Below are 144,179 nucleotides of genomic sequence, written 5' to 3' on the forward strand. Positions count from 1 at the left end.
GTCAAAGGAAGTGAAAAGGTAAGATGTAAGCCTATTAGATAAGAAAAAAATAATCAAAACAATAAACAAGAAAGTGAGCACACATAGGATTTTTAACGTGGAAAACTTATAAAAACTTAATGGAAAAAAACGCAGGACACTAGTCTCTAGAAAACTTACACTCTCTTTAAAACGGGGGATTACAATCTTTCTGGATTCTACCAAAGGATAATAATGACAAGAAGATGAGCTCTGCATCTATTTTACAGAGGATGACCTTGTTGTTCACACATCACACTAATTACTATGGCTAATACAAGAAGGTGTAATCTACGACACGGAGAGGCTTTTTCAATTCTCAGGCGTTGGGGATCATTGCTCCGATCGACCAACATCAGCGGTAAACAGTGGTGCCTGAAGACCTTCACCTATTTTAATGGAAAACAGAGGTCCTAAACGACGTCGTAGAAGGCATCGCAAAAGAAGGAAGAGGATCCTCCAATGTTCCAACCGGCGGATGGGAAGGGGTTGTATCCTCAACCGCTGGTATCCTAGATAGCCCATCACCATCAACCCTCCCAACCGTTCCTCTATATGTCTTCTTCCAGCATAAGTCACCAGTGATGGTGGGCAACTCAAATTTTGAATCGTTGCTTCATCCCAGTGAACAAGCATGCATTGAGAGGTCAAGTGGGCCCATCATCTTATGCCCAAGCCCAGACAGAATCCTATCTTTTAAAGGGCCTCTTAGTTCAGGTTATTCAGATGTGGCCCATAAGAGGCTTAATGGCTTGCACTCGTCATTAGGCCCAAGTCCATGTGTCAGTGATGCAAGGAGGTTGGTTCCACTATGCACCGTGTGGAGCAGATTCAAGCCCATTCTTAGGCCCGCAAAAAGTGAGGCTTTTTCCTGATCTTCCCCTATGTCAAATGAAAGTCCTAAGTGTCAATCACAACTAAATCCTTTGGAGGAAAATCCTACTCTTTCTTTGGATTTGATGGGTGGATCCCCAGCATCCGGGAGAGGCAATAGTCAGGTTGAGAAGTTTATGTGCCTCTGAAATTTGCTTGGGGTGTCATTAGATGAATTGCAAGACGTCCAGGTTCGTGAGTGGTTCAAGGCAAAAGGTTTCAACATGACCGAACTAATTCAACCAATCACAGTAGACAGCTCTGTTGCAGAAGATGAGATTGAATCCTTGAACTATAGCTCGGATTAGTCATCCGATAGTTTGGATTACCTCCCAGGTAGCAGAAAGTCAAGATACTTGGATTTGTTCTATGATGTAAAGGTTACAAATCTATCTAGTGGCTTGAAAGGTAATAGGAGTGTGAGAAGTGTAAGAGGATGAGGTAGAGGAAGATTTGCAGCCTTTTCTTAGATCTGCTGGGGAAGCACGGTTTCCAGCCTTAATCTCAGTCTAGATTTTCTAGGTCGTGTTTCAGTTGGTTAACCGTTGATTTTGGTCAGCAATCTGCTGAATCGGATGGTTAACCGTTTGAATCATTCGAACGGTTTTAATCGTTTCCCAATTTTTAAAATTACTTTTATTTTTTGTCAGAACGGGCCGGCTGTTCTAATCGAATGGTCAGAAAACCATGCTCACCAGTATGAATCTTCTTAAGTTCCCCTTGCTTGACTTCCAAAGCATCACAGATTTATAGATATCTAATATTAATATGCTTGAACCTAGCTAGAATGGAAAATAGAGTTATTACTCAGATGGATGACACTCTAACTGTCTGAGTGAAAAACATATTTTTCTTGCTTTAGTCTAAATTCCTACTGGGATCTCTTTATCCATATGGGTCTTTGCTTGTCTTAGTGATGGCAATGAATCGGTTTCAATGGTGGACAAGGCAATCCACTTTTGAAGCTTTGACTACCACAAGACTGCTTCCACATGAAAAAGTAATAAAATATCTAGATGTGGATTTCCATGAATCCAAATCATATTTGCATTTATGTAGCCATCCAGCAATTACCATTTTTCAATACATAAATAAACTTTGGATATTCCTTAAAGGCATCTGAGTATCAAATTCATAGCTGCCCAATGTTTCTTGCCTAGAATTTATTTGACCAATCACAAATTCTTTATAGCAAAGGGTTTGCTTAATTCCCTTTAGCTTTTCAATCTTCTTAAAATCTTGGCCAATAATCACCATGTCATTGACCTATAGTTAGATAATGGTAAGCTTATATTGGAAAAATCCTTCACAAAAATATAATGGTATTAAGTAGTTTTACTGAAACCATGATCTACTATAAATGGTTCCAAACTTCTTGTACCTACTATCTTGGGGCTTTATTAAGTCCATAAAGATTCTTCTTTTGTCTACATACTAGATTTTCTTTACTCTTGTCTTTGAATTCCTCTGGTTGCTCCATATAAATTTCCTCTTCAAAATCTCCTAGCAGAAAATTTGTTTTCACATCTAACTGTTCAACTTATAATTTCATGCTTACAACCATATAGCAAGAATCACCTAGATTTTCTTTACTCTTGTCTTTGTATCACTTTCTTAGCTTTGACTCTATACATCCACTTATTTTTTAGTGCTTTATTTCCTTTAGGTAGACTTACACGGTTTTAAGTGTTGTTCTCTGATATATTCTAAACGGACTTTGCAGTTTGGTAGATCTTATTAATGGATGTTCAATAGGTGGTTTAGGAGATGCTTGTTCTTCGGCCAATTATCTATCACTTGAGTCCTCTCTAAGTGTAAATTCAGGATCTGTGTGCACATCTTCATACTCGTCATGTAAGACCACAGATGAAGATCTTGGGTCAAGATTTAAGCACAGATCTTAGCTTTTCTACACTCTCATGGTCTTCAATGGTCTAATCATCAAAGAATATTACATCCTTATTTCAGATGATTTTCTTATATACAAGATCTTATATCCTGTAGCCAAATTCTTTATGTCCATATCCCATAAATTGCATTGTTTTCCTTTATTGTCTAGCTTCGATCTTTCGTCCATAGAAATGTAGACCAAAGCCCTATAGCCAAAGATTTGTAGGTGTTCATAGGAAATGTCACTTCCTCTCCAAACTCTATTAACAAAATTTCCTCTTAGTAGAATAGAGGAAGAGAGATTTATTAAGTCTATTATGGTCCTCATGGCTTTTAGCACTTAAGTCCTTTCAACTATGGTGTGTGTCCTCCTTTCTACTACTCTATTTTGGGAATAATCTTTTCCAATCTGATACCATATTCTCTATAATAGTTATCAAATGAGCCTTGGTGCTCACTGGCATTACCAACACACTTCTATTTTTCTACTGATTTATCGTTCAACACTAACGTGAAAGTGTTTAAGTGGTATCAACATTTGATCTTTGGACTTAAGGGCATAAGCCTAGACAGTCCTTCATTAATGAATGTAACAAAGTACAAAGCACCACAAAGAGCTCTAAAACTCATAGAACAAACATCAATATGTACAATGCCAAGAAGGTTGTTATGATGAACTCTTTCGTCGGGGATACCCCCTTTGTATTAGTGTCCTTTGACATTGACAACCTCGAAAGTCCCTTTTTGGCATTTTGGTTGGCCTCTCATGGTTGGAGGCTAAAAATGCACTTGATACAGATGAGCTTGAGTTATATATGGCATTTTTCTTATTTCTGATGACACTTGAAATGGTTTTCTTTGGAGCCATGTCTCCAAACCATTAGCAAAAACAAAATTGATGTGTTGACTTAAGAGATGAAAGGAAAGAGATTTCCCACTGGGCGTGCTACAAATTTGTTGACACAAATTTCGTGTGTAAATTTAGAGCAAAAAAATAAATATGGACAAATTCAAAGGAATTTAATTTTTTTTGCAGAAATTTAAATGGGATACAAACTCTCCTTTTCTTGGCAAACAAAACCCTCTGATTCTCTTGTCTTGGACAAAAGCCAAAGCTGCGAATAGGACTTACAATTATGAGAAGCAATTATGCCCAACCTTGTGTGAACGAAAATCTACGCACGCTCAATTTTCTTGCTTGTAGAATTCATAGAAGCCCTTTAAATCACGGGAATTTCACAGGTTGATGTGTCACAAAGTTGTAGCAATTTTGGTGCTTTGGCAGTTGAAGAGTTGGGGCCTTTCTTCTTTCTCCCTTGATCTTAGTGCAATGTGTTTCCTCTCCTTTTTAAAAAACAACGGAAGCAGTCAGAGACGAATGGAAGCAGTGGTTGAAAGGGGGAGCCGAATGGGAGAAAGACGATCCGTGCTTCCTATTGTTTTCGCCTCTATTTATAGAAGATCCCGAATAGATGATGAGTTGGTTTGAAAGATTTGAATTGATTTGAATGGTTTCAACTCAATTAATCACCATTTAATGTTGATTGAAATGGGGGCACTAAATTGACATATCGGTGATCACTTTGTTGACATAATTAAGGTAATTAGGTCTTTTAATTGAAGTTAATTTCACTCCCTATATGTACTTGGAACCAAGTGCCACTTGGCACATGTTTGGGCTTATACATAAAAGGAAATCCAATTGATTAATTGTAACATTCCTTCTTAACTTGGATTAAATTAGATGCCATTGAGATCCGATAATTCAATTTAAATGCTCTTCTCTATAATAAAATAGCAAATGAATCAATTTCCCTTAATTAAGGGGCCACATTCAACTAATTCGAAAATCATTTGTGAAGAGGCCATTTGTTAGCTAGGTGTAATAACACCTCGTGGGTAATGTGGTTGGTCAAGATTCAACCAGAATATCTTCCCCCCTCTTTTGTTTATTATTTATTTTCTTCAAATATTGTTGGGCTCCAACACCTTGGGCTAATACGATAGAGGGCCCATACATTAGGTCCCACTAAAACCTTCCATCCCATTGAGCCCAACATGAATTCAAGATAATAAATAATAAACAAAAAGAGGGGGGAAGAAATTCTGGTTGGATCTTGACCAACCACATTACCCAAGAGGTGTTATTACACCTAACTGACAAGTGGCCTCTTCACAAATGATTTCCCAATTAGCTAAACATGGCCCCTTAATTAAGGGAGATTGATTCAATTGCCATTTCAATCTAGAGAAGAGCATTTAAATTGAATTATCGGCTCTCAATGGCATCCAATTTATTTTAAGTTAAGAAGGAATGTTACAATTAATCAATTGGATTTCCTTTTATGTATAGGCCCAACCATGTGCCAAGTGGCATTTGGTTCCAAGTACAGTTAGGGATTGAAATTAACTTCAATTAAATGACTTAATTACCTTAATCATGTCAACAAAATGATTACCGATATGTCAATTTAATGCCCCCATTTCAATGAACATTAAATGGTGATGAATTGAATTTAAACCATTCAAATCAATTCAAATATTTCAAACTAGTGTTCTGCGTTTTTTTCCATTTCAATTTAATCCCCCGTTTTAAAGAGAGTGTAAGTTTTCTAGAGACTAGTGTTCTGCATTTTTTTCCATTAAGTTTTTATAAGTTTTCCACGTTAAAAATCCTATGTGTGCTCACTTTCTTGTTTATTGTTTTGATTATTTTTTTCTTATCTAATAACTTAAGCTTTTATGTTGAATGATTATGTAGGAAGGTATCAAGCCTTTTAATAGGCTTACACCTTACCTTTTCACTTCCTTTGACTTTCATTAAAATGAGCATGTTGAATCAACGTAATAATATAGGCAGGATGGAACTCAAATTTATTTTAATAAGACTGAAATCTTGATAAGATCAATTGCCGATTGGAATCAATCCCCGATCAAGTTGCTAGCAATGAGGTAAGGTTTTTAAATCTCATTTCAATCAATTTGCATAAACAAACAAAGTATCCAAATTAAAAAAATATATTAAAACACCCTAACTATTTATCAATTGAAAGAGGATTTATCAAAGGAAGAAATTTATCTATTCTATAAAACTATGATATGGAAAAGATATGATATCTAAAAAGTTTCTGACCACAGCTGGAATCATAAACGTGGTAGCCAATCATCAGGTGTTATTTATCAAAATTTATAGATGGGTTTTGATTAGTCAAAACTCTTCCCATATGATATATTTTCCACATCATAGATTTTCCCTTTTATTAATAATTAATAATGGAGTGCCCGAGTTCCAAGGAGAGGGAAACTTTTTATTTTAGGTATTTAACTTAATATTTTATGATTAATGACGAAACTAGTTGATCAGTAATTACGGATATTGAAACTGGTCGCTAAATAGCAATGTTTTGTGGAGTAATAACGATGATACATTATTCTTGATGTTATTAATGTCTGACAATGACAGTTTTTTTTTCAACAGACGTTAAGTATTGGTCGCTAATGACATAATTTCTTGTAGTGTTCGTTGTTAAACGAGACTAGAATAGGCTTTCTCATCTCCTTACCCAGTGGGGTTTGGTTTCTTCAATTTGACCAGGCAATATGGGGAATGGCCGAGGAATCTTCCCATCGTTGGCTGCAGAACTCTAAAAGCTCTGACTTCGGAATTTGAACCACTCCCCGAAATGTTGTGCGGTTGTGTAGCTTGACAAAGGGCCAAAGTTTCAAACTGAGCTTCCGAGTCCATCCTGTTGGGGCTGAGGAACGACTTTGGTTCCAAGTGGAAGTCAAGCTTTGGTGCTGTGGTGATGCTCGACCATGGTTAATCGAGATTTGGAGTTGGATCCTTATTTTGGAATAGGGGTTTGTGTCATGCTCGGCTTTGATGTGCCATCCTTCCGAAATCGAGGCTTAGCTGGGCCGTATGATGAGGAAAGGCCTTTTGCTGACTTTGGAGGCCGAGCTCTGGAACTGAGGTTGTGATGTTCGGCCACGGGGTGCTGGGCTGTGAAGACGGGTTCTTTCAGGGTTGCCGAGCTGTGAAACTAAAGTTGTCATGATTTGTCCATGCCATGTCAGTCGTTGTCTAGAAGTCTTTCGTTCATTGGCTGCAAAACTAAAATGAGAACCGAAGTTTCGGTTCCCAAACCACTCCCCCAATTCTGCTTTCGAGGAGGGGAGTCCTCAACCAGACTATTGTGTGGCCTTGTAGCCTTAAGCAGCCTATCCGAGGACTTGAGTGGCCTAGTCGAGGGTCTGCTTCGAAGGTTGGACCAGTACTTCAGTCTCCGCATCAAAGATTGGACCAGTAGTGTAGTTGAACCGGTGCAATTAATAGGCATAACTACTGCCTACGGAGGATGCCACATCGGTTTTTGAGGCTTTCCGTCATACGTTATTGGTCGTTTTGATTGGTCTTCTGCGGCATTGTTAGAGGTTCTTCATCTGCACCGTTGATCTTGTCTTGGTCTGTTCCCTTGATGGTTATAAAAGGGAAGACAGTGTATAGCTCGGCAACTAACACAGCAGATAGCTTGGTGGTCGTCGCTCCTCAGCTCTTGTGAATTGCCCGGTATGTCCTTTTCATCTCATCAGTCCTCTTCCTCTTTTGGGTCCTTTAGTAGTTCCGGTTCTAGCTCTTCTCACGGCTCGAACTACGAGCCTGAGCTGAGAGATTTTGTGGCTGCCGAAGTTGAGGAGGCTAAGGCTTGTCCCTCCGAGATGGAAGCAGAGCTTTCTCTATAGTCAAGTCATCGTTTTGGCACCACACCCTGCGTCTTGGTGCCCGGGGATATGGCTCGGTGAACTATGTCTTTATGAGCACAGTTTGGAGGCTTGGCTGAGGATCCCATTGAGCGAGGGGTTCGTCGAGGTGCTAAACTGGTACAGGGTGTTGCTGATGTAGCTGATGCCAAACTCATTTAGGTTCCTTCTTGGACTTATGTCCTACTGTGTTGTCTGTGATGTTGAGCTGACCCTGGTGATGGTGAACTTTACTCTCCAGCTGAAACACCATCAACAGGGGTACTATAACTTCTCCACTCGGTGGAATATTCGGTCGTTAGTCGGGGCCCCTTCCTCAGTGAAAAACTAGTAGGAGTCGCTCTTCTTCATGCACATTCCAAAGGGTCCCCCTTTTCCTACACAGTTGCGTGAGTCGAGGACGACTCTACTACAGTCCCAATGGTCAACACTCACTTAGATCGAAAACAATAAAGGAAAACAATGCATTTTATGGGATATGGACATAAAGAATTTGGCTACAGGATATAAGATCTTGTATATAAGAAAATCATCTGAAATAAGAATGTAATATTCTTTGATGATTAGACCATTGAAGACCTTGAGAGTGTAGAAAAGCTAAGGTCTGTGCTTAAATCTTGACCCAAGATCTTCATCTGTGGTCTTGCATGATGAGTATGAAGATGTACACATAGATCCTGAATTTACACTTAGAGAGGACTCAAGTGATAGATAAGTGGCCGAAGAACAAGCATCTCCTAAACCACCTATTGAACATCCATTAATAAGATCTACCAAACTGCAAGGTCCGTTTAGAATATATCAGAAAACAACACTTACAACCGTGTAAAGCTACCTGAAGGCAATAAAACACTCAAAAATAAGTGGATGTATAGAGTCAAGGCTAAGAAAGTGATACAAAGCCTAAATATAAGGCTTATCTAGTTGTACAAGGATGCAACCAAACAAAAGGGATTGATTTTGAAGAGATTTTCTCACCAATTGTTAATATGTCCTCTATCTAGGTGATTCTTGCTATATGGTTGTAAGCATGAAATTATAAGTTGAACAGTTAGATGTGAAAACAAATTTTCTGCTAGGAGATTTTGAAGAGGAAATTTATATGGAGCAACCAGAGGGGTTCAAAGACAAGAGTAAAGAAAATCTAGTATGTAGACAAAAGAAGAGTCTTTATGGACTTAATAAAGCCCCAAGATAGTAGGTACAAGAAGTTGGAACCATTTATAGTAGATCATGGTTTCAGTAAAACTACTTAATACCATTATATTTTTGTGAAGGATTTTTCCGATATAAGCTTACCATTATCTAACTATAGGTCAATGACATGGTGATTGTTGGCCAAGATGTTAAGAAGATTGAAAAGCTAAAGGGAATTAAGCAAACCCTTTGCTATAAAGAATTTGTGATTGGTCAAATAAATTCTAGGCAAGAAACATTGGGCAGCTATGAATTTGATACTCAGATGCCTTTAAGGAATATCCAAAGTTTATTTATGTATTGAAAAATGGTAATTGCTGGATGGCTACATAAATGCAAATATGATTTGGATTCATGGAAATCCACATCTAGATATTTTATTACTTTTTCATGTGGAAGCAGTCTTGTGGTAGTCAAAGCTTCAAAAGTGGATTGCCTTGTCCACCATTGAAACCGATTCATTGCCATCACTAAGACAAGCAAAGACCGATGTGGATAAAGAGATCCCAATAGGAATTTAGACTAAAGCAAGAAAAATATGTTTTTCACTCAGACAGTTAGAGTGTCATCCATCTGAGTAATAACTCTATTTTCCATTCTAGCTAGGTTCAAGCATATTAATATTAGATATCTATAAATCTGTGATGCTTTGGAAGTCAAGCAAGAGGAACTTAAGAAGATTCATACTGGTGAGCCTGGTTTTCTGACCATTCGATTCGAACAGCCGGCCCGTTCTGACAAAAAATAAAAGAAATTTTAAAAACTGGGAAACGATTAAAACCGTTCGAATGGTTCAAACGGTTAACCATCCGGTTCAGCAGATTCCTGACCAAAATCAACGGTTAACCAACTGAAACACGACCTAGAAAATCTAGACTGAGATTAAGGCTGGAAACCGTGCTTCCCCAGCAGATCTAAGAAAAGGCTGCAAATCTTCCTCTACCTCATCCTCTTACACTTCTCGCACTCCTATTACCTTTCAAGCCACTAGATAGATTTGTAACCTTTACATCATAGAACAAATCCAAGTATCTTGACTTTCTGCTACCTGGGAGGTAATCCAAACTATCGGATGACTAATCCGAGCTATCGTTCAAGGATTCAATCTCATCTTCTGCAACAGAGCTGTCTACTGTGATTGGTTGAATTAGTTCGGTCATGTTGAAACCTTTTGCCTTGAACCACTCACGAACCTGGACGTCTTGCAATTCATCTAATGACACCCCAAGCAAATTTCAGAGGCACATAAACTTCTCAACCTGACTATTGCCTCTCCCGGATGCTGGGGATCCACCCATCAAATCCAATGAAAGAGTAGGATTTTCCTCCAAAGGATTTAGTTGTGATTGACACTTAGGACTTTCATTTGACATAAGGGAAGATCAGGAAAAAGCCTCTCACTTTTTGCGGGCCTAAGAATGGGCTTGAATCTGCTCCACACGGTGCATAGTAGAACCAACCTCCTTGCATCACTGACACATGGACTTGGGCCTAATGACGAGTGCAAGCCATTAAGAGTGTCAATTGCACTGGATTTGGTCCAATGTGAGTCCATTATAAATAAATCAGGTCCAATCCAATCTAATGAATATTTTGGATCATTTTGGACTGGTCCAATTAAAGTCTGGGCCATTTAATAACCTGTTCAAATTTGTTTTAATTATCCAAATTTGCTCAATTTATACTTATATTCTTATCTTTTATCAATGGATCAGATATTGGCTCAATCCAACCCAATCTAATATAAATTCATTATGGATGGACCATGTCCAACCCATTCCAATAAATACTTTGGACCATTAAATCTGGACTGATCTAATTCATATATGTTATTGGTCTGTCCAATCCATCCAAATTGATTTTGGTTTGGATGGGTCGAATCCAAAACTGGTCCATTGACACCCCTAATCATAGGGAATCAGGAGATAGTAGGAAATATGAACTTTGTGATCATAGACTTGCTTTACGAACGAGAGAATATATGTCCAGTGTTTTTGGAATTTGGAAAAGATTATACCAGATTGAAGCATGTGTTATTGGAAAATAAACTATGCACACCATAAAGATCAAACTGAATTTCATTCTTATTCGGATGCATAATTTAAAAAGTCAGAAACAAGTTCGAAGGTAAAAAAGAAAAAAAAAGGAACTAATTATTTGTGGAACTCCATAACCCAAGTATGGTAAGCATTGCAAACAATTTCACAACCAGCAAAGCCCGAGTCTATTGCCAAGGCCTCAAACTCCTTTTGCGTCCTCTCTTTTCCTCCAGGGCAATGAGTTAGCATGACTAAATCATGTGTGAAGGCAATATTAGAGCGGTAACTAGCTTCTGGAGCCATTGGAAGAATTGATTCAACAATGATCGCTTTTCCTGACTTTGGTAGGGCTTTCCAACAGTTTCTCAAAATCTTTAAGCAATCTTCACCATTCCAGTCATGAAGTATCCACTACAAAAATCACAAAAATTAAAATATATATATATATATATATATATATATATATATATATATTTGGAGACATTAAATTACAAAAGAACATATCCAGTCTATGTTTTATCATTTCCTTGATTTAAGGACTAATAGACATTATGACTTTCTTGATTTGTAAACTTTATTTGCTTTAAATGACTTGATACTACAAAGAGATTCATGGTGAATGTAATTCTCTTCTAGATATCGTGGGACATATCCAGTCTACCCCTCTCAAGACCTAAAAGAAGATGTAGCAATGATTAGAACGTGAACAGCTGAAAGCAATGTTCTTGCTTGTAGAATTGACGGAATCCCTTTTGAATCATGGGAATTTCACGGGTTAATGTGGCATGAAGATGTAACAATTTCGATGCTTCAGAAATTCAAGAGTAGGGGTCTTTCTTCTTTCTTTCTTGATCTTAGTGTAGTGCATTTCCTCTCCTTCTTTTTCAAAAACAATGGAAACGATCGAAAACAAACGAAAGCAGTGGTTGAAAGGGGGGAGCCGAATAGGAGCTTCCTCTTGTTTTCTAATTTATTTATAGAGGCTAACCAATAGACAATGAGCTATTTTGAAATATTTGAATTGATTTGAATGGTTTAAATTCAATTCATCACCATTTAATGTTCATTGAAATGGGGGCATTAAATTGACATATCGGTGATCATTTTGTTGACATGATTAAGGTAATTAAGTCATTTAATTGAAGTTAATTTCAATCCCTAACTGTACTTGAAACCAAATGCCACTTGGCACATGGTTGGGCCTATACATAAAAGGAAATCCAATTGATTAATTGTAACATTCCTTCTTAACTTAAAATAAATTGGATGCCATTGAGAGCCGATAATTCAATTTAAATGCTCTTCTCTAGATTGAAATGGCAATTGAATCAATCTCCCTTAATTAAGGGGCCATGTTTAGCTAATTGGGAAATCATTTGTGAAGAGGCCACTTGTCAGTTAGGTGTAATAACACCTCTTGGGTAATGTGGTTGGTCAAGATCCAACCAGAATTTCTTCCCCCCTCTTTTTGTTTATTATTTATTATCTTGAATTCATGTTGGGCTCAATGGGATGGAAGGTTTTAGTGGGACCTAATGTATGGGCCCTCTATCGTATTAGCCCAAGGTGTTGGAGCCCAACATTATTTGAAGAAAATAAATAATAAACAAAAGAGGGGGGAAGATATTCTGGTTGAATCTTGACCAACCACATTACCCACGAGGTGTTATTACACCTAGCTAACAAATGGCCTCTTCACAAATGATTTTCGAATTAGTTGAATGTGGCCCCTTAATTAAGGGAGATTGATTCATTGGCTATTTTATTATAGAGAAGAGCATTTAAATTGAATTATCGGATCTCAATGGAATCTAATTTAATCCAAGTTAAGAAGGAATGTTACAATTAATCAATTGGATTTCCTTTTATGTATAAGCCCAAACATGTGCCAAGTGGCACTTGGTTCCAAGTACATATAGGGAGTGAAATTAACTTCAATTAAAAGACCTAATTACCTTAATTATGTCAACAAAGTGATCACCGATATGTCAATTTAGTGCCCCCATTTCAATCAACATTAAATGGTGATTAATTGAGTTGAAACCATTCAAATCAATTCAAATCTTTCAAACCAACTCATCGTCTATTCGGGATCTTCTATAAATAGAGGCGAAAACAATAGGAAGCACGGATCGTCTTTCTCCCATTCGGCTCCCCCTTTCAACCACTGCTTCCATTCGTCTCTGACTGCTTCCGTTGTTTTTTAAAAAGGAGAGGAAACACATTGCACTAAGATCAAGGGAGAAAGAAGAAAGGCCCCAACTCTTCAACTACCAAAGCACCAAAATTGCTACAACTTTGTGACACATCAACCTGTGAAATTCCCGTGATTTAAAGGGCTTCTATGAATTCTACAAGCAAGAAAATTGAGCGTGCGTAGATTTTCGTTCACACAAGGTTGGGCATAATTGCTTCTCATAATTGTAAGTCCTAGTCGCAGCTTTGGCTTTTGTCCAAGACAAGAGAATCAGAGGGTTTTGTTTGCCAAGAAAAGGAGAGTTTGTATCCCATTTAAATTTCTGCAAAAAAAATTAAATTCCTTTGAATTTGTCCATATTTATTTTTTTGCTCTAAATTTACACACGAAATTTGTGTCAACAAATTTGTAGCACGCCCAGTGGGAAATCTCTTTCCTTTCATCTCTCAAGTCAACACATCAATTTTGTTTTTGCTAATGGTTTGGAGACATGGCTCCAAAGAAAACCATTTCAAGTGTCATCAAAAATAAGAAAAATGCCATATATAACTCAAGCTCATCTGTATCAAGTGCATTTTTAGCCTCCAACCATGAGAGGCCAACCAAAATGCCAAAAAGGGACTTTCGAGGTTGTCAATGTCAAAGGACACTAATACAAAGGGGGTATCCCCGACGAAAGATTTCATCATAACAACCTTCTTGGCATTGTACATATTGATGTTTGTTCTATGAGTTTTAGAGCTCTTTGTGGTGCTTTGTACTTTGTTACATTCATTAATGAAGGACTGTCTAGGCTTATGCCCTTAAGTCCAAAGATCAAATGTTGATACCACTTAAACACTTTCACGTTAGTGTTGAACGATAAATCAGTAGAAAAATAGAAGTGTGTTGGTAATGCCAGTGAGCACCAAGGCTCATTTGATAACTATTATAGAGAATATGGTATCAGATTGGAAAAGATTATTCCCAAAATAGAGTAGTAGAAAGGAGGACACACACCATAGTTGAAAGGACTTAAGTGCTAAAAGCCATGAGGACCATAATAGACTTAATAAATCTCTCTTCCTCTATTCTACTAAGAGGAAATTTTGTTAATAGAGTTTGGAGAGGAAGTGACATTTCCTATGAACACCTACAAATCTTTGGCTATAGGGCTTTGGTCTACATTTCTATGGACGAAAGATCGAAGCTAGACAATAAAGGAAAACAATGCAATTTATGGGATATGGACATAAAGAATTTGGCTACAGGATATAAGATCTTGTATATAAGAAAATCATCTGAAATAAGGATGTAATATTCTTTGATGATTAGACCATTGAAGACCATGAGAGTGTAGAAAAGCTAAGATCTGTGCTTAAATCTTGACCCAAGATCTTCATCTGTGGTCTTACATGACGAGTATGAAGATGTGCACACAGATCCTGAATTTACACTTAGAGAGGACTCAAGTGATAGATAATTGGCCGAAGAACAAGCATCTCCTAAACCACCTATTGAACATCCATTAATAAGATCTACCAAACTGCAAAGTCCGTTTAGAATATATCAGAGAACAACACTTAAAACCGTGTAAATCTACCTAAAGGCAATAAAGCACTAAAAAATAAGTGGATGTATAGAGTCAAGGCTAAGAAAGTGATACAAAGACAAGAGTAAAGAAAATCTAGGTGATTCTTGCTATATGGTTGTAAGCATGAAATTATAAGTTGAACAGTTAGATGTGAAAACAAATTTTCTGCTAGGAGATTTTGAAGAGGAAATTTATATGGAGCAACCAGAGGAGTTCAAAGACAAGAGTAAAGAAAATCTAGTATGTAGACAAAAGAAGAGTCTTTATGGACTTAATAAAGCCCCAAGATAGTAGGTACAAGAAGTTTGGAACCATTTATAGTAGATCATGGTTTCAGTAAAACTACTTAATACCATTATATTTTTGTGAAGGATTTTTCCGATATAAGCTTACCATTATCTAACTATAGGTCAATGACATGGTGATTGTTGGCCAAGATGTTAAGAAGATTGAAAAGCTAAAGGGAATTAAGCAAACCCTTTGCTATAAAGAATTTGTGATTGGTCAAATAAATTCTAGGCAAGAAACATTGGGCAGCTATGAATTTGATACTCAGATGCCTATAAGGAATATCCAAAGTTTATTTATGTATTGAAAAATGGTAATTGCTGGATGGCTACATAAATGCAAATATGATTTGGATTCATGGAAATCCACATCTAGATATTTTATTACTTTTTCATATGGAAGCAGTCTTGTGGTAGTCAAAGCTTCAAAAGTGGATTGCCTTGTCCACCATTGAAACCGATTCATTGCCATCACTAAGACAAGCAAAGACCCATATGGATAAAGAGATCCCAGTAGGAATTTAGACTAAAGCAAGAAAAATATGTTTTTCACTCAGACAGTTAGAGTGTCATCCATCTGAGTAATAACTCTATTTTCCATTCTAGCTAGGTTCAAGCATATTAATATTAGATATCTATAAATCTGTGATGCTTTGGAAGTCAAGCAAGGGGAACTTAAGAAGATTCATACTGGTGAGCATGGTTTTCTGACCATTCGATTCGAACAGCCGGCCCGTTCTGACAAAAAATAAAAGTAATTTTAAAAATTGGGAAACGATTAAAACCGTTCGAATGGTTCAAACGGTTAACCATCCGGTTCAGCAGATTGCTGACCAAAATCAACGGTTAACCAACTGAAACACGACCTAGAAAATCTAGACTGAGATTAAGGCTGGAAACCGTGCTTCCCCAGCAGATCTAAGAAAAGGCTGCAAATCTTCCTCTACCTCATCCTCTTACACTTCTCACACTCCTATTACCTTTCAAGCCACTAGATAGATTTGTAACCTTTACATCATAGAACAAATCCAAGTATCTTGACTTTCTGCTACCTGGGAGGTAATCCAAACTATCGGATGACTAATCCGAGCTATAGTTCAAGGATTCAATCTCATCTTCTGCAACAGAGCTGTCTACTGTGATTGGTTGAATTAGTTCGGTCATGTTGAAACCTTTTGCCTTGAACCACTCACGAACCTGGACGTCTTGCAATTCATCTAATGACACCCCAAGCAAATTTCAGAGGCACATAAACTTCTCAACCTGACTATTGCCTCTCCCGGATGCTGGGGATCCACCCATCAAATCCAAAGAAAGAGTAGGATTTTCCTCCAAAGGATTTAGTTGTGATTGACACTTAGGACTTTCATTTGACATAGGGGAAGATCAGGAAAAAGCCTCACTTTTTGCGGGCCTAAGAATGGGCTTGAATCTGCTCCACACGGTGCATAGTGGAACCAACCTCCTTGCATCACTGACACATGGACTTGGGCCTAATGACGAGTGCAAGCCATTAAGCCTCTTATGGGCCACATCTGAATAACCTGAACTAAGAGGCCCTTTAAAAGATAGGATTCTGTCTGGGCTTGGGCATAAGATGATGGGCCCACTTGACCTCTCAATGCATGCTTGTTCACTGGGATGAAGCAACGATTCAAAATTTGAGTTGCCCACCATCACTGGTGACTTATGCTGGAAGAAGACATATAGAGGAACGGTTGGGAGGGTTGATGGTGATGGGCTATCTAGGATACCAGCGGTTGAGGATACAACCCCTTCCCATCCGCCGGTTGGAACATTGGAGGATCCTCTTCCTTCTTTTGCGATGCCTTCTACGACGTCGTTTAGGACCTCTGTTTTCCATTAAAATAGGTGAAGGTCTTCAGGCACCACTGTTTACCGCTGATGTTGGTCGATCGGAGCAATGATCCCCAACGCCTGAGAATTGAAAAAGCCTCTCCGTGTCGTAGATTACACCTTCTTGTATTAGCCATAGTAATTAGTGTGATGTGTGAACAACAAGGTCATCCTCTGTAAAATAGATGCAGAGCTCATCTTCTTGTCATTATTATCCTTTGGTAGAATCCAGAAAGATTGTAATCCCCCGTTTTAAAGAGAGTGTAAGTTTTCTAGAGACTAGTGTCCTGCGTTTTTTTCCATTAAGTTTTTATAAGTTTTCCACGTTAAAAATCCTATGTGTGCTCACTTTCTTGTTTATTGTTTTGATTATTTTTTTCTTATCTAATAGGCTTACATCTTACCTTTTCACTTCCTTTGACCTTCATTAAAATGAGCATGTTGAATCAACGTAATAATATAGGCAGGATGGAACTCAAAATTACATCTTACCTTTTCACTTCCTTTGACCTTCATTAAAAGGGGATTTATCAAACGAAGAAATTTATCTGTTCTATAAAACTATGATATGGAAAAGATATGATATCTAAAAAGTTTCTGACCACAGCTGGAATCATAAACGTGGTAGCCAATTATCAAAATTCATGGATTGGTTTTGTGATTGTTAAACGAGACTTGAATAGGCTTTCTCATCTCCTTGCCGAGTGGGGTTTGGTCTCTTCAGATGAGTGGTTAGACGCATGCCCTTTGTCCTATTTCATAAATTGTTTTAGTTGATTAATTTTATTTCTGTTGCTAAGGTTGTGTTTGGTTGCAATATAAATTTGTATTGATGCAAAGTTATAGCAGTGCAAATGATTTGGGTGAAAATTTTGATTTATTTTTGTGCCAAATTTTACCTTATTTTCTTTGATTGTAGTTCAAATAAAGTAAAATAAGATGTGAAATAGAATAAAGTAAAGCGCAAAACAAAATTAAATCAAAATATTCATTAATTTTATTTGCACTCCTATGCATTTTTATACTAATGCAAACAATTTTGTGTTCCAACCAAAAGCAGCCTAAGGCTCAGTTTGAAAAGAGTACAAACACAAATATACATGTAGGGTACAAAATCTTCTATTTTGTATGTATTTACACTACACAATTGTATTTGTACTCTTTTCGAACTGAGCCAAAGTAGTTAGTAGTATTGGTAAGTAATTTCTTTTTTAGGGGTTTCTCGTCTTTACTCTGTTGTTTTCTTGCTTGTGGAGTGAAATTTTTTTAACCAAAGAAAAAAAAGAAGATATTTTCATTGGTAACAAAGAAAAAAAGAAACAAAAGTTTAGGTAGAATCCTACCTAATGGCCGGTAGTGGTTGTCATCAAACTACATTTCACATCACGCATTCATATGTCATTAGCATCTTGGACGAGCCTCTATATATTTTATAAATTATGAGATTGTGAGCTGTGAGAGAGAGATTATCTTTATTCTAACTGTGCAGCTTTCTTTCTAGTTCTGGTCCACAGTGAGTATGGCTTTTAAAGTTGCTCAATCCGAAGTGGTGTATGAACTAAGGAGAAGAACCAGGTAGTCCTTGTTGATAGGGTGAGGCCGAGCTACAAAGACAAGGCTACGCTTTAAGACCTGTGATCAAGAAAGAAGTCAGAGGCCCAAGGAATTATCTCCAAGTAAGTAATCTAACGCTCAAGTTAGTAAGATGTGGTAGGTGATCGGGCCGAGCTATGAGGATGTTGGTCCAACCAAAGTAGTAGTGCTGGTCCCAAAAGTAGGATCCCTTACTTCGAGCATGGAGTACTTTTTTATGCCCAAAGATCCGTATCCTGGCTGGAGGTACTCGGGATAGAGTCCCATTCCCTAGTGGAGTCATCTTTCCTTACTCCTCCTTATCCATAATTGTGCTCATCCGCATGACGTGTAGTTGACATGGATGGAAGGATAAAACGGGGGCCACAATAATAGTATAGCTAGGCCAACATGGCCAAGCTAGGATGATGTGGCAGGGCGATAGTTAGGCGGCCACGTGTCTCACAGGACCAGTTCAGCCAGGACCCGAACACCACTCCCCTAGTTTTGAAGTTGAGGAATTAAGTAGTCCAATTCGTTCTTTGACTGAAGAACTTCAAGTTGATGTCTAGATGGGCTTCTGGACCTTTTGGTGTTCTTCGGTGAAGGTCGCTATCTTGAGAACCAGGCAATATAGGGAATGGTCGAGGAATCTTTCCATTGTTGGCTGCATAACTCTAAAAGCTCTGACTTTGGAATCCGAACCATTCCCTAAAATGTTGTACAGTTGTGTAGCTTGGCGGAGGGCCAAAGTGTCAAACTAAGCATCCGAGTTCATCGTATTGGGGCCAAGGAACAACTTTGGTTCCAAATGGAAGTCGAGCTTTGGTGTCGTGGTGATGCTCGGCCAAGGTGCACCAAGATTTGGAGTTGGATCCATATTTCGGAATTGGGGTTTGTGTCATGCTCGGCTTTGACGTGTCGAGCTTCCAAAATTGGGGCTTAGCTCGACCGTATGCTGAGGAAAGGCCTTTTGCTGAAGGTTGGAGTCTGAGCTCTGGAATTGAAGTTGTGATGTTCAGCCACAGGGCACCGAGTTGCGAAGACAGGTTCCTTCGGGTTTGCCGAGCTGTAAAACTAAAGTCATCATGATTCATCCATGCCATGTAAGTCGTTGTCGAGGAGTCTTTCGCTCGTCGACTGCAGAACTTAAATGAGAACCAAAGTTTCGATTCCCAAACCACTACCCCAGTTCTACTGTCGAGGAGGAGAGTCATCGGCCAGACTACGCCATGGCCTTGTAGCCTTAAGCAGCCTATCCGAGGACTTGAGTGGCCAAGCCGAAGGTCTGCGTCAAAGGCTGGACCGGTATTGCGGGTCTCCTTGTCAAAGGTTGGATTGGTATTGTAGTTGAACTGGTGTAATTAATAGGCATAGCTACTGCCTACTTAGGATGCCACATCAGTTTTTGAGGCTTTTCGTCGTACATTATTGGTCCGTCGATTGGTCTTCCAAGGCATTGTTAGAGGTGCTTCATCTGCACCATTGATCTCTTCTCGGTCCATACCCCCGAAGGTTAAAAAAGGAAAGACAACGGATAGCTTGGCAACTAACACGGTAGATAGCTTGGTGGCCTTCACTCCTCCACTCTTTTGAATTGCTCGGTATGTCCTTTTCATCTCATCGGTCCTCTTCCTCTTCTGGGTCCTTCAGTTGTTCCAATTCCAGCTCTTCACATGGTTCGAACTACGAGCCCGAGCTAAGAGATGTTGTGGCTGCCAAAGTTGAGGAGGCTAAGGCTGGTCCCTTCGAGATGGATACAAAGCTTCCTCTATGGGCAGGTCATCGGTTTGGCACCATGCCCTGCATCTTGGCACCAAGGGATATGGCTCGGATCCGAGCTACATATGCTATTCCCATGGAATACCAAATGAGGTGTCCACTTCCCGGGGAGATGGCCATTGATCCTCAACCCAGTGAACTATGCGTTTATGAGCACAGTTTGGAGGTTGGGTTGTGGTTCCTATTGAGCAAAGGGTTCGTCGAGGTGCTAAACTGATACAAGGTGTTGTCAGTGCAGCTGATGCCAAACTCCTTTAGGTTCCTACTCGGACTTATGTCCTACTGTGTTGTCTGTGATGTCGATATGACCTTCGGGATGGTGAACTTTATGCTCCAGCTGAAACACCACCAGCAGGGGTACTATTACTTCTCCACTCGGTGGAACATTTGGTCATTAGTTGGGCCCCTTCCTCCGTGAAGCACTGGAAAGAGTCGTTCTTCTTAGTGTGCATTCCCAAGGGTCCCCCTTTTCCTACCAAGCTGCGGGAGCTGAGGACGACTCTGCTGCAGCCCCAATGGTCAGCACTCACTTGGGAGGAGAGGTTGGCCCTCAACATGATTCAAGAAATTGACGTTATTGCATACACATCCTCGAAGATGTTGATGCTTGTTAGGCTGAGGAGAGGGTGGCTAGTTTGTTTCCTTTACTATTCGTTCATCGAGTTAAATTTATCTTATCTTCCTTTTACTTACATCGGGTATCTTGTGTTGTAGGTACAAGTATGGTTAGCGAGGAATAGATTGTTCACTGAATGAAGGCACTTCAACAAAGACAAGAGCAAGCCGATGTGCAACCAATAGCTTGCCCCAAGATAGGAGAACAGCCACATTCCGTGAATAGGGGGCTCTTCGGCAATAGGGAGTCCAGCAATAGGAGGTTGAGGAGGACAACATTGTCGTGGTTGACCCTATAGGGGTTCGTCGTCCCATAGGCACATCTGTAACTAAGGCAGGCAGTAGCTTGGGTCTACACATGCCGAGGTGGTCGGCTTGTTTGGATGACAATGTGGAGATGCCTGGGGTTCCTGAGTAGTTATTGCGGGGAATCATGATAATGTCAATAGCTTGGGAAACAATCGAGGTCGGCAACGGAGCACTAGAGTGTGCACTACTATGGTCTATGGCCTAGGTCTCCTCTTCTTATTCCTTGTGTTTCATTCTCTTTCATAGTATACTTATCATGTTTGTCTACAAAATGCTTGTTTGGCGATCACGCTAGTTGGTCATCTTAAAGACCTCCAATCATCGTACGAATGGTAACACTCTATGTATCTATGGCAGAAGGCCCAGTTGGCCGAGCTACTAGCTGCTCGGGAGAGATTGGCCACTCTTGAGAGGGAGGTTGCCAAGCTAAAGGTATAGTTGGCCAAGTAGGCCAGCCTCGTCCAGGAGCTGAAGTGAGAGATCGCCAAGCTTAAGGCAGAGAAAGACAGGTTGAGGCAAGAGGCTACTAAGGAGGCAATCAACTAGTACAAGGTGTTAGAGGAGATGCAACTACAGATGGACGAATACACCAAAGCTTCCTTTGCGGCTAGGATCAACCTCTTTTGTCGAATGATCCTTCGCCGCCATCCGGAGTCGGCCGATGAGTCACAGGGCTAGGGTGCTTTCAATCCGGATTATTCGCAAGGATCCACCAAGGGAGCTGATGTTGAGGTCAAAGCCATTAATGGTGTTGCTAACTCTACTGTCGAGGATAGAGCGACTTCCTTCTCTCTCTTTTTTCTATTGTTTTGTTTTTTTGGGGGGCTTGGTATGCCAAGCCTTAAGTGATGTAATGAACAATTTTGAGTTAAATATTTAGTGTTTCTTCTGTCAACCCATATGTTGCTATCCTAATGCCCTTTTCTTTTTCCAGTCGAGGAAAATTTGGCCAGGCTATTATGTGTGTTGGGTTGGGCTATGCCTCGACATCTTATTATACAATATTCTGTTGGCCTTATTGCACCATTTTCTGTTGGCTGGGTAGGTTGTGCCTTGGGTGACCTCTTTGTACTCCTATGATTTTAGTTCGTTGGTTGAGGCATAGCCAACCAAGCAACAACTCAGCATCCCTAGTCTTCTGCCGATCGAGATGTAGTTGTTCAAGGCATAGCTAGATGGGTTATGCCTTGGCATCCCTAGTCTTGTCGTGATCAAGGTGTAGTTGGTCAACGCATAGCCAGCCGAGTTATGCCTCATCATCCCCGCTCTTGTGCCGACCAAGGTGTGGTTACCCGAGATCTTTCATTTTCTGAGTTCTCAACCATGGGACACTCTGTTTCCGATCACATGAGCCTTTGGGGCCCTTCTAGGGCTAGCCATTTCCCAACTAGCTTGGTTATTATGCTGGCAGATGTGCAGAGTTCCTCAACCGCCCTCAGGCGTTGGTGGGCGGGGGCGCTATTCCTCCATGTCTAGGCTTAGTCGTTGTCAGTTGAGTCGGGTAGCTTAGTCAATGATACACTACTGAGCTAGGCGTAATGGGCTCAGCTGTTCGGGGATCGGTGGAGTTAACTCGTTTGGTAGTGCTGCTCAGCTTGTGTATGTACAGTGTGTGTGGTGGGCGTGTGCGCACCTTGGGGTCAGTGGTGGAAATGCCCGACATAGACCCTAGCATTATAGCTCATAAGCTTAATACTAATCCTGTAATTAGGCATGTTAGACAAAAGAAACGCTACTTAGCCCCAGAGTGATGGAGGGCAGTTGACGAGGAGGTCAGGAAGCTCCTTGTAGTCGATTTTATCAAGGAAGTCCATTACCCAAGCTAGGTGGCCAACCCCGTTCTGGTGAAAAAGGCTAACAGTAAATGGCGCATGAGCGTCGACTACATTGACCTGAACCGAGCCTGCCCAAAGGACTGCTTCACACTTCCAAGGATCGACTGTCTGCTACAAGGTCATGCCCTTTGGGCTAAAAAATGACGGGGCAACCTTTCAAAGACTTATAAACAAATTGTTTGAGCCATTGATTGGCCAAAAAGTAGAGTGTTATGTAGACGACATGGTCGTCAAAACCCAGTTTTCATCTGACTTAATACAAAGACTTGCATTTAGTTTTTGAAATTCTGCGTATATTTAATATGAAGTTTAACCTGAAAAAGTGTGTCTTTGGTGTCAACTCGGGTAAATTCCTGGGATACATTGTTAACCAGCGCGGCATTGAAGCCAACCCGGATAAAGTAAAGACCATCTTAGACATGAGACCACCCTGAAAAATGAAGGAGGTTCAGAGGCTGAATGGCCGAATAGCCGCTCTGAGTCGCTTCATGTCCAAGTCAGCAGACCTTGCCTACCTTTCTTTAAGGCAATTAAAAGCAAAGGGTTTGAATGGACCCCAGATTGTTAGCTCGCGTTTGACGAGCTCAAAAAGTACCTCGCTAGCATACCAATCTTAACCCGGCCCGAAGAGGGCGATGTTTTAGAGTTGTACCTCTCGACAAGTGATGAAGAGGTCAGCTCGGTACTAATAAAAGAGGTAGATCGGGTCCAACGACCTATCTACTATGTTAGTAAGGAGTTGTAGGGAGCAAAGACAAGTTATCTAGAGATAGAAAAGATGGCCTACGCACTAGTTATTGCAGCCCGAAAGCTCCGGCCATACTTCCAAGCTCATACTGTTATCGCCCTCACCAACAAACCTCTGAGGCAAGTTCTACTCAAGCCCGAGGTCTTTGGTCGATTGATGAAGTGAGCCATTGAGCTCAGCGAGTACGACCTCCAATACAAGTCATGAACTTCTATTAAGGCCCAAGCCTTAGCGGACTTCATCGTGGAGTGCACTTTCAGCTTCAAAGTCCTTAGGCCGGTTGAGCACGAGGCCCCCAGTTCGGGCGAGCTCAGAGCTCCCAATCTGGTTGAGTCCGAGCACTGTGAGGTAGCAACTAGTGCGGCATCTCTCCTAGTTAGGCCAAGCGCGAACTGGGATGAGGAGCCCTGGATCCTTCACGTAGATGGCTCCTTGAACCAGACTCGAACTCAGTATCTACAGAAGTGGAAGCTCGGTCAGGACGCGATCTCTTCGCCTTACGGTTTTGGTTGCTGGGCTGGAGGCGGCGTGCATCAACACCAGACATGATGGCTGCCAAAAAACCACAAGGTATTAGTCTAGTAAAAAAAAATTACAAGGCACTACGCGACCTAAAAGGCAACCTACCCAGGCTCAGGCCAGCATGTGTGAGCTTTTCTTCGGTCAAGTAGTCCAACCAATGGAAGCCAATTGCTGCCCAGGACTGCAGCATTTTTCTAACTTCGGGGTCCAACTCAACCCCTGAATCCTAGACGGTGGCCCTCCAATGAGTTGGGAAGGGCCACCCTTCGGGGTTATGGACTACGAAATAGTCCTGCTTCTAGGTCGGGATCCTATTCAGCAGCTCGTATAAGAGCTTGAAGTCACGGCGGGGAGAAAAATAGTAGGAACGCCTTTTCTGGAGGCACTTCGGGAGAAGCATTCTTGATGCAGAGGATGGTGGAGAGGATGTCAAGGTTGAGGGGAAGACAGTACTCGTAAAACAGAGAAATAGTCCCAAATACGTATTGGATGGAGTTGGGGTGAAGCTAGTCAATCATGACGTTGAAATGATTCAAAGCCTCTACTATTAGAGGATGCAGAGGAAGACGTAGGCTAGCCACAAACTGTTCTCGAAAAATCACTATCTTGTTGGGACCATGCTCCCAGGGAAAGTTACTAGAAGGGAGACTGTAGATGAGGTTGCGGGAAGGTTAAAATGAAGAACTAAAGACCTAAGTCTCTCCATCGACATGGAGGAGGGACCGATGCGGTCGGGCTCCCTGCCCCTAGAAGTGGAAGTCGTCTCACCGGAGGCCTCCCAAGCCTCCGGGGCCTGCCCCCAAGATCCCCCTGAGCTCGAGGGAGTGTCATCCTGGTTACCGTCTCGGGAATAGATGTGGTACGGATATCCAAACATATTGACAATATGATAAGACTCCCCAGAAAAGAAGAGACGGTGTGAATGAGAGAAGAGCTCGGGTAGCTAGATGGATACGCGACCTCAGAATCCAAAGACGAGGCAAGTTAGCGTAAAAGAAAATGAGGCCTGGGGCCCTCCTATTTATAGCCATTGTGCCCTCAAACCGACAGCTCGGATTGAGACAGATCTGACGATTCATAGTCAAGCTGACCGCACATCCTCTAAAACCGAAATGTGACTAGCTGCACATCTTCCATGATTGAGGTAATGACGGTTGCACGACTTCTGGAGTTAAGAGCCGCTTTGGTGCATTTCTCGTTATTCAAAAGGTCAGAAATCCCTTGACTTCAGCATGCACATTTAATGTGAGTAGTCAATCAAGTTTGAACTTCGATCAAATCCACCCGTCACACTTCATGAACTCCTCACGCTAAGGTAGCACCCTTAGCTCGAGGAGTGGGGTGCAATTGATGGAAGGTGATTTGAGCCGACCCCTTGAGACGATGACACGTAGACACAACTCAGCACGAGTAACAGCTTAGCACCACAGCCTGACTGCGACTAAGTAACGAGCCCGCAGGACAGCTCGCTACATCATAGTTCGCTATAGGAGGAGCTCGCTATAGTAACAACTCATCCGATTGGGTCGTACCCTACAATGGTTACCTGCACAGCCTTGGCAGATAACGACTACAACAGAGGCCTAGTGGCGGTTACGCAGAGTAGTAGCACGACAATGCTGAAGAGGAGATCAAGAATCCCATTGGAATTCGACGCAGAGGTGGCGACTCATCTCTCTGCATCTCTCTGCGATCGTGTCAAATGATAGTACAGCTCACGGCTCTGGCTGCAGAGCGAGATGGTGTACTGGATCTCCGATGCGAATTCGAAGGTCCAAGTATCAGAAGATGTGGTGTCTGATGTGTGAGTGCACCGAGAAGATGTGGTAAAATAGGTATTGTAAAAAGATGATCATCTCTTTTACTTATTCCGTTTTGGTCATTGTGGAATACTAAAAGATGCTAGGTCATGGAGACACCATCATCAAGGCCCAAAGAACACAAGGTCAGGAGGGTGAGGCTGGCTTGCAAGGTTAGAGAGAAAACCACAAGACCAAATACTATGTGAGGCCGAGGTCCAAGGTTTGAGGAGCTACAAGGCAGAGATGTTAGAACCATCATATGAGGAGCCATAGAGGTACCTATTCAAAAAGATTAATGAGATAGTGAGGTTGCAAATCCCATAGGGCTACAAGGTCATAAATCTCACAAGGCTGCATGGCATTCATCCTACAAGGCTTTGAAGTCGTGGATCCTATAGGGTTGAAAATGACAAACTCAACCTCCTTATGAGGGAAAACTCAACAAATAATACTATTGTCAACCCATTTTAGGGTCATTTAGTAAGACACCCCTTATATTTTAACTGATCAAGTCTGATCCAGTCCAATGTGAGTCCATTATAAATAAATCAGGTCCAATCCAATCTAATGAATATTTTGGTCCAATCTGGTCCAGTCCAATGCGAGTCCATTATATATAAATCAGGTCCAATCCAATCTAATGAATATTTTGGATCATTTTGGACTGGTCCAATTAAAGTCTGGGCCATTTAATAACCTGTTCAAATTTGTTTTAATTATCCAAATTTGCTCAATTTACACTTAAATTCTTATCGTTTATCAATGGATCAGATATTGGCTCAATCCAACCCAATCTAATATAAATTCATTATGGATGGACCATGTCCAACCCATTCCAATAAATACTTTGGACCATTAAATCTGGACTGATCTAATTCATATATGTTATAGGTCTATCCAATCCATCCAAATTGATTTTGGTTTGGATGGGTCCAATCCAAAACTGGTCCATTGACGCCCCTAATCATGGGGACTCAGGAGATAGCAGGAAATAGGAACTTTGTGATCATAGACTTGCTTTAGGAACGAGAGAATATATGTCCAGTGTTTTTGGAATTTGGAAAAGATTATACCAGATTGAAGCATGTGTTTTTGGAAAATAAAATATGCACACCATAAAGATCAAACTGCATTTCATTCTTATTCGGATGCATAATTTAAAAAAGTCAGAAACAAGTTCGAAGGTAAAAAAGAAAAAAAAAGGAACTAATTATTTGTGGAACTCCATAACCCAAGTATGGTAAGCATTGCAAACAATTTCACAACCAGCAAAGCCCGAGTCTATTGCCAAGGCCTCAAACTCCTTTTGCGTCCTCTCTTTTCCTCCAGGGCCATGAGTTAGCATGACTAAATCATATGTGAAGGCGATATTAGAGCGGTAACTAGCTTCTGGAGCCATTGGAAGAATTGATTCAACAATGATCACTTTTCCTAACTTTGGTAGGGCTTTCCAACAGTTTCTCAAAATCTTTAAGCAGTCTTCATCATTCCAGTCATGAAGTATCCACTACAAAAATCACAAAAATTAAAAAATATATATATATATATATATATTTGGAGACATTAAATCACAAAAGAACATATCCAGTCTATGTTTTATCACTTCCTTGATTTAAGGACTAATAGACATTATGACTTTCTTGATTTGTAAACTTTATTTGCTTTAAATGACTTGATACTACAAAGAGATTCATGGTGAATGCAATTCTCTTCTAGATATCGTGGGACATATCCATTCTACTCCTTTCAAGAACTAAAAGAACTAACCTTCATAAAAATGGCTTCTCCTTTGGGGACATATTCAAACATATCTCCTCCAACATGTTTCACACCTGCCCCATGGTTACAAATACTTTCTGAGTTTCTGTTAGCTGTTAGAAATTAAAGGAAGTAGAAAAGCTGGGTTTTTTCTACTAATAATTATCAAGCCAAGCCAAATAAAATTCTTACCAGGGTAGGATGGTGCTGCTTCTATCACATGAAGCAAATCAAAATTGATACCTTTGATTTGAGGATACCTAGATGTAATAATTTTTAGTGCGGTTCCATTCCCACCTCCCACGTCAACCACCTCTTTAAGACCTTCAAATCCCTTGTATGTGTCAAGAATCTTCTTCAAGACTATTGTGGTGTGACCTGACATTCCTTTATTAAAGAATTCGTTATACCTAGAATCTTTCTCACAGTACTGAAATAAGGTCATTCCATGTACCTTATGGAAAGGAATTCCACCTTCCAATATAACATCTCTCAGCTGGTACCTGCAAGCAGCGATAAAGTTCAGATAGAATGTAGTGTTTTTTTTTTTTCTCCTGGAAATACAGAATGCATGTCACATAAGGAGTGATGGTGGTGGTGGAATATTTTGTCCAAATCAGAGATCATAGCTCGGCAAGTAAGATCATACCAGCTATCAATGAGCGACTTGTCCTGATGCAGTAGAAGCAGGGGTCGAAGAGACACTCCGTCCTGGCTGTTGGTGAAAAATTTGCAGACATGAGCCAAGCCATAACGCCTTTCCACTTGGTCATTGTCCCGTTTGACGAGAGAGCATTTAAGAACAGAGTAGCTCGTCAGTAGAGACAAGAGACGGTCGAGCATGGATGCTGCATCTGGGTTTTCAGTGTGAAGGTGCAAGGCAATCTCTGAAGCCGAGAGGTACGCATCAGGGCCAGCTCTAGATATGATCTCGAACACATCTAGTTCTGTAGTGACTTTCAAGGCCATAGGAAGCACTGAAGCACTTGCCAATTGCATGGCCGCCAATATACAGTTTTCTTCTTCTTTCTCTTCATTTGGGGTTTCAAAGTGATTACTGAGGATTAAAGCCATACTCACTGTATAGCAGAACTAGAAAGAAAGCTACACAGTTAGAATAAAGATAATCCCTCTCTCACGGCTCACAATCTCACCGTTTATGAAATATATAGAGGCTCGTCCATGATGCTAATGACATGTGATGTGAATTATTGATGTGATTTGTAGTTTGATGGCAACCAGGTATGCTTCTACCTATACTTTTGTTTCTTTTTTTTCTTTCTTAGCAACGAAAATATCTTCTTTTTTTTCTTCTTTGGTTAACAGAATTTCACTACACAAGTAAAAAAACAATAAAGCAAATACAAGAAACACCAAAAAAATGAGTGGTTAGACGCATGCCCTTTGTCCTATTTCATAAATTGTTGATAATTATTTTTTCTGTTCCTAAGGTTGTGTTTGGTTGCAAAATAAATTTGTATTGATGCAAAGTTATAGCAGTGCAAATGATTTGGGTGAAAATTTTGATTTATTTTTGTGCCAAATTTTACCTTATTTTCTTTGATTGTAGTTCAAATAAAGTAAAATAAGATGTGAAACAGAATAAAGTAAAGCGCAAAACAAAATTAAATCAAAATATGCATTAACTTTATGTGCACTCCTATGAATTTTTATACTAATGCAAACAATTTTGTGTTGCAACCAAAAGCAGCCTAAAGCTTTTGGTTTCTCGTCTTTGCTCGGTTGTTTCCTTGCTTGTGGAGTAAAATTTTTTTAACCAAAGAAAAGAAAAGAAGATATTTTCGTTGGTAACAAAGAAAAAAAATAAACAAAAGTTTAGGTAGAAGCCTACCTAATGGTCGGTAGTGGTTGTCATCAAACTACATTTCTCATCACGCATTCATATGTCATTAGCATCATGGACGAGCCTCTATATATTTCAGAAATTATGAGATTGTGAGCCGTGAGAGAGAGATTATCTTTACTCTAACTGTGCAGCTTTCTTTCAAGTTCTGGTCTATAGTGAATATGCGTTTATGAGCACAGTTTGGAGGTTGGGTTGTGGTTCCTATTGAGCAAAGGGTTCGTCGAGGTGCTAAACTGATACAAGGTGTTGTCAGTGCAGCTGATGCTAAACTCTTTCAGATTCCTGCTCGGACTTATGTCCTACTGTGTCGTCTGTGATGCCGATATGACCCTGGGGATGGTGAACTTTATGCTCCAGCTGAAACACCACTAGCAAGGGTACTATTACTTCTCCACTCGGTGGAACATTTGGTCATTAGTTGGGCCCCTTCCTCCATGAAGCACTGGAAAGAGTCGTTCTTCTTCGTGTGCATTCCGAAGTTTCCCCCTTTTCCTACCAAGCTGCGGGAGCTGAGGACAACTCTGCTGTAGCCCCAATGGTCAGCGCTCACTTGGGAGGATAGGTTGGCCCTCAACATGATTCAAGAAATCGACGTTATCGCATACACATCTTCGAAGACGTTGATGCTCATTGGGCTGAGGAGAGGGTGGCTAGTCTGCTTCCTTTACTATTCGTTCATCGAGTTAAATTTATCTTATCTTCCTTTTACTTACATCGGGTATCTTGTGTTGTAGGTACAAGTATGGTAAGCGAGGAATAGATTGTTCACCGAATGAAGGCACTTCGACAAAGACAGGAGCAAGCCAGTGTGAAACCAAAAGCTTGCCCCAAGATAGGAGAATGGCCACATTCCGCGAACAGGGGGCTCTTCGGCAATAGAGAGTCCAGCAATAGGAGGTTGAGGAGGAGAACATTGTCGTGATCAACCCTAAAGGGGTTCGTCGTCCCATAGGCGCATTAGTAACTAAGGCAGGCAGTAGCTCAGGTCTGCACAAGCCGAGGTGGTCGGCTTGTTTAGATGACAATGTGGAGATGCCTGGGGTTCCCGAGCAGTTATTGCGGGGAATCATGACAATGTCAATAGCTTGGGAACCAATCGAGGTCGGAAATGGAGCACTAGAGTGTGCGCTACTATGGTCTATGGCCTAGGTAGGTCTCCTCTTCTTATTCCTTGTGTTTCATTCTCTTTCTTGGTATACTTATCATGTTCATCTACAAAATGCTTGTGCGGCAATCGTGCTAGTTGGTCATCTTAGAGACCTCCAATCAACGTAGGAATGGTAACACTTTGAGTATCTATGGCAGAAGGCCCAGTTGGCCAAGCTATTGACTGCTAGAGAGAGATTGGCCGCTCTTGAGAGGGAGGTTGCCAAGATAAAGGTATAGTTGGCCAAGTAGGCCAGCCTTGTCCAAGAGCTGAGGTGAAAGATCGCCAAGCTTAAGGCAGAGAAAGACAGGTTGAGGCAAGAGGCTACTAAGGAGGCAATCAACCGGTACAAGGTGTTAGAGGAGATGCAACTACAGATGGACGAATACACCAAAGCTTCCTTTGCGACTAGGATCAACCTCTTTTGTCGAATGATCCTTCGCCACCATCCGGAGTTGGCCGATGAGTCACAGGGCTAGGGTGCTTTCAATCCGGATTATTCGCAAGGATCCACCAAGGGAGCTGATGTTGAGGTCAAAGCCATTAATATTGTTGCTAACTCTACTGCCGAGGATTGAGCGACTTCCTTCTCTCTCTTTTTCTATTGTTTTGTTTTTTTTGGGGGGGCTTGGTATGCCAAGCCTTAAGTGATGTAATGAACAATTTTGGGGGGGCTTGCTATGCCTCGGCATCTTATTATACAGTATTCAGTTGGCCTTATTGCACCATTTTCTGTTGGCTGGGTAGGTTGTGCCTTGGGTGACCTCTTCGTACTCCTATGATTTTAGTCGTTGGTTGAGGCATAGCCAACCAGGCAACAACTCAGCATCCCTAGTCTTGTGCCGACCGAGATGTAGTTAGCCAAGGCATAGCTAGATGGGTTATGCCTTGGCATCCCTAGTCTTGTCGTGATCGAGGTGTAGTTGGTCGAGGCATAGCCAGCCGAGTTATGCCTCAGCTTCCCCGCTCTTGTGCTGACCAAGGTGTAGTTACCCGAGATCTTTCATTTTCCGAGCTCTCAACCATGGGACACTTAGTTTCCGATCTCATGAGCCTTTGGGGCCCTTCTAGGGCTAGCCGTTTCCCAACTAGCTTGGTTATTAAGCTGGCGGATGTGCGAGTTCCTCGACCGCCCTCAGGCCTTGGTGGGCGGGGGCGCTATTCCTCCATGTCTAGGCTTAGTCGTTGTCAGCTGAGTCGGGTAGCTTAGTCAATGATACACTACTGAGCTAGGCGTAATGGGCTCAGCTGTTCGGGGATCGGTGGAGTTAACTCGTTCGGTAGTGCTGCTCAGCTTGTGTATGTACAGTGTGTGTGGTGGGCGTGTGCGCACCTTGGGGTCAGAGCTGTAGCTTAAAAGGAAGGAAACTTTTATTACTTGCAAGTTTACTGGTAGTACATCTTGAGATTTCCCGAGTTCCAACTCCTTAATATTAGTCGGCCATCTAGGTCTTCGAGCCTATAGGTGCTTGGGCCCAAGACCTTGGTGACTCTATATGGCCCTTCCCAATTCAGTCTGAGCTTTCCTTCTCTGGCGCGGGTACTATGACTTTGTAGAGGATGAGGTTGCCATCCTCTACTATTGTGCTACTATCTTGACATATGCTCAGACCCGGGCTTCCTCAATCAGGTCTAACTCTGCGAGAAGGCCCTCATCGTTCTGGTCTCCATCGAAGAGCTCTGCCTAGAGGGTTGGAGAACCAATCTCTACGGAAACCATAGCCTCGGGCCCGTAGGTCAGGCTAAAGAGGGTCTCACCGGTGACTGCCCCACGGAGTAGTCATGTATGCCCAAAGTATGCTCGACAGTTCCTTAGCCCACCTCCCCTTGGCCTGGTCTAGCCGAGTCTTCAGGCCGTGCAACAAGGTTTGGTTGGTCAACTCGGTCTACCCTTTGCTCTGGGGTCAGTGTACAGTCGTGGTCTGATGGTCAATCTTTAGGTCGAAGCAGAGGGCTTCAAACTTTCGATTAGTGAACTATGTCCCATTATCTGTGATGAGGATGTGTGGAATACTAAATTAGTAGACAATACTTTTCTAGAAAAGTTTCAGGCATTATGCACAGTAATGCGTGCTAGAGCTTCAACTTCTACTCATTTGGCAAAGTAATCCACCGCCACTAGGAGGAACTTCTTTTGAGCAATCACAATGGGAAAGGAGCCGACGATGTTCATCCCCCATTGCACAAACGGCTATGGGCTAGTGATTCGCTTCAGGGGGACTGCAGGCTTGTGGTGGAGATTGGAGTGTCGCCAGTAACTGTTGCATCTCCAAACCAATTGGGCCACATCCTGTTTCATCGTCGGCCAAAAATAACCTTGCTAGAGTGCCTTGTGTGCTAGCGTGTGTGCACCAAGATGGTCTCCGCAAATTCCTTTATGGATTTCCTTGAGGATGTAGTCTACCTCAGATTGGGAGAGGCATTCCAGGTAGGGGAGAGTATGTGACCGGCGGTAGAGTAGACCCTATATAAGGCAATACCGGGCTGATGTGTGTTGGAGTATCTTTGCTTCTATCCAATCTTCTGGAAGTGTGCCTTTACGAAGGTACTATGTTATAGGGTCCATCCAGGATGGGTCATGCTGTACCGGGAGGACGAGGAGAGTTGTCTACGTGATGCTCGGCTAGGCTAGGGTGTCCAACCATCCTGATTTGCTAAGGTTGGTTCTTAGGGAGCTGGCCAACTTGGATAGTGCATCGGCTCTTATGTTCTCAGGTCGAGGAATCTACTGGATGTTGAAGTGCTCAAGTCGGCGCATGAGCTCCTGCACCTCCTGTAGGTAACTTACCATCGTGGACATTATCATCTCAAATTGTCTATGGATCTGGTTGACTACCAAATGAGAGTCATTGAAGGCTTCTATTCTTTGAGCTCCCAGGTCTAGGTAGAGGCATAGCCCAGTGATCAAAACCTCATACTCAGCCTCATTGTTGGATGCTTTAAGCTCGAATCTGAGGGCACGCTCTAACACTTTGTCATCGGGGCAAAGGAGAATAAGATTGGATCTATTGCCTTGGTGATTGGGTGAGTCGTCCATGTGTAGGGTCCATATAAAGAACGGCGGGGCAGGATACTTGGTGGTGAACATGCATTCGACAATGAAGTTAGGTAGGAACTGAACTTTGATCGCAGGCCAGGGTGCATACTCGATGTCAAACTCACTGAACTCCATGCTCCATAATTAAGCGGCCATATGCTTCTAGTCTTTGGAGGACTTACCTAAGCTGTTGTTGGTGAGCATTCAAATAGTGTGGGCCTAAAAGTATGGTCTGAGCTTTCTGGACGAGGTGACCAAAGCCAAAGCTATTTTCTCCAAGTTAGAGTACCGAGTTTCTGTGCCACCAAGGATTCCATTGGTATAGTAAATCGGCTTCTATACCCGGTCTTCCTCTTTGACTAGTACTAAGCTGACGACCTCATCCCCGGCTGAGAGGTAAAGCAATAGCTCATCCCCTGGGCTCGGCTTGGTGAAGAGAGGCGGTGAACTTAGGTACCACTTTAGTTCTGGAAAGGGTTCACATTCCTTAGTCCATTAGAAGTCCTTCGATCGTTTGAGAGCTTTGGAGAATGGCAGACACCGGTCTACAGATTTGGACATGAACCTGCTAAAGGCGAATATTCTACCTGTGAGCCATTGTACATCTCTGTGGGTTCAAGGGGATTGCATGTTGAGGATGGCCTGTATTTTCTTTGGGTTTGCCTCAATACCCCTTTGTGTCACCCTGAACCCAAGGAATTTACCCGAGCCAACCTTAAAAGCACATTTGGTCAGGTTCAGCTTCATCTTGTATTTCCTGAGGGTATTGAAGACTTCTGTAGGTCAGAAGGTGTTGCTCGACCTTCCTACTCCTTTCTAAATTTAAAATTGGATCTAAGTAAAAATGCATGGATTGACACAGTTTATTTCTAGACACAAGGCTCCAACAAGCTAGGTAACTGGTCTTTAAATTTCCACCCACTAGACAAATGGGCTTCTCTTGTGAATGACTAGTTTGGGCATTTGGTTAGACTATTAGGACCAAGACCCCAATGACCTACCACCTAGGACCCTTCCTAATAGGGCATAGGATGCTAAACCTAATGCAAATGGTGCGTGTAGAGTGTAAGTGAGCAGATAAGCAATAATAGACATAAAGAAGTAAAAAACTATCTAATTATTAGAAAATAAGTAGCTATTACTAAAACAAAAGCAAATAGCACATAACCATGCATATATACAAGAAAAGGCAATCAAGCCAAATAAACCCCATGTGAGCTCCACCCATGGTCCGAGAACTCCCTAGTGGAATCACTAGTCTGTTAATGTCGAGAAAACGACTCACTTGGGCTAGAATTAGAGTTTCCACCCATCAAATTAGGAAATGAAGGTGATGGGACCTCCGAGAATAGTAGCAAAATCATTTTGGTTCATTTGTTTCACTAAAATTAGTGTGATTTAGAAAAAAATCCAAAATCAATAAATAAATAATTATAAATGTGTTTAAATATAAATACACATGGAAACAACTTTATGCAGATTTACATCCAATGTCTTCCCCACAATTCCAAAATGGTCGGCCCTCTTTGTATATCAATTTCAGATATGCTAGCATGTGCAATTTGTAGTATCTATTTAGAGCAACTGCACAACCCATTAATGTGGTCCCTAATTAGATTTTTATTATCTAACACAATCCATCATGTGAAAACTTATTGGGCTTGAAGCATGAAGCATGAACAAGGGCAGTCTTATACCTTATACTGAAATTTAATTATAATGGGATGACAAAGATTGAACATTAGACCACTTACAAATAGGCTTTGATACCTTGGTAGATAACCATTCAACATAAAAGCTTAAGCTATTAGATAAGAGAATAAAAAACAAAAACAAAACAGTAAACAAGAAAATGAGCACACACATAGGAATTTTAAAATGGGGGCATTACAATCACACTAATAAACTATGGCTGATACAATCTTGTTCACACACACCCATATTCTATGTAAATGATATTCATAAATAAATAGAATAGGACAATTATTTAGCTTCCAAAACATCAATCTTTAAAAATACTGTGAGCGTTGGGAAAACGACTACTTGGGCTAGATTTGGGGTCATCATCCATCAAATTAGGAAATGGAGGTGATGAACATCCGGGAATAGTATCAAAATCATTTTAGTTCAATAGTGACTCTAGTAGCTTGAGGCACCAACTAAACCAATCTGGGTCAGACTCAGATGTGAGAGGGAAAGGGTTAGGCACCGCTCTCCTGGGTTCAAAGGTCGGGCCCACATGGTGTCCCAAATAAGCACTATTACAAATATGGAATCAAATAAGCACATGGTTTTAATTCACACGATCCATCTGAGTAGAGAGTGTAACACTAGACCTTGCAGCCAAGGGAGAGGTCATTCCATGTCGAGTAGTGTTTGATCATTATGGACTAAGAGATTAAGTGTAAGAGACTATTAAGGGATGATTACCTAATGGCATTTATTTTACTTAAGTCCATTATCCTTGGGTTCCCATAGGATGGCTAGATTCATGGATCATTTAAGTGTAAATGTTGGGCCCATATTGAGCCCATAGTGATGTGCTTAGGGGTTCACTATGTTTAGTAGTGAATTCGGCCAACCCTTTTTACAGAGGATGAGTTGACCAAATATGGATTTATGTGAAGTCATTATGGGGTCCCACGCCATACAAATCAGACCTAAATTGACCATGCAATACCCTTGGGTCATGAGCCTTATAAATGATGGGCTTAAGGCCCATAATTAATATGATTAATTTAGCTGCCATATGATAGCTTAATTTGTCATGTGACAAGGGGCAAATCTGGGTATGGAGCACCTAATTTTATAAGAAGATAAGGCGTTATCTCTAATTAGAGTCCAGATCTGATTTAAATCTCGATTATCTCCTAATTAAATTAGTAGATAGCTCCTTGAGAGATTATAAAAGATGAGGGATGAACCATTTCAAGACAACTCCACATTTTTGCAATTTCTAGTTCACTTTGCACCCTTTTGTCTCTTAGTTTTTCCTAGTTTGACATCAACTTTTTTAGACTGATTGGGTCATGAGCCTTATAAATGATGGGCTTAAGGCCCATAACTAATATGATTAATTTAGCTGCCATATGATTGCTTAATTTGTCATGTGACAACTGGCAAATCTGGGTATGGAGCACCTAATCTTATAAGAAGATAAGGCGTTATCTCTAATTAGAGTCCAGATCTGATTTAAATCTGGATTATCTCCTAATTAGATTAGTAGATAGCTCCTTAAGAGATTATAAAAGATGAGGGGTGAACCATTTCAAGACAACTCCACATTTTTGCAATTTCTAGTTCACTTTGCACCCTTTTGTCTCTTAGTTTTTCCTAGTTCGACATCAACTTTTTGAGACTGATTTAGATTAGTTCTCCTCCAACTTTCAATAAAAAATCAGGGGATAACAGGCCCATCATCCTCAGTATGGTCCAAGCATTTGGATCTCAGTTTCATAGAAAACTGTGTTGTTGAACTGGCTTTAGGAATAACATTGCACCTTCTTTAGTGGAGCCTGGTTTTAGGACAGATTTAGGCGTGAACCTCAATCATAGGGTTTGCATTTTTAGTATTCGTATCAGATACACATCTCTCTTTGATTAGTTTCAAATCTGGTCTGATTTAGTGTAAGACCGATCCTAAAAAATACAGTTTTTCAAAGCATAGGGATTTTGATTCATAGAAGAATTAGGAAATTTTTGAAATTTCAATCATTCATCAAGCATGGTTCGGCCACTCATATAATGGATTGTAACACTTCCAACATTGTCAACCCATTTTAGGGTTATTGACCCCCCCAATAGTTTAATTGATGTGTTTAGTGAGACCTGCCATTTAGTTTGCCTCTATTACTAAGACATTCATTATAGGTTTAGTTTGTAGTTGTATTAGTTATTAATGATTCTTTTTAGATGAAAGAGTAAAATGACATTTTTGACACCAATGCCCATCAAATTGTGATCAACGCCACACATCTTTTATGATACCAGTTGATTGGACATAAATTTTTCTGATACCATGGTCCAAATGTTTATAAGCAAATTATCAAAACCTGCCAAGCATTAAGGCATGCACTGCACCAAACACATTGCTAACTATATTCATCTAGCTATACAGTTGAAACATCAGTTATATAAAGTATAAGAGATATTCCCAATGTATGACTGGATGAATATGACTAACAAAACAATCATACGTTGTAATCAGCAGATCCAAACTCCTTCCTAAGCTGTATGGAGTCATTCAAGCAAAGATCTGGCCATGGATATTGAATATGGATAGGCCTTAGAGAACAATGTATTCAATAGGCCCATACCATTAACAAATAATCTCAGTGACACATTATAGGTAAATACCATGGTTTTCAAAACTGGACTGGACTGGAAACTCTCTCAGATGGGACCGGTGGGACCTCAAGCAGTGGAGAACCGAAGTCCAGGTCAGCAGACTCGAACTCAGTACCCGCAGAAGTGGAAGATCAGTCAGGATGCAATCTCTTCGCCTTACGGTTCTGGTTGCTGGGCAGGAGGCGGCGTGCATCAACACCAGACATGATGGCTGCCAAAAAACCACAAGGTATTAGTCTAGTAAAAAAAAATTACAAGGCACTATGCGACCTGAAAGGCAACCTACCCAGGCTCAGGCCAGCATGTGTGAGCTTTTCTTCGGTCAAGTAGTCCGACCAATGGAAGCCAACTGCTGCCCAGGACTGCAGCATTTTTTGAACTTCGGGGTCCAACTCAACCCCTGAATCCTAGATGGTGGCCCTCCAGTGAGTTGGGAAGGGCCACCCTTCGGGGTTATGGACTACGAAATAGTCCCGCTTCTAGGTCGGGATCCTGTTCGGCAGCTCGTATAAGAGCTTGAAGCCGCGGCAGGGAGAAAAATAGTAGGAACGCCTTTCTGGAGGCGCTCCGGGAGAAGCATTCTTGATGCAGAGGATGGTGGAGAGGATGTCAAGGTTGAGGAAGACGTAGGCTAGCCACGAACTGTTCCTGAAAAATCACTAGCTTGTTGGGACCATGCTCCCAGGGAAAGTTACCAGAAGGGAGACTGTAGATGAGGTCTCCGGGAAGGTTAAAATGAAGAACTAAAGACCTAAGTCACTCCATCGACATGGAGGAGGAACCAAAGCGGTCGGGCTCCCTGCCCCAAAAAGTGGAAGCCATCTCACCGGAGGCCTCCCAAGCCTCCGGGGCCTACCACCAAGATCCCCTTGAGCTCGAGGGAGCGTCATCTTGGTTACTGTCTCGGGAATAGACATGGTACGGATATCCAAACATATTGACAAGATGATAAGACTCACCAGAAAAGAAGAGACAGTGTGAACGGGAGAAGAGCTCAGGCAGCTAGATGGATACGCGACCTCAGAATCCGAAGACGAGACAAGTTAGCGTAAAAGAAAATGAGGCCTGGGGCCCTCCTATTTATAGCCACTGTGCCCTCAAACCGACGGCTCAGATTGAGACAGATCTGACGATTCACAGTCAAGCTGACCACACATCTTCTGAAACCGAAATGTGACTAGCTACACGCCTCCCATGATTGAGGTAATGACGGCTGCACAACTTCCGAAGTTAAGAGCCGCTTTGGTGCATTTCTCGGCATTCGAAAGGTCAGAAATCCCTTGACTTCTACGTGCACATTTAATGCGTGTAGTCAATCAAGTTTGAACTTCGGTCAAATCCACCCGTCACACTTCATGAACTCCTCACGCTAAGGTAGCACCCTTAGCTCGAGGAGTGGGGGGCAATTGATGGAAGGTGATTTGACCTGACCCTTTGAGACGATGACACGTGGACACAACTCAGCACAAGTAACAGCTCAGCACCACAACCTGACTGCGACTAAGTAACAAGCTCGTAGGACAGCTCGCTACGTCATAGTTCGCTATAGGGGGAGCTCGCTATAACGCGAGCTCAAGGACCCTGATGTACTAAAAGGGAATAATCCAAGACAAGTCTATCCCAGCTCACGAGCTAGGGTAACCAGCTCACTTCAATACTTAGGTAGAAAAACTGCCCCAAAGGCAACCTTAAGAGGAATCACCTCAAAGTACCCCTAGGAGCTCGCTATAAGGTTGCTTGTGACTGAGCGACGCGATGTTTTCAGGAAGCTTCTATCTGAAAAGACCGTACCCATCAGACTATGCCACCTCTCCTGGCTGACGGTGCAGTCCCTGTCAATTCGACAGACTGCACCCACATCTCTCGACAGATGGTGGCATGCCTGTTCTCCCGAACATGTCACTCATCCGATTGGGTAGTACCCTACAAAGGTTACCTGTGCAGCCTTGGAAGATAACGGCTACAACAGAGGCCTAGTGGCAGTTACTCCCGATTTGACAAGAACACCCATTTTTAAGAGCCCCTTAGTCGAAGGGGAGAAGGTATCTTGCACCTTATATCTTGAATCTTATCTTACTTGAATTTTCTCTCGAGCACTCAGTGATCTAACGTGACCTACACTCTTAGCCCTATTTACACTCTTCACTATTTTCTCCAGCATTCTAACTTAAGCATCGGAGTATTCCCACCGGGCAAATCCCTCAGGAATCCTTCACCGTCTTCTTCTCAGGTACCGTCCGTTGCCAGCTAGGAGCCAGTCAGCAACCAGCTAGGAGTGCCCGGATTGCGCAGAATTAGGATGCATTTTTGGGAATGGTATGTTATCATGAGAATAGGTAAATTAATAATTTTCCCTATTTTATTTTGACTAAAAAGAAAGACATATGCGTGAATAGGTGAACATGCCTCGCCCAAAATAGCTATTCAAAGTTACCCCCTTTGAATATGTGGACAGGTCCCATCCACACCCCAATTTTTCATCAACAGCAAAATCTCGTGGTTAGGGACCGTTCACACTTGATTTTTTATCCGCTACTTCACACTTTTCCTGAAAGGCTACCCTATTGTCTATTTCACCTTTTAATATTTTTATCAATAAAATATTAATTACTTTACTTAATTTTATATTTTAATAATTTTAATGTTTTATCAATAAAATTATATTTTAAATATTTAAAATATATTTTAAAATTTTTTAATTATTTTACTATTACTTTTTATAAAAAAAGTTAATATTAATTCATTGATGCATTTTTCAATATATTTATCATATAAAATACAAAAAATTAGATATTTATGATTAACTGTGTAGATCAAGGTTTTCAAACTGCCGTTGACCTGGACGGTCAGACCGTTCAGCCCAAAAACCGTCAAGGCAAGTGATTCTATTTTACCCCAAACCCGATTTTTGGCCAAAAACCGTTGAAAAAGTCAACAACCCATTGACCAGAATGGTCAAACCATCGAGCTACCCTATTGCCCCAAGCACATGGGTGTGTTCCGGCCCAAGCGGTTGCCTCTCAACATTGCACATAGGTGCCCTCATCATCAGTTTACAAGAGACCCCTCGCATCGGCACCCAGTCGCCTCACATCATGGTCGTCCCCCTTTAGCACGTAAGTGGCAGCTCCCATGGACCAGACAGAGCCAACCAAGTGCCCCGGCCATGCAACCTGAGGTCATGATCCAGTGCTACTGACCTTCGTGGAGCCATCTCATCGAGCAACTCCTAGCGTTGCAGCACACAAATGCTTGTCCTGGCCTACCTTGGCTTGAATACCGCACGGGTTTCTTCCACTGTAGAACTACCCCATGACAATAAGTCACATCAAAGCATTCTTATATGGGCATTAATTGACAATTCCTGTTTTGAACTTTGTCCCAAACTTTTATAGAAGAGAGATAGATTGAAGACTGTTTCTGCTCATATGATAAACTGTAAAGCAAAATATTTTGGAACTTGCTCAAATTGGTGGAGGTTCTCCACCAAGCTGGCTGGATTCATTTGTATCTATATACGTAACTTTAAGAAAGATATTTCACATCTAACCTGCCAGTGGAAATCAGATTTAGGTAGATATCAGGAACATGTGTAACATTCTTCAAAATGAATTTGCAACTAGTATTGCATACATACATACATACATACATACATATTTACACATATATATAAATTTTTATTATATGTTTATATATATTTTTATAATAAATATTATAAAATTAAAAAAAAAACTAAAAAACCGACAAACTGAACCGTTGATTAATTAAACTAATCAACCAGTTAATTGGCTGATTTCAATTTGGTTCCAATTACCAATATTCCGAAAACCAATACTACCGGTTCAATTCACAAAAAAATCCCACAGTTCGACAACCCAGACCGTGAACACCCGTAAGTGTGGGACACGTCCAGTGGGGAGCCCATCCGACCTTGTATAAAATGTCTGGATCTGGATTAGCCTCGTGTTCACCCATGTCAACTTTAACCTTAATAGTCAAAACATGGTGGACTGCTCCTTTTCTGTGGGCTGAAATTTGCACCATGAACATATGAATGAATAAAAAATGGATTGTCCTTTTAAATAAAAAACATATTTTCAATGTTATATGTAATGTTTAAATTACATGACGAAAAATTATATATTATTTTAAAAAAACATCATAATACTTTAATATATAATGTTCACTATTAAATTTTTTTTAACGTACAATTAAATTTAAAACATAATAATTTAGAAATATTTATCTTTTCTCAAATTTTCATCTGTTGGTATTTATTTGAACGAGATGAACGGTCAAATTGAACATGGGGACAGATCGACCCATGAGGCCATGACCCATTGACCAAACGTTTATCCCGTTTAAGTGCCACAACATTTTTTGGCCCTTTTGGTCTTATTGGGTCTTTGGGGGAACTGATCAACCCAAGCCCAATCTCCATCATAAAATTCTCTCTCTCTCTCTCTAAAACCATGAAATTATTCCCATATTCATTAGGAAAAGACTTGAAACAAGTTCTGCACAAGGATATAATCCCATCATCCATTGATATTATTATTTTTTTTTTTTGAAGCCACCATTAAAATCATTATTAAGATCAAGCAACCATTAAGCTAAGAACCACAAAGAGTTCCAAAACTAATACATCATTTGTGGAATTCCATGACCCAACTGTGATATGCAGAACAAATAATCTGAACACTGCTAAATCCTGAGCTCATTGCCATGGCCTCGAACTGTTTGACTGTTCTTTCTTTTCCTCCTGGATTTTGTGTTAACATGATCAAATCATGTTCACTGACGATTTTAGTGATGGGATTAGTCGCCTCAAGGGTCTTCGGAAGAATTGTTCCACTACAATCACTTTTCCCGAGTTGGGTAGAGCTTTCCAACAGTTCTTCAGAAGTTTCAAGCAATGCTCGTCATTCCAATCATGAAGTATCCACTGCAAGAAAAAAAATAAAAGAACCATGAAAGACATGTTTAATTGAATTCCTGAAATGAGATATATACAAAAGAAAACTAAGGAACTTGATTCAACTTTTGACATTTATTTAGAATTTGGGTTGGGTTGGGTTGACTTCATGAATAAGAGAAACTAGTCTGCACCCTTTACAGCCCCACAGTGCTAAATTATAAAAAAGAAACTCTTTTTTATAAAAAAAAATCAAATGAATCACCTTCATAAAAATGGCTTCTCCTTTTGGAACACAATCAAACATATCTCCTTCAATATCCTCCACACCTGCTCATAAGCAGTTAAATAGTGTAATTTAGATGAAATAAAGGTTTAATCCCCACAGTGCTTAATAATACTCTTAGATTATAATTTTTCCTTTTATTAAGTTTCAAGAATTGAGTCAGGACATATAAGATAAGGGTATTTACCTTCAAAAGTAGCCAAATGTCATAACGCATAGTATTTAGTGTATTGGGTATAGGGATACGTTTAACCTTAGATGAAAATCAAATCAATTCAAGTAAAAGAAAGTGAAATGCTTTTACCAGGATAAGATGGTGCATCTGCTATGACATGGGGTAAATCAAAATTAATGCCCTTAATTTGAGGATACTTGGATGTGATCATGTTAATTGTTACTCCAATTCCACCTCCCACGTCAACTATCTCTTTGAGGCCCTCAAATCCCTTGTATGTCTCAAGAATTTTCTTCATGGTCATTGTGGTATGATTTGACATTGCTTTATTGAAGACCTTGTTAAATCTAGCATCTACCCCAGGATATTTAAATGCATGCATCCCATGGACCTTGTTGAAAGGAATTCCACCTTCAAGAACCGCATCTTTCAAGCAATGCCTGCAACCAAATTGATGATTAGATTTTGCTTTTGCTTGAGTTTAATGAATTTAGAACTATGGTTGCATTTGGATTAGAGAAAATTTGGAATTGGATGAAGGATTGGATTTGTCAATTCTCTATTTGAATTCCTCCCCAATCCAATTGCAGTCCAAGTAACTACCACAAAAAGGGCAGGGTGGCAATCAAGCCAGAATTGGACTCAAAACATCGGAATCCAATCTGATTATTGAAAACTGAAATCCAAACCCGATTTAAAATACAAGAAGATTCAGGGAGTTCAGGTTGGATTTAAATCCTATCGAATTAGATTTAATTCAAATATACTTTATATTTTAAAGAAGGGAAACTTGCAGTACCCTATACTTTGGGCCTAGTCTCACTTTGGTCCTCAGATTTCAAAATATGCCAATTCAGTACCTAAACTTCCAAAACATGCCAGGTTAGTCTTTACCATTAGCAATCCGTTAGTTATCTCTATCACTTGATGACATGTATGACTTAAAACTTTTAAAGATGTCAAAATTATCCTTAAATACTAATCATCATCTTTTTCCTCAAAAATCAAGATTGAACCAAAGCAATAGATTGGTTTTTGACAAATTTCTTTTCTCTATTGGCTTCTACGAGATTTGGGCATTTGGATGATTGGTAAATAAAATTAGATGACACCCAAAGGGCATTTGCATCCTTTCACATGCTACCTAACAGCAGTTAATGGTTTTGTACTAAATTGACACATTTTGGAAGTTTAGGTACTGGATTGGTACGTTTTGATGTTTGGTGACCAAAATAAGATGACCCAAAATATAGAGTATTAATATACAATTTTCCCTTTAAAGAAGGGTTATTATCTAAAATTTACCCTAACATTTTTGCATCTTTCTTAAACTCACCATGATTTTTCAAAACACCCTTGTCAATGAGTTTTATTGTCCAAAACTCACATTCCACTGAGATTTCCATTAGAACACCATTAGTGGTCATTAATAGAAGTTGTCTACATAAGCATTTAAATATTTTACATGACCAAATTACCCCTGATTGATTAGTTAGCCTTATTTAATATTTTTATAACAAAATTACCCCTGATTGTTGTGGGCCTAGTATGGGCCTGGGTATGGGTCAAAGGTAATTTGGCATAAAAATATTAAATAAGCTTGATTGGCCATTCAAGGGGTTATTTGGTCATATAAACTACTTAAATTCTTATGTAGACAATTTCTATTAATGATCACTAACGGTGATCTAAGAAGGTGAGTTATGGATAATAAAACTCACTTACAAGGCTGTCTGGAGTTTTAAGTCATGGTTAGTTATTGTCCATTCCGATTTAGGCCAATATGAATCAATGATAGGTGGACCAGGTTATATCCAATCCAATAAATATTTTGGACTAGACAGGTCTAGCTCAATGTCTTATAGGACAGTTCAACTTGGTTTTATTTTAGATTGCATCCAATCTAAACATAGTCCATTGACACTTCTACTTTTATCATTTGTCAATGGATTGGATATTAATTTAACCGACTAGGGGTGCAAAAGGATTGGTTCGAATCTGAATCATATCCAATAACTGTAGGCTTGGTCCAATATGATCCGAAGATCCGACAGGATCTTATAAAAATTGATTCAAATTCGAATCTGATAAGAATATCAGATATCCGAATATGATCCAATTCGATTTAATTTAAAAAATAATTTATTAAAAGAAAAATAAAATATGACCATTTAAATAAAAACAAAAGAATGCATTTTTCAACTATTTTCATCAAATATAAACGTTTTTATAAAAATAAATAAATAATATAAAAACTTACAAAAATGAAATTATATATATAATTGGATTTTTAATCAGATCGTATTATTCAATCCAAAAAGCTGAAATGGGATAACCAAATCCCACAAAATAGGATTGTACTTTGGATCATATTGGATCATGATCCGATACATTTGCACCCTTAAAGCCGACCCAATGCAATGTAAATCCATTATGATGGACCAGGTCCAATCCAATTCAATAAGTACTTTGGACAATTAAGTTTGAATTGATCAAATTCAATATTGTCTTATTCGACTCTCCAACTTAAAAATTGGTATTTATTAGGGGTGAGCATTCGGTTTATTCGATTAAAAACTGAACCAAATAAATCAAATTTTAAGAACCAAACTTATAAAATATAAACCGAATTGAAACCGAATTATTAAAAAGCCAAAGAATCTGAAGCTGAATTTTTTGTTCAGTTTTCGGTTATTTCGTTTAAAACCAAATTTTATTAATATTATACTAATACATATTATACAATTGGGCCATTAGCACTTATTGGTATTTGAGAAATAAGCCAGAAATAAGTGCTTATTTTTGAAGCCCAAATTTCTAGCTTTTTTTAAGTGTTTATACAAGCGAGCTAGCACTCCTTGATCCATTGGAAGTCTTTGGCTTTTTTTATTTCTTAAAAAAAGGGTAGGTATTGCCTTGTCAACTTAGACATAAAGTGGTCGAGGGTGGTGACTCAACAAGTGAGATTTTGGACTTCCTTCACCGACCTCAGAGGTTGTATATCCAAGATTGCTTGGATCTTCTCAGGTTCGACTTTAATTCCATGTTGGGTAACCATGCAACCAAGGAACTCACTCAATGTAACGCTGAACACACATTTGTTAAGATTGAGCTTCAGGTCATATTTTCTTAAAACTTTAAATATGTTGGTTAAATCAACGATGTGGGAGTTTAAAAAACTACTTTTTTCTACCATATCAGCAACATAAACTTCAATTTTATTTCCTATTAATTCAGAAAAAAAAATCTTGTCTACAATATGTTGGTAGGTTGCCCCGACATTCTTAATGCTAAAGGGCAAAACCTTGTGACAATATAGACCACTTTCAGTTACAAAAGTAGTCTTCTCTTAGTTGTAACCGGAATAGGCATCCATGAAGCTTAGCATCTTAGACTCCGAGGTGGCGTCTACTAGCTGATCTATTCTAGGGAGGGGGAAGCTATCATTTGGGCTACTCTCTTTAGGTGGGTGTAATCTATACACATATGTCACTTCCTATTTGCCCTTTTAATGAGCACTAGGGGTGGATTCGAGTCTAGCCAAGATGAATAGTACCAGTTTTGAGCTCGGCTTAGCTCAGCTCGGCTCATTTTATATTGTATAAAAATATTTTTTATATATATTATTAATATTTTATAAAAATAAAATTTATATATAAAAAAAAATATTTTATATTTAAAGATTAAGAATTATAATCATTAATAATTATAAGATTTTTATTATATATATATATATATAATTTTATATAATTTTATTATATATATAATATATATTTGAGCCGGCTCGCGAGCCTCACAAGCCAAGCTCTAGTAGGCTCAAGTCTAACTTGTTTATTAATCGAGCCACTGAATTGGGCTTGAGATCGAGCTCGAGCTCGATTGAAATTGAGCCGAGAGCTCGTGAAAAGATTGGCTCGTTGCCACCCCAAATGAGCACCATGTTTGCTATCTAGCTTAGGTATTCTATCTTCTATAATGAATGTGGTACTAAAGAGCTTCCCAACCTCCTCGTCAATGGTCCTTCATTGCTATGGGGTGAAGTTCCATTTCTTTTCTTTTCTAGTGAGTTTGCTTTTTAGAGGCTCTTCGATGTATGATCCAATCTACATTGTCTTCTCAAGCTCAGCCTTTGAGATTGGAACTGAGATAACACTCTCCACAAGGTGTCATCGGTCTTTGTTGGACCCTAGTAGTGGTTTTGAGGTCTAGGTCGACCACCAACAACTACTTTCCTTTTCCTTTCAAGGCCCACATGTAACATTTTTGGGACTCTAGGTGGTCCCCCCGCACTACGACAATTCCTTGCTTGGTTGGGAACTTCATTGTCAAGTGGTATGTTGATACCATAGCTCAAAGGGCATGCAAGATAGGACGACTAAGAATAGTGTTGTAGGGTGATATTATGTCAACAATCAAAAACTTGTTGTTACCAACAGGTTAAACCTCTCAATAGGGCCGATGATGTCCCATTGAAACCAACTACTGGTATGTTGGGAAGGATGAGGTCCTTCCTATCTAGCTTGATTTTGTTGAACGCTTCTACAAACAAACTATTAGTTGAATTACCATTATCAACAAATATACACTTTACCCCGTAATTTGCAATGATCAACTTGATGACTAGGGCATCATCGTGGGGATGGTGGACTCTTCATAGATTGTCCTCATTAAAGTAAATCATCTCCTCGGTCTAGGCCTCTTTGGAGGGTTCTTTTCTTCGCCCTTCAGCTCCTGGATTATCATCCTTCTTGCCAATGAGCTACATCCAGCCAACCATTGTCGACCCACTAGTGTTCATGGAGATTACCCCAAGAAGTGGATCTTTGGGCTACTAGGGCTGGTTCCTCAACAACTCGATAGCTCAATCCTCCTTCATGAACTACTTCAAGTACCCATAGCGGATCAATTCCTCAATCTCGACCTTTAGGATCTTGCAGTTCTCTGTGTCATGCCCCTTAGCCTTGTGGAAGTGGTAGTAGCGGTCCTGGTTCTTGTTTGTTGTTTTTGCTTTAGGAGAGATGGCCACTTCAAGTAGTTAACAGACTTCATCAGCAACAGGATCTCACCCCTCATCGCATTTAGTGGAGTATAATTTTTGTGCTTTATCAGGGGGAGTCCTGGAGCATCGGCCAAGTGACCTAAAACGCATGGATGACATGTTATCATGGCAGCCTCTTTTGTGGCTACCTCACCTTGGTCATCATCCTTGATACAAAAAAAGAAAGAAGATAAATGGAGAAAATAATATTTCTTAATGTTGAATTCAGTAGGTTACAACCTATTTATAATGGAGTTAGGGATACCATCAGGAAACAAGGTCAGCGACCTAAATTAGAATAAAAAAAAGAAAGAAATAAGATATATACAACTAATTAGATTAGAAATATCTCTCCTACAATTATGGAGATAATGATAAAATAATAATTTTGCTTGATTCACTTTGCACATGGATAATTCCTCAACATTCATTTATTTATAAGCTCCGACAAGGAAACCTTTCATGTTATCTAGAGGTTTCTTCGCCAACGAAAACCTCAGGTTAGGGTCTTCGATGCCATGGATTTTTGTAGTCACCTATATAGTCGGGTCAAGGTTCTAGACCTATAGGGACTCCAGATTAAACCTCCACAATTACTCTTGGATGTCCTTGTCAAAAAGCTGGTAAACCGTCATGAGACTTGATGTGGTCTTCGGATGACATCAGCTACTGGAAAAATAATGGATGGCCAGGAGATCCATAAATTGAGCCCGGTGCCAAACCCGAGTACCACACCTGAGTTATTTGATAGAATGTGGTTGGAACATAATGGTTTGGAAGCTCTCCATGTGATCGAGGAGTTAATCCAACCCATCATATGACTCCAGGTTCAGAGCCTTGAAGTCCTAGGGCTGAGGCTCAACACGGATCTCAAGGTGTCAAACCGGCTAGCTTTTTGGTCTTTGGCCGGACTCAGGCCAAGGATGCCTCTTGTACCTACTCCATTGGGATCCTGCTGTAGAAGTTGAGTTGTGAGACTTGACTGAGGTCATAAAGTGTCTCACATGCCAATACACCCGCATTTCATAATTGCTGACGAGGTCATAAAGTGTGAGCTGCATGCCAATACAAGGGGTCCTTGCACAGGGCTAAAACCAAGAATCGTGGCCTTAAATTTATTTGTTGTGGCCCCACCAATATAAACAGACACTTCATCTAATGTGACAGATGTTCTCCCTGTAAATCTTTCTCTTCTCCCACTTTATTATTCAGTTCTCCTCTCTTATCCATGTCACCCAACTAATGTTATTAGCATTTGAACTTTTAATCAGATACTAGCAGCCTATTGTTTGTCATAAAATCAAGCAAATCAGACCATACGTATACGTACACTTCATTAGTATCATGGAGCCTCTATATATTTCATAACCTCTGAGGCTCCCAGCTAAAAGGGAGAAGATAGCTCTCACTTTTAACTATTTCCTGTTCCAATATATAGTGAATATGGCTCTAACCAGTGGCAGTAATCACTTTGAACCCTCAAATGAAGAGAACTGTATGTTGGTGGCCATGCAATTGGCAACTGCTGTAGTGTTTCCTATGGCTCTGAAAGTGGCTACGGAGCTAGACGTGTTTGAGATCATATCTAGAGCTGGCCCTGATGCCCACCTCTCGGCTTCAGAGATCGCCTTTCACCTGCGCACTGAAAACCCAGATGCAGCTACCATGCTCGATCGTGTCTTGTCTCTACTGACGAGCTACTCTGTTCTTAAATGCTCTCCCGTCAAACGGGACAATGACCAAGTTGAAAGGCGTTATGGCTTGGCTCCTCTCTGTAAATTTCTCACTCGCAATCCGAATGGAATTTCTCTTCTACCTCTGCTGCTAATAAATCATGACAAATGCCCTACCAACAACTATATAACAATTAGTTTAGGAGGCATTTTAGGTAAAGTTATAAATAACTTTACAATGACCAAAATATCCATCCCAACAACTAAAAAACAGCTAGTTTTAGAGTATTTTGGGCAATTAAATTATTTTTAATTCTTATAAATAACCCTATCCTCCACCATTCTCATCGATCACACTAATTCAACAATTCTCTTACAGGGTGTTTGGTTCCGTTTACATTTATTGAATAAACATTTTATACTTGTGTGACTACAAAACCGGGAAAAGCAATTAATGAGGGTGTTTATGACACATAAGCGCCATTAGGCACTACATCAACAAAATGCCAATAAACGCCTATCTGTTTCAAGAAACTCTAAAATGAAACTTCCTGAAATAGGAGAAGCGCATAGAAACCAAAGTTTGCTTTTGCAAACTTCAATACACACAAATGCAATTAATGAGGCATTTGCTAACGAGGCACCTATGTAGTTCCGTCCATAAACGTAAATGAAACCAAACATATACTTAGGGAGTGTTCTGTAACGTAAATGAGAAATTGGGTGGTGTGTTAGCATCCACACCACAGGACCACACCACACCCCAATAGGATAGTTGTTCTGCACCATGGACAAAAATGTGTGCATTGATCCATACCACAGCTTAATGGGCGTTCTGCAAGGTGTGGCACATTTTTGTCCACATCTTGTGTTTGATTCCATGCATCTCAACTACAACATGTGAGATTATCTATGCCATTAATCATTAAAATACAATATTTATTTTTTTAGTAATATATATAATAGAAAAACATTAACAAATTACAAAAAATTAATAATTAATAAAAATATTAATAATATTTAATAACAAATAATGATATTAATATTAACTAAAATTAGTAATAATAATTAAAAAATAATTGTTAATATTAATAATTAATAATTAATAAAATAATGTTAATAATAATTAACAATATTAATAATAATATTTATAATATTTGATAACAATTAATAATATTGTTACTAATTACTAATAATTAACAATGATTAATAATATTAATAAAAATAATATTTAAAACTTATTAATTAATAAAAATATTATTAATATGTCTAATATGGTTTTATGAAGTTATTGACAATCTGACATCACTACTATTTATTTATGTTAAATAACATGGTTTTTAAAATTGGACTAAACCGGACGGTCGGACTAGAAAAACCGGGAACCGGTCAGGTGACCGGTTCTGTTTTTCACCAAAACTAGATTTTGGCCAAAAAATGTTGATCATTTTTTATTTTTTTATTTTTTCTACCAAAATTGGTTGACCTTTTGACTCGGTAACCGGACCCATGGCTGGTTCATTCTCCAGGTTAGTTTTAAAAACCTTGTAAAATAATAAATAATAAAATATACATATATCCAATTAAATGTTATTACTTTTTCCATGGCTTTCAAAACCGAATTGGACGGTCGAATCGAAAAAACCAGGAACCGATCATTCGCCAAAACCGATTTTGGACAAAAAATGTTGATTTGGTCAGCAAACCATTGACCCGAGCGTTTGCACCGTTTGAATCGTTCAAACCGTTCAATGGTTTTAATCGTTTTTATTTTTTTACTTTTTCGTTAGAGCAGGCCGACTGTTCGACCCGGGAACCGGATCCCTAACCGATTCGTTCTCTAAGTTGGTTTTAGAAACCTTGTAAAATAATAAATAATAAAATATACATTTATCCAATTAAATTGGATCGGATCGAACAATTTTATTTTTTTAAAATTATTGTAAATTTTGTTTTAATTTTATTTAATTTATTTGCTATTTTTTCAACAATGTAATTTTGTATTTTCAATTTGTAATTATATTGTATTTTTTATATTTTATTAATTTTATTCCATTTTCATATTTCATTCATCCAAATATCCAACCATTGTATGCTTTGTAATTTGTATAGTTCAAATTTAAATGAAATAAAACTCTTATTTTTCTTCTAATTTGTCATTCCATCATTCTTTTTTGGTTAAGTATATTTTTTTTTCATTTATGTGTTAGATTTATCATTTATCATTTCTTAATTTTTCAAATAGTTCCTAAAGCTCAAAGGAAAGTTAAATATTTTAGTTTTACACTTTTACTTATAAAAGAAATCAAATTTTCAAAAAAAAAAACAAAAAAAAAACTAGTATATCCCAGTTTGGCCCACGCCCAAGACCAGCCCTATGGCCCAAGCCCATGGCACGAGCCTGCATGAGCTTGGGCCATGGGTCGTGTTAGGCTGACCTCCAAACTTTTCACCGAGGAGGGCAGCACAGCCTGTGACAGCTTGCAAGCTAGCACGACATGGTCCACACTTTGCATAGGCCGCGTGCAGGCCATGCCTTGCCGTAGGGGCGAAGCTAGGGGGGACCCATGAGAGCCATGGCTCTCCCTATGGTCCAGAAATTTGCACACTCAAAGCATTTTTATATATAAATTTGTTCTCTCCGCTCACTTTTCATCCAATGGTTAGCTCCCTATAGCCTATTCATAAGTTTTGACCCCCTCATAAAAATATTCCCGACTCCACTCCTCCCTTATCGGCCCGACATGGCCCACTTTACACCTCTACTAGTGTTAAAAACATCATGATTGAAATAGTAGGATTGTGTTTAGAGAATTCTTTTGTTTTTGGATGGAATTTTTCATCGGAAACTTTCTTTCTTTTTTTTTTCCGAAGTGATGTTTTTCGCTTCTAAAGATAAGGAATTTTGAATTTTCATCCGCTCAATTCTCGATATGTGCTCAACTCGGTTATGAATACGTACGATCACAAGGGCTTTTTTGGTCATTTCGCTACAAAACAAAACATAACATGGAACGGGAAAAGCAGCCATAAAGCCTAAAGGCACTGTTCTCTCTTTCTCTTGTCTCCATTCAAGAAGGTCCTTCGTACTCTTGCCTTTCTGTTTTTGTCATGAATGTTGTTACTGTCGAGAAACACAACATGAATGTTGTTCTAATCATCCAGAAATCGATGCTTTTACGGCTGTGAAACAGATTGTAATTTTGGGTTTTGTTTGAAAATGAATTTGGTAAAGTTTTTCTTGTATCCTTTCTATATTCGCGAGTAAAGAAGATTGAATCAAAGGGGTTGTTGTCTGGTCTGCAAAGTTGGCTTTGAATCTAAGGGATTTTGTAGTCTTCTGGTCACGATTGGGGTGCTTGGTGAGGCCACTCTACCATTGGCCACCATTAGTTCTTCCGTGGAACCTGAGGCTGCCACTCCTTGTATTCTGCTGTGCTGTGGTTTCTGGCTTCATGTGGTATTCCTGAGTGCCACGTATCAGTGAGGGGCTCCTCACATGATGGAGGGGTTTTTATCCGGTGGATTGTTGTCATTGGCAATACAGGGTTGAGAAGGTCTATTAGATTCCAATCTGATGTGAGCGAAATGTCTTCTCATAGTTGGGACCCTTTAGAGAAACAAAATTCTTTTCTTTTTAATTTTTCATTATGATTAGATTCTGTGATGTCTCAGTTTAGGACATGAAAAAGGATTTAGTCGTAATTATTAATTATTATAATACCCAATTTAGGAGTTACAATCCATTTAAAGAAGAAAACAATTGAAAGTTGAGACGGTTAGCCCAACCATCCAACTCCAAATCATCCTACATAGATTGTCATGTTATATTGTCAAAAAGGGCTGAGAGGTCATCTAGGGAATAACCAAGGTATAAATTCGCTATTTTTGCTTAATCGAGTATAGTTCAAATGTCATTAATTGCAAGAGAATTTAGGAATTCAATGCTCCATTTATTATATTAGAAAGTTTATTTGATAGAAAAATTAAATTCTATTTTAAGATTTGATGAGCAAAGTGGCACTGGACTCCCAAAAAAGGAAAAATTCCTAGTTAATTTCCCTTAGAAAAAGTGTAGACGTGGCATACCATTTCCTCCATTTTAAAAGGAGCAAATGTGGAGGAGAGGTAGAAGGATCTTTGTCTGTAGCTACATTTCAGAAAGCCTGCAACCCCCAGCCTCACGGCTAGCAACATGTCTTCCGTCAGTGGTCTCGGAAAATCGTTCAGTGAAGAGAAAGAAGATGAAGAAAACTGCCTCTTGGCCTTGCAACTGTCGAGCGCTTCGGTGCTTCCCATGGTCTTAAAAGCTGCTTTGGAGCTCGACGTGCTGGAGATCATATCCAGGGCCGGCCCTGGCACCTTCCTCTCACCTTCGGAGATCGCGTCCCATTTGCCCACCCAACACCCAGATGCCCCGGCCATGCTCGACCGCATCTTGCGTCTCCTTGCTGCCCACTCTATTCTCAAATCTTCTATTGTCGAACGGGACGATGATGACCATGTCGAAATGGTTTATGGCTTGGCGCCTGTCTGCAAATTCCTCACTGCGAACCAGGATGGCATCTCGTTTGGGTCTTTCCTGCTTTTACTTCAGGACAAAGTTTTCATGGACAGTTGGTAATAATCTTCTTTTCCTTTCTAAGCAAATAACAATACTGTGCCTGTGGTGTTTAATTCTCAGTAGTTGAGCTTTATCTTTTTGAGATTATCCTCGGTTCAGCTTAATTTATGCTTTGTGTGGTTAGATCCCAATCGTAGAGCTGCTTAAATGCGTTCACAGATCTCACACTTAAATAATCCATATTTATTGGGTCGGTAGTCAGTACTAGTTGTAATTTACTAAAACTTAACGTACACTTTTTGAAAACAAAATCTTATTTAGATTTCCGGAACATTTTGAAAAGTCATTGTGATTTTAAAATAAGTACCAAAAAGTCATGCTGGGTAAGTTATGTTTGAGAGTGCTTAAATTAAAAATAAGTGATTATGGAATGGATGCTTAAAAACAAGTGCTTATTCCAGTAAGCATTTATTTGCCTTTGGCATCCAATTTTTTCAAGTGCTTATTTTTTAAAACAATCAATTATTTTATATTGGGCATTTGGTAGTATTTTTCTCTGATAAATACTTAAATAAGCATTTGTGACTATTTTGTTCTTTATTTTCTTTCAATTTTTCAAAATATACCATTTGAAAGCACTTTTATTAAATTATTTTTATCAAAAGCACTTTTCTTTAAATACTTTTATAAAAACACTTTAATGAAAGCATTTTTACTAAATTGCTTTTTACAAAAGCACTTTTATAAAAGTACCTTCACGAAAGCACTTTTACAAAATTACTTTTATAAAGAACTTTTGTAAATGTACTTTTATTACAAAAGTGCTTTCAGAAAAGTACTTTTACATAAGCACTTTTAAGAAAGTACTTTTATGAATAAAATTCAATTAAGCATAATTTTGGAAGAAAAAAATTAAATAAGTACTTATTGTATAAACACTTAAAAAAAGCTAGAAATTTGGGCTTCAAAAATAAGCACTTATTTCCAGCTTATTTCTCAAATACCAATAAGTGCTAATGGCCCAATTAAGCACTTATTTTGGATAAACATTTACTTTTAAGCACTCTCAAACATGGCCTTAGACAATTTCCCTACTTTTTAATTCATAAATCTGCCTCACTCGCTTTTGGTTCATAAGACATAAATCTGCCTCAAACATGATTGACCATATAAACCCTTTCCAAAGTATTAATTTCAAAGAGTCTTTCTTTGGAATGTCGATGGACTCTTAGAAGTCTTGACATCATTCCGATTAACTAGGTTTGGGCTAGAGCAGTCTAAATAGGGGTGACCATTTGTTTGGTTAAAATTGAAAAATCGAATAAAAATTGTGTTTTGGTTTGTTTGGTTCGGTTAATTTGGTTTTAAAAAATTTCAGTTTCAGTTTTGGTTTTCAAGATTAGAAATTCGATTAACCGAATTAACCAAAATTTATTATATATATAATATAATATATGTTATATAATATTAATATATATAATATACATTAACATATACATATATTATAATATACATATACATATATATTTTAATATGTAATGTATAATATGTATTAGTATAATATTAATAAAATTTGGTTTTAAACGAAATAACCGAAAACTGAACAAAAAATTCAGCTTCAGATTCTTTGGTTTTTTAATAATTCGGTTTCAATTCGGTTTATATTTTATAAGTTTGGTTCTTAAAATTTGATTTATTTGGTTCAGTTTTTAATCGAATAAACCGAATGCTCACCCCTAATAAATACCAATTTTTAAGTTGGAGAGTCGAATAAGACAATATTGAATTTGATCAATTCAAACTTAATTGTCCAAAGTACTTATTGAATTGGATTGGACCTGGTCCATCATAATGGATTTACATTGCATTGGGTCGGGTTTAAGGGTGCAAATGTATCGGATCATGATCCAATATGATCCGAAGTACAATCCTATTTTGTGGGATTTGGATATCCCATTTCAGCTTTTTGGATTGAATAATACGATCTGATTAAAAATCCAATTATATATATAATTTCAATTTTGTAATTTTTTATATTATTTATTTATTTTTATAAAAACGTTTATATTTGATGAAAATAGTTGAAAAATGCATTTTTTTGTTTTTATTTAAATGGTCATATTTTAATTTTCTTTTAATAAATTATTTTTTAAATTAAGTCGAATTGGATCATATTCGGATATCTGATATTCTTATCAGATTCGAATTTGAATAAATTTTTATAAGATCCTATCGGATCTTCGGATCATATTGGATCAAGCCTACAATTATTGGATATGATTCAGATTCGAACCAATCCTTTTGCACCCCTAGTCGGTTAAATTAATATCCAATTTTGGTCACCAAACATCAAAACGTACCAATCCAGTACCTAAACTTTCAAAATGTGTCAATTTAGTACAAAACCATTAACTGCTTTTAGGTAGCATGTGAAAGGATGCAAATGCCCTTTGGGTGTCATCTAATTTTATTTATCAATCATCCAAATGCCCAAATCTCGTAGAAGCCAATAGAGAAAAGAAATTTGTCAAAAACCAATCTATTGCTTTGGTTCAATCTTGATTTTTGAGGAAAAAGATGATGATTAGTATTTAAGGATAATTTTGACATTTTTAAAAGTTTTAAGTCATACATGTCATCAAGTGATAGAGATAACTAACGGATTGCTAATGGTAAAGACTAACCTGGCATGTTTTGGAAGTTTAGGTACTGAATTGGCATATTTTGAAATCTGAGGACCAAAGTGAGACTAGGCCCAAAGTATAGGGTACTGCAAGTTTCCCTTCTTTAAAATATAAAGTATATTTGAATTAAATCTAATTCGATAGGATTTAAATCCCACCTGAACTCCCTGAATCTTCTTGTATTTTAAATCGAGTTTGGATTTCAGTTTTCAATAATCAGATTGGATTCCGATGTTTTGAGTCCAATTCTGGCTTGATTGCCACCCTGCCCTTTTTGTGGTAGTTACTTGGACTGCAATTGGATTGGGGAGGAATTCAAATAGAGAATTGACAAATCCAATCCTTCATCCAATTCCAAATTTGCTCTAATCCAAATGCAACCATAGTTCTAAATTCATTAAACTCAAGCAAAAGCAAAATCTAATCATCAATTTGGTTGCAGGCATTGCTTGAAAGATGCGGTTCTTGAAGGTGGAATTCCTTTCAACAAGGTCCATGGGATGCATGCATTTAAATATCCTGGGGTAGATGCTAGATTTAACAAGGTATTCAATAAAGCAATGTCAAATCATACCATAATGACCATGAAGAAAATTCTTGAGACATACAAGGGATTTGAGGGCCTCAAAGAGATAGTTGATGTGGGAGGTGGAATTGGAGTAACAATTAACATGATCACATCCAAGTATCCTCAAATTAAGGGCATTAATTTTGATTTACCCCATGTCATAGCAGATGCACCATCTTATCCTGGTAAAAGCATTTCACTTTCTTTTACTTGAATTGATTTGATTTTCATCTAAGGTTAAACGTATCCTATACCCAATACACTAAATACTATGCGTTATGACATTTGGCTACTTTTGAAGGTAAATACCATTATCTTACATGTCCTGACTCAATTCTTGAAACTTAATAAAAAGAAAAATTATAATCTAAGAGTATTATTAAGCACTGTGGGGATTAAACCTTTATTTCATCTAAATTACACTATTTAACTGCTTATGAGCAGGTGTGGAGCATATTGGAGGAGATATGTTTGAATGTGTTCCAAAAGGAGAAGCCATTTTTATGAAGGTGATTTATTTGATTTTTTTTTATAAAAAAGAGTTTCTTTTTTATAATTTAGCACAGTGGGGCTGTAAAGGGTGCAGACTAGTTTCTCTCATTCATGAAGTCAACCCAACCCAACCCAAATTCTAAATAAATGTCAAAAGTTGAATCAAGTTCCTTAGTTTTCTTTTGTATATATCTCATTTCAGGAATTCAATTAAACATGTCTTTCATGGTTCTTTTATTTTTTTTCTTGCAGTGGATACTTCATGATTGGAGTGACGACCATTGCTTGAAACTTCTGAAGAACTGTTGGAAAGCTCTACCCAACTCGGGAAAAGTGATTGTAGTGGAATCAATTCTTCCGAAGACCCTTGAGGCGACTAATCCCATCACAAAAATCGTCAGTGAACATGATTTGATCATGTTAACACAAAGTCCAGGAGGAAAAGAAAGAACAGTCAAACAGTTTGAGGCCATGGCAATGAGCTCAGGATTTAGCAGTGTTCAGATTATTTGTTCTGCATATCACAGTTGGGTCATGGAATTCCACAAATGATGTATTAGTTTTGGAACTCTTTGTGGTTCTTAGCTTAATGGTTGCTTGATCTTAATAATGATTTTATTGGTGGCTTCAAAAAAAAATAATAATAATATCAATGGATGATGGGATTATATCCTTGTGCAGAACTTGTTTCAAGTCTTTTCCTATTGAATATGGGAATAATTTCATGGTTTTAGAGAGAGAGAGAGAATTTTATGATGGAGATTGGGCTTGGGTTGATCAGTTCCCCCAAAGACCCAATAAGACCAAAAGGGCCAAAAAATGTTGTGGCACTTAAACGGGATAAACGTTTGGTCAATGGGTCATGGCCTCATGGGTCGATCTGTCCCCATGTTCAATTTGACCGTTCATCTCGTTCAAATAAATACCAACAGATGAAAATTTGAGAAAAGATAAATATTTCTAAATTATTATGTTTTAAATTTAATTGTACGTTAAAAAAAATTTAATAGTGAACATTATATATTAAAGTATTATGATGTTTTTTTAAAACAATATATAATTTTTCGTCATGTAATTTAAACATTACATATAACATTGAAAATATGTTTTTTATTTAAAAGACAATCCATTTTTTATTCATTCATATGTTCATGGTGCAAATTTCAGCCCACAGAAAAGGAGCAGTCCACCATGTTTTGACTATTGAGGTTAAAGTTGACATGGGTGAAGACGAGGCTAATCCAGATCCAGACATTTTATACAAGGTCGATGGGCTCCCCACTAGACGTGTCCCACACTTACGGGTGTTCACGGTCTGGGTAGTCGAACTGTGGGTTTTTTTTGTGAATTGAACTGGTAGTATTGGTTTCCGGAATAATGGTAATTGGAACCGAATTGAAATCAGTCAAATAACTGGTTGATTAGTTCAATTAATCAACGGTTCAGTTTGTCAGTTTTTTAGTTTTTTTTAATTTTATAATATTTATTATAAAAATATATATAAACATATAATAAAAATTTATATATATGTGTAAATATGTATGTATGTATGTATGTATGTATACAATACTAGTTGCAAATTAATTTTGAAGAATGTTACACATGTTCCTGATATCTACCAAAATCTGATTTCCACTGGCAGGTTAGATGTGAAATATCTTTCTTAAAGTTACGTATATAGATACAAATGAATCCAGCCAGCTTGGTGGAGAACCTCCACCAATTTGAGCAAGTTCCAAAATATTTTGCTTTACAGTTTATCATATGAGCAGAAACAGTCTTCAATCTATCTCTCTTCTATAAAAGTTTGGGACAAAGTTCAAAACAAGAATTGTCAATTAATGCCCATATAAGAATGCTTTGATGTGACTTATTGTCATGGGGTAGTTCTACGGTGGAAGAAACCCGTGCGGTGTTCAAGCCAAGGTAGGCCAGGACAAGCATTTGTGTGCTGCAACGCTAGGAGTTGCTCGATGAGATGGCTCCACCAAGGTCAGTAGCACTGGAGCATGACCTCAGGTTGCATGGCCGGGGCACTTGGTTGGCTCTGTCTGGTCCATGGGAGCTGCCACTTACGTGCTAAAGGGGGACGATCATGATGTGAGGCGACTGGGTGCCGATGTGAGGGGTCTCTTGTAAGATGATGATGAGGGCACCTGTGTGCCATCTTGAGAGGCAACCGCTTGGGCCAGAACACACCCATGTGCTTGGGGCAATGGGGTAGCTCGATGGTTTGACCGTTCTGGTCAATGGGTTGTTGACTTTTTCAACGGTTTTTGGCCAAAAATCAGGTTTGGGGTAAAATAGAATCACTTGCCTAGACGGTTTTTGGGCTGAACGGTCTGACCGTCCAGGTCAACGACAGTTCGAAAACCTTTATCTACACAGTTAATCATAAATATCTAATTTTTTGTATTTTATATGATAAATATATTGAAAAATGCATCAATGAATTAATATTAACCAATAAATATTAACTTTTTTTATAAAAAGTAATAGTAAAATAATTAAAAAATTTTAAAATATATTTTAAATATTTAAAATATAATTTTATTGATAAAACATTAAAATTATTAAAATATAAAATTAAGTAAAGTAATTAATATTTTATTGATAAAAATATTAAAATGTGAAATAGACAATAGGGTAGCCTTTCAGGAAAAGTGTGAAGTAGCGGATAAAAAATCAAGTGTGAACGGTCCCTAACCACGAGATTTTGCTGTTGATGAAAAATTGGGGTGTGGATGGGACCTGTCCACATATTCAAAGGGGGTAACTTTGAATAGCTATTTTGGGCGAGGCATGTTCACCTATTCACGCATATGTCTTTCTTTTTAGTCAAAATAAAATAGGGAAAATTATTAATTTACCTATTCTCATGATAACATACCATTCCCAAAAATGCATCCTAATTCTGCGCAATCCGGGCACTCCTAGCTGGTTGCTGACTGGCTCCTAGCTGGCAACGGACGGTACCTGAGAAGAAGACGGTGAAGGATTCCCGAGGGATTTGCCTAGTGGGAATACTCCGATGCTTAAGTTAGAATGCTGGAGAAAATAGTGAAGAGTGTAAATAGGGCTAAGAGTGTAGGTCACGCTAGATCACTGAGTGCTCGAGAGAAAATTCAAGTAAGATAAGATTCAGGATATAAGGTGCAAGATACCTTCTCCCCTTCGACTAAGGGGCTCTTAAATATGGGTGTTCTTGTCAAATCGGGAGTAACTGCCACTGGGTCTCTGTTGTAGCCATTATCTGCCAAGGCTGCACAGGTAACCATTGTAGGGTACTACCCAATCGGATGAGTGACGTTCAGGAGGACAGGCATGCCACCATCTGTCGAGAGATGTGGGTGCAGTCTATCGAATTGACAGGGACTGCACCATCAGCCAGGAGACGTGGCATAGTCTGATGGGTACGGTCTTGTCAGATAGAAGCTTCCTGAAAACATCGCGTCTCTAAGTCACAAGCTACCTTATAGCGAGCTCCTAGGGGTACTTCGAGGTGATTCCTCTTAATGTTGCCTTTGGGGCAGTTTTTCTACCTAAGTATTGAAGCGAGCTTGTTACCCTAGCTCGTGAGCTGGGATAGACTTGTCTTGGATTATTCCCTTTTAGTACATCGGGGGTCCTTGAGCTCGCATTATAGTGAGCTCCCCCTGTAGCGAACTATGACGTAGCGAGCTGTCCTACGGGCTTGTTACTTAGTCGCAGTCAGGCTGTGGTGCTGAGCTGTTACTTGTGCTGAGTTGTGTCCACGTGTCATCGTCTCAAAGGGTCGGGTCAAATCACCTTCCATCAATTGCCCCCCACTCCACGAGCTAAGGGTGCTACCTTAGCGTGAGGAGTTCATGAAGTGTGACTGGTGGATTTGACCGAAGTTCAAACTTGATTGACTACACGCATTAAATGTGCGCATAGAAGTCAAGGGATTTTTTACCTTTCGAATGCCGAGAAATGCACCAAAGCGGCACTTAACTTTGGAAGTTGTGCAACCGTCATTACCTCAATCATGGGAGACGTGTAGCTAGTCACATTTCGGTTTCAGAAGATGTGTGGTCAGCTTGACTGTGAATCATCAGATCTGTCTCAATCTGAGCCGTCGGTTTGAGGGCACAGTGGCTTAAATAGGAGGGCCCCAGGCCTCATTTCTCTACAAAGTCATAGTACCCGCGCCCAGAGAAGGAAAGCTCAAACTGAATTGGGAAGGGCCATATAGAGTCACCAAGGTCTTGGGCCCAAGCACCTATAGGCTCGAAGACCTAGATGGGTGACTAATATTAAGGAGTTGGAACTCGGGAAATCTCAAGATGTACTACCAGTAAACTTGCAAGTAATAAAAGTTTCCTTCCTTTTAAGCTACAGCTCTGACCCCAAGGTGCGCACACGCCCACCACACACACTGTACATACACAAGCTGAGCAGCACTGCCAAACGAGTTAACTCCACCGATCCCTGAACAGCTGAGCCCATTACGCCTAGCTCAGTAGTGTATCACTGACTAAGCTACCCGACTCAGTTGACAACGACTAAGCCTAGACATGGAGGAATAGCGCCCCCGCCCACCAAGGCCTGAGGGCGGTCGAGGAACTCCGCACATCCGCCAGCTTAATAACCAAGCTAGTTGGGAAATGGCTAGCCCTAGAAGGGCCCCAAAGGCTCATGAGATCGGAAACTGAGTGTCCCATGGTTGAGAACTCGGAAAATGAAAGATCTCGGGTAACTACACCTTGGTCAGCACAAGAGCGGGGATGCTGAGGCATAACTCAGCTGGCTATGCCTCGACCAACTACACCTCGATCACGACAAGACTAGGGATGCCAAGGCATAACCCATCTAGCTATGCCTTGGCTAACTACATCTCAGTCGGCACAAGACTAGGGATGCTGAGTTATTGCCTGGTTTCCTATGCCTCAACCACGACTAAAATCATAGGAGTACAAAGAGGTCACCCAAGGCACAACCTACCCAGCCAACAGAAAATGGTGCAATAAGGCCAACAGAATACTGTATAATAAGATGCTGAGCCATAGCCCAGCCCAATACACATAATAGCCTGGCCAGATTTGCCTTGACTGGGAAAAGAAAATGGCATTAGGATAGCAACATATGGGTAGACAGAAGAAACACTAAATATTTAACTCAAAATTGTTCATTACATCACTTAAGGCTTGGCGTACCAAGCCCCCCCCCAAAAAAACAAAACAATAGAAAAAGAGAGAGAAAGAAGTCGCTCAATCCTCGGCAGTAGAGTTAGCAACACCATTAATGGTTTTGACCTCAACATCAGCTCCCTTGGTGGATCCTTGCGAATAATCCGGATGGAAAGCACCCTGGCCCTATGACTCATGGGCCGACTCCGGATGGCGGCGAACGATCATTCGACAAAAGAGGTTGATCCCAGCCGCAAGGTAAGCTTTGGTGTATTCGTCCATCTGCAGTTGCATCTCCTCTAACACCTTGTACTGGTTGATTGCCTCCTTAGTAGCCTCTTGCCTCAACCTCTCTTTCTCTGCCTTAAGCTTGGCGATCTCTCACCTCAGCTCCTGGACAAGGCTGGCCTACTTGGCCAACTATACCTTTATCTTGGCAACCTCCCTCTCAAGAGCGGCCAATCTCTCCCTAGCAGCCAATAGCTTGGCCAACTGGGCCTTCTACCATAGATACTCAAAGTGTTACCATTCCTACGTTGATTGGAGGTCTCTAAGATGACCAACTAGCACGATCGCCGCACAAGCATTTTGTAGATGTACATGATAAGTATACCAAGAAAGAGAATGAAACACAAGGAATAAGAAGAGGAGACCTACCTAGGCCATAGACCATAGTAGCGCACACTTTAGTGCTCCGTTGCCGACCTCGATTGGTTCCCAAGCTATTGACATTGTCATGATTCCCTGCAATAACTGCTCGGGAACCCTAGGCATCTCCACATTGTCATCCAAACAAGCCGACCACCTCGGCTTGTGCAGACCCGAGCTACTGCCTGCCTTAGTTACTAATGCGCCTATGGGACGACGAACCCCTTTAGGGTTGATCACAACAATGTTGTCCTCCTCAACCTCCTATTGCTGGACTCTCTATTGCCGAAGAGCCCCCTGTTCGCGGAATGTGGCCATTCTCCTATCTTGGGGCAAGCTTTCGGTTGCACACTGGCTTGCTCCTATCTTTGTCGAAGTGCCTTCATTCGGTGAACAATCTATTCCTCGCTAACCATACTTGTACCTACAACACAAGATACCCGATGTAAGTAAAAGGAAGATAAGATAAATTTAACTCGATGAATGAATAGTAAAGGAAACAGACTAGCCACCCTCTCCTCAGCCCAATGAGCATCAACGTTTTCGAGGATGTGTATGCGATAACGTCGATTTCTTGAATCATGTTGAGGGCCAACCTCTCCTCCCAAGTGAGCGCTGACCATTAGGGCTACAGCAGAGTTGTCCTCAGCTCCCGCAACTTGGCAGGAAAAGGGGGACCCTTGGGAATGCACATGAAGAAGAACGACTCTTTCCAGTGCTTCATGGAGGAAGGGGCCCAACTAATGACCAAATGTTCCATCGAGTGGAGAAGTAATAGTACCCCTGCTGGTGGTGTTTCAGCTGGAGCATAAAGTTCACCATCCCCAGGGCCATATCGACATCACAGACGACACAGTAGGACATAAGTCCGAGCAGGAACATGAAAGAGTTTGGCATCAACTGCACTGACAACACCTTGTATCAGTTTAGCACCTCGACGAACCCTTTGCTCAATAGAAACCACAACCCAACCTCCAAACTGTGCTCATAAACGCATAGTTCACCGGGCTGAGCATCAATGGCCATCTCCCCGAGAAGTGACACCTCATTTGGTATTCCGTGGGAATAGCATATGTAGCTCAGATCCGAGCCATATCCCCAGGTGCCAAGATGCAGGGCGTGGTGCCAAACCGACGACCTGCCCGTAGAGGAAGTTTTGTATCCATTTCGAAGGGACCAGCCTTAGCCTCCTCAACTTTGGCAGCCACAACATCTCTTAGCTAAGGCTCGTAGTTTGAACCATGTGAAGAGCTGGAACTGGAACTACTGAAGGACCTAGAAGAGGAAGAGGACTGATGAGATGAAAAGGACATACCAGGCAATTCACAAGAGCTGAGGAGCGAAGGCCACCAAGCTATCTGCCGTGTTAGTTGCCGAGCTATCCGTTGTCTTCCCTTTTATAACCATCGGGGGTATGGACCAAGAAGAGATCAATGATGCAAATGAAGCACCTTTAACAATGCCTTGGAAGACCAATCGATGGACCAATAACGTACGACGAAAAGCCTCAAAAACTGATGTGGCATCCTTCTTAGGCAGTAGTTATGCCGATTAATTGCACCAGTTCAACTACAATACTAGTCCAACCTTTGACACGGAGACCCGTAGTACCGGTCCAGCCTTTGACGCAGACCTTCGGCTAGGCCCCTCAAGTCCTCAGATAGTCTGCTTAAGGCTACAAGGCCATGGAATAGTCTGGCCAATGACTCTCCTCCTCAACAGTAGAACTGGGGTAGTGGTTTGGGAATCGAAACTTCAGTTCTCATTTAAGTTCTACAGTCGACGAGCGAAAGACTCCTCGGCAATGACTGATATGGCATGGACGAATCATGATGACTTTTGCTTTATAGCTCGACAACCCCGAAGGAACTTGTCTTCGCAGCTCGGTGCCCTATGGCTGAACATCACAACTTCAATTCCAGAGCTCGGACTCCAACCTTCAGCAAAAGGCCTTTCCTCAGCATACGATCGAGCTAAGCCCTGATTTTGGAAGAACGACACGTTAAAGCCGAGCATGACACAAACCCCAATTCCGAAATATGGATCCAACTCCAAATCTTGGTGCACCTTGGCCGAGCATCACCACGACACGAAAGCTCGAGTTCCACTTGGAACCAGAGTTGTTCCTCGGCCCCAATAGGACGAACTCGGAAGCTTAGTTTGACACTTTGGCCCTCTGCCAAGCTACACAACTGTGCAACATTTCAAGGAGTGGTTCGGATTCCAAAGTCATAGCTTTTAGAATTCTGCAGCCGACAATGGGAAGATTCCTCGACCATTCCCTATATTGCGTGGTTCTCAAGATTGTGACCTTCACCTAGGAACACCAAAAGGGCCAGAAGCTCATCTAGACATCAACTTGAAGTTCTTCAATCGAAGAATGAATTGGACTACTTAATTCCTCAACTTCAGAACTAGGGGAGTGGTGTACGGGTCATGGCTGAACTGGTCCTACGAGACACATGGCCGCCTAGCTATCGCCCTGCCACATCATCCTAGCTTGGCCATGTTGGCCTAGCTATACTATTATTGTGGCCCCCGTTTTATCCTTTCATCCATGTCAATTACACGTCATGCGGATGAGCACAATTATAGATAAGGAGGAGTAAGGAAAGATGACTCCACTAGGGAATGGGACTCTATCCCGAGTACCTCCAGCCAGGATATGGATCTTTGGGCATAAAAAAGTACTCCATGCTCGAGGTAAGGGATCCTACTTCTGGGACCAGTACTGCTACTTAGGTTGGACCAACATCCTCATAGCTCGGCCCGATCACCTACCACTTCTTACTGACTTGAGCGTGAGATTACTTAGAGATAATTCCTTGGGCCTCTGACTTCTTTCTTGGTCACAGGTCTTAAAGCGCAATCTCATCTTTGTAGCTCGGCCTCACCCTATCAACAAGGACTACCTGGTTGTTCTCCTTAGTTCATACACCACTTCGGATTGAGTAACATTAAAAGCCATACTCACTATAGACCAGAACTTGAAAGAAAGCTGCACAGTTAGAGTAAAGATAATCTCTCTCTCACGGCTCACAATCTCATAATTTCTGAAATATATAGAGGCTCGTCCATGATGCTAATGACATATGAATGCGTGATGAGAAATGTAGTTTGATGACAACCACTACCGGCCATTAGGTAGGCTTTTACCTAAACTTTTGTTTATTTTTTTCTTTGTTACCAACGAAAATATCTTCTTTTTTTCTTCTTTGGTTAAAAAAATTTCACTCCACAAGCAAAAAAACAACAGAGCAAAGACGAGAAACCCCAAAAAAAGAAATTACTTACCAGTACTACTAACTACTTTGGCTCAGTTTGAAAAGAGTACAAATACAATTGTGTAGTGTAAATACATACAAAATACAAGATTTTGTACCCTACATGTATATTTGTGTCTACTCTTTTCAAACTGAGCTTTAGGCTGCTTTTGGTTGCAACACAAAATTGTTTGCATTAGTATAAAAATTCATAGGAGTGCAAATAAGGTTAATGCATATTTTGATTTAATTTTGTTTTGCGCTTTACTTTATTCTGTTTCACATCTTATTTATTTTATTTGAACTACAATCAAAGAAAATAAGGTAAAATTTGGCACAAAAATAAATCAAAATTTTCACCCAAATCATTTGCACTGCTATAACTTTGCATCAATACAAATTTATTTTGCAACCAAACACAACCTTAGGAACAGAAAAAAAATTAATCAACAATTTATGAAATAGGACAAAGGGCATGCGTCTAACCACTCATCTGAAGAGACCAAACCCCACTGGGCAAATTGATTGAAATGAGATTTAAAAACCTTACCTAATTGCTAGCAACTTGGTCGGGGATTGATTCCAATCGGCAATTGATCTTATCAAGATTTCAGTCTTATTAAAATAATTTTGAGTTCCATCCTGCCTATATTATTACGTTGATTCAGCATGCTCATTTTAATGAAGGTCAAAGGAAGTGAAAAGGTAAGATCTATGCTTGATACCTTGCTACATAATCATTCAACATAAAAGCTTAAGCTATTAGAGTAATTTCATTTTTTTGGTGTTTTTTGTATTTGCTTTATTGTTTTTTTACTTGTGTAGTGAAATTCTGTTAATCAAAGAAAAAAAGAAGAAGATATTTTCGTTGCTAAGAAAGAAAAAAAAAAACCAAAAGTATAAGTAGAAGCATACCTGGTTGCCATCAAACTACAAATCATATCAATAATTCACATCACATGTCATTAGCATCATGGACGAGCCTCTATATATTTCATAAACAGTGAGATTGTGAGCCGTGAGAGAGGGATTATCTTTATTCTAACTGTGTAGCTTTCTTTCTAGTTCTACTATACAGTGAGTATGGCTTTAATCCTCAGTAATCACTTTGAAACCCCAAATGAAGAGAAAGAAGAAGAAAACTGTATATTGGCGGCCATGCAATTGGCAAGTGCTTCAGTGCTTCCTATGGCCTTGAAAGTCACTACAGAACTAGATGTGTTCGAGATCATATCTAGAGCTGGCCCTGATGCGTGCCTCTCGGCTTCAGAGATTGCCTTGCACCTTCACACTGAAAACCCAGATGCAGCATCCATGCTCGACCGTCTCTTGTCTCTACTGACGAGCTACTCTGTTCTTAAATGCTCTCTCGTCAAACGGGACAATGACCAAGTGGAAAGGCGTTATGGCTTGGCTCCTGTCTGCAAATTTTTCACCAACAGCCAGGACGGAGTGTCTCTTCGACCCCTGCTTCTACTGCATCAGGACAAGTCGCTCATTGATAGCTGGTATGATCTTACTTGCCGAGCTATGATCTCAGATTTGGGCAAAATATTCCACCACCACCATCACTCCTTATGTGACATGCATTCTGTATTTCCAGGAGAAAAAAAAAAAAAAAACACTACATTCTATCTGAACTTTATCGCTGCTTGCAGGTACCAGCTGAGAGATGTTATATTGGAAGGTGGAATTCCTTTCCATAAGGTACATGGAATGACCTTATTTCAGTACTGTGAGAAAGATTCAAGGTATAACGAATTCTTTAATAAAGGAATGTCAGGTCACACCACAATAGTCTTGAAGAAGATTCTTGACACATACAAGGGATTTGGAGGTCTTAAAGAGGTGGTTGACGTGGGAGGTGGGAATGGAACCACACTAAAAATGATTACATCTAGGTATCCTCAAATCAAAGGTATCAATTTTGATTTGCTTCATGTGATAGAAGCAGCACCATCCTACCCTGGTAAGAATTTTATTTGGCTTGGCTTGATAATTATTAGTAGAAAAAACCCAGCTTTTCTACTTCGTTTAATTTCTAACAGCTAACAGAAACTCAAAAAGTATTTGTAACCATGGGACAGGTGTGAAACATGTTGGAGGAGATATGTTTGAATATGTCCCCAAAGGAGAAACCATTTTTATGAAGGTTAGTTCTTCTTTTAGTTCTTGAGAGGGGTAGAATGGATATGTCCCACGATATCTAGAAGAGAATTACATTCACCATGAATCTCTTTGTAGTATCAAGTCATTTAAAGCAAATAAAGTTTACAAATCAAGAAAGTCATAATGTCTATTAGTCCTTAAATCAAGGAAGTGATAAAACATAGACTGGATATGTTCTTTTGTGATTTAATGTCTCCAAATATATATATATATATATATATATTTTAATTTTTGTGATTTTTGTAGTGGATACTTCATGACTGGAATGATGAAGACTGCTTAAAGATTTTGAGAAACTGTTGGAAAGCCCTACCAAAGTTAGGAAAAGTGATCATTGTTGAATCAATTCTTCCAATGGCTCCAGAAGCTAGTTACCGCTCTAATATCGCCTTCACATATGATTTAGTCGTACTAACTTGTTGCCCTGGAGGGAAAGAGAGGACACAAAATGAGTTTGAGGCCTTGGCAATAGACTCGGGCTTTGCTGGTTGTGAAATTGTTTGCAATGCTTACCATACTTGGGTTATGGAGTTCCACAAATAATTAGTTCCTTTTTTTTTCTTTTTTACCTTCGAACTTGTTTGTGACTTTTTTAAATTATGCATCCGAATAAGAATGAAATGCAGTTTGATCTTTATGGTGTGCATATTTTATTTTCCAATAACACATGCTTCAATCTGGTATAATCTTTCCCAAATTCCAAAAACACTGGACATATATTCTCTCGTTCCTAAAGCAAGTCTAAAGTTCCTATTTCCTGCTATCTCCTGAGTCCCCATGATTAGGGGCGTCAATGGACCAGTTTTGGATTGGACCCATCCAAACCAAAATCAATTTGGATGGATTGGATAGACCAATAACATATATGAATTAGATCAGTCAAGATTTAATGGTCCAAAGTATTTATTGGAATGGGTTGGACATGGTCCATCCATAATGAATTTATATTAGATTGGGTTGGATTGAGCCAATATCTGATCCATTGATAAAAGATAAGAATATAAGTGTAAATTGAGCAAATTTGGATAATTAAAACAAATTTGAACAGGTTATTAAATGGCCCAGACATTAATTGGACCAGTCCAAAATGATCCAAAATATTCATTAGATTGGATTGGACCTGATTTATATATAATGGACTCACATTGGACTGGACCAGATTGGACCAAAATATTCATTAGATTGGATTGGACCTGATTTATTTATAATGGACTCACATTGGACTGGATCAGACTTGATCGGTTAAAATATAAGGGGTGTCTTACTAAATGACCCTAAAATGGGTTGACAATAGTATTATTTGTTGTGTTTTCCCTCATAAGGAGGTTGAGTTTGTCATTTTCAACCCTATAGGATCCACGACTTCAAAGCCTTGTAGGATGAATGCCATGCAGCCTTGTGAGATTTATGACCTTGTAGCCCTATGGGATTTGCAACCTCACTATCTCATTAATCTTTTTGAATAGGTACCTCTATGGCTCCTCATATGATGGTTCTAACATCTCTGCCTTGTAGCTCCTCAAACCTCGGACCTCGGCCTCACATAGTATTTGGTCTTGTGGTTTTCTCTCTAACCTTGCAATCCAGCCTCACCCTCCTGACCTTGTGTTCTTTGGGCATTGATGATGCTGTCTCCATGACCTAGCATCTTTTAGTATTCCACAATGACCAAAACGGAACAAGTAAAAGAGATGATCATCTTTTTAAAATACCTATTTTACCACATCGTCTCGGTGCACTCACACATCAGACACCACATCTTCTGATACTTGGACCTTCGAATCCGCATCGGAGATCCAGTACACCATCTCACTCTGCAGCCAGAGCCGTGAGCTGTACTATCATTTGACACGATCGCAGAGAGATGCAGAGAGATGATTCGCCACCTCTGCGTCGAATTCCAATGGGATTCTTGATCTCTTCTTCAGCATTGTCGTGCTACTACTCTACGTAACCACCACTGGGCCTCTGTTGTATTCGTTATCTGCCAAGGCTGTGCAGGTAACCATTGTAGGGTACTACCCAATCGGATGAGTGACACGTCCCGGGAGGACATGCATGCCACCATCCGTCGAGGGATGTGGGTGCAGTCTGTCGAATTGGCAGGGACTGCATCGTCAACCAGGAGACATTGCATAGTCTGATGGGTACAGTCTTGTCAGATAGAAGCTTCCTGAAAACATCGCGTCTCTCAGTCGCAAGCTACCTTGTAGCAATCTCCTAGGGGTACTTCGAGATGATTCCTCTTAATGTTGCCTTTGGGGCAGTTTTTCTGCCTAAGTATTGAAGCGAGCTGGTTACCCTAGCTCGTGAGCTGGGATAGACTTGTCTTGGAGTATTCCCTTTTACTACATCGGGGGTCCTTGAGCTCGCGCTATAGCGAGCTCCCCCTATAGCGAACTATGACGTAGCGAGCTGTCCTGCGGGCTCGTTACTTAGTCGCAGTCAGGCTGTGGTGCTGAGCTGTTACTCGTGCTGAGTGGTGTCCACGTGTCATTGTCTCAAGGGGTCGGGTCAAATCACCTTCCATCAATTGCCCCCACTCCTCGAGCTAAGGGTGCTACCTTAGCGTGAGGAGTTCATGAAGTGTGACGGGTGGATTTGATCGAAGTTCAAACTTGATTGACTACTCACATTAAATGTGCATGCAGAAGTCAAGGGATTTCTGACCTTTTGAATGTCGAGAAATGCACCAAAGCGGCTCTTAACTCCGGAAGTCGTGCAACCGTCATTACCTCAATCATGGGAGATGTGCAGCTAGTCACATTTCGGTTTTAGAAGATGTGCGGTCAGCTTGACTATGAATCGTCAGATCTGTCTCAATCCGAGTTGTTGGTTTGAGGGCACAATGGCTATAAATAGGAGGGCCCCAGGCCTCATTTTCTTTTATGCTAACTTGCCTTGTCTTCGGATTCTGAGGTCGCGTATCCATCTAGCTGCCTGAGCTCTTCTCTCGTTAACACCGTCTCTTCTTTTCTGGCGAGTCTTATCATATTGTCAATATGTTTGGATATCCGTACCACGTCTATTCCCGAGACGGTAACTAGGATGACACTCCCTCGAGCTCAGGGGGATCTTGGGGGCAGGCCCTGGAGGCTTGGGAGGCCTCCGGTGAGATGGCTTCCACTTCTTGGGGCAGGGAGCCCGACCGCTTTGGTCCCTCCTCCATGTCGATGGAGAGACTTAGGTCTTTAGTTCTTCATTTTAACCTTCCCGGAACCTCATCTACAGTCTCCCTTCTGGTAACTTTCCCTGGGAGCATGGTCCCAACAAGATAGTGATTTTTCAGGAACAGTTTGTGGCTAGCCTACGTCTTCCTCTGCATCCTCTGATAGTGGAGGCTTTGAATCATTTCAACGTCATGATTGACTAGCTTCACCCCAACTCCATCCAAAACGTAGTTGGGACTATTTCTCTGTTTTACGAGTACTGTCTTCCCCTCAACCTTGACATCCTCTCCACCATGTTCGTGCTTGGCCTAACTAGGAGAGATGCCGCACTAGTTGCTACCTCACAGTGCTCGGACTCAACCAGCTTGGGAGCTCTGAGATCGCCCAAACTGGGGGCCTCGTGCTCAACCGGCCTAAGGACTTTGAAGCTGAAAGTGCACTCCGCGATGAAGTCTGCTAAGGCTTGGGCCTTAATAGCAGTTCGCGACTTGTATTGGAGGTCGTACTCGCTGAGCTCAATGGCCCACTTCGTCAATCAACCAAAGACCTCGGGCTTGAGTAGAACTTGCCTCAAAGGTTTGTTGGTGAGGACGATAACAGTATGAGCTTGGAAGTACGGCCGGAGCTTTCGGGCTGCAATAACTAGTGCGTAGGCCAACTTTTCTATCTCTAGATAACTTGTCTCTGCTCCCTACAACTCCTTACTAACATAGTAGATAGGTCGTTGGACCCGATCTACCTCTTTTATTAGTATCGAGCTGACCTCTTCATCACTTGTCGAGAGGTACAACTCTAAAACATCGCCCTCTTTGGGCTAGGTTAAGATTGGTATGCTAGCGAGGTACTTTTTGAGCTCGTCAAACACGAGCTAACAATCTGGGGTCCATTCAAACCCTTTGCTTTTAATTGCCTTAAAGAAAGGTAGGCAAGGTCTGCTGACTTGGACATGAAGCGGCTCAGAGCGGCTATTCGGCCATTCAGCCTCTGAACCTCCTTCATTTTTCGGGGTGGTCTCATGTCTAAGATGGCCTTTACTTTATCCAGATTGGCTTCAATGCCGTGCTGGTTAACAATGTATCCCAGGAATTTACCCGAGTTGACACCAAAGACACTTTTTCAGGTTAAACTTCATATTAAATCTATGCAGAATTTCAAAAATTAAATGCAAGTCTTTGTATTAAGTCACATGAAAACTAGGTTTTGACGACCATGTCGTCTACATAACACTCTACTTTTTGGCCAATCAATGGCTCAAACAATTTGTTTATAAGTCTTTGAAAGGTTGCCCCGTCATGTTTTAGCCCAAAGGGCATGACCGTGTAGCAGTATAGGCCAAGCTCGGTTATGAAGGCAGTCTTTTCTTCATCTGTCGGGTCCATCCTGATCTAGTTGTAGCCCGAGTAAGCATCTAGAAAGCTCAGAAACTCATGCCCCGAGGTCGCATCCACTAGACGGTCGATCCTTGGAAGTGGGAAGCAGTCCTTTGGGCAGGCTCGGTTCAGGTCACTGTAGTCGACGCACATGCGCCATTTACCGTTAGCCTTTTTCACCAGAACGGGGTTGGCCACCTATCTCGGGTAATGGACTTCCCTGATAAAATCGACTACAAGGAGCTTCCTGACCTCCTCGTCAACTGCCCTCCATCGCTCTGGGGCTAGGTAGCGTTTCTTTTGTCTAACATGCCTAACTACAGGATTAGTATTAAGCTTATGAGTTATAATGCTAGGGTCTATGTCGGGCATTTCCGCCGCTGACCATGCAAAAACATCTAAATTTTCAAGTAGAAAGCATACCAGTTTAGATCACAGAGGCTCCTCAATGGAAGCATCAATCTGAAGTGTTCGGGTTGGGTCCTCCATCAAGGCTGGGATGGAGACGGTCTCTTTTGTGGGCACAGCCTGCTCCTCGCTCTGCTCCATATGTCACTCCAGCTCGAGGTCATCGGCCACCTTGGCTTTTCCTTTAAGGGCGGTGTCATAGCATTTGTGAGACTCGAGCTGGTCACCTCGCGCTATCCCAATTCCAAAGTCGGTGGGGAACTTCATGGCCAAGTAGTAAGTGGAGTGTTCATGGGCTTCAGGTCGCTCTCTTGGAGCTGAAGTTGGTCGAAGGCTGCTTTGAAGAGGATGTCCACTGAGATGCCTGAGTCGACGAGGACACGCCTGACTTCGAAGTCGTTGATCTTCACCTTTATGACGAGCACATCATCATGGGGGTAGTGGACCCCATGTGCATCGTCTTCAGTGAAGAAGGTGGGGTCTTCCATCCTTGGCCACTTTGGGGGGTTTTGTTCTTCCGTGGCGGCCTCGCGAGCTGATATGCGAGCTGTAGCTGAGGTGCAGCCCGCCACAATCAAACCTCCAACTATCACATGGATGGTCCCCCGAACTTGTCTCTCTTCAGGGGGCTGCTTCTACATTTGTTCTGCTTGCCTGCCGGACTCGGGAGCATCTCTACTCTACTCCCCGTGCCAACCTGCTTTATTACTATTACTATTTTGTATAAAATTTCTCAGATATCCGTGACGAATGAGCTCCTCTATCGCATCGCAGAGGTTTTTACAATTTCCAGTACTATGGCCGTGGTCTTTATGAAAACTACAATACAAATTTTTATTTCTAACATTAGGGTCGGCCTTCAGCCGAGGTGGCCATTTCACATACGAAGCATCCTTGATCGCCATGAGGATCTCGGCCCGCTTCGCGTTGAGGGGCGTAGAGTCCCTTTCTGCTGCTGAAGCTTGGAAATGCTGAACCAGCCTTACCCCTCAAGCTTTGTCCTTCTTCTTCTTGTTGTCGCCCTGAGCTAGGGGCTCTGGTTCCCTCTTTCTTTTCTCAAGGGCCTGCTCGCCCTTCTGGTTGATCTCTTCCTCTGTCCCTATGAATCGATCTGCGAGCTTGAGGAACTTGGTCACGGTCTTGGGATGATTGACAACTACATGCTACTTGAACTCTTTGTGGGTGATGCCTCGCTTGGCTGTAGTGAGGCGAACTGTGGGATCCAGATCGGGTATCTGCAAATAAGCGTCATTGAACTGCTTGATGTAACTCCGAATGGACTCCCCTTCCTTTTGAACTATGCCAAAGAGGCTTTCTAGAGTTCTTGGGCACCTCTTGCTGGTGACAAAGTGGGAGGTAAAGACTTGCACGAACTGCGCCCAACTTCTTACCGAATCGGGCACGAGGTTTTGGTACCAGGTGCGGACTACCCCTTTGAAGGTGGTGGAGAAGGCCATACACATGCAGGATTTGCTGGCTCTTGCCAGGTGCATCTAGGATTGAAAGGCGTCCAGTGGAGGGAGCTTGAAGTCCCTTGGCATGGGGATAGAAAGGAGTTCTGGAGAGAGTGGGGAAGAAACTAAGAGGAGAGGGATAGCTTTCACTTCACCTAAGCTCACCTCCTCTTTACCTTTGAGCTCAAGAGAGACTCGGGTAGCAGTTCGGCGAGCTCGCCGGCGTCTTCGTTGCTGCTTTGTTGGCTCAGCATTGGTGCTTGATGCTTCAGTGTTGTCGAGCTCAATGGGCTCGGACTGCTAGTGGTAGCTCTAAACCGAAGGGCCCTACTTGTAGCCTGTGACTAGGACCTCGAACGAGTTCTCTGCGAGTGGGAGCTCGAACTGCAAGTGCTGGGGCGATGCAGGCTTGATTGGCTGAGAGGCCCCCGACCTTCCCATAGTCTACGAGGCGGGGGTGGCTGGCCTCTCCTTTCTTCCATGGGAAGAGGCTTGGCTCTCGTTCACTCCGACGGGAGGGCTTGGTCTTCTTCGTGGCCGGGTGCCAAGGGGGAATCGGCTACTAGGCCTGAGGCAAGGAAGGAAACTGTTGTTGGTACTGGTACTAAGAGACCTGATGCAACACTAGTTGTTGGTAGAGTTGGAACTGCTGGAATTACTACATTTGAGCTTGCATGGCTCACATGCACTGCACTAAGTCTTCCAACCGGTTTGGGTTGGTCACTAGGGGAATAGCCGAAGGTTCAACAAAGGTTGCTCCAACTGTGGAAGGGAGTGAAGCATTCACGGGTGCCACTATCAGAGGCACATTCAAACTGGGAATCCCGTTCACATAGAGGGGGACGGTGAACTGTCCGTTAAAAACAGTGGGGAGTTGGGGTTGCTCCCCAGAAGTGTTCTGGTTGGCACCACGTCTAGCGTTGCTGGAGGAGACCATGAATGCTAAGTTTTCAAAGGAAAACTATAGAAGCTTAGAGGAAGGCTTTTTGAAGTGTTTCCCATAGACGACGCCAAATGATGTTGCGCAATCTGGGAACTCCTAGTTGGTTGCTGACTGGCTCTTAGCTGGCAACGGACTGTACCTAAGAAGAACGATGAAGGATTCCCGGGGGATTTGCCCGATGGGAATACTTCGATGCTTAAGTTAGAAGGCTGGAGAAAATAGTGAAGAGTGTAAACAAGGCTAAGAGTGTAGGTCGCACTAGATCACTGAGTGCTTGAGATTAGCTCGAGAGAAAATTCAAGTAAGATAAGATTCAAGATACAAGGTGCAAGATACCTTCTCCCCTTCGACTAAGGGGCTCTTAAATATGGGCATTCTTGTCAAATCGGGCATAACCACCACTGGGCCTTTGTCACAACCGTTATCTACCAAGGTTGCACAGGTAACCGTTGTAGGGTACTACCCAATCGGATGAGTGCCGCGCCCCGAGAGTATAGGCACGCCCCCATCTGTCGAGAGACGTGGGTGTAGTTTGTTGAACTGGCAGGGACTGCGCATCAACCAGGAGGTGTGGCGCAGTCTGACGGGTACGGTCTTATCAGATAGAAGCTACCTGAAAACATCGCGTCTCTCAGTCGCGAGCTACCTTGTAGCGAGCTATCCTATCGCAAGCTACCTTGTAGCAAGCTCCTAGGGGTACGTCGAGGTGATTCCTCTTAAGGCTGCTTTTGGGGCAGTTTTTCTACCTATGTATTGGAGTGAGCTGGTTACCCTAACTCGCGAGCTAGGATAAACTTACTCTAGGAGTATTCCCTTTTAGTAAATCAGGGGTCCTTGAGCTCGCGCTATAGCGAGCTCTCCCTATAGCAAACTATGACATAGCGAGCTATCCTGCGGGCTCGTTACTTATTCGCAGTTAGGCTGTGGTGTTGATTTGTTATTTGTCCTGAGTCATGTCCATGTCTAATCGTCTCAAGGGATCGGGTCAAATCACCCTCCATCACTCTCAACAACAGTATAGGTTGTTAGAGGCCAACAGCCAAAGTTTTTCCTCATGAAAGGATGAAGAAGCTACCCTCTAAGAATGCCACGTGTTACATGTCAATTGAATCAAACTTGAATGTATCGCCTATAACAAAGTAATGTAAAACCAAAATTTCTCAACCAAACGTAATCGAATTTCCATTCAATCCCATGCATTGCGCATGAGTTTTATTTAAAAGTTTTGACTTAAATAATACTTGGTGTCAAGGTGAGCATTATATTTGAAATTTCGTTTTGGGAACCATTGAATAAGATAAGGAGTATAAAAATAGTTAACAAGGATTTATTTAACTAGTCGATGTAAGTTTAATTCCTACAAGTGAAAATGTGAAATATCTTTCTTTTGATCATTGAACATAAACCTATAATAAAGTTACATATATAGACACAAACGAATCCGGCCAGCTTGGTGGAGAACCACCACCAATTTTCCAAAATATTTTGCTTTACTGTACAAAACAGTCTTCGATCTATCTCTCTTCTGTCCAAACAGGAATTGTCAATTAACGCCCACATAATAACGCTTTGATGTGACATTATGTCGGTACGAAGGAAAGTCAGAAACGTCGGTGATGACCAACTATTATGCATGCCGTCGTAATATTCACTTGCTCAAAAATAAAGAAAATAGAAAAAAATAATAATAAAATGGGGAGAGGGGAATTGCCTTTTCTATCTGTCAACACCAACTATAGAATTGTGTGTCATAAAATTAAATTGTCGTATTTTAAAATTTGATGAGCAAAGTGGCACTGGACTCCCAAAAAAGGAAAAATTCCCAGTTAATTTCCCTTAGAAAAAGTGTAGACGTGGCATTATCATCCACAACGAATAGGACCATCCATTTCCTCTATTTTAAAAGGAGCAAATGTGGAGGAGAGGTAGAAGGATCTTTGTCTGTGGCTACATTTCAGAAAACCTGCAACCCCCAGCCTCACGGCTAGCAACATGTCTTCCGTCAGTGGTCTCGAAAAATTGTTCAGTGAAGAGAAAGAAGATGAAGAAAACTGCCTCTTGGCCTTGGTGTGTCTTTTTGTGCATAAAATAAAATTGTTAGTCCTTCTAAAGCCTCATTTGGTGTGTTTTTTTGTGCGGGCTATCGGTTTTTTAGGCAATTTACATTTTGGTCTTTTCTCGTTTGGTTGGAAAAGATCTAGTTGTTGAAAGTCACAATCCCGAAAAGATGCGGAAAGTCCATTTTGGGCTATTCTCAAAAAGATTCGAATTGAGTTTTTCCCCTTTTTTCAATCCATCTTCACACAAAAAGGCATGACTAAACCAAACGGTTTTCAAGTTCCTATGATCTTGATGCAAAAGCTCACATCGTCTTTCAACTATTAAAGCTTCCAGAAAATCTTTCAAGAAAGACTTGCCAAACGACCCCTAAGATAACTTTACATATTTGATGACTGGTTGGATCCTTACTCAGTTGCCATCAGTCACCCCAACTTTTACTCAGAAAGAAGGTGTTTTATGAAATTTTTTTTTTCTGAATTCTCACCCCAACTTCCTCTACCATTCTTGTGAGGATTTTACACTTGACTATGTAAAAGTCAAAATAGCTTTCATTTTACTCTTTCATTGGTGTGATGGGCATTGGTGTCAAAAATGTCATTTTACTCTTTCATCTAAAAAGAATCATTAATAACTAATACAACTACAAACTAAACCTATAATAAATGTCTTAGTAATAGAGGCAAACTCTCACTAAACACATCAATTAAACTATTGGGGGGTCAATAACCCTAAAATGGGTTGACAATGTTGGAAGTGTTACAATCCATTATATGAGTGGCCGAACCATGCTTGATGAATGATCGAAATTTCAAAATTTTCCTAATTCTTCTATGAACCAAAATCCCTATGCTTTGAAAAACTGTATTTTTTAGGATCGGTCTTACACTAAATCAAACCAAATTTGAAACTAATCAAAGAGAGATGTTTATCTGATATGAATGCCAAAAATGCAAACCCTATGGTTGAATTTCACATCTAAATCAGTCGTAAAACCAGTCCCCTCTAAAGAATGCGCAATGTTATTCCTAAAGCCAGTTCAACAACACAGTTTTCTATAAAACTGAGATCCAAATGCTTAGACCATACTGAGGATGATGGGCCTGATATCCCTTGATTTTTTATTGAAAGTTGGAGGAGAACTAATCTAAATCAGTCTCAAAAAGTTGATGTCGAACTAGGAAAAACTAAGAGACAAAAGGGTGCAAAGTGAACTAGAAATTGCAAAAATGTGAAGCTGTCTTGAATTGGTTCACCCCTCCTCTTTTATAATCTCTTATGGAGCTATCTACTAATCTAATTAGGAGATAATCCAGATTTAAATCAGATCTGGACTCTAATTAGAGATAATGCCTTATCTTCTTATAAGATTAGGTGCTCCATACCCAGATTTGCCCCTTGTCACATGACAAATTAAGCTATCATATGGCAGCTAAAATAATCATATTAATTATGGGCCTTAAGCCCATCATTTATAAGGCTCCTGACCCAAGGGTATTGCATGGTCAATTTAGGTTTGATTTATGTGGCGTGGGACCCATAATGACTTCACATAAATCCACATTTGTTCAACTCATCCTTTGTAAAAAGGGTTGGCCGAATTCACTATTAAACATTGTGAACCCCAAAGCACATCACTATGGGCTTAATATGGGCCCAACATTTACACTTAAACGATCCATGAATCTAGCCATCCTATGGGAACCCAAGGATAATGGATTTAAGTAAAATAAATCCCATTAGGTAATCAACCCTTAATAGTCTCTTACACTTAATCTCTTACTCCATAATGATCAAACACTACTCGACATGAAATGAACTCTCCCTCAGCTGCAATGTATAGTGTTACACTCTCTACTTAGATGGATCCTGTGAATTAAAACCATGTGCTTATTTGGTTCCATATATGTAGTAGTGCTTATTTGGGACACCATGTGGGCCCAACCTTTGAACCCAGGAGAGCGGTGCCTAACCCTTTCCCTCTCACATCCAAGTCTGACCCGGATTGGTTTAGTTGGTGCCTCAAGCTTCTAGAGTCACTGTTGAACTAAAATGATTTTGATACTATTCTCGGAGGTTTCATCACCTCAATTTCCTAATTTGATGGATGATGACCCCAAATTTAGCCCAAGTGAGCCATTTTCCCAATGCTCACAGTATTTTTAATGATTGAAGTTTTGGAAGCAAAATTATTGTCCTATTCTATTTATTTATGAATATCATTTACATAGAATAGCGGTGTGTGTGAACAAGATTGTATCAGCCATAGTAATTAGTGTGATTATAATGTCCCCATGTTAAAATTCCTATGTGTGTGCTTACTTTCTTGTTTTTGTGTGTGCTCACTTTCTTGTTTATTGTTTTTTTTTTTGTTTTTTTTTTCTCTTATCTAATAGCTTAAGCTTTTATGTTGAATGGTTATCTACCAAGGTATCAAAGCCTATTTGTAAGTGGTCTAATGTTCAATCTTTGTCACCCCATTATAATTAAATTTCAGTATAAGGTATAGGACTGCCCTTGTTCATGCTTCATGCTTCAAGCCCAATAAGTTTTCACATGATGGATTGTGTATAAGTTTTCACATGATGGATTGTGTATAAGTTTTCACATGATGGATTGTGTTAGAGAATAAAAATCTAATTAGGGACCACATTAATGGGTTGTGCAGTTGCTTTAAATAGATACTGCAAATTGCACATGCTAGCATATCTGAAATTGATATACAAAGAGGGCCGATCATTTTTGGAATTGTGGGGAAGACATTGGATGTAAATCTGCATAAAGTTGTTTCCATGTGTATTTATATTTAAACGCATTTATAACTATTTATTTATTGACCAAGCCGAGCTAAGGAATGTAAATCTGCCATTCTTCAAAGCCCTCAAACAACCGAAGGACTTCCAATGGACTATGGAATGTGAACCCTTTCAAGAGATAAAGTGGTACCTAAGTTCACCGCCTCTCTTCACCAAGCCGAGCCCTGGGGATGAGCTATTGCTTTACTTCTCAGTCGGGGATGAAGTCGTCAGCTTAGTACTAGTCAAAGAGGAAGACCGGGTATAGAAGCCGATTTACTATACCAGTGGAGTCCTTGGTGGTGCAGAAACTCGGTACTCTAACTTGGAGAAAATAGCTTTGGCTTTGGTCACCTCGTCCAGAAAGCTCAGACCATACTTTTAGGCCCACACTATTCGAATGCTCACCAACAACTGCTTAGGTAAGTCCTCCAAAGGCTAGAAGCATATGGCCGCTTAATCATGGAGCGTGGAGTTCAGTGAGTTCAACATCGAGTATGCACCCTGGCCTGCAATCAAAGTTTAGTCCCTACCTAACTTCATTGTCGAATGCACGTTCACCACCAAGTATCCTGCCCCGCCGTTCTTTATATGGACCCTACACATGGACGATTCATCCAATCACCAAGGTAGTAGATCCAATCTTATTCTCCTTGGCCCGGATGACAAAGTGTTAGAGCATGCCCTCAGATTCGAGTTTAAAGCATCCAACAATGAGGTTGAGTATGAGGTTTTGATCACTGGGCTATGCCTCGCCCTATACCTGAGAGCTCAAAGAATAGAAGCCTTCAGTGACTCTCAATTGGTAGTCAACCAGATCCATAGACATATTTAGACGAGAATGTCCACGATGTTAAGTTACCTACAGAAGGTGCAGGAGCTCATCCACCGACTTGAGCACTTCAACATCCAGTAGATTCCTCGACCTGAGAAAATAAGAGCTGATGCACTATCCAAGTTGGCCAGCTCCCTAAGAACCAACCTTAGCAAATCAGGTCGGTTGGACACCCTGGCCTAGTCGAGCATCACATAGACAACTCTCCTCGTCCTCCCGGTACAGCACAACCCATCCTGGATGGACCCTATAACACAGTACCTTCGCAAAGGCACACTTCCAGAAGATTGGACAAAAGCAAAGAAACTCCAACACACATCAGCCCAGTATTGCCTTATACAGGGTCAACTCTACCGCTGGTCACATACTCCCCCCTACTTGAAATGACTCTCCCTATCCGAGGTAGACTACGTCCTTAGGGAAATCCACAAAGCCATTTGTGGAGACCATCTTGGTGCACACACGCTAGCATACAAGGCACTCCGGCAAGGTTATTTCTAGCCGACGGTGAAACAGGATGTGGCCCAATTGGTTTGGAGATGCGACAGTTACTAACGACACTCCAATCTCCACCACAAGCCTGCAGTCCCCCTGAAGCCAATCACTAGCCCATAGTTGTTTGTGCAATGGGGGATGAACATTGTCGGCCCCTTTCCCATTGTGATTGCTCAAAAGAAGTTCCTCCTCGTGGCGGTGGATTACTTTGCCAAATGAGTAGAAGTTGAAGCTCTAGCACGCATTACTGTGCATAATGCCTGAAACTTTTCTGGCAAAGTATTGTCTACTGATTCAATATTCCACACATCCTCATCACAGATAATGGGGCATAGTTCACTAATCGAAAGTTTGAAGCATCTGCTTTGACCTGAAGATCGACCATCAGACCACGATTGTACACTGACCCCAAAGCAAAGGGTAGACCAAGTTGACCAACCAAACCTTGTTGCACGGCTTGAAGACTCGGCTAGACCAGGCCAAGGGGAGGTGGGCTAAGGAACCGTTGAGCATACTTTGGGCCATTCTCACAATAGCGTAATTTATATTGTGATTGGATAAACTAGGCACAACCCAATAAATAATATTTGAATTGAACATACATGGGTACCACTTAATTAGAAATGTCATAGAATTCCATCCTCAATTTTTGTTATAAATAAAACCCATGTAGTGCACGGGTCCCGACTAGTTAATACATAAGGTTAAGAGAAACAAAAGCACTACCCCATTCAAAGAATGAGAAGTTGTTGGTAGTCTTCTCTAAGAAGCTTTGCATTGTCATTTGGAATTGGATGCATCGAGGTATAGGTAAAAAAGTTCTGTTGATCAATACCTTTATTAGTGGAGCAGTTTGCAACACGGTTTCCTTCTTAGGCCCCGTTCACTTTTTACAGAATATCTATAATTTCAAGGCAAGATGGAATAGTACTTTTTTGAAAAAATTAAGTAATCATTTGCGAATTGCAAGATGGTGATGAAGGTGCATCTATAGAATCTTTACAACCAAAATGGATTTGTAGGAGAGAAACTTCAAGAACAAACTTCTTAGAAAGATTCAACACAAAGAACAATCATATATGTTCTATAACTTTTACTCAGAAAGGAAGTTGTTTTATGAAGTTTTTTTTCCAAATTCTCACCCATACTTTAGCATTCTTGTCAGGATTTTACACTTGGCTATGTAAATGTCAAAATAGCTTTCTCTTTTTTCCTAATTGAGTTATAATTGTCATGTTGTCGAAACCCTCAGGACTATTATGAATTAATGGTTGGCCACAAATATACCCATTCGCTGTTGATGCTGCTCTAGGAACTTTGGGAGCTTCTAGCAGGGTTTTAGACTTTGAATACTGTGGAAAAGGACAACTATCCATTCTCATTCAATGGTTAGGTTTCTACTCTTCAAAAGAAAATAGGCCTAAATCCCTTATTTTCTTTTTCAATTATTAGTTTGGTTTGATGGCATTCGTGTCAAAAATGTCATTTTACACTTTCATCTAAAAGAATCATTAATAACTAATACAATTACAAAATAAAACTATAATGGATATCTTAGTAATCGGGGCAAACTAAAGGGCAGGTCTCAGTAAACACATCAGTTAAAATATAAGGAGTGTCTTACTAAATGAACCTAAAATGGGTTGACAATAGTATTATTTGTTGAGTTTTCCCTCATAAGGAGGTTGAGTTTGTCATTTTCAACCCTATAGGATCCACAACTTCATAGCCTTGTAGAATGAATACCACGCAGCCTTGTGAGATTATGACCTTGTAGCCCTATGGGATTTGCAACCTCACTATCTCATTAATCTTTTTGAATAGGAACCTCTATGGCTCCTCATATGATGGTTCTAACATCTCTGCCTTGTAGCTCCTCAAACCTCGGACCTCAGCCTCACATAGTATTTGGTCTTGTGGTTTTCTCTCTAACCTTGCAAGCCAGCCTCACCCTCCTGACCTTGTGTTCTTTGGGCCTTGATGATGGTGTCCCCATGACCTCACATCTTTTAGTATTCTACAATGACCAAAACGGAACAAGTAAAAGAGATGATCATCTTTTTAAATTACCTATTTTACCACATCTTCTCAGTGCAATCCCACCTTAGACACCACATCTTCTGATACTTGGACCTTCGAATTCGCATTGGAGATCCAGTACACCATCTCGCTCTGCAACCAGAGCCGTGAGAAGTACTATCGATTGGCACGATCGCAGAGAGATGCAGAGAGATGAGTCATCACCTATGCGTCGAATTCCGATGGGTTTCCTGATCTCTTCTTCAACATTGTCCTTCTACTACTCTGGCTTTTCCGGCCCTCGGATTTTGAATTCCATGTGTTTTATTGCCAGCTCCTTCCGTTCCCCAGAATCGCCTTATAAACATTCCCCAGACCCTACCTTCCCAATCAATTTCTCCTCTTTTATCGAATTCAATATATCTTCTTTGTTGAAACTCAACACACAAAATGATTTTACATTCTAAGATTCTTTTGACAATGCATGCTCTTGTGGGACACATTGAAAAGGCTAAGCCTAAGAGAAGATAGACCCACCGGAATTGATCCCGTTAGCTGGTTATTCAATAGGTTTAACGATTTCAAGGAGGGTAATGCCCTAGTGTCGATGGAATTTGACCGATGAGTGAGCTGTCGGTGAAATTTATGATGTTCAAAGAAACGATTGAACCTAACGAATCGGGTATGCTTCTAGAAAACATCTTATCCTACAACTGAATAATGTTGAGCTTCTTTAATTTTCCGATACTAAGTGGAATGTCACCTAAGAAATTGTTGGAGGTCAAGTCAATAGAAATCAAAGTCATCGCTTTTGAGATTTCTGGCGGCAATTCACTTGAAAATCTAGTATTTGCAATGTATAACTGCCACATTGCTTTGGCATTCGCGATGTCGAACATAATGGCTCATTGCAAGTGATTCATAGTGAAATCGATGTTGTTGAGGTTGGGCAAACCCTAGATTCCAGTAGGGACGCTGCTAGAAAGAGAATCATTGCTTACGTAGAAAAGAGTTAGAGTTGAACAATTCGTGTAAGTGGTTGGAATTTCTCCAATAAACTTGTTATGCAGCATGAGCAAGGCTTTCAATTTGTCGTTCTTGCACATATCAGGCGGAATTAAACCCGCCAAATAATTCTCAGAGACATCGATGGTATTGAAGTCTATCTAGTAATCAAGCCTCTGAGGGAGAGTGCCACTTAGGTTGTTCCAGTAAAGCGTCAAATTCATGAGATACTTAAAATCCCCAAACTATTTGGGAATTTCTCCCGACAGATTATTCTTGAAGAGTTGTAGAGAGATGAATTGTGTCAGGAACCTGAGTTCTGAGAGATCTCCTTCGAGATTGTTAGTTGAAGTGTAAAATTTATGAAGACCAGTGAGCTTTCCGAAACCAGCTGAGGCTTACTGTCGATATGGAGAGGCTTGTAGGCTGGACCGACAACAACAAAAGTGTTGAAGCCACCCGTGTAAGTACCTATCTGGATGAAGACATACGCAGCAATACCATATGGGATGAAAGCTCGCTTAACGATGCCACCATCTGGATGAAGACAAGCAGCAATACCATTTGGTCAACCCTTTGGCAATGATCATGAGTAGAGTCTCTTTTTCGCCCAAGTACGCATACTTAAAGTGATCAGGTAAGGTCTTTAGTTCCAACTCCGAAACCTACAAAACAAAAGGTAACATTTTCTTGTGAGAACATGACGATGGAAGATTAGAATTGATTACCTTTTGTTCCGGCATCGGTTCTGGAGTTTCATAGGGTGTATCAAACTCCTCATCCCTGTCCAATTGTGCATTGAATTCAAGTTCCTCATCCATGCCCTCCTCTCCAAAATCTTCCTGCACAATCGAATCAATGGTATCAATAGAGCAGATCGAATGGCATTCACTTGGATATTTCATAACTTCAAATATATTAAATTTAACAATCTCTCTATCGAACTCGACGGAGAGGGTACCCTCGTCCAAATCTATTTTGGTCTTGGTCGTTTTCATGAATGGCTTGCCTAATAGAAATGGGGATGAACTTGTGACTGTGTCCTCCTCCATCTTCAGGATGTAAAAATCGGCTAGAAAAATTAAATCATTAACCTGCACCAACACATCCTTAAAAATCCCTTCCGGGTTGGCATTATAACGATCAGCTAGTTGAATAACAACTTTAGTTTCCTTTAAGGGACCTAATCTCAATGCACAGTATATCGAGTATGGCATGACATTGATGGATGCACCTAAGTCTAGCATGGCATGCTCGATTCATTTATTGCCATTCACACAAGGTAAGGTGAACATACCTAGATCAACACATTTTTCTGGCAAGGTCCTCTTGATGACAACTGAAACGTTTTCTCCAACCCTTACCTTCTCATCGATTCGCAACCTCCTCTTGTTAGTGCATAATTCCTTTAGAAACTTTGCATATCTTGGGATCTGTTTTATAGCATCTAACAAGGGGATTTTGATTTCCACCTTCCTAAAGGTTTCTAATGCCTCTTGAATTGTCCAATTCGGAGTTTGGAATTGAGAATTATGCCCAGATTACTGACTGTTGCCGAAACTGTGCAAAATCATCTGAATTGCCCTGTTTTCTCCCAATTGCCTTTTTTTTGCCCTGAATCGAAATACAAGAGTAATGAATCCATTTAAGTGCTAAATAAGTATAAAAGAGTGAATATTAGGGGATAAAAATAGGGTACTTTTTTATCTCATCAATTAGCAATGGGAAGTTTGATTTAAGCCATGTTAATGTACTAGGCCAGGCGTCACCCATGTTGGTGTAGTAAGCAAATTTTTTTCAAACCTAGGCAAGAAACAACGGGCAGCTATGAATTTGATACTCAGATTCCTTTAAGGAACATCCAAAGTTTACTTATGTTTTGAAAATGGTAATTTTGTGCTAGATGGCTACATAAATGCAAATATGATTTGGATTCTAGGAAAATCCACATCTAGATATTTGATTACTTTTTCATGTGGGAGCAGTCCTGTGGTAGTCAAAACTTCAGAAGTGGGTTTCCTTGTCCACCATTGAAACTGATTCATTGCCATCACTGAGACAAGCAAAGACTGGTATGGATGAAGAGATCCCAATAGGAATTTGGACTAAAGTAGGAAGAATATGTTTTTCACTCAAACTGTTAGAGTGCCATCCGTGAGTAATAACTCTATTTTCCATTCTAGATAAGTTCAAGCATATTAATATTAGATATCTATAAATCTATGATGCTCTGAGATACCAAGTAAGGGGAACTTAAGAAGATTCAGACTGATGAGATTAGATTAAACATGATGACCAAGATTGTTGTTGTTTAGAAGTTTGCCCTATGTAGAAATAGAGTAGGTTTTGTAGAGCCCTCATGAGTTGGGAGGGGGGAGTTTAGTTGGGTTTTCCCTCATCATAATGAGGATGAGTTTTCCATTTGTAGCCTTATGGGATCCATGACTTCACAACCTTGCGAATGGTAGTCCCATAGTCTTGTGGGATCTGTAACCTTGCAACGGCATGGGATGATGGTGTTGCAACTTTTTGGATTCATTGCCTCTTAGTCTTGCTAATCGTTTTGATCATAGTTACTTTTATGGGCCCTTGGATGATCATTCTAACATTTCCACTTTATCTTTCTTCGAACCTCAACCTAGCATAGAATTTGGTCTCACGATTTTCTCTCTGACCTCACAAGCTAGATTCACCCTCCTAACCTTGTGTTCTTATTTGGGCCTCATTGATGGTGTCCTCACAACCTCACATCTCTTGGTATTCAGTAGGCTCGCGACTATATGTTGAGATAATTAATTGATTTGGGTATCTTCAAAGATTGAAGTTTTGGAAGTTGAATCATTGTCCTATTCTATTTATTTGTGTATATTATTTACATAGAATAGCGGTGTGCGTGAACAAGATTGTATTAGCCATAATAATTAGTGTGATGTGTGAACAACAAGGTCATCCTCTATAACATGGATGCAAAGCTCATCTTCTTGTCATTATTATCCTTTGATAGAGTCCAAAAAGATTGTAATCCACCTATTTTAAAGAGATAGTGGAATTTTTCTAGACTAGTGTCCTGTGCTTTTTACCATTAAGTTTTTAGAAGAGTTTTCCACGTTAAAAATCCTCCGTGTGTGCTCACTTTCTTGTACATTATTGTTTTGTTTTTTTTCTTATCTAATAGCTTTAACTTTTATTTTAAACGGTTATCGGAGCCTATTTGAGTAAGTGGTCTAATGTTCAATCCTTTTCACCCCACTATATTTAATTAAATTTCAGTATAAGGTGTGGATTGGACTCCCCTTGTTCATGCTTCATGCCTCAAACCCAATAGATTTTCACATGATGGGTTGTGTTAGAGAATTAAAACCTAATTTGAGACATCACCTTATAGCTTAAGCTTTCAGGTTGAATCGGCTCTTAATGGGCCCAACATACTAAATGATCCTTGGGTCCAGCCATCTTATGAAGGCCCAAGGACTGTGGGCAGATGTAAGATTAGCCCATCAGGTATAATCCTCAATGGTCTTACACTTAACCTCTTAGCCCATAATTACTAAACACTGCCCGACAAGAGAGGACCTCTCCCTCGGCTGCAAGGTATAATGTTGCACTCTCTACTCACATGGATTTTGGGAATTAAAACCTATTGCAAACATTTTGAAACCATAATATATATATGTATATCTCTATATAAATATATTTTGTAAAACAAAATTTCAACGGCTGAAATCAACTATCGGCAGTTTAGGTTTCAATCAGAGAGAGTGCATCCCCGATCATTCACTTTGTCCGACAAAGGGGCTGATCCTGTCACTATGATCACCCACTCAGATGAATTATTGGACTATCCCAACATACCTAGGTTTTAACCCGATCTAAGGATCCCACTGATTGGCATATCAAAGACAGGCCAATCTGGCATCTAGTGCAGTATCATAATCGAGTCTATGGGTCAGGTGTAACATTCCAGTTTTTCCCATCTATCTCCAAGATAGAAGGCAATACTGGAATTTTGGTCCAGTTCAGGGTTTCAAAAAGCCCACACTGCATGTACCTCAGGTCTCACCCTGGCAGCTGAGACAAGCCACCCCAACCAGCTTGGCAGTACATCAGTTTCAGCCTTGACAAGATAAATCTCCTCATATCTATCCAAAGACTGTAAAGATTCTGAACTAACACGATTCTCATATGTGTCCAGTTTAAGCGTATTACACAGAAACACACCATAATAACATAAATCAAATATGTACTTTATTCATTTTCAATAAATGTCATAATGTACATCATGCTGATTGGAGCTAAGGGCATACACTGTCTAACACCTAATAAAGCAAGTTTATGATCACAAAGTTCATATGTGTTACGATCTCCTGATCAGTCCCCATGATGATCAACTTGTCATGAATCACTAGAAGCAGGGGTTGAAGCGACATTCCATCCTGGTTGTTAGTGAAAAAAATGCAGATAGGAGCCAAGCCATAACGCCTTTCAACTTGGTCATTGTCCCAGTTGATGAGAGAGCATTTAAGAACAAAGTAGCTCGTTAGTAGAGACATGACACGGTCAAGCATGGTTGCTGCATTTGGGTTTTCAATGTGAAGGTGCAAGGCAATCTCTGAAGTTGAGAGGTACACATCAAGGCCAGCTCTAGATATGATCTCGAACACATCTTGTTCTATAGTGACTTTCAAGGCCCTAGGAAGCACTAACGCACTTGCAAATTGCATGGCCGCTGATGTGTGGCTCATTGTGACACTAGCAAGTGCACTAGCCGTTCAAGTAATAAAGTAGTGAGTGAAGTATAGTTCCCACGAGGATTTAGGAAACAATTACCAATACTAAATTGAACATTTCTTATCTGATCAACAAATAAATCAAAACTCTAATGAAAGCTAAGAAATCCTAAATTAAAATCTATCTAAATCATTGGTCCAATTGCCTTCAATTCAGGTTAGAAGAGTAAGCAGTAAATGTCAATCTCAGAATTCAGCAATCTATCAATTTGGATCATTCGAATGAATCATGATTGAGCCTTGGTTTGGTGAAACCCCAAGGTCATGAACAGCCTCTCTCAAGTGCATGTTTATCCTATGCATGAGTGACGGTTCTGCTATCTCTAGCAAGAATCTAATCCTCATGCATGCATTTCTTCAAACACTTCTAAGGCATCAATTCAAATCTGAATTGATCACCAACTGAATTGTGCAAGTTATCTCTAACCTTGCACTCAATTCAGTTCTTGAATAGTAGATCTGAATTCCTAGAGTCTCTCTCAAGCACTCTAGGAATTCCAAGCTGTAGATTAATTCGCCCAATCTGAAAATTGCAGATCTGAATTCTCTTTCAAGCAATTCAGATCTTGCAATCTCAGATCTGAGAATTCAGATCTGAGTTTTGAAGGTTAGTTGGCCGAATTAATCTACAATCACACCCTTATTCAAGAAACTTCAAATACAATGCATGACCATTTGAATGAATCAAAAAGAATTAGATTGCTGAACTGAAATTTTACAAGCTGAAATACATCAAGGAAGAATGGAAACAAGGAGAAAGAAGAAAGAACATATAACTAAGAAACTGAATTCAAATCAAAAGAGAATGAAACTACAAATGATTTATTACAGAAGATCTTTGAATCACAAACTCTCAATTCGAACTCACCTTCTTCTTCTAGCTTGCTTGTCTTGAACTTCCTTCAGCCCTTCTTCTTCTTCTTCCTTGCGCCTAGCCTTCTTCTCTTCTCTTCTCTCAAGGTGGCCGAACCTCTAAGAGTGGGAGAGCCTTCCTCTCAAGCAATTGAACAACTTTCTCCCCTCCTAGAGGCCTCCTTATATAGTTTTTCAAGGGGGCTCTTGCCCCTTCTTGAAGCCTCTAGAATGGGGTGTATTACACCCCTCATGAACCTTCTAGAGTGCTCCCTCCTTCTCTTCAAGAAACTCCTAGAAGTTGCCGCCCCTAGCTCCCTTTGGGCTGCTATTTGGGCTACAACTTAGCTTGCTTTTGAGCTCATGTGGGCTACACTCTAGGCTGTTATTTGGGCTAAAAATGGGCCTTCCTTGCTGGGCCGAATTCTCCTCATAGCTAGGCTTCTTCCCTTGGATTTTCCAAAGAGTTTCACTTGCTCTTCTTGGGCCGAATGAAATTCTCTTGCTCTCATGGCTGGGCCGGGCTGAACTTGATAAATTTTTGGGTTTTCTTTTCTTGCTTTTGCCTTCTTTTTGTTGATTTGGCTCCCCCTGAAATCTTTCTTGCAATCAAGCTAAAATACGGCAAAAATTTAATTAAACCATTATAAAATTTCATGCAAAAACCTCATAAAATATAGATAAATTGTAAGTTCATCAAATACCACCACACTTAAGCTTTTGCTTGTCCTCAAGCAAAGACATCAGCCATAAACTTAGCATTCCCCCCTTCTGTTCTCACCATTTACCTGGTGAACTTTTTAAGATAGAAATGCATTGAGTAGTCGGGGAACTTTTGTAAGTGCTTAACTCTTATTCTTGTAAATTACCATTTAAGATATGTATCAGATCCGAGGAAAGGAGAATATGAATTTCATCATAGTCTAGCCTTCACTCCTAATTCATATATAAATCAGCTCTTTAATTGTTCAAGGTTAATAATCAAATTTCACTTAGTTTCACATCTGTAACTAAATCTCAATGAGAGTTCAACTTTAGAGTGCCCCTTTGAACCTCGATTGTCACCACAATTACTTATTTCTAAGGGTGAGTGCATTTTATGCTCCATCTCACCTTTTTTTTTTTTTTCTTTTTTTTCTTTTCGGTGTGAGTGCATTTTATGCTCCATCTCACACTTTTCTCTCTCTTTTTTTTTTTTTTTTTTTTTTTTTTTTTTTTTTTTTTTTGGTGTGCGTGCATCTTATGTTCCATCTCACACTGGTCACTTGTTTGAGGTAGGTAAATAGGACTCATGTTCTAAGCTGCTAGTTTTACTATTCAGCTCAGAATAGCGGAGTCAATTTGGGCTTTTGTCCTTCTTTGCAATTATTGAACCTCAAGAATTAGCACTTCAGATGTGCACTAGCTCTCTTGACCATTAACAATGAAATCAAGGGCTTCCATACACATGAAGGAAGTTAGGGCTAGTCATGCTGAAAGGCATATTCAGCTCCCCTTTTCTCCTGCATAAATCAAATTGGGTCATTCACAAGAATAAAAACTTAACAAGTACATCAGTCTCCCTCAACTCATTGAATTCCTTCTTAAAAAAAATCATCAAATAAATAGTAATGAACTTGAGGGGTTCCAGTCTTTTTTTTTTTTTTGTTTTTTTTTTTTTTTTTTTGTGATGTCATTGCTTGCATATGTGTGTTGGGGTGCATGAGGTGCATGGTTTCAACCCCCATACCCTAGCCTCGGGCTCACTCCCCCACACTTGAGATGAACATTGTCCTCAATGTTCGTAGTGTTAGGGAGTCACACTTGCTAGAGCAAACTGAAGAAAAGAAAATGATGAACTGAGTCCTTAAAGAATTGGAATTTTGAGAAAAAGATCTTTATTTTACTAACTAATATTCTAAAAAGATAAATGACAAAAAGATTCCTTAACTTGTTCATGAGCAGGCATAAGAGATTATTGGTTATCTAGATAAACAGTGGATGGAGGGGGTACAGTACTGCCCATTAAATATGGTTTCAGGCGCTGACCATTTACTTTAAACGTGCCCTGAACTGGGTGGGTGAGTTCTATAGCCCCATGGGGAAAAACCTGTGAAATGGTAAAGGGTCCAGACCACCTGGATCTCAGCTTACCTGGAAACAAGCGGAGATGGGAATTATATAACAATACCTGTTGGCCTACATAAAAGTCCCGTCTCAGCAAGTTCTTATCATGCCAGTTTTTTATTCTTTCTTTATAAACTTTGGCATTCTCATAGGTGGTAAGTCTGAATTCATCCAATTCATTCAATTGCAACCGCCTTTTAGCCCCTGTGGCCTGAATGTCAAAATTTAAGAATTTAAGAGCCCAATAGGCCTTGTGTTCCAATTCAACTGGTAAATGGCATGCTTTACCAAAGACCAAACTGTAGGGGGACATGCCAATAGGTGTCTTAAATGCAGTTCTGTATGCCCATAATGCATCATCTAATTTGATGGACCAATCTTTTCTGGTGGATGCTACGGTCTTTTCCAGAATTCTTTTGAGTTCCCTGTTAGCCAACTCCACTTGGCCACTGGTTTGAGGGTGATAAGGGGTAGCTAATTTATGTGTAATTCCATATTTCTGCATTAACCTCTCAAATTGGCTATTGCAGAAGTGAGTTCCCCTATCACTAATTATAGCTCGCGGAGTGCCAAATCGGGAGAATAGCTTCTTTAGGAAGTGTACTACCCTTCTTGAGTCATTTGTGGGTAAAGCCATGGCTTCTACCCATTTGGATACATAGTCAACTGCAACGAGGATGTACTTATTCCCAAAAGAATTCGGGAAAGGTCCCATGAAATCTATACCCCAAACATCAAAGATTTCACAGATTAAAATATTGGAAAGGGGCATTTCATTCCGTCGGGAAATGTTTCCCGATCTTTGGCATTTGTCACATGTGGACACATACCGATGGGCATCTTTGAAGAGTGTGGGCCAATAAAAACCTGATTGCAAAACCTTGGCTGCCGTGCGACTAGCTCCAAAATGACCTCCTGCTTCTTTATCATGGCAAAATTGGAGTACCGACTCCATCTCCTCCTCGGGGACACATCTCCTTATGATCTGATCTGCACACAATTTATACAAAAAGGGTTCCTCCCACAGATAGTATTTTACATCAGAAAAGAATTTCTTTTTCTGTTGATATGAAAGGTTAGGAGGAAGGACTTGTGCAGCTAGATAATTAGCAAAATCAGCATACCAAGGATATGAGTATTTCTGTATTGAGTACAACTGCTCATCCGGAAATTCTTCTCGAATGTTGCTGGTTATCTCCTCTTTTGAGCTTACCGTGTCCAACCGGGAGAGATGGTCAGCAGCCAGGTTTGCAGCACCCTTCAGGTCTCTAATCTCAATGTCAAACTCTTGCAATAAAAGGATCCACCTGATCAGTCTTGGTTTTGAGTTTTGCTTGGTAAGCAAGTGCCTTAATGCCGAGTGATCTGTGTGGACAACAACCTTGGATAATATCAGATATGAACGAAACTTATCAAGTGCAAATATTACTGCTAACAGCTCCTTTTCTGTGGTGGTGTAATTGAGTTGGGGTCCAGTCAAGGTTCTGCTAGCATAGTAAATTGGCTGAAAATGTTTGTTCATTCTTTGTCCTAAAACAGCTCCTATAGCAAAATCACTCGCATCACACATCAATTCAAATGGGAGGGTCCAATCTGGTGCTATCATGATAGGTGCATGGATCAATTTGTCTTTCAAGATGTTGAAAGCATGAAGACATTCAGTTGAAAATTCAAAAGGCACTTCTTTCTGAAGCAAGGTAGATAATGGCTTGGAAATTTTTGAGAAATCTTTAATAAACCTTCTATAGAATCCGACATGTCCTAAGAAACTTCTCAAAGAACGAACAGATGTTGGGGTTGGTAATTTTTCAATTGCCTCCACCTTGGCCTTGTCGACTTCTATACCTCTTTGAGAGATCTTGTGTCCAAGCACTATGCCTTCTTGCACCATAAAATGACATTTCTCCCAATTCAACACAAGATGTGTTTCTTTACATCTAGTAAGCACCTGTTCCAGATTATTCAAACATGCATCAAATGAAGAGCCAAAAACTGAAAAATCATCCATGAAGATCTCAATAAATTTTTCAACCATATCAGAAAATATAGACATCATACATCGCTGAAAGGTTGCTGGGGCATTGCATAACCCAAAGGGCATCCTTCGGTATGCAAAGGTTCCATATGGGCAAGTAAAAGTGGTCTTTTCTTGATCTTCTGGTGCAATTGGTATCTGGTTATACCCTGAATATCCATCCAAGAAACAATAATACTCATGCCCGGCTAGCCTCTCCAACATTTGATCCATAAATGGGAGAGGGAAATGGTCCTTCCGGGTGGCTTCATTTAATTTTCTATAGTCAATACACACACGCCATCCGGTAATGGTTCTAGTAGGGATGAGTTCATTTTTCTCATTTGGAACAACAGTCGTACCCCCTTTTTTGGGCACAACTTGCACAGGGCTTACCCAAGAACTATCAGAAATAGGATAAATGATCCCAGCATCTAACAACTTAATTATTTCAGCCTTTACCACTTCTTTCATGTTGGGATTCAGGCGCCTTTGGGGCTGAACGGAAGGCTTGCTGTCCTCTTCCATCAAAATTCTGTGAGTGCAGATTGATGGATTAATGCCTTTGATATCTTCTACCTTCCAAGCTATAGCATTTTTGTGTTCCCGCAGCACTCTTAATAATTTTTCTCTTTGTAAGGGATTCAGTGCTGCGGAAATTATCACGGGGAGATCTGATGGTTCCTCAAGGAAAGCATACTCTAAATGGGATGGTAATTGCTTCAGTTCAAGGGTGGGGGGTTCTTGGGGTGATGGCTTACCTGATGGTCCGGGCAATTTGCCTAAGTTCTCTAATTTAAGAAACCCCTTTCCCTTGAATTGAGGCTTATCATTCAGGTATGCTATCATGAGGTTTATTTTTTCATTTTCTGTTTCTTCAAGTTCTCCCTGCTGGAGGCAGAGTTCAAGAGGATCAGTTATTCTACTTACCTGGAAGCATTCATCAATTGTCAATTCAATGGCATCAATCATAAAACAAGAATCATCACTAGAGGGTGCATGTTTCATAGCATCAGACATTTTAAAAATTATCTCCTCATCTTGTATCCTAAGGCTGAGTTGTCCTTGTTGGACATCAATCATTGCTTTCCCGGTAGCCAGGAAAGGTCTCCCTAGGATAAGCGGGACCTCCACATCTTCTTGCATGTCTAACACAATGAAATCAACTGGAAAAATGAATTTGTCAACTTTAACTAACACATCTTCTATGATCCCCCTAGGATGTCTAATGGATCTATCAGCCAATTGTAATGCCACTCTAGTGGGTTGGGGTTCATTCAACCCCAATTTCTTGAAGATAGAATATGGCATTAAATTGATGCTAGCTCCCAGGTCACATAAAGCTTTTTCAATTTTTAAACTGCCAATGGTACAAGGAATAGTGAAACTCCCTGGATCTTTGAGTTTCTGAGGCAGCTTGTTCAGAAGGATAGCAGAACATTCCTCATTTAATGCAACTGTAGCCACATCTCCCAGTTTCCTTTTGTTTGCCAATAATTCCTTCAAAAACCTTGCATAGTGTGGCATCTGGGCTAAAGCATCAGCAAAAGGAATATTAATATGTAAACTTTTAAATATTTCAAGAAACTTACCAAATTCCTTCTCCAATTTTTGTTGCTTCAGCCTGTTAGGGAATGGAACTTGTGGTTGTTGGTGCATCCCTTGTTGTGCTTCTGGTTGTTCCGTCTTCTGTTGTCTGGTTCCAAGGCTTGTTTCTGCCTTGGGTTCAGCCCAATTCTTCTTTTCTACCTCAGGCAACTCTTTTCCACTTCTTAAGGTAATAGCTTGCACCTGCTCTCGTGGATTCACTTCAGTGTTGCTTGGAAGAGTTCCCGGCAGTCTGGAAGAGATTAATTGTGCCAATTGCCCCACTTGGTTTTCCAGGTTTTTGATTGAGGCTTCCTGGTTCTGGAACCTAGTTTCTGCACCTGCTATAAATTTTGTCATCAGTTCCTCCAAATTGGATTTCGGTTCAGGCTGATGATAAGTCTGGTGGAACGGCTTGGAAATATGCTGATTTGGCCAGGACTGGTTTGAATGTCCCCTCCATCCTGGATGAAAAGTATGGTGACTCTGGTAACCCTGCTGTCTTGACGAATTGCTGACATAGTCAACTTGTTCAGTAGATGGTCTGAACTGATTGCCAACTTGGCAGTCTGTACTGATGTGGCCTCCCCCACACAATTCACAATTAAGAGGCTGCACATGCATGGCAGCTATCTGCATTTCATCTATTTTTTTACTGAGTGCTCCTATTTGTGCAGCTAGTGCTGTATAAGTGTCAACATTATGCAAGCCTTGCTGCTTCCTAGTTTGAGTCCTTTCCGAATGCCATTGATAATTGTTGGCTGCCATTTCCTCAATAAGTGCATGGGCAACCTCAGGAGTTTTATTATTTATGGATCCTCCGGCTGCAGCATCTAATATGGTCTTATTTGAGTCAGTAAGACCATTATAGAAAGTCTGCACTTGCAGCCAAATGGGGAGGCCATGGTGAGGAACTCTCCTTAACAGCTCCTTGTATCGTTCCCATGACTCATATAAAGATTCCCCCTCTTGCTGGAAAAAAGTAGTGATGTCATTCCTCATTTTAGCAGTTTTAGAAGGGGGAAAATATTTAGAGAGAAAACGGCTGGCCATTTCGTCCCATGTGGCTATAGATCCTGCCGGTAATGAGTTCAACCAAGCTTTGGCTTTATCCTTCAAAGAAAATGGGAATAACCTCAGCCGAATGGCATCATCACTTACCCCATTGTGTTTGAAGGTGTCACAGATTTCCAAGAAGTTAGCAATATGGGCATTCGGATCCTCATGGGCCATACCACAAAACTGAACCGTATTTTGTATCATTTGGATTATGGCCGGTTTAATTTCGAAGTTATTGGCAGCAATAGTTGGCCTGATAATGCTGGAGACAGTCCCGGTGAGGGTAGGCTTGGCATAATCCATCATAGTTCTTTGTTCAGCCATTTCTTGTGCTTCTTGTCTGACTTGCTTAGCAGCTCTCAAACGGACACGGAGAGTCCGTTCAATCTCTGGGTCGTAAAGGATCTCTTCCAGTTCAGGTCTGCTTGTCATAAACTGTTAAAGTCAAAGCAATAAAAATGCCAATATTCACAAAAGAAAATAAATAACTAATCCTATCACACTGAAAATGTAAAGTGAAGTATTGGAATACAAAACCTACATCCTATCATGAATAAATGAAGCCGATTATACTAAAAGCAGATTTAAACCAATCATCTTATTCAAGGTTCCTTTATCTACATCCATCGATTGCAACATCTGAATTCAGACCCAATTTAGATCTGAGTTCAGATCTACAAGTCTTTGGTATTGTTAGTCTAGAGAAATTAATAAATAATAATTCAGATCTGAGCTGGTTATCTCATACACACTCATTGGTATACACTACAATATACATCCATTAAGGTTGGAATCAATTCTGTGATGCTTTAGGGCTGAAATCAGATCTGATCTAAAAAAAAAAAATTTAAAAGGATCTGAAATAAACTAAAACCAGTCCTGAGTTAGGCTTGGGTTAAAAACTCTACAATTGAAGCCCAAACCTGTATAGCTGATGCATATCAAACACTTGCTAAGACCTGAAAATTGGGTCTGCAATGTTTGGTATTGCAAGCTATTCGGCCCATACAACTTTTGTAGAAATCTGAAATCAGGTCTGCTAACTGTTGCACTATAGCAGCCCTGCTACAGATCTGAATGCTAAAAGAAATACTTGGAAAGTGCTAATTTTTCTTAAATATCTGAGGCATAACAATTATTCAATCCAAACATACACCTCCTTAGCTAATGTAGCTCGGTTACAAGTGGGTAAAGCCAAGAATTCAGTCCACCCAGAATTCATAGTATGCTCTGTATCAGTTCAGTCCTCACATCATATCAACTGCATTTCAGATTTGAATTTCTCTCATTCCTTGCTATCCATTCACCCTTGAGGCAGGTTGGATGTATCCTAGGGTGGATTGGGGTAGTGATGGCACCCAATTCACCTCAAACTTGCATCGGTTCAGATCTGAGTTCAGAGGAATTCAGATCTGAACTGAGCAGATCTGTAACAGCAGAATTCAGATCTGAACTCAAGTCTGAGTTTGGATCTGAATTCTCAATTGCCTTACCTTCAGTTATTGCTACCAAATTGTTTTTGGGGAATAGCAGAAGTGCCCTAGGGTGAATTGGGGTGGTGATGACACCCAATTCCCCTCAAAATTTCATCAGTTCAGGTCTGAGTTCAGAGGAACTCAGATCTGAACTGTTGCAGATCTGCAATAGCAGAATTCAGATCTGAACTCAGATCTGAGTTCTGATCCGAATTCTCAATTGCTCCTCTGGTTGTTCAAAAGATCTCCCCCTTTTTTCTTTCATTTGTTTTTTTTTTTTTCTTTTTTTTTTTTGTTTTTGTAACGAAAGAAAAGAATAATAAAATCTGAAACACAAGCAACTCTTTTCGGCTGAGGGCTGCAGATCTGAAATCTACTGATCTGAGTGCCGAATGCAACTCAGATCTGCAACACTCATGTTTATGTGAATTTTTTTTTCTTTTTCTTTATTCTTTTTGAAAGGAACAACACCAAGATTGAATAGTAATCAAATATGCCTTTATTAAAATGAAACTGAAACCAGAAAAAGAGAGTAATCTACTTAAGAAAGAAGAAACATAACTACATGAGTACAGCAGTTGCAGTCCAAGCTGAAATGAAAAAGTTAGCAAATTAACCCAACTATGAATGCAATGCTGAATGAGATCAGATTAAGAATGCTCAATGTTTCCTAATATTGCTTCTCTAAATCCCCGGCAACGGCGCCAAAAACTTGATGTGTGGCTCATTGTGACACTAGCAAGTGCACTAGCCGTTCAAGTAATAAAGTAGTGAGTGAAGTATCGTTCCCACGAGGATTTAGGAAACAATTACCAATACTAAATTGAACATTTCTTATCTGATCAACAAATAAATCAAAACTCTAATGAAAGCTAAGAAATCCTAAATTAAAATCTATCTAAATCATTGGTCCAATTGCCTTCAATTCAGGTTAGAAGAGTAAGCAGTAAATGTCAATCTCAGAATTCAGCAATCTATCAATTTGGATCATTCGAATGAATCATGATTGAGCCTTGGTTTGGTGAAACCCCAAGGTCATGAACAGCCTCTCTCAAGTGCATGTTCATCCTATGCATGAGTGACGGTTCTGCTATCTCTAGCAAGAATCTAATCCTCATGCATGCATTTCTTCAAACACTTCTAAGGCATCAATTCAAATCTGAATTGATCACCAACTGAATTGTGCAAGTTATCTCTAACCTTGCACTCAATTCAGTTCTTGAATAGTAGATCTGAATTCCTAGAGTCTCTCTCAAGCACTCTAGGAATTCCAAGCTGTAGATTAATTCGCCCAATCTGAAAATTGCAGATCTGAATTCTCTTTCAAGCAATTCAGATCTTGCAATCTCAGATCTGAGAATTCAGATCTGAGTTTTGAAGGTTAGTTGGCCGAATTAATCTACAATCACACCCTTATTCAAGAAACTTCAAATACAATGCATGACCATTTGAATGAATCAAAAAGAATTAGATTGCTGAACTGAAATTTTACAAGCTGAAATACATCAAGGAAGAATGGAAACAAGGAGAAAGAAGAAAGAACATATAACTAAGAAACTGAATTCAAATCAAAAGAGAATGAAACTACAAATGATTTATTACAGAAGATCTTTGAATCACAAACTCTCAATTCGAACTCACCTTCTTCTTCTAGCTTGCTTGTCTTGAACTTCCTTCAGCCCTTCTTCTTCTTCTTCCTTGCGCCTAGCCTTCTTCTCTTCTCTTCTCTCAAGGTGGCCGAACCTCTAAGAGTGGGAGAGCCTTCCTCTCAAGCAATTGAACAACTTTCTCCCCTCCTAGAGGCCTCCTTATATAGCTTTTCAAGGGGGCTCTTGCCCCTTCTTGAAGCCTCTAGAATGGGGTGTATTACACCCCTCATGAACCTTCTAGAGTGCTCCCTCCTTCTCTTCAAGAAACTCCTAGAAGTTGCCGCCCCTAGCTCCCTTTGGGCTGCTATTTGGGCTACAACTTAGCTTGCTTTTGAGCTCATGTGGGCTACACTCTAGGCTGTTATTTGGGCTAAAAATGGGCCTTCCTTGCTGGGCCGAATTCTCCTCATAGCTAGGCTTCTTCCCTTGGATTTTCCAAAGAGTTTCACTTGCTCTTCTTGGGCCGAATGAAATTCTCTTGCTCTCATGGCTGGGCCGGGCTGAACTTGATAAATTTTTGGGTTTTCTTTTCTTGCTTTTGCCTTCTTTTTGTTGATTTGGCTCCCCCTGAAATCTTTCTTGCAATCAAGCTAAAATACGGCAAAAATTTAATTAAACCATTATAAAATTTCATGCAAAAACCTCATAAAATATAGATAAATTGTAAGTTCATCAGCCGCCAACATATAGTTTTCTTCTTCTTTCTCTTCATTTGGGGTTTCAAAGTGATTACTGGTGATTAAAGCTGTTCAAGTCATGGCTGAGCTCGTCCTATGAGACACGTGGCCGCCCAGCTATCGCCCTGCCACATCATCCTACTCCAGCCACATCGGCCTAGCTTGACCGAGCTATACTATTACTATGGCCCCCCGTCTTATCCTTCTAGCCACGTCAACTACACGTCATGCGGATGAGCACAATTATAGATAAGGAGGAGTAAGGAAAGATGACTCTGCTAGGGAATGGGACTCTATCTCGAGTACCTTGGCGGTGATGTGTGGCTCATTGTGACACTAGCAAGTGCACTAGCCGTTCAAGTAATAAAGTAGTGAGTGAAGTATCGTTCCCACGAGGATTTAGGAAACAATTACCAATACTAAATTGAACATTTCTTATCTGATCAACAAATAAATCAAAACTCTAATGAAAGCTAAGAAATCCTAAATTAAAATCTATATAAATCATTGGTCCAATTGCCTTCAATTCAGGTTAGAAGAGTAAGCAGTAAATGTCAATCTCAGAATTCAGCAATCTATCAATTTGGATCATTCGAATGAATCATGATTGAGCCTTGGTTTGGTGAAACCCCAAGGTCATGAACAGCCTCTCTCAAGCGCATGTTTATCCTATGCATGAGTGACGGTTCTTCTATCTCTAGCAAGAATCTAATCCTCATGCATGCATTTCTTCAAACACTTCTAAGGCATCAATTCAAATCTGAATTGATCACCAACTGAATTGTGCAAGTTATCTCTAACCTTGCACTCAATTCAGTTCTTGAATAGTAGATCTGAATTCCTAGAGTCTCTCTCAAACACTCTAGGAATTCCAAGCTGTAGATTAATTCGCCCAATCTGAAAATTGCAGATCTGAATTCTCTTTCAAGCAATTCAGATCTTGCAATCTCAGATCTGAGAATTCAGATCTGAGTTTTGAAGGTTAGTTGGCCGAATTAATCTACAATCACACCCTTATTCAAGAAACTTCAAATACAATGCATGACCATTTGAATGAATCAAAAAGAATTAGATTGCTGAACTGAAATTTTACAAGCTGAAATACATCAAGGAAGAATGGAAACAAGGAGAAAGAAGAAAGAACATATAACTAAGAAACTGAATTCAAATCAAAAGAGAATGAAACTACAAATGATTTATTACAGAAGATCTTTGAATCACAAACTCTCAATTCGAACTCACCTTCTTCTTCTAGCTTGCTTGTCTTGAACTTCCTTCAGCCCTTCTTCTTCTTCTTCCTTGCGCCTAGCCTTCTTCTCTTCTCTTCTCTCAAGGTGGCCGAACCTCTAAGAGTGGGAGAGCCTTCCTCTCAAGCAATTGAACAACTTTCTCCCCTCCTAGAGGCCTCCTTATATAGTTTTTCAAGGGGGCTCTTGCCCCTTCTTGAAGCCTCTAGAATGGGGTGTATTACACCCCTCATGAACCTTCTAGAGTGCTCCCTCCTTCTCTTCAAGAAACTCCTAGAAGTTGCCGCCCCTAGCTCCCTTTGGGCTGCTATTTGGGCTACAACTTAGCTTGCTTTTGAGCTCATGTGGGCTACACTCTAGGCTGTTATTTGGGCTAAAAATGGGCCTTCCTTGCTGGGCCGAATTCTCCTCATAGCTAGGCTTCTTCCCTTGGATTTTCCAAAGAGTTTCACTTGCTCTTCTTGGGCCGAATGAAATTCTCTTGCTCTCATGGCTGGGCCGGGCTGAACTTGATAAATTTTTGGGTTTTCTTTTCTTGCTTTTGCCTTCTTTTTGTTGATTTGGCTCCCCCTGAAATCTTTCTTGCAATCAAGCTAAAATACGGCAAAAATTTAATTAAACCATTATAAAATTTCATGCAAAAACCTCATAAAATATAGATAAATTGTAAGTTCATCAGGCGGCTAACCTCACCCCGACAACCCCAAAAGCCCAATCCGGCCAGGATACAGATCTACGGTTATAAAAAGGCACTCCATCCTCATAGCTTGGCCTAACCACCCACCACCTCTTACTGACTTGAGTGTCGGAGTACTTACCCAAAGATAATTCCTCGGGCCTCTGATTTCTTTCCTAATCACAGGTCTTGAGGCACGGCCTCATCCTTGTAGCTCGGCCTCTCCCTTTCTGCAAGGATTATTTGGTTGCTCTCCTCAGTTTGTGCACCACCTCGGATTAAGCAGCATTAGATTGGCACTGTCTGTGGGAAAGTACAAAAAGCCACCCCGAAAATCTTTTCTTACCGCACAATCAAGAAAGCGACCAAGATGCCGAAGAACTAGTCCAAGTGTTCAACAGGCCGATCCCCATCTTGGGAGTCTCGCCACCACAGTTCTTCGCATCAAGAAATTCCACAGCCCCCAACTACGATTGATCCTGAGCAATTCTGAGTAATGCAAGAAAAAATTGACAAGATCTTCAAAATGATGGAGAACCTAGGACCTGTAACACCCTCTGGCAAGACATGCACGAAGGATGGTTCTCATCTCGAGGACCCTAAAGTGTGCCGAGCAGATACAACAAGAAGGTTGGCCCCCTCCATCCGTGAAGGACGGTGCAGTGCGCACCAAGAGGGAAAGGGCGATGCACACTGTGGCTCTGGACCAAAGGGATGACAAGATTCAAGAACTCTGCCAGCACTTAGAGGAGTTAGAGCGCAGCTAGAGAAGCATGACAACAGTTGAAGATCGGTCAGTTCCACCACTCATGCCCATGGCTAAGGAGTCACCCTTCTCCCAGGAAATTGTTGACAAGGTACCTCCCACAGGATGTTGGGCACCCCCACTTGAGAAGTGCGATGGAAACACTGATCCCGCCGACCATATCGAAGCATTAAAGGCTCAGTTAATGTTGCACGGATCCTTCGAGGGCTTGATGTACAAAACCTTAGTGGCCACTCTCGCAGGTCCAACCCTAATTTGGTATTCCTCCTTGCCCCCACGTTGAATAGCGTCGTGGGAGCAACTGGAGACCCAGTTTCGTACTCAATTCCCAACGAGTCAAAAGCATTAGAAGACCTCAGCCAGCCTCTTGCAGGTGTGATAGAGGAAAAATGAGTCCCTCAAGGATCCTGGCCAGATTCAATAAGGAAGCGCTATAGGTTAGGAACCTTAAACAGTCCATGGCTATCACCTTTATCTATCATGGCCTCCACCCATCCCCATTCAACTTTTCCATCCCCAAACACCCTACACAAACCCTGGCTACGCTGATGAGCCATGCATAGAAGTATATCATTGCAGATGAAGCACAGACACAACTACGGGCTGAGGAAGAGAGTCCCGACAAGAAGAGAAGATTATAAGAGGCAAGATCTCCGACCTGACCACAAACCACAGACACTCCTGCCAACCAATCAAAACTTCACACTACTCAATATGCCATGGTCTAAAGTGTTGAGGCAAATTCGTGACCGTAACTATGTTCGTTGGCCCGAGAAGATGAAAACGCAAAGCAACAAGAGGAATCGCGACAAATATTGCGAGTTCCATAGAGATCATGGCCACGACATGGAAACTTCTTCGACCTGCGCAACCACATTGAAGAACTAATCAGGCGTGGGTACCTAGGCGGATTCGTCAAGAGCAAGAACCCAACATAGGAAGAATAGCGTACGGAGGATGCTCGATCACCGCCTCGAGCTCCCCCTATTGGTGTCATCCACATCATATCAGGTGGAATCACTACAGGAGGGGAGAGTAGCTCGAGGCACAAGAAGTATGCACGACTGTGCGAGATTGACAATCGGGGCACAAGAAGAAGTGCGGCTAGATCATCACATTCACCGACGATGATCTCCGGGCGGTTCAGACCACACATGACGATGACTTGGTCTTCATGACCAAGGTGACCAACTTCGAGATAAGATGGGTCCTGGTTAACAAGGGTAGCTCTACTGATGTACTCTTCGAGGATGCGCTTGAGAAGCTCGGAATGGACAAAAAGTGCCTCACCCCCGTTGACACTCCCCTAATGGGCTTCTCTAGGGAGTCCCTCTTGCCCATTGGGAAAATAACTCTCCCCTTACTAATTGAAGATGGTGACGTTACTACGACGACCATGGTGGACTTCACTGTGGTTCATTGCCCCTCTTCGTACAATGCCATCCTTGGTAGGCTAGCCCTTAATGCTCTGCAATCTGCAGTCTCCACATTCCATCTTGATATGAAGTTCCCAATTGAATATGATATAGGGGTAGCATGTGGGGATCATAAAATTGCATGGAAGTTCTACCTGCTCTCCTACTGAGAACAATGACCGGTCACAGAAGGACAGAAGCCTATAACTTCCGAGATGAGGTGAGGACATGTCGTGGATAACCAGTCGAAGACCTCATCCAGGTACCGCTTAATGAAGGAAACCCCGAGAGGAGAGTCCAGGTCGGCTCTCTCTTAAATGACCACCTCTGGGAAGAGCTTGTATAGCTACTAAGAGACCACGCTGATGTATTTGCCTGACGACAGTAGATATGTCAGGGATTGACCCCGAAGTCATTACACACCATTTGAACGCTGACCCCCACTACCGACCTGTCAAGTAGAGGAAGAGGAATTTCACAACAGAATGGTGGAAGGTGATTGCAGATGAAGTACAAAAGCTACTCAATGCCGGCTTCATTAGGGATGTCAAGTATCTCGACTAGCTGGCCAATGTAGTAATGGTGAAAAATCCAATAGGAAGTGGAGAATATGCATCGACTTCACTGACCTAAACAAACCCTACCCCAAATACAACTTTCCTTTAACAATGATCGACCAACTTGTTGATGCAACAACGACCTTGAACTCCTAAGCTTTATGGATGCCTTCTCAGGGTACAATCAGATCCAAATTCATCCCAATGATCAGGAGAAAATAGCCTTTATCATCAATCATGGTTTGTATTGCTACAAGGTCATGCCCTTTGGCCTCAAGAGCGCCAACGCAACTTACCAAAGGCTGGTGAATGAGGTGTTCAAAGATCTACTCTGTCGAAATGTAGAAGTGTAGATCGACAACATGCTAGTGAAGAGCAAGAAGGCCGAGCGGCACCTTGCCGACCTAAAGGAAGTCTTCAATACCCTCAAGAAGTATAAGATGAAGCTGAGCCTGACCAATTGTGCTTTCGGTGTCGGCTTAGGTGAATTCCTGGGGTTTATGGGGACACAAAGGGGGATTGAAGCAAACCTAGAGAAAATACAAGCCATCCTGGACATGCATTCTGCTCGAACCCACAAAGATACACAACGGCTCACCGATAGAATATTTGCCCTTAGCTGGTTCATATCCAAGTCTATGGACCGGTGTCTACCCTTCTTCAAAGCCCTCAAATGACCGAAGGACTTCCAATGGACCAAGGAATGTGAATAGTCCTTTCAAGAACTAAAGCAGTACCTAAGTTCGCTGCCTCTCTTCACCAAGCCGAGTCCAGGGGATGAGCTATTGCTTTACCTCTCAGCCGGGGATTAGGTCGTCAACTCAGTATTAGTCAAGGAGGAAGGTCGGGTATAGAAGCTGATTCACTATACCAGTAGAGTCCTTGGTGGCGCAAAAACCCGGTACTCTAACTTGGAGAAAATAGCTCTGGCTTTGGTCACCTCAGCAATAACGCTCAGACCATACTTTCTGAGCCACACTATTTGAGTGCTCACTGACCAGCTGCTTAGGCTGTTCCTCCAAAGGCTGGAAGCATATGGCTGCTTGATCAAATGGAGAATGGAGTTTAGTGAGTTCGACATCGAGTATGCATCCCGGCCTGCGATCAAAACTCAGTCCCTAGCTGACTTCATTGCCAAATGCGCATTCACCATAGAGGATCCTACCCCGTCATCACAAATATGGACCCTACACATGGACGACTCATCCAATCAACAAGGCAACAAAGTCAATCTTATTCTCCTCCGCCCAGATGACACGATGTTATTGCATGCCCTCAGGTTCAAGTTTAAAGGATCCAACAATGAGGTTGAGTATGAGGTTATGATTGCCGGGCTACGCCTTGCCATAGACCTGGGAGCTCAGAGAATAGAAGCCTTCAGTGACTCTCAACTAGTTGTTAACCAGATCCATAGACAAATTGAGACGAGAACGTCCACGATGGCCAGCTCCCTAAGAACCGACCTTGGAAAATAAGCATGGTTGGACACTGTGGCCCAGTCGACCATCACGTAGATAACTCTCCTCGTCCTCCTGGTACAACATGACCCATTCTGGGTGGACCCTATAACACAGTACCTCAGCAAAGGCACACTTCCAAAAGATTGGACAGAATTTTTTCTGTGGCTCTCTCCTACTTGAAATGGCTCTCCCTATTCGAGGCAGACTGCGTCCTCAAGGAGATCCATGAAGGCATTTGTGGAGACCATCCTGGCGCATGCACGCTGGCACACAAGGCACTTCGATAAGGTTATTTCTATCCGACGATGAAACTGGATGCAACTCAATTGGTTTGGAGATGCGATAGTTGCCAGCGACACTCCAATGTCCACCACAAGCCTGTAGTTCCTCTAAAGCCAATTACCAGCCAGTGGTCGTTCGTGCAATGGGGGATGAACAACCTCGGCCCCTTTCCCACTATGATTTCTCAGAAGAAGTTCCTTTTGGTGGCGGTGGATCACTTCACTAAATCGGTAGAAGCCGAAGCTCTAGCACGCATTACTACGCATAATGCCTAAAATTTTTTCTGGCTATGTATTGTCTGTCAATTCAGTATTCAATGGATCTTCATCACAGATAACAAGACACAGTTCACTGGCCAAAAGTTTGAAGCCCTCTACTTCGACCTAAAGATCGACCCTCGGGCCACGGCTGTACACCAACCCCAGAGCAATGGGCAAACCGAGTTAACCAGCCGATCCTTGTTGCACGACCTGAAGACTTGGCTAGACCAAGCCAAGGGGAGGTGGGTTGAGGAACTGCCGAGCATACTTTGGGAATACAAGACTACTCTGCGGGCAACCACTGGTGAGACCCACTTTAGTTTGACCTATGGGGCCGCGGTTTTGGTTCCTGTAGAGATAGGTTCTCCAACCCTCCAGACCAAGCTCTTAGATGGAGACCAGAACAATGAGGACCTCCGCGTAGAGTGAGACCTAATTGAGGAAGCCTGGGTCTGAGCATATGTTAGGATGGTAGCACAACAGCAGAGGATGGCGACCTCATCCTCTACAAAGTCATAGTACCCGCACCCGGAGAAGGAAAACTTGGACCAAATTGGAAAGGGCTGTATAGAGTCACCAAGGTCCTGGGCCCAGGCACCTACAGGCTTGAAGACCAAGATGGCAGACCAATATTGAGGAGTTGGAACTCGGGAAATCTCAGGATGTACTACTAGTGGATTTGCAAGTAATAAAAGTTTCCTACCTTTTAAGCTACAGCTCTGACCCCAAGGCGCACACACTACACATACACATGCTGAGCCGCACCTCCAAATGAGTTGACTCCGGTTGTCCCTGAACGGCTGAGCCCATTATGCCTAGCTCAGTAGTGTATCACCGACTAAGCTACCCGACTCAGCTGACAACAGATGAGCCTAAATGTGGAGGAAGAATACACCTACCCACCAAGGCCTGAGGGCGGTTGAGAAACTCCACACTTCCTCCAGCTTAACGTTCGAGCTACCTGGGAAACGGCTAGCCCTAGAAGGGCCCCAAAGGCTCCTATGACCGGAAACTAAGCGCCCCTTGGTTGAGAACTCGAGAAATGAAAGATCTCGGGCAACTCCACCTCGGTTGGCACAAGAGCGGGGATGCTGAGGCATAACCTGGTTGGCTATGCCTCAGCCAACTACACCTCGGTTGCGACAAGACTGGGGATGCCAAGGCATAACCCAGCCAGCTATGCCTCGGGCAACTACTTCTCAGTCGACACACAACTGGGGATGCTGAGTTGTTGCTCGGCTAGCTATGCCTCGACCAACAAACTAAAATCACAGGAGTACAAAGAGGTTACCCAAGGCACAACCTACCCCAGCTAACAGAAAATGGTACAATAAGGCCAATAGAAAATTGTATAATAAGATGTTGAGGCATAACCCAGCCCAACACACAATAGCCCGGCTTGACTTGCTTCGACTAGGGAAAGAAAAAGGCACTAGGATAGCAACATATGGGTAGACAAAAGAAACACTAAATATTCAACTCAAAATCCTTCATTACATCGCTTAAGGCTTGGCATACCGAGCCCCAAAAAAACTCAAAACAACAGAAAAAAGAGAGAGAAGGAAGCCGCTCAATCCTCGGTGGTAGAGTCAGCAACACAATTAACAACTTCGACCTCAACATCAGCTCCCTCGGCGGATCCTTGCGAAGAATCCAAATCCAAAGCACCCCAGCCCTATGACTCATCGGCCAACTCTAGATGGCGATGAAGGATCATTCGACAAAAGAGGTTGAACCTAGCTACAAAGGAAGCTTTGGTGTATTCCTCCATTTGCAACTGCATCTCTTCTGATGCCTTGTACTGGATGGCTACCTCGTCAGTATCCTCCTGCCTCAACCTATCTCACTTTGCCTTAAGCTCAGCAATCTCTCGCTTCAGGTCCCAGACAAGGCTGGTCTGCCTGGCCAACTATACCTTTAGCTCGGCAACCTCCCTCTTAAGAGCGATCTCTCCCCAACAGCCTGCAGCTCGGCCAACTGGGCCTTCTGCCATAGATACTCAGACTGTTCCTATTTGTATGATGACTTGAGGTCCCGAAGATAATCAACCGGCACGATCGCTGCACAAGCATTTTGCAAACGAACACGATAAGTATAACAAGAAAGAGAACGAAACACAAGGAATAAGAAAAGGAGACTTACCTATGCCACAAACCATAGCAGCGCACACTCCAGTTCTCCGCTGCCAACTCCAATTGATTCCCAAGCTATTGACATTATCATGATTCCTCACAATAACTGCTTGGGAACCCTAGACATCTCCAGATTGTCATCTAAACGAACTGACCACCTTGGCACGTGCAGACCCAAGCTACTACCTACCTTAGTTAGCAACGTGCCTATGGGATGACGAACCCCTTCAGGGTCGACCACGACAACGTCGTCCTCCTCAACCTCCCGCTGTCAGACTCTTTGTTGCCGACAAGCCCCCCTATTCACAAAATGTTGCCATTCTCCTGTCTTGGATTGAGCTTCCGATTGAACACCGGCTTGCTCCTATCTTTGTTGAAGTGCCTTCATCCGGTGAACAATCTCTTCCTCGCTAACCATACTTATACCTACAACACAGGATACCCGATGTAAGTAAAAGGCAAGCAAGATAAATTTAACTAGATGAATGAATAGTAAAGGAAACAGACCAGCCACCCTCTCCATCCTCCCAACGAGCATCAACATCTTCGAGGATGTGTATGCGATAACGTCGATTTCATGAATCTTTCTCAGGGCTGACCTCTCCTCCTAAGTGAGCATTAACCATTGCGGCTCTAGTAGAGTCATCCTTGACTCACGCAACTGTGTAGGAAAAGGAGGACCCTTTGGAATGCGCACGAAGAAGAGCGACTCCTTCTAGTTTTTCATCGAGGAAGGGGCCCCGACTAACGACCGAATATTCCACCGAGTGGAGAAGTTATAGTACCCCTGCTGATGGTGTTTCAGCTGGAGAATAAAGTTCACCATCACCAGGGTCAGCTCAACATCATAGACAGCACAGTAGGACATAAGTCCAAGAAGGAATCTAAATGAGTTTGGCATCAGCTACATTGGCAACACCCTGTACCAATTTAGCACCTCGACGAACCCCTCGCTCAACGGGATCCTCAGCCTAGCCTCCAAACTATGCTCATAAAGACATAGTTCACTGAGCTGTGGGAATGGTGTACGTAGCTCGGATCCGAGCCATATCCCCGGGCGCCAAGACGTAGGGCGTGGTGCCAAACCGACAACTTGACTGTAGAGAAAGCTCTGCTTCCATCTCGGAGAGACCAGCCTCAGCCTCCTCAACTTTGGCAGCCACAAAATCTCTCAGCTCAGGCTCGTAGTTCGAGCCGTGAGAAAAGCTGGAATCGGAACTACTAAAGGACCCAAAAGAGGAAGAGGACTGATGAGATGAAAAGGACATACCGGGAAATTCACAAGATCTGAGGAGCGACGGCCACCAAGCGATCTGCCGTGTTAGTTGTCGAGCTATCCACTGTGTTCCCTTTTATAACCATCAAGGGCACAGACCGAGACAAGATCAACGGTGCAGATGAAGCACCTCTAACAATGCTATAGAAGACCAATCGACGCGACCAATAACGTATGACGGGAAGCCTCGAAAACTGATGTGGCATCCTCCACAGGCAGTAGTTACGCCTATTAATTGCACCGGTTCAACTACACTACTGGTCCAACCTTTGCTGCGGAGACCGTAGTACTGGTCCAACCTTCGAAGCAAACCCTCAACTAGGCCACTCAAGTCCTCGGATAGGCTGCTTAAGGCTACAGGGCCATGCAGTAGTCTGGTCGAGGACTCCCCTCCTCGACAGTAGAACTGGGGGAGTGGTTTGGGAACCAAAACTTCGGTTCTCATTTTAGTTTTGCAGTCGACGAGCGAAAGACATCTCGACAACGACTGACATGGCATTGACGAATCATGACGACTTTAGTTTCACAGCTCGGAAACCCTGAAGGAACCTGTCTTCACAACCCGGCACCCCGTGGCCGAACATCACAACCTCAGTTCTAGAGTTCAGCCTCCAAAGTCAGCAAAAGGCCTTTCCTCAGCATACGGCCGAGCTAAGCCTCGATTTCGAAAGGTCGGCACATCAAAGCTGAGCATGACACAAACCCCAATTCCGAAATACGGATCCAACTCCAAATCTCGATGCACCATGGTCGAGCATCACCAAGGCACCAAAGCTTGACTTCCACTTGGAACCAGAGTCGTTCCTCGGCCCCAACAGGACAGACTCGGAAGTTCAGTTTGAAACTTTGGCCCTTCGCCAAGCTACACAACCGCACAACATTTTGGGGAGTGGTTCGAATTCCGAAGTCAGAGCTTTTAGAGTTTTGCAGCCAACGATGGGAAGATTCCTCGACCATTCCCCATATTGCCTGGTTCTCAAGATTGCGACAATCATCGGGGAACACCAAAAGGGCCAGATGCCCATCTAGACATCAACTTGAAGTTCTTCAACTGAAGAACGAATTGGACTACTTCATTCCTCGACTTCAGTACTGGGGGAGTAGTGTTCGGGTCATGGTTGAGCTGGTCCTGCGAGACACGTGACCGCCTAGCTATCACTTTGCCATGTCATCCTGGTTTTACCACATCAGCCTAGCTATACTATTACTGTGGCCCCCGTCTTATCCTTCTAGCCATGTCAACTACACGTCATGCGGATGAGCACAATTACAAATAAGGAGTAAGGAAAGATGACTCCACTAGGGAATGGGACTCTATCTCGAGTACCTCTGGCCAGGATACGGATCTTTAGATATTAAAAGGCACTCCATGCTCGAGGTAAGGGATCCTACTTCTGAGACCAGTACTGCTACTTAGCTTGGCCTGACCACCCACCACTTCTTACTAACTTGAGCGTCAGAGTACTTACCCAAGGATAACTCATCGGGCCTCTGATTTCTTTCTTGATCACAGGTCTTGAAGCATAGCCTCATCCTTGTAGCTCGGTCTCGCCCTGTCAACAAGGACTACCTGGTTGCTCTCCTCAATTCGTACACCACCTCGGTTTGAGCAGCATCAAAATCCATACTCACTGTATACCAGAACTAGAAAGAAAGTTGCACAGTTAGAATAAAGATAATCTCACTCATGGCTCACAATCTCACAATTTATGAACTATATTATGGCTCGTCCATGATGCTAATGACATGTAATGTGAATGCGTGATGGGAATTGTAGTTTGATGGCAACCACTACCAGCCATTAGGTAGGCTTCTACCTAAACTTTTGTTTCTTTTTTTCTTTGTTACCAACGAAAATATCTTCTTCTTTTTCTTTGGTTAATAGAATTTCACTCCACAAGCAAGAAAACAACAGAGCAAAGATGAGAAACACCAAAAAAAAAAATTAATTACTAGTACTACTAACTACTTTGGCTCAGTTTGGAAAGAGTACAAATACAATTTTGTTGTGTAAATATATACCAAATAATGCAAAATACAAGATTTTGTACTCTACATGTATATTTGTATCTGTACTCTTTTCAAGCTGAGCTTTAGGCTGCTTTTGGTTGCAACACAAAATTGTTTGCATTAGTATAAAAATGCATGGGAGTGCAAATGAAAATAATGCATATTTTGATTTCATTTTGTTTTGCGCTTTACTTTATTCTGCTTCACATCTTATTTTACTTTATTTGAACTACAATTAAAGAAAATAAGGTAAAATTTGGCACAAAAATAAATCAGAATTTTCAACCAAATCATTTGCACTGCTATAACTCTGCATCAATACAAATTTATTTGCCTTGCAACCAAACACAACCTTAAAACAGAAATAAAATTAATCAACTAAAACAATTTATGAAATAGGACAAAGGGCATACGTCCAACCACTCAAATTGAAGAGACCAAACTCATCGGCCGACTCCAGATGGCGGCGAAGGATCATTTGACAAAAGAGGTTGATCCTAGCCGCAAAGGAAGCTTTGGTGTATTCGTCCATCTGTAGTTGCATCTCCTCTAACACCTTGTACTGGTTGATTGCCTCCTTAGTAGCCTCTTGCCTCAACCTGTCTTTCTCTGCCTTAAGCTTGGCGATTTCTCACTTCAGCTCCTGGACGAGGCGGGCCTACTTGGCCAACTATACCTTTAGCTTGGCAACCTCCCTCTCAAGAGTGGCCGATCTCTCCCTAGCAGCCAGTAGCTCGGCCAACTGGGCCTTCTGCCATAGATACATAGAGTGTTACCATTCGTACGATGATTGGAGGTCTCTAAGATGACCAACTAGCGTGATCGCCACACAAGCATTTTGTAGATGAACATGATAAGTATACTAAGAAAGAGAATGAAACACAAGGAATAAGAAGAGGAGACCTAGGCCATAAACCATAGTAGTGCACACTCTAGTGCTCCGTTGCCAGCCTCGATTGGTTCCCAAGCTATTGACATTGTCATGATTCCCCGCAATAACTACTCGGGAACCCCAGGCATCTCCACATTATCATCCAAACCAGCCGACCACCTCGGCATGTGTAGACCCAAGCTACTGCCTACCTTAGTTATTGATTTGCCTATGGGACGACGAACCCCTATAGGGTCAACCACGACAATGTTGTCCTCCTCAACCTCCTATTGTTGGACTCTCTATTGCCGAAGAGCCCCCTGTTCACGGAATGTGGCTGTTCTCCTATCTTGGGGCAAGCTATTGGTTGCACATCAGCTTGCTCCTATCTTTGTCGAAGTGCCTTCATTCAGTGAACAATCTATTCCTCGCTAACCATACTTGTACCTACAACACAAGATACCCAATGTAAGTAAAAGGAAGATAAGATAAATTTAACTCGATGGACGAATAGTAAAGGAAACAGACTAGCCACCCTCTCCTCAGCCTAACGAGCATCAACATTTCGAGGATGTGTATGCGATAACGTCAATTTCTTGAATCATGTTGAGGGCCAACTTCTCCTCCCAAGTGAGTGCTGGCCATTGGGGCTGCAGCAGAGTCGTCCTCAGCTCCCGCAGCTTGGCAGGAAAAGGGGGACCCTTGGGAATGCACACTAAGAAGAACAACTCTTTCCAGTGCTTCACGGAGGAAGAGGCCAAACTAATGACCAAATGTTCCACCGAGTGGAGAAGTAATAGTACCCCTGCTGGTGGTGTTTCAGCTGGAGCATAAAGTTCACCATCCCGAAGGTCATATCGACATCACAGACAACATAGTAGGACATAAGTCCGAGCAGGAACCTAAAGGAGTTTGGCATCAGCTGCACTGACAACACCTTGTATCAGTTTAGCACATCGACGAACCCTTTGCTCAATAGGAACCACAACCCAACCTCCAAACTGTGCTCATAAACGCATAGTTCACCGGGATGAGGATCAATGGCCATCTCCCCGGGAAGTGGACACCTCATTTGGTATTCCATGGGAATAGAATATGTAGCTCGGATCCGAGCCATATCCCTTGGTGCCAAGACGCAGGGCATGGTTCCAAATCTTGGTGCACCTTGGCCGAGCATCACCACGACACCAAAGCTCGACTTCCATTTGGAACCAAAGTTGTTCCTTGGCCCCAATACGATGAACTCGGATGCTTAGTTTGACACTTTGGCCCTCCGCCAAGCTACACAACTGTGCAACATTTTAGGGAATGGTTCGGATTCCAAAGTCAGAGCTTTTAGAGTTATGCAGCCAACAATGGAAAGATTCCTCGACCATTCCCTATATTGCCTGGTTCTCAAGATTGTGACCTTCACCGAAGAACACCAAAAGGTCCAGAAGCCCATCTAGACATCAACTTGAAGTTCTTCAGTCAAAGAACGAATTGGACTACTTAATTCCTCAACTTCAAAACTAGGGGAGTGGTGTTCGGGTCCTGGCTGAACTGGTCCTGTGAGACACGTGGCCGCCTAACTATCGCCCTGCCACATCATCCTAGCTTGGCCATGTTGGCCTAGCTATACTATTATTGTGGCCCCCGTTTTATCCTTCCATCCATGTCAACTACACGTCATGCGGATGAGCACAATTATGGATAAGGAGGAGTAAGGAAAGATGACTCTACTAGGGAATGGGACTCTATCCCGAGTACCTCCAGCCAGGATACGGATCTTTGGGCATAAAAAAGTACTCCATGCTCGAGGTAAGGGATCCTACTTTTGGGACCAGCACTACTACTTTGGTTGGACCAACATCCTCATAGCTCGGCCCGATCACCTACCACATCTTACTAACTTGAGCGTTAGATTACTTACTTGGAGATAATTCCTTGGGCCTCTGACTTCTTTCTTGATCACAGGTCTTAAAGCGTAGCCTTGTCTTTGTAGCTCGGCCTCACCCTATCAACAAGGACTACCTGGTTCTTCTCCTTAGTTCATACACCACTTCGGATTGAGCAACTTTAAAAGCCATACTCACTGTGGACCAGAACTAGAAAGAAAGCTGCACAGTTAGAATAAAGATAATCTCTCTCTCACAGCTCACAATCTCATAATTTATAAAATATATAGAGGCTCGTCCAAGATGCTAATGACATATGAATGCGTGATGTGAAATGTAGTTTGATGACAACCACTACCGGCCATTAGGTAGGATTCTACCTAAACTTTTGTTTCTTTTTTTCTTTGTTACCAATGAAAATATCTTCTTTTTTTTCTTTGGTTAAAAAAATTTCACTCCACAAGCAAGAAAACAACAGAGTAAAGACGAGAAACCCCTAAAAAAGAAATTACTTACCAATACTACTAACTACTTTGGCTCAGTTCGAAAAGAGTACAAATACAATTGTGTAGTGTAAATACATACAAAATAGAAGATTTTGTACCCTACATGTATATTTGTGTTTGTACTCTTTTCAAACTGAGCTTTAGGCTGCTTTTGGTTGGAACACAAAATTGTTTGCATTAGTATAAAAATGCATAGGAGTGCAAATAAAATTAATGAATATTTTGATTTAATTTTGTTTTGCGCTTTACTTTATTCTATTTCACATCTTATTTTACTTTATTTGAACTACAATCAAAGAAAATAAGGTAAAATTTGGCACAAAAATAAATCAAAATTTTCACCCAAATCATTTGCACTGCTATAACTTTGCATCAATACAAATTTATATTGCAACCAAACACAACCTTAGCAACAGAAATAAAATTAATCAACTAAAACAATTTATGAAATAGGACAAAGGGCATGCGTCTAACCACTCATCTGAAGAGACCAAACCCCACTCGGCAAGGAGATGAGAAAGCCTATTCAAGTCTCGTTTAACAATCACAAAACCAATCCATGAATTTTGATAATTGGCTACCACGTTTATGATTCCAGCTGTGGTCAGAAACTTTTTAGATATCATATCTTTTCCATATCATAGTTTTATAGAACAGATAAATTTCTTCGTTTGATAAATCCCCTTTTAATGAAGGTCAAAGGAAGTGAAAAGGTAAGATGTAATTTTGAGTTCCATCCTGCCTATATTATTACGTTGATTCAACATGCTCATTTTAATGAAGGTCAAAGGAAGTGAAAAGGTAAGATGTAAGCCTATTAGATAAGAAAAAAATAATCAAAACAATAAACAAGAAAGTGAGCACACATAGGATTTTTAACGTGGAAAACTTATAAAAACTTAATGGAAAAAAACGCAGGACACTAGTCTCTAGAAAACTTACACTCTCTTTAAAACGGGGGATTACAATCTTTCTGGATTCTACCAAAGGATAATAATGACAAGAAGATGAGCTCTGCATCTATTTTACAGAGGATGACCTTGTTGTTCACACATCACACTAATTACTATGGCTAATACAAGAAGGTGTAATCTACGACACGGAGAGGCTTTTTCAATTCTCAGGCGTTGGGGATCATTGCTCCGATCGACCAACATCAGCGGTAAACAGTGGTGCCTGAAGACCTTCACCTATTTTAATGGAAAACAGAGGTCCTAAACGACGTCGTAGAAGGCATCGCAAAAGAAGGAAGAGGATCCTCCAATGTTCCAACCGGCGGATGGGAAGGGGTTGTATCCTCAACCGCTGGTATCCTAGATAGCCCATCACCATCAACCCTCCCAACCGTTCCTCTATATGTCTTCTTCCAGCATAAGTCACCAGTGATGGTGGGCAACTCAAATTTTGAATCGTTGCTTCATCCCAGTGAACAAGCATGCATCGAGAGGTCAAGTGGGCCCATCATCTTATGCCCAAGCCCAGACAGAATCCTATCTTTTAAAGGGCCTCTTAGTTCAGGTTATTCAGATGTGGCCCATAAGAGGCTTAATGGCTTGCACTCGTCATTAGGCCCAAGTCCATGTGTCAGTGATGCAAGGAGGTTGGTTCCACTATGCACCGTGTGGAGCAGATTCAAGCCCATTCTTAGGCCCGCAAAAAGTGAGGCTTTTTCCTGATCTTCCCCTATGTCAAATGAAAGTCCTAAGTGTCAATCACAACTAAATCCTTTGGAGGAAAATCCTACTCTTTCTTTGGATTTGATGGGTGGATCCCCAGCATCCGGGAGAGGCAATAGTCAGGTTGAGAAGTTTATGTGCCTCTGAAATTTGCTTGGGGTGTCATTAGATGAATTGCAAGACGTCCAGGTTCGTGAGTGGTTCAAGGCAAAAGGTTTCAACATGACCGAACTAATTCAACCAATCACAGTAGACAGCTCTGTTGCAGAAGATGAGATTGAATCCTTGAACTATAGCTCGGATTAGTCATCCGATAGTTTGGATTACCTCCCAGGTAGCAGAAAGTCAAGATACTTGGATTTGTTCTATGATGTAAAGGTTACAAATCTATCTAGTGGCTTGAAAGGTAATAGGAGTGTGAGAAGTGTAAGAGGATGAGGTAGAGGAAGATTTGCAGCCTTTTCTTAGATCTGCTGGGGAAGCACGGTTTCCAGCCTTAATCTCAGTCTAGATTTTCTAGGTCGTGTTTCAGTTGGTTAACCGTTGATTTTGGTCAGCAATCTGCTGAACCGGATGGTTAACCGTTTGAATCATTCGAACGGTTTTAATCGTTTCCCAATTTTTAAAATTACTTTTATTTTTTGTCAGAACGGGCCGGCTGTTCGAATCGAATGGTCAGAAAACCATGCTCACCAGTATGAATCTTCTTAAGTTCCCCTTGCTTGACTTCCAAAGCATCACAGATTTATAGATATCTAATATTAATATGCTTGAACCTAGCAGAATGGAAAATAGAGTTATTACTCAGATGGATGACACTCTAACTGTCTGAGTGAAAAACATATTTTTCTTGCTTTAGTCTAAATTCCTACTGGGATCTCTTTATCCATATGGGTCTTTGCTTGTCTTAGTGATGGCAATGAATCGGTTTCAATGGTGGACAAGGCAATCCACTTTTGAAGCTTTGACTACCACAAGACTGCTTCCATATGAAAAAGTAATAAAATATCTAGATGTGGATTTCCATGAATCCAAATCATATTTGCATTTATGTAGCCATCCAGCAATTACCATTTTTCAATACATAAATAAACTTTGGATATTCCTTAAAGGCATCTGAGTATCAAATTCATAGCTGCCCAATGTTTCTTGCCTAGAATTTATTTGACCAATCACAAATTCTTTATAGCAAAGGGTTTGCTTAATTCCCTTTAGCTTTTCAATCTTCTTAACATCTTGGCCAACAATCACCATGTCATTGACCTATAGTTAGATAATGGTAAGCTTATATCGGAAAAATCCTTCACAAAAATATAATGGTATTAAGTAGTTTTACTGAAACCATGATCTACTATAAATGGTTCCAAACTTCTTGTACCTACTATCTTGGGGCTTTATTAAGTCCATAAAGACTCTTCTTTTGTCTACATACTAGATTTTCTTTACTCTTGTCTTTGAACTCCTCTGGTTGCTCCATATAAATTTCCTCTTCAAAATCTCCTAGCAGAAAATTTGTTTTCACATCTAACTGTTCAACTTATAATTTCATGCTTACAACCATATAGCAAGAATCACCTAGATTTTCTTTACTCTTGTCTTTGTATCACTTTCTTAGCCTTGACTCTATACATCCACTTATTTTTTAGTGCTTTATTGCCTTTAGGTAGATTTACACGGTTTTAAGTGTTGTTCTCTGATATATTCTAAACGGACTTTGCAGTTTGGTAGATCTTATTAATGGATGTTCAATAGGTGGTTTAGGAGATGCTTGTTCTTCGGCCAATTATCTATCACTTGAGTCCTCTCTAAGTGTAAATTCAGGATCTGTGTGCACATCTTCATACTCGTCATGTAAGACCACAGATGAAGATCTTGGGTCAAGATTTAAGCACAGATCTTAGCTTTTCTACACTCTCATGGTCTTCAATGGTCTAATCATCAAAGAATATTACATCCTTATTTCAGATGATTTTCTTATATACAAGATCTTATATCCTGTAGCCAAATTCTTTATGTCCATATCCCATAAATTGCATTGTTTTCCTTTATTGTCTAGCTTCGATCTTTCGTCCATAGAAATGTAGACCAAAGCCCTATAGCCAAAGATTTGTAGGTGTTCATAGGAAATGTCACTTCCTCTCCAAACTCTATTAACAAAATTTCCTCTTAGTAGAATAGAGGAAGAGAGATTTATTAAGTCTATTATGGTCCTCATGGCTTTTAGCACTTAAGTCCTTTCAACTATGGTGTGTGTCCTCCTTTCTACTACTCTATTTTGGGAATAATCTTTTCCAATCTGATACCATATTCTCTATAATAGTTATCAAATGAGCCTTGGTGCTCACTGGCATTACCAACACACTTCTATTTTTCTACTGATTTATCGTTCAACACTAACGTGAAAGTGTTTAAGTGGTATCAACATTTGATCTTTGGACTTAAGGGCATAAGCCTAGACAGTCCTTCATTAATGAATGTAACAAAGTACAAAGCACCACAAAGAGCTCTAAAACTCATAGAACAAACATCAATATGTACAATGCCAAGAAGGTTGTTATGATGAAATCTTTCGTCGGGGATACCCCCTTTGTATTAGTGTCCTTTGACATTGACAACCTCGAAAGTCCCTTTTTGGCATTTTGGTTGGCCTCTCATGGTTGGAGGCTAAAAATGCACTTGATACAGATGAGCTTGAGTTATATATGGCATTTTTCTTATTTTTGATGACACTTGAAATGGTTTTCTTTGGAGCCATGTCTCCAAACCATTAGCAAAAACAAAATTGATGTGTTGACTTGAGAGATGAAAGGAAAGAGATTTCCCACTGGGCGTGCTACAAATTTGTTGACACAAATTTCGTGTGTAAATTTAGAGCAAAAAAATAAATATGGACAAATTCAAAGGAATTTAATTTTTTTTGCAGAAATTTAAATGGGATACAAACTCTCCTTTTCTTGGCAAACAAAACCCTCTGATTCTCTTGTCTTGGACAAAAGCCAAAGCTGCGACTAGGACTTACAATTATGAGAAGCAATTATGCCCAACCTTGTGTGAACGAAAATCTACGCACGCTCAATTTTCTTGCTTGTAGAATTCATAGAAGCCCTTTAAATCACGGGAATTTCACAGGTTGATGTGTCACAAAGTTGTAGCAATTTTGGTGCTTTGGTAGTTGAAGAGTTGGGGCCTTTCTTCTTTCTCCCTTGATCTTAGTGCAATGTGTTTCCTCTCCTTTTTAAAAAACAACGGAAGCAGTCAGAGACGAATGGAAGCAGTGGTTGAAAGGGGGAGCCGAATGGGAGAAAGACGATCCGTGCTTCCTATTGTTTTCACCTCTATTTATAGAAGATCCCGAATAGACGATGAGTTGGTTTGAAAGATTTGAATTGATTTGAATGGTTTCAACTCAATTAATCACCATTTAATGTTGATTGAAATGGGGGCACTAAATTGACATATCGGTGATCACTTTGTTGACATAATTAAGGTAATTAGGTCTTTTAATTGAAGTTAATTTCACTCCCTATATGTACTTGGAACCAAGTGCCACTTGGCACATGTTTGGGCTTATACATAAAAGGAAATCCAATTGATTAATTGTAACATTCCTTCTTAACTTGGATTAAATTAGATTCCATTGAGATCCGATAATTCAATTTAAATGCTCTTCTCTATAATAAAATAGCAAATGAATCAATCTCCCTTAATTAAGGGGCCACATTCAACTAATTCGAAAATCATTTGTGAAGAGGCCATTTGTTAGCTAGGTGTAATAACACCTCGTGGGTAATGTGGTTGGTCAAGATTCAACCAGAATATCTTCCCCCCTCTTTTGTTTATTATTTATTTTCTTCAAATAATGTTGGGCTCCAACACCTTGGGCTAATACGATAGAGGGCCCATACATTAGGTCCCACTAAAACCTTCCATCCCATTGAGCCCAACATGAATTCAAGATAATAAATAATAAACAAAAAGAGGGGGGAAGAAATTCTGGTTGGATCTTGACCAACCACATTACCCAAGAGGTGTTATTACACCTAACTGACAAGTGGCCTCTTCACAAATGATTTCCCAATTAGCTAAACATGGCCCCTTAATTAAGGGAGATTGATTCAGTTGCCATTTCAATCTAGAGAAGAGCATTTAAATTGAATTATCGGCTCTCAATGGCATCCAATTTATTTTAAGTTAAGAAGGAATGTTACAATTAATCAATTGGATTTCCTTTTATGTATAGGCCCAACCATGTGCCAAGTGGCATTTGGTTTCAAGTACAGTTAGGGATTGAAATTAACTTCAATTAAATGACTTAATTACCTTAATCATGTCAACAAAATGATCACCGATATGTCAATTTAATGCCCCCATTTCAATGAACATTAAATGGTGATGAATTGAATTTAAACCATTCAAATCAATTCAAATATTTCAAACTAGCTCATTGTCTATTGGTTAGCCTCTATAAATAAATTAGAAAACAAGAGGAAGCTCCTATTCGGCTCCCCCCTTTCAACCACTGCTTTCGTTTGTTTTCGATCGTTTCCATTGTTTTTGAAAAAGAAGGAGAGGAAATGCACTACACTAAGATCAAGAAAGAAAGAAGAAAGACCCCTACTCTTGAATTTCTGAAGCATCGAAATTGTTACATCTTCATGCCACATTAACCCGTGAAATTCCCATGATTCAAAAGGGATTCCGTCAATTCTACAAGCAAGAACATTGCTTTCAGCTGTTCACGTTCTAATCATTGCTACATCTTCTTTTAGGTCTTGAGAGGGGTAGACTGGATATGTCCCACGATATCTAGAAGAGAATTACATTCACCATGAATCTCTTTGTAGTATCAAGTCATTTAAAGCAAATAAAGTTTACAAATCAAGAAAGTCATAATGTCTATTAGTCCTTAAATCAAGGAAATGATAAAACATAGACTGGATATGTTCTTTTGTAATTTAATGTCTCCAAATATATATATATATATATATATATATATATATATATATATATATATATATATATTTTAATTTTTGTGATTTTTGTAGTGGATACTTCATGACTGGAATGGTGAAGATTGCTTAAAGATTTTGAGAAACTGTTGGAAAGCCCTACCAAAGTCAGGAAAAGCGATCATTGTTGAATCAATTCTTCCAATGGCTCCAGAAGCTAGTTACCGCTCTAATATTGCCTTCACACATGATTTAGTCATGCTAACTCATTGCCCTGGAGGAAAAGAGAGGACGCAAAAGGAGTTTGAGGCCTTGGCAATAGACTCGGGCTTTGCTGGTTGTGAAATTGTTTGCAATGCTTACCATACTTGGGTTATGGAGTTCCACAAATAATTAGTTCCTTTTTTTTTCTTTTTTACCTTCGAACTTGTTTCTGACTTTTTAAATTATGCATCCGAATAAGAATGAAATTCAGTTTGATCTTTATGGTGTGCATAGTTTATTTTCCAATAACACATGCTTCAATCTGGTATAATCTTTTCCAAATTCCAAAAACACTGGACATATATTCTCTCGTTCGTAAAGCAAGTCTATGATCACAAAGTTCATATTTCCTACTATCTCCTGATTCCCTATGATTAGGGGTGTCAATGGACCAGTTTTGGATTGGACCCATATTTCGGAATTGGGGTTTGTGTCATGCTCGGCTTTGACGTGTCGAGCTTCCAAAATTGGGGCTTAGCTCGACCGTATGCTGAGGAAAGGCCTTTTGCTGAAGGTTGGAGTCTGAGCTCTGGAATTGAAGTTGTGATGTTCAGCCACAGGGCACCGAGTTGCGAAGACAGGTTCCTTCGGGTTTGCCGAGCTGTAAAACTAAAGTCATCATGATTCATCCATGCCATGTCAGTCGTTGTCGAGGAGTCTTTCGCTCGTCGACTGCAGAACTTAAATGAGAACCAAAGTTTCGATTCCCAAACCACTACCCCAGTTCTACTGTCGAGGAGGAGAGTCATCGGCCAGACTACGCCATGGCCTTGTAGCCTTAAGCAGCCTATCCGAGGACTTGAGTGGCCAAGCCGAAGGTCTGCGTCAAAGGCTGGACCGGTATTGCGGGTCTCCTTGTCAAAGGTTGGATTGGTATTGTAGTTGAACTGGTGTAATTAATAGGCATAGCTACTGCCTACTTAGGATGCCACATCAGTTTTTGAGGCTTTTCGTCGTACATTATTGGTCCGTCGATTGGTCTTCCAAGGCATTGTTAGAGGTGCTTCATCTGCACCATTGATCTCTTCTCGGTCCATACCCCCGAAGGTTATAAAAGGAAAGACAACGGATAGCTTGGCAACTAACACGGTAGATAGCTTGGTGGCCTTCACTCCTCCACTCTTTTGAATTGCTCGGTATGTCCTTTTCATCTCATCAGTCCTCTTCCTCTTCTGGGTCCTTCAGTTGTTCCAATTCCAGCTCTTCACATGGTTCGAACTACGAGCCCGAGCTAAGAGATGTTGTGGCTGCCAAAGTTGAGGAGGCTAAGGCTGGTCCCTTCGAGATGGATACAAAGCTTCCTCTATGGGCAGGTCATCGGTTTGGCACCATGCCCTGCATCTTGGCACCAAGGGATATGGCTCGGATCCGAGCTACATATGCTATTCCCATGGAATACCAAATGAGGTGTCCACTTCCCGGGGAGATGGCCATTGATCCTCAACCCAGTGAACTATGCGTTTATGAGCACAGTTTGGAGGTTGGGTTGTGGTTCCTATTGAGCAAAGGGTTCGTCGAGGTGCTAAACTGATACAAGGTGTTGTCAGTGCAGCTGATGCCAAACTCCTTTAGGTTCCTACTCGGACTTATGTCCTACTGTGTTGTCTGTGATGTCGATATGACCTTCGAGATGGTGAACTTTATGCTCCAGCTGAAACACCACCAGCAGGGGTACTATTACTTCTCCACTCAGTGGAACATTTGGTCATTAGTTGGGCCCCTTCCTCCGTGAAGCACTGGAAAGAGTCGTTCTTCTTAGTGTGCATTCCCAAGGGTCCCCCTTTTCCTACCAAGCTGCGGGAGCTGAGGACGACTCTGCTGCAGCCCCAATGGTCAGCACTCACTTGGGAGGAGAGGTTGGCCCTCAACATGATTCAAGAAATTGACGTTATTGCATACACATCCTTGAAGATATTGATGCTTGTTAGGCTGAGGAGAGGGTGGCTAGTTTGTTTCCTTTACTATTCGTTCATCGAGTTAAATTTATCTTATCTTTCTTTTACTTACATCGAGTATCTTGTGTTGTAGGTACAAGTATGGTTAGCGAGGAATAGATTGTTCACTGAATGAAGGCACTTCGACAAAGACAAGAGCAAGCCGATGTGCAACCAATAGCTTGCCCCAAGATAGGAGAACAGCCACATTCCGTGAATAGGGGGCTCTTCGGCAATAGAGAGTCCAGCAATAGGAGGTTGAGGAGGACAACATTGTCGTGGTTGACCCTATAGGGGTTCGTCGTCCCATAGGCACATCTGTAACTAAGGCAGGCAGTAGCTTGGGTCTACACATGCCGAGGTGGTCGGCTTGTTTGGATGACAATGTGGAGATGCTTGGGGTTCCTGAGTAGTTATTGCGGGGAATCATGACAATGTCAATAGCTTGGGAACCAATCGAGGTCGGCAACGGAGCACTAGAGTGTGCACTACTATGGTCTATGGCCTAGGTCTCCTCTTCTTATTCCTTGTGTTTCATTCTCTTTCTTAGTATACTTATCATGTTTGTCTACAAAATGCTTGTTTGGCGATCACGCTAGTTGGTCATCTTAAAGACCTCCAATCATCGTACGAATGGTAACACTCTATGTATCTATGGCAGAAGGCCCAGTTGGCCGAGCTACTAGCTGCTCGGGAGAGATCGGCCACTCTTGAGAGGGAGGTTGCCAAGCTAAAGGTATAGTTGGCCAAGTAGGCCAGCCTCGTCCAGGAGCTGAAGTGAGAGATCGCCAAGCTTAAGGCAGAGAAAGACAGGTTGAGGCAAGAGGCTACTAAGGAGGCAATCAACTAGTACAAGGTGTTAGAGGAGATGCAACTACAGATGGACGAATACACCAAAGCTTCCTTTGCGGCTAGGATCAACCTCTTTTGTCGAATGATCCTTCGCCGCCATCCGGAGTCGGCCGATGAGTCACAGGGCTAGGGTGCTTTCAATCCGGATTATTCGCAAGGATCCACCAAGGGAGCTGATGTTGAGGTCAAAGCCATTAATGGTGTTGCTAACTCTACTGTCGAGGATAGAGCGACTTCCTTCTCTCTCTTTTTTCTATTGTTTTGTTTTTTTGGGGGGCTTGGTATGCCAAGCCTTAAGTGATGTAATGAACAATTTTGAGTTAAATATTTAGTGTTTCTTCTGTCAACCCATATGTTGCTATCCTAATGCCCTTTTCTTTTTCCAGTCGAGGAAAATTTGGCCAGGCTATTATGTGTGTTGGGTTGGGCTATGCCTCGGCATCTTATTATACAATATTCTGTTGGCCTTATTGCACCATTTTCTGTTGGCTGGGTAGGTTGTGCCTTGGGTGACCTCTTTGTACTCCTATGATTTTAGTTCGTTGGTTGAGGCATAGCCAACCAAGCAACAACTCAGCATCCCTAGTCTTCTGCCGATCGAGATGTAGTTGTTCAAGGCATAGCTAGATGGGTTATGCCTTGGCATCCCTAGTCTTGTCGTGATCAAGGTGTAGTTGGTCAACGCATAGCCAGCCGAGTTATGCCTCATCATCCCCGCTCTTGTGCCGACCAAGGTGTGGTTACCCGAGATCTTTCATTTTCTGAGTTCTCAACCATGGGACACTCTGTTTCCGATCACATGAGCCTTTGGGGCCCTTCTAGGGCTAGCCATTTCCCAACTAGCTTGGTTATTATGCTGGCAGATGTGCAGAGTTCCTCAACCGCCCTCAGGCCTTGGTGGGCGGGGGCGCTATTCCTCCATGTCTAGGCTTAGTCGTTGTCAGTTGAGTCGGGTAGCTTAGTCAGCGATACACTACTGAGCTAGGCATAATGGGCTCAGCTATTCGGGGATTGGTGGAGTTAACTCGTTTGGTAGTGCTGCTCAGCTTGTGTATGTACAGTGTGTGCGGTGGGTGTGTGCGCGCCTTGGGGTCAAAGCTATAGCTTAAAAGGAAGGAAACTTTTATTACTTGCAAGTTTACTGTTAGTACATCTTGAGATTTCCCGAGTTCCAACTCCTTAATATTAGTCAGCCATCTAGGTCTTCGAGCCTATAGGTGCTTGGGCCCAAGACCTTGGTGACTCTATATGGCCCTTCCCAATTCAGTCTGAGCTTTCCTTCTCTAGGCACGGGTACTATGACTTTGTAGAGGATGAGGTCACCATCCTCTGCTATTGTGCTATTATCTTGACATATGCTCAGACCCGGGCTTCCTCAATCAGGTCTAACTCTATGAGAAGGTCCTCGTCATTCTGGTCTCCATTGAAGAGCTCTGTCTGGAGGGTTGGAGAACCAATCTCTACAAGAACCATAGCCTTGGCCCTGTAGGTCAGGCTAAAGAGGGTCTCACCGGTGGCTGCCCCACGGAGTAGTCCTGTATGCCCAAAGTATGCTCAACGGTTCCTTAGCCCACCTCCCCTTGGCCTGGTCTAGCCGAGTCTTCAGGCCGTGCAACAAGGTTTGGTTGGTCAACTTGGTCTACCCTTTGCTTTGGGGTCAGTGTACAGTCGTGGTCTGATGGTCGATCTTCAGGTCAAAGCAGATGCTTCAAACTTTCGATTAGTGAACTATGCCCCATTATCTGTGATGAGGATGTGTGGAATATTGAATCAGTAGACAATACTTTGCCAGAAAAGTTTCAGGCATTATGCAAAGTAATGCGTGCTAGAGCTTCAACTTCTACTCATTTGGCAAAGTAATCCACCGCCACGAGGAGGAACTTCTTTTGAGCAATCACAATGGGAAAGGGGCCGACAATGTTCATCCCCCATTGCACAAACAACTATGGGCTAGTGATTGGCTTCAGGGGGACTGCAGGCTTGTGGTGGAGATTGGAGTGTCGTTAGTAACTGTCGCATCTCCAAACCAATTGGGCCACATCCTGTTTCACCGTCGGCTAGAAATAACCTTGCCGGAGTGCCTTGTATGCTAGCGTGTGTGCACCAAGATGGTCTCCACAAATGGCTTTGTGGATTTCCCTAAGGACGTAGTCTACCTCGGATAGGGAGAGTCATTTCAAGTAGGGGGGAGTATGTGACCAGCGGTAGAGTTGACCCTGTATAAGGCAATACTGGTCTGATGTGTGTTGGAGTTTCTTTGCTTTTGTCCAATCTTCTGGAAGTGTGCCATTGCGAAGGTACTGTGTTATAGGGTCCATCCAGGATGGGTTGTGCTGTACCGGGAGGACGAGGAGAGTTGTCTACGTGATGCTCGACTAGGCCAGGATGTCCAACCGACCTGATTTGCTAAGGTTGGTTCTTAGGGAGCTGGCCAACTTGGATAGTGCATCAGCTCTTATTTTCTCAGGTCGAGGAATCTACTGGATGTTGAAGTGCTCAAGTCGGTGGATGAGCTCCTGCACCTTCTGTAGGTAACTTACCATCGTGGACATTCTCGTCTAAATATGTCTATGGATCTGGTTGACTACCAATTGAGAGTCACTGAAGGATTCTATTCTTTGAGCTCTCAGGTATAGGGCGAGGCATAGCCCAGTGATCAAAACCTCATACTCAACCTCATTGTTGGATGCTTTAAACTCGAATCTGAGGGCATGCTCTAACACTTTGTCATCCGGGCCAAGGAGAATAAGATTGGATCTACTACCTTGGTGATTGGATGAATCGTCCATGTGTAGGGTCCATATAAAGAACGGCGGGGCAGGATACTTGGTGGTGAACGTGCATTCGACAATGAAGTTAGGTAGGGACTAAACTTTGATTGCAGGCCAGGGTGCATACTCGATGTTGAACTCACTGAACTCCACGCTCCATGATTAAGCGGCCATATGCTTCTAGCCTTTGGAGGACTTACCTAAGCAGTTGTTGGTGAGCATTCGAATAGTGTGGGCCTAAAAGTATGGTCTGAGCTTTCTGGACGAGGTGACCAAAGCCAAAGCAATTTTCTCCAAGTTAGAGTACCGAGTTTCTGCACCACCAAGGACTCCACTGGTATAGTAAATCGGCTTCTATACCCGGTCTTCCTCTTTGACTAGTACTAAGCTGACGACTTCATCCCCGACTGAGAAGTAAAGCAATAGCTCATCCCCAGGGCTCGGCTTGGTGAAGAGAGGCGGTGAACTTAGGTACCACTTTATCTCTTGAAAGGGTTCACATTCCATAGTCCATTGGAAGTCCTTCGGTTGTTTGAGGGCTTTGAAGAATGGCAGATTTACATTCCTTAGCTCGGCTTGGTCAATAAATAAATAGTTATAAATGCGTTTAAATATAAATACACATGGAAACAACTTTATGCAGATTTACATCCAATGTCTTCCCCACAATTCCAAAAATGATCGGCCCTCTTTGTATATCAATTTCAGATATGCTAGCATGTGCAATTTGCAGTATCTATTTAAAGCAACTGCACAACCCATTAATGTGGTCCCTAATTAGATTTTTATTCTCTAACACAATCCATCATGTGAAAACTTATTGGGCTTGAAGCATGAAGCATGAACAAGGGCAGTCCTATACCTTATACTGAAATTTAATTATAATGGGGTGACAAAGATTGAACATTAGACCACTTACAAATAGGCTTTGATACCTTGGTAGATAACCATTCAACATAAAAGCTTAAGCTATTAGATAAGAGAAAAAAAAAACAAAAAAAAAAACAATATACAAGAAAGTGAGCACACACAAAAACAAGAAAGTAAGCACACACATAGGAATTTTAACATGGGGACATTATAATCACACTAATTACTATGGCTGATACAATCTTGTTCACACACACCGCTATTCTATGTAAATGATATTCATAAATAAATAGAATAGGACAATAATTTTGCTTCCAAAACTTCAATCATTAAAAATAATGTGAGCATTGGGAAAATGGCTCACTTGGGCTAAATTTGGGGTCATCATCCATCAAATTAGGAAATTGAGGTGATGAAACCTCCGAGAATAGTATCAAAATCATTTTAGTTCAACAGTGACTCTAGAAGCTTGAGGCACCAACTAAACCAATCCGGGTCAGACTTGGATGTGAGAGGGAAAGGGTTAGGCACCGCTCTCCTGGGTTCAAAGGTTGGGCCCACATGGTGTCCCAAATAAGCACTACTACATATATGGAACCAAATAAGCACATGGTTTTAATTCACAGGATCCATCTAAGTAGAGAGTGTAACACTATACATTGCAGCTGAGGGAGAGTTCATTTCATGTTGAGTAGTGTTTGATCATTATGGAGTAAGAGATTAAGTGTAAGAGACTATTAAGGGTTGATTACCTAATGGGATTTATTTTACTTAAATCCATTATCCTTGGGTTCCCATAGGATGGCTAGATTCATGGATCGTTTAAGTGTAAATGTTGGGCCCATATTAAGCCCATAGTGATGTGCTTTGGGGTTCACAATGTTTAATAGTGAATTCGGCCAACCCTTTTTACAAAGGATGAGTTGAACAAATGTGGATTTATGTGAAGTCATTATGGGTCCCACGCCACATAAATCAAACCTAAATTGACCATGCAATACCCTTGGGTCAGGAGCCTTATAAATGATGGGCTTAAGGCCCATAATTAATATGATTATTTTAGCTGCCATATGATAGCTTAATTTGTCATGTGACAAGGGGCAAATCTGGGTATGGAGCACCTAATCTTATAAGAAGATAAGGCATTATCTCTAATTAGAGTCCAGATCTGATTTAAATTTGGATTATCTCCTAATTAGATTAGTAGATAGCTCCATAAGAGATTATAAAAGAGGAGGGGTGAACCAATTCAAGACAGCTTCACATTTTTGCAATTTCTAGTTCTCTTTGCACCCTTTTGTCTCTTAGTTTTTCCTAGTTCGACATCAACTTTTTGAGACTGATTTAGATTAGTTCTCCTCCAACTTTCAATAAAAAATCAAGGGATATCAGGCCCATCATCCTCAGTATGGTCTAAGCATTTGGATCTCAGTTTTATAGAAAACTGTGTTGTTGAACTGGCTTTAGGAATAACATTGCGCATTCTTTAGAGGGGACTGGTTTTACGACTGATTTAGATGTGAAATTCAACCATAGGGTTTGCATTTTTGGCATTCATATCAGATAAACATCTCTCTTTGATTAGTTTCAAATTTGGTTTGATTTAGTGTAAGACCGATCCTAAAAAATACAGTTTTTCAAAGCATAGGGATTTTGGTTCATAGAAGAATTAGGAAAATTTTGAAATTTCGATCATTCATCAAGCATGGTTCGGCCACTCATATAATGGATTGTAACACTTCCAACATTGTCAACCCATTTTAGGGTTATTGACCCCCCAATAGTTTAATTGATGTGTTTAGTGAGAGTTTGCCTCTATTACTAAGACATTTATTATAGGTTTAGTTTGTAGTTGTATTAGTTATTAATGATTCTTTTTAGATGAAAGAGTAAAATGACATTTTTGACACCAATGCCCATCACACCAATGAAAGAGTAAAATGAAAGCTATTTTGACTTTTACATAGTCAAGTGTAAAATCCTCACAAGAATGGTAGAGGAAGTTGGGGTGAGAATTCAGAAAAAAAAAATTTCATAAAACAACTTCTTTCTGAGTAAAAGTTGGGGTGACTGATGGCAACTGAGTAAGGATCCAACCAGTCATCAAATATGTAAAGTTATCTTAGGGGTCGTTTGGCAAGTCTTTCTTGAAAGATTTTCTGGAAGCTTTAATAGTTGAAAGACGATGTGAGCTTTTGCATCAAGATCATAGGAACTTGAAAACCGTTTGGTTTAGTCATGCCTTTTTGTGTGAAGATGGATTGAAAAAAGGGGAAAAACTCAATTCGAATCTTTTTGAGAATAGCCCAAAATGGACTTTCCGCATCTTTTCGGGATTGTGACTTTCAACAACTAGATCTTTTCCAACCAAACGAGAAAAGACCAAAATGTAAATTGCCTAAAAAACCGATAGCCCGCACAAAAAAACACACCAAATGAGGCTTTAGAAGGACTAACAATTTTATTTTATGCACAAAAAGACACACCAAGGCCAAGAGGCAGTTTTCTTCATCTTCTTTCTCTTCACTGAACAATTTTTCGAGACCACTGACGGAAGACATGTTGCTAGCCGTGAGGCTGGGGGTTGCAGGTTTTCTGAAATGTAGCCACAGACAAAGATCCTTCTACCTCTCCTCCACATTTGCTCCTTTTAAAATAGAGGAAATGGATGGTCCTATTCGTTGTGGATGATAATGCCACGTCTACACTTTTTCTAAGGGAAATTAACTGGGAATTTTTCCTTTTTTGGGAGTCCAGTGCCACTTTGCTCATCAAATTTTAAAATACGACAATTTAATTTTATGACACACAATTCTATAGTTGGTGTTGACAGATAGAAAAGGCAATTCCCCTCTCCCCATTTTATTATTATTTTTTTCTATTTTCTTTATTTTTGAGCAAGTGAATATTACGACGGCATGCATAATAGTTGGTCATCACCGACGTTTCTGACTTTCCTTCGTACCGACATAATGTCACATCAAAGCGTTATTATGTGGGCGTTAATTGACAATTCCTGTTTGGACAGAAGAGAGATAGATCGAAGACTGTTTTGTACAGTAAAGCAAAATATTTTGGAAAATTGGTGGTGGTTCTCCACCAAGCTGGCCGGATTCGTTTGTGTCTATATATGTAACTTTATTATAGGTTTATGTTCAATGATCAAAAGAAAGATATTTCACATTTTCACTTGTAGGAATTAAACTTACATCGACTAGTTAAATAAATCCTTGTTAACTATTTTTATACTCCTTATCTTATTCAATGGTTCCCAAAACGAAATTTCAAATATAATGCTCACCTTGACACCAAGTATTATTTAAGTCAAAACTTTTAAATAAAACTCATGCGCAATGCATGGGATTGAATGGAAATTCGATTACGTTTGGTTGAGAAATTTTGGTTTTACATTACTTTGTTATAGGCGATACATTCAAGTTTGATTCAATTGACATGTAACACGTGGCATTCTTAGAGGGTAGCTTCTTCATCCTTTCATGAGGAAAAACTTTGGCTGTTGGCCTCTAACAACCTATACTGTTGTTGAGAGTGATGGAGGGTGATTTGACCCGATCCCTTGAGACGATTACACATGGACATGACTCAGGACAAATAACAAATCAACACCACAGCCTAACTGCGAATAAGTAACGAGCCCGCAGGATAGCTCGCTATGTCATAGTTTGCTATAGGGAGAGCTCGCTATAGCGCGAGCTCAAGGACCCCTGATTTACTAAAAGGGAATACTCCTAGAGTAAGTTTATCCTAGCTCGCGAGTTAGGGTAACCAGCTCACTCCAATACATAGGTAGAAAAACTGCCCCAAAAGCAGCCTTAAGAGGAATCACCTCGACGTACCCCTAGGAGCTTGCTACAAGGTAGCTTGCAATAGGATAGCTCGCTACAAGGTAGCTCGCGACTGAGAGACGCGATGTTTTCAGGTAGCTTCTATCTGACAAGACCGTACCCGTCAGACTGCGCCACACCTCCTGGCTGATGCGCAGTCCCTGCCAGTTCAACAAACTACACCCACGTCTCTCGACAGATGGGGGCGTGCCTATCCTCTCGGGGCGCGGCACTCATCCGATTGGGTAGTACCCTACAACGGTTACCTGTGCAACCTTGGTAGATAACGGTTGCGACAAAGGCCCAGTGGTGGTTATGCCCGATTTGACAAGAATGCCCATATTTAAGAGCCCCTTAGTCGAAGGGGAGAAGGTATCTTGCACCTTGTATCTTGAATCTTATCTTACTTGAATTTTCTCTCGAGCTAATCTCAAGCACTCAGTGATCTAGTGCGACCTACACTCTTAGCCTTGTTTACACTCTTCACTATTTTCTCCAGCCTTCTAACTTAAGCATCGAAGTATTCCCATCGGGCAAATCCCCCGGGAATCCTTCATCGTTCTTCTTAGGTACAGTCCGTTGCCAGCTAAGAGCCAGTCAGCAACCAACTAGGAGTTCCCAGATTGCGCAACATCATTTGGCGTCGTCTATGGGAAACACTTCAAAAAGCCTTCCTCTAAGCTTCTATAGTTTCCCTTTGAAAACTTAGCATTAGAAATACGAAAGAAAGGCTCACAACTTTTATGTTTTTGGCTTTGACAGATCCGGTCCGCATCGAGTATGAAACCGGGCCCAAATTCGGATCAAGTTCGTAGTCAGGCCCATTTTACAGCTGAAGCCCAACTAGCAAAAGAATCTTGAAGCAGCCCAAGTTATCAAGCAGCCCAACTCGAATTCAAAAGCCAAGAGTCCCAATTTCAAATGTAATCTCCACAGAGAGAGAGAAAGTCTTATCAGATCTAATGTTTTGAATGTAATCCTAGAGAGATAAGAAGATTGAAATTAGATCATTAGATAATAGATAGGATAGGATTAGTTCAAAACAGATTAGTACACGAATTGTTCAACTCTAACTCTTTTCTATGTAAGCAATGATTCCCTTTCTAGGATTTAAGCCTATTTTCTTCTGAAGAGTAGAAACCTAACCATTGAATGACAATGGATAGTTGTCCTTTTCCACAGTATTCAAAGTCTAAAACCATGCTAGAAGCTCCCAAAGTTCCTAGAGCAGCATCAACAGCAAATGGGTATATATGTGGCCAACCGTTAATTGATAATAGTCCTGAGGGCATCGACAACATGACAATTATAACTCAATTAGGAAAAAGAGAAAGCTAATTTGACATTTACATAGCCAAGTGTAAAATCCTCACAAGAATGCTAAAGTATAGGTGAGAATTTGGAAATAAATCTTCATAAAACAACTTCCTTTCTGAGTAAAAGTTATAGAACATATATGATTGTTCTTTGTGTTGAATCTTTCTAAGAAGTTTGTTCTTGAAGTTTCTCTCCTACAAATCCATTTTGGTTGTAAAGATTCTACAGATGCACCTTCATCACCATCTTGCAGTTTGCAAATGATTACTTAATTTTTCCAAAAAAGTACGACGGCATGCATAATAGTTGGTCATCACCGACGTTTCTGACTTTCCTTCGTACCGACATAATGTCACATCAAAGCGTTATTATGTGGGCGTTAATTGACAATTCCTGTTTGGACAGAAGAGAGATAGATCGAAGACTGTTTTGTACAGTAAAGCAAAATATTTTGGAAAATTGGTGGTGGTTCTCCACCAAGCTGGCCGGATTCGTTTGTGTCTATATATGTAACTTTATTATAGGTTTATGTTCAATGATCAAAAGAAAGATATTTCACATTTTCACTTGTAGGAATTAAACTTACATCGACTAGTTAAATAAATCCTTGTTAACTATTTTTATACTCCTTATCTTATTCAATGGTTCCCAAAACGAAATTTCAAATATAATGCTCACCTTGACACCAAGTATTATTTAAGTCAAAACTTTTAAATAAAACTCATGCGCAATGCATGGGATTGAATGGAAATTCGATTACGTTTGGTTGAGAAATTTTGGTTTTACATTACTTTGTTATAGGCGATACATTCAAGTTTGATTAAATTGGCATGTAACACGTGGCATTCTTAGAGGGTAGCTTCTTCATCCTTTCATGAGGAAAAACTTTGGTTGTTGGCCTCTAACAACCTATACTGTTGTTGAGAGTGATGGAGGGTGATTTGACCCGATCCCTTGAGACGATTACACATGGACATGACTCAGGACAAATAACAAATCAACACCACAGCCTAACTGCGAATAAGTAACGAGCCCGCAGGATAGCTCGCTATATCATAGTTTGCTATAGGGAGAGCTCGCTATAGCGCGAGCTCAAGGACCCCTGATTTACTAAAAGGGAATACTCCTAGAGTAAGTTTATCCTAGCTCGCGAGTTAGGGTAACCAGCTCACTCCAATACATAGGTAGAAAAACTTCCCCAAAAGCAGCCTTAAGAGGAATCACCTCGACGTACCCCTAGGAGCTTGCTACAAGGTAGCTCGCGACTGAGAGACGCGATGTTTTCAGGTAGCTTCTATCTGACAAGACCGTACCCGTCAGACTGCGCCACACCTCCTGGCTGATGCGCAGTCCCTGCCAGTTCAACAAACTACACCCAAGTCTCTTGACAGATGGGGGCGTGCCTATCCTCTCGGGACGCGGCACTCATCCGATTGGGTAGTACCCTACAACGATTACCTGCGCAACCTTGGTAGATAACGGTTGAGACAAAGGCCCAGTGGTGGTTATGCCCGATTTGACAAGAATGCCCATATTTAAGAGCCCCTTAGTCGAAGGGGAGAAGGTATCTTGCACCTTGTATCTTGAATCTTATCTTACTTGAATTTTCTCTCGAGCTAATCTCAGGCACTCAGTGATCTAGTGCGACCTACACTCTTAGCCTTGTTTACACTCTTTACTATTTTCTCCAGCCTTCTAACTTAAGCATTGGAGTATTCCCATCAGGCAAATCCCCCGGGAATCCTTCATCGTTCTTCTCAGGTACAGTCCGTTGCCAGCTAAGAGCCAGTCAGCAACGAACTAGGAGTTCCCAGATTGCGCAACATCATTTGGCGTCGTCTATGGGAAACACTTCAAAAAGCCTTCCTCTAAGCTTCTATAGTTTCCCTTTGAAAACTTAGCATTCATGGTCTCCTCCAGCAACGCTAGACGTGGTGCCAACCAGAACACTTCTGGGGAGCAACCCCAACTCCCCACTGTTTTTAACGGACAGTTCACCGTCCCCCTCTATGTGAACGGGATTCCCAGTTTGAATGTGCCTCTGATAGTGGCACCCGTGAATGCTTCACTCCCTTCCACAGTTGGAGCAACCTTTGTTGAACCTTCGGCTATTCCCCTAGTGACCAACCCAAACCGGTTGGAAGACTTAGTGCAGTGCATGTGAGCCATGCAAGCTCAAATGTAGTAATTCTAGCAGTTCCAACTCTACCAACAACTAGTGTTGCAACAGGTCTCTTAGTACCAATACCAACAACAGTTTCCTTCCTTGCCTCAGGCCCAGTAGCCGATTCCCCCTTGGCACCTGGCTACGAAGAAGACCAAGCCCTCCCGTCAGAGTGAACGAGAGCCAAGCCTCTTCCCATGGCAGAAAGGAGAGGCCAGCCACCCCCACCTCACAGACTATGTGAAATGGCCACCTCGGCTGAAGGCTGACCCTAATGTTAGAAATAAAAATTTGTATTGTAGTTTTCATAAAGACCACGGCCATAGTACCGAGAATTGTAAAAACCTCCGCGATGCGATAGAGGAGCTCATTCATCACGGATATCTGAGAAATTTTATACAAAATAGTAATAGTAATAAAGCAGGTTGGCAGGGTGAGTAGAGTAGAGATGCTCCCGAGTTCGACAGGCAGGCAGAACAAATGTAGAAGCAGCCCCCTGAAGAGAGACTAGTTCGGGGGACCATCCATGTGATAGTTGGAGGTTTGATTGTGGCGGGCTGCACTTCAGCTACAGCTCGCATATCAGCTCGCGAGGCCGCCACGGAAGAACAAAACCCCCCAAAGTGGCCAAGGATGGAAGACCCCACCTTCTTCACTGAAGACGATGCACATGGGGACCACTACCCCCATGATGATGTGCTCGTCATAAAGGTGAAGATCAACGACTTCGAAGTCAGGCGTGTCCTCATCGACTCAGGCATCTCAGTGGACATCCTCTTCAAAGCATCCTTCGACCAACTTTAGCTCCAAGAGAGCGACCTGAAGCTCATGAACACTCCACTTACTACTTGTCCATGAAGTTCCCCACCGACTTTGGAATCGGGATAGCGCGAGGTGACCAGCTTGAGTCTCACAAATGCTATGACACCGCCCTTAAAGGAAAAGCCAAGGTGGCCGATGACCTCGAGCTGGAGTGACATATGGAGCAGAGCGAGGAGCAGGCTGTGCCCACAGAAGTGACCGTCTCCATCCCAGCCTTGACGGAGGACCCAACCCGAACACTTCAGATCGATGCTTCCATTGAGGAGCCTCTGCGATCTAAACTGGTATGCTTTCTACTTGAAAATTTAGATGTTTTTGCATGGTCAGTGGTGGAAATGCCCGACATAGACCCTAGCATTATAGCTCATAAGCTTAATACTAATCCTGTAATTAGGCATGTTAGACAAAAGAAACGCTACCTAGCCCCAGAGCGATGGAGGGCAGTTGACGAGGAGGTCAGGAAGCTCCTTGTAGTCGATTTTATCAAGGAAGTCCATTACCCAAGCTAGGTGGCCAACCCCGTTCTGGTGAAAAAGGCTAACAGTAAATGGCGCATGTGCGTCGACTACATTGACCTGAACCGAGCCTGCCCAAAGGACTGCTTCACACTTCCAAGGATCGACTGTTTGGTGGATGCGACCTCGGGGCATGAGTTGCTGAGCTTTCTAGATGCTTACCCGGGCTACAACTAGATCAGGATGGACCCGACAGATGAAGAAAAGACTGCCTTCATAACCGAGCTTGGCCTATACTGCTACAAGGTCATGCCCTTTGGGCTAAAAAATGACGGGGCAACCTTTCAAAGACTTATAAACAAATTGTTTGAGCCATTGATTGGCCAAAAAGTAGAGTGTTATGTAGACGACATGGTCGTCAAAACCCAGTTTTCATCTGACTTAATACAAAGACTTGCATTTAGTTTTTGAAATTCTGCGTATATTTAATATGAAGTTTAACCTGAAAAAGTGTGTCTTTGGTGTCAACTCGGGTAAATTCCTGGGATACATTGTTAACCAGCGCGGCATTGAAGCCAACCCGGATAAAGTAAAGACCATCTTAGACATGAGACCACCCTGAAAAATGAAGGAGGTTCAGAGGCTGAATGGCCGAATAGCCGCTCTGAGTCGCTTCATGTCCAAGTCAGCAGACCTTGCCTACCTTTCTTTAAGGCAATTAAAAGCAAAGGGTTTGAATGGACCCCAGATTGTTAGCTCGCGTTTGACGAGCTCAAAAAGTACCTCGCTAGCATACCAATCTTAACCCGGCCCGAAGAGGGCGATGTTTTAGAGTTGTACCTCTCGACAAGTGATGAAGAGGTCAGCTCGGTACTAATAAAAGAGGTAGATCGGGTCCAACGACCTATCTACTATGTTAGTAAGGAGTTGAAGGGAGCAAAGACAAGTTATCTAGAGATAGAAAAGCTGGCCTACGCACTAGTTATTGCAGCCCGAAAGCTCCGGCCATACTTCCAAGCTCATACTGTTATCGCCCTCACCAACAAACCTCTGAGGCAAGTTCTACTCAAGCCCGAGGTCTTTGGTCGATTGATGAAGTGGGCCATTGAGCTCAGCGAGTACGACCTCCAATACAAGTCATGAACTGCTATTAAGGCCCAAGCCTTAGCGGACTTCATCGTGGAGTGCACTTTCAGCTTCAAAGTCCTTAGGTCGGTTGAGCACGAGGCCCCCAGTTCGAGCGAGCTCAGAGCTCCCAATCTGGTTGAGTCCGAGCACTGTGAGGTAGCAACTAGTGCGGCATCTCTCCTAGTTAGGCCAAGCGCGAACTGGGATGAGGAGCCCTGGATCCTTCACGTAGATGGCTCCTTGAACCAGACTCGAACTCAGTATCTGCAGAAGTGGAAGCTCGGTCAGGACGCGATCTCTTCGCCTTACGGTTTTGGTTGCTGGGCAGGAGGCGGCGTGCATCAACACCAGACATGATGGCTGCCAAAAAACCACAAGGTATTAGTCTAGTAAAAAAAAATTACAAGGCACTACGCGACCTAAAAGGCAACCTACCCAGGCTCAGGCCAGCATGTGTGAGATTTTCTTCGGTCAAGTAGTCCAACCAATGGAAGCCAATTGCTGCCCAGGACTGCAGCATTTTTCTAACTTCGGGGTCCAACTCAACCCCTGAATCCTAGACGGTGGCCCTCCAATGAGTTGGGAAGGGCCACCCTTCGGGGTTACGGACTACGAAATAGTCCTGCTTCTAGGTCGGGATCCTATTCAGCAACTCGTATAAGAGCTTGAAGTCACGGCGGGGAGAAAAATAGTAGGAACGCCTTTTCTGGAGGCACTTCGGGAGAAGCATTCTTGATGCAGAGGATGGTGGAGAGGATGTCAAGGTTGAGGGGAAGACAGTACTCGTAAAACAGAGAAATAGTCCCAAATACGTATTGGATGGAGTTGGGTTGAAGCTAGTCAATCATGACGTTGAAATGATTCAAAGCCTCTACTATCAGAGGATGCAGAGGAAGACGTAGGCTAGCCACAAACTGTTCTCGAAAAATCACTATCTTGTTGGGACCATGCTCCCAGGGAAAGTTACTAGAAGGGAGACTGTAGATGAGGTTGCGGGAAGGTTAAAATGAAGAACTAAAGACCTAAGTCTCTCCATCGACATGGAGGAGGGACCGATGCGGTCGGGCTCCCTGCCCCTAGAAGTGGAAGTCGTCTCACCGGAGGCCTCCCAAGCCTCCGGGGCCTGCCCCCAAGATCCCCCTGAGCTCGAGGGAGTGTCATCCTGGTTACCGTCTCGGGAATAGACGTGGTACGGATATCCAAACATATTGACAATATGATAAGACTCCCCAGAAAAGAAGAGACGGTGTGAATGAGAGAAGAGCTCGGGTAGCTAGATGGATACGCGACCTCAGAATCCAAAGACGAGGCAAGTTAGCGTAAAAGAAAATGAGGCCTGGGGCCCTCCTATTTATAGCCATTGTGCCCTCAAACCGACAGCTCGGATTGAGACAGATCTGACGATTCATAGTCAAGCTGACCGCACATCCTCTAAAACCGAAATGTGACTAGCTGCACATCTCCCATGATTGAGGTAATGACGGTTGCACGACTTCTGGAGTTAAGAGCCGCTTTGGTGCATTTCTCGTTATTCAAAAGGTCAGAAATCCCTTGACTTCTGCATGCACATTTAATGTGAGTAGTCAATCAAGTTTGAACTTCGATCAAATCCACCCGTCACACTTCATGAACTCCTCACGCTAAGGTAGCACCCTTAGCTCGAGGAGTGGGGTGCAATTGATGGAAGGTGATTTGAGCCGACCCCTTGAGACGATGACACGTAGACACAACTCAGCACGAGTAACAGCTTAGCACCACAGCCTGACTGCGACTAAGTAACGAGCCCGCAGGACAGCTCGCTACGTCATAGTTCGCTATAGGAGGAGCTCGCTATAGTAACAACTCATCCGATTGGGTCGTACCCTACAATGGTTACCTGCACAGCCTTGGCAGATAACGACTACAACAGAGGCCTAGTGGCGGTTACGCAGAGTAGTAGCACGACAATGCTGAAGAAGAGATCAAGAATCCCATTGGAATTCAACGCAGAGGTGGCAACTCATCTCTCTGCATCTCTCTGCGATCGTGTCAAATGATAGTACAGCTCACGGCTCTGGCTGCAGAGCGAGATGGTGTACTGGATCTCCGATGCGAATTCGAAGGTCCAAGTATCAGAAGATGTGGTGTCTGATGTGTGAGTGCACCGAGAAGATGTGGTAAAATAGGTATTGTAAAAAGATGATCATCTCTTTTACTTATTCCGTTTTGGTCATTGTGGAATATCAGGCCCATCATCCTCAGTATGGTCCAAGCATTTGGATCTCAGTTTCATAGAAAACTGTGTTGTTGAACTGGCTTTAGGAATAACATTGCACCTTCTTTAGTGGAGCCTGGTTTTAGGACTGATTTAGGCGTGAACCTCAATCATAGGGTTTGCATTTTTAGTATTCGTATCAGATACACATCTCTCTTTGATTAGTTTCAAATCTGGTCTGATTTAGTGTAAGACCGATCCTAAAAAATACAGTTTTTCAAAGCATAGGGATTTTGATTCATAGAAGAATTAGGAAAATTTTGAAATTTCAATCATTCATCAAGCATGGTTCGGCCACTCATATAATGGATTGTAACACTTCCAACATTGTCAACCCATTTTAGGGTTATTGACCCCCCCAATAGTTTAATTGATGTGTTTAGTGAGACCTGCCATTTAGTTTGCCTCTATTACTAAGACATTCATTATAGGTTTAGTTTGTAGTTGTATTAGTTATTAATGATTCTTTTTAGATGAAAGAGTAAAATGACATTTTTGACACCAATGCCCATCAAATTGTGATCAACGCCACACATCTTTTATGATACCAGTTGATTGGACATAAATTTTTCTGATACCATGGTCCAAATGTTTATAAGCAAATTATCAAAACCTGCCAAGCATTAAGGCATGCACTGCACCAAACACATTGCTAACTATATTCATCTAGCTATACAGTTGAAACATCAGTTATATAAAGTATAAGAGATATTCCCAATGTATGACTGGATGAATATGACTAACAAAACAATCATACGTTGTAATCAGCAGATCCAAACTCCTTCCTAAGCTGTATGGAGTCATTCAAGCAAAGATCTGGCCATGGATATTGAATATGGATAGGCCTTAGAGAACAATGTATTCAATAGGCCCATACCATTAACAAATAATCTCAGTGACACATTATAGGTAAATACCATGGTTTTCAAAACTGGACTGGACTGGAAACTCTCTCAGATGGGACCGGTGGGACCTCAAGCAGTGGAGAACCGAAGTCCAGGTCAGCAGACTCGAACTCAGTACCCGCAGAAGTGGAAGATCAGTCAGGATGCAATCTCTTCGCCTTACGGTTCTGGTTGCTGGGCAGGAGGCGGCGTGCATCAACACCAGACATGATGGCTGCCACA

The 144,179-nt window shown here is 41.2% G+C and overlaps 3 protein-coding genes, 1 non-coding gene and 1 pseudogene across 4 annotated transcripts; 4 read left to right on the plus strand and 1 right to left on the minus strand.

Moving 5' to 3' along the window:
• Positions 1-26,984: 26,984 nt before the first annotated feature.
• On the minus strand, positions 26,985-28,788 carry LOC148851995 (caffeic acid 3-O-methyltransferase 1-like). Its single transcript, XM_088946288.1, has 4 exons — positions 28,285-28,788; positions 27,828-28,138; positions 27,645-27,709; positions 26,985-27,384 (listed from the first exon to the last, which is right to left on the minus strand). The coding sequence occupies exons 1-4, from the start codon at positions 28,707-28,709 to the stop codon at positions 27,088-27,090; spliced, it is 1,098 nt and encodes a 365-aa protein (XP_088802414.1). The 5' UTR covers positions 28,710-28,788; the 3' UTR covers positions 26,985-27,087.
• Positions 28,789-49,890: 21,102 nt separating this feature from the next.
• On the plus strand, positions 49,891-53,807 carry LOC148851996 (caffeic acid 3-O-methyltransferase 1 pseudogene; annotated as a pseudogene).
• An 82-nt stretch (positions 53,808-53,889) lies between these two features.
• LOC148851997 (caffeic acid 3-O-methyltransferase-like) lies at positions 53,890-59,096 on the plus strand. Its single transcript, XM_088946289.1, has 4 exons — positions 53,890-54,740; positions 57,811-58,121; positions 58,381-58,445; positions 58,681-59,096. Exons 1-4 carry the CDS (start codon positions 54,316-54,318, stop codon positions 58,978-58,980), a joined length of 1,101 nt encoding a protein of 366 aa, XP_088802415.1. The 5' UTR covers positions 53,890-54,315; the 3' UTR covers positions 58,981-59,096.
• A 9,402-nt stretch (positions 59,097-68,498) lies between these two features.
• Positions 68,499-70,295, plus strand: LOC148851998 (caffeic acid 3-O-methyltransferase-like). Its single transcript, XM_088946290.1, has 4 exons — positions 68,499-68,997; positions 69,148-69,458; positions 69,577-69,641; positions 69,905-70,295. The coding sequence occupies exons 1-4, from the start codon at positions 68,573-68,575 to the stop codon at positions 70,199-70,201; spliced, it is 1,098 nt and encodes a 365-aa protein (XP_088802416.1). The 5' UTR covers positions 68,499-68,572; the 3' UTR covers positions 70,202-70,295.
• A 28,159-nt stretch (positions 70,296-98,454) lies between these two features.
• Positions 98,455-98,561, plus strand: LOC148851999 (small nucleolar RNA R71). The gene has a single exon (XR_016100030.1). It is a non-coding gene; the product is annotated as a small nucleolar RNA R71 (small nucleolar RNA).
• The last annotated feature ends 45,618 nt before the right edge of the window (positions 98,562-144,179 follow it).

The sequence above is a fragment of the Nelumbo lutea genome, chromosome 5 (genome assembly GCF_056320005.1).
Source record: "Nelumbo lutea isolate HS-2025 chromosome 5, American lotus-T2T, whole genome shotgun sequence".
Taxonomy (NCBI): Eukaryota; Viridiplantae; Streptophyta; class Magnoliopsida; order Proteales; family Nelumbonaceae; genus Nelumbo; species Nelumbo lutea.

Coding starts and splice junctions, on each gene's coding strand:
- LOC148851997 (XM_088946289.1), top strand. CDS start 54,316: ATGTCTTCCGTCAGTGGTCTCGGAAAATCGTTCAGTGAAGAGAAAGAA. Junction 54,741..57,810: donor AAAGTTTTCATGGACAGTTG/GTAATAATCTTC, acceptor ATTTGGTTGCAG/GCATTGCTTGAAAGATGCGG. Junction 58,122..58,380: donor AGATGCACCATCTTATCCTG/GTAAAAGCATTT, acceptor GCTTATGAGCAG/GTGTGGAGCATATTGGAGGA.
- LOC148851998 (XM_088946290.1), top strand. CDS start 68,573: ATGGCTTTAATCCTCAGTAATCACTTTGAAACCCCAAATGAAGAGAAA. Junction 68,998..69,147: donor AAGTCGCTCATTGATAGCTG/GTATGATCTTAC, acceptor CGCTGCTTGCAG/GTACCAGCTGAGAGATGTTA. Junction 69,642..69,904: donor GAGAAACCATTTTTATGAAG/GTTAGTTCTTCT, acceptor TGATTTTTGTAG/TGGATACTTCATGACTGGAA.
- LOC148851995 (XM_088946288.1), bottom strand. CDS start 28,709: ATGGCTTTAATCCTCAGTAATCACTTTGAAACCCCAAATGAAGAGAAA. Junction 28,139..28,284: donor AAGTCGCTCATTGATAGCTG/GTATGATCTTAC, acceptor CGCTGCTTGCAG/GTACCAGCTGAGAGATGTTA. Junction 27,710..27,827: donor AGCAGCACCATCCTACCCTG/GTAAGAATTTTA, acceptor ACCATGGGGCAG/GTGTGAAACATGTTGGAGGA.